General features: G+C 28.8%; 3 protein-coding genes, 1 long non-coding RNA gene and 6 other non-coding genes across 11 annotated transcripts; 5 read left to right on the top strand and 5 right to left on the bottom strand.

Annotated features, from left to right (window-relative positions):
* Positions 1-3,623: 3,623 nt before the first annotated feature.
* On the top strand, positions 3,624-4,543 carry LOC129911758 (uncharacterized). Its single transcript, XM_055989672.1, has 3 exons — positions 3,624-4,108; positions 4,164-4,366; positions 4,437-4,543. The coding sequence occupies exons 1-3, from the start codon at positions 3,624-3,626 to the stop codon at positions 4,541-4,543; spliced, it is 795 nt and encodes a 264-aa protein (XP_055845647.1).
* A 9,594-nt stretch (positions 4,544-14,137) lies between these two features.
* LOC129911750 (RNA polymerase II subunit 5-mediating protein homolog) lies at positions 14,138-14,899 on the top strand. The gene has a single exon (XM_055989659.1). The coding sequence runs from the start codon at positions 14,138-14,140 to the stop codon at positions 14,897-14,899; it is 762 nt and encodes a 253-aa protein (XP_055845634.1).
* Positions 14,900-27,351: 12,452 nt separating this feature from the next.
* LOC129918554 (calcitonin gene-related peptide type 1 receptor) lies at positions 27,352-121,267 on the top strand. The gene is given in 11 exon segments (XM_055999161.1): positions 27,352-28,002; positions 97,166-97,342; positions 97,466-97,576; positions 105,368-105,474; positions 105,569-105,660; positions 110,376-110,502; positions 110,592-110,818; positions 110,922-111,098; positions 112,431-112,554; positions 115,926-116,054; positions 120,608-121,267. Coding segments are annotated over 10 exon segments (1,635 nt in total). The 5' UTR covers positions 27,352-28,002; positions 97,166-97,200; the 3' UTR covers positions 121,007-121,267.
* On the bottom strand, positions 95,019-97,172 carry LOC129918561 (uncharacterized). 2 transcript variants are annotated; one of them, XR_008772972.1, is made up of 3 exons: positions 97,058-97,172; positions 95,460-95,534; positions 95,019-95,337 (listed from the first exon to the last, which is right to left on the bottom strand). It is a non-coding gene; the product is annotated as an uncharacterized LOC129918561 (long non-coding RNA). The 2 variants fall into 2 exon arrangements; XR_008772971.1 differs by lacking the exon at positions 97,058-97,172 and adding an exon at positions 95,670-95,996 and having other exon boundaries at positions 95,020-95,337.
* A 1,459-nt stretch (positions 121,268-122,726) lies between the features above and the next one.
* On the bottom strand, positions 122,727-122,808 carry Trnal-aag (transfer RNA leucine (anticodon AAG)). Its single transcript has one exon. It is a non-coding gene; the product is annotated as a tRNA-Leu (tRNA).
* Positions 122,809-123,435: 627 nt separating this feature from the next.
* Positions 123,436-123,517, top strand: Trnal-aag (transfer RNA leucine (anticodon AAG)). Its single transcript has one exon. It is a non-coding gene; the product is annotated as a tRNA-Leu (tRNA).
* A 1,579-nt stretch (positions 123,518-125,096) lies between these two features.
* Trnal-aag (transfer RNA leucine (anticodon AAG)) lies at positions 125,097-125,178 on the bottom strand. The gene has a single exon. It is a non-coding gene; the product is annotated as a tRNA-Leu (tRNA).
* A 336-nt stretch (positions 125,179-125,514) lies between these two features.
* Trnav-uac (transfer RNA valine (anticodon UAC)) lies at positions 125,515-125,587 on the bottom strand. The gene has a single exon. It is a non-coding gene; the product is annotated as a tRNA-Val (tRNA).
* Positions 125,588-125,719: 132 nt separating this feature from the next.
* On the top strand, positions 125,720-125,801 carry Trnal-aag (transfer RNA leucine (anticodon AAG)). The gene has a single exon. It is a non-coding gene; the product is annotated as a tRNA-Leu (tRNA).
* Positions 125,802-131,821: 6,020 nt separating this feature from the next.
* Positions 131,822-131,894, bottom strand: Trnav-uac (transfer RNA valine (anticodon UAC)). The gene has a single exon. It is a non-coding gene; the product is annotated as a tRNA-Val (tRNA).
* Between the last annotated feature and the right edge of the window lie 12,285 nt (positions 131,895-144,179).

Below are 144,179 nucleotides of genomic sequence, written 5' to 3'. Positions count from 1 at the left end.
TGTCAGTAAAAAATTTTTTTTTTTTTTTTCAGATCAGCATAATTTTTCTAATGGTCGAAAAAAAAAATAGACACGCTACATCAATTTAGTCACACTATTTAAGAAAAACCTGAATTTTTTTCAATGAACCATAACCGAGTACTTACTAAGTGGGAAAAGGACCGTACGTATCGTGTGTGTAGGACTTCCAAAATACAATTTTACAATATTATTTTTGAAACACTTTATGATATTGAGTTAAAAAATAAAAATATTCCGAAAAAAGTGCATTTTTCGTTCCGCCCAAGGTGGCGGTTTTTATTTTTATTGGATTTTTTAGTTGGATTTCTATAATTTTTTTTTGAAAATGTACCTTTTTTGTTTCAAGTAAGCTTGAATTTTTTTGTATTTTTGTGATTTTCAATTTTTCTTATAGAAGATGTAGAAATATGCTATTATTGCAGAAAAATATTGTAAAAATCGGAAACAACCATATCTAAAAACGTAGTTTTCTGATCGATTTTTCAGTAAAATGACTGCAATGAGGTGTTTAATAATTTCTTTAAATATTTTATTTTTATATAATACAAAGTCCTTTAAATTATAAACAAACAATTTGGGCAATATCATCATAATCATAAATATTAACGGACTTAAATCAAAACTTGCCGCTCAGTTTTTTATTACCTTAAGTAAATTGCAAGAATTCAAAAGTCATTAATTTTCATCCGATTTTTGTTCTTTTACCAACTAAAAAAAAAGACATAATATGATATATGACATATTAAGAAAAAATATTTAATGCACCCATTCTGCATTGATTTTTTTGCAATACATACAGAAAATTTGTTACTTGCAATACAATTTTTTGGTGCAAAAAAAAATTTTGTATGAACAATTTTTTGCAATTAATATTTTTTTTTATTTGTAATGTAAAGCTATTTTTTAACAACCCTGTGTTTTTTGAATTTAAAATACTTGACTTGGTATAAATAAAACTGTTTATGATATTGAAAAAGGTTTTCATATCCAATATAAACAATAATGCGATCCCTTTACCGAGCAACATAGTCGTTTAAGAACATTTAGTTTTTAGAAAAATGTTTGTTAATTTTTTCCTTTTTCATTTAAAAAAATTTGGTGTTATTTTGACTGAATTTCAATACAATACAATTTTTTGGTGCAAAAAAAAATTGTGTATGAACAATTTTTTTGCAATTAATATTTTTTTTTATTTGTAATGTAAAGCTATTTTTTAACAACCCTGTGTTTAAGTAGTATCTAAATGAAAACATATTTTTTTGCGCGGCAAAAATTGTATTGAGTCCAAGTGCAACTGAATTTAAATTTTGTATTTGCTTACTTACCTATTGTGTGTTTTTTTTTTTTTTTTTCGGAAAACTCAGAAGGAATTTGTAAAGTGCTCGATCTTTATTATACACGACAAAATGTCGCACGTATCCTTCAAAGTTATTATGCTATTTTTATCGCTTTATTTTAAAAATATAGAAAGTGTAAAAAAAATAAATAATTCATGATATAAAGCGAGTGCTTTAAATTAAAAATTAAGGAAACAAATTTCCAAGCTTATCGTTACAGATAAAACTGGGAGTTATCATGTTTCTACAAAACAATGAATATATCGTCGTTGTTTAAGAAAACCGGTATAGCTCAAAAATCTTAGGTAATTCTTCAGAAAAGCTGTTCCCAAGTTTGTCAATTTTCATGAATTACCAACACTTTTCACGCTATAAGTAAGCTTAGACTTAAAATGAGTATAGATATGGATGGGCTTAAACTCAACTTTGAGCTTTCTTAAAACTATGAAAATAGTAATTATTTTTACCTGCGATATACTATGTATGCACTCTAACTATATACTATATTATACTCTTGAGCAAGTTTATTTCACAGTAAAAAAAAAAGCTCTTATTTTTTTAATGATAGGTACCTAGGTACATTAGAGTGGAGCATTTTTGGACTTTTCTTTCAGATCACTGCGTGCAGCTCATGGTTTATGCCTTCTGCTCTTCTGAACATATTCTGATACTTTTTTTTTATTCGACAATGGAAAAAGAATAATCGGGAAGCCTCTGAAGATTACTCGTATTTCACGAAAATCGATATTTTATGAGGCGTTAGAACCCATCTGAATTGACTTAATCTTTTTCATTTCACTACCAACTGCTCATAACTTATGCTGAGTGGTCTCTAGAACCAGATCTGATCAACTATTTTGAGTCTTTAATGGAAAAAACGAAATCGGGAAGGCTCCGAAAAATGCACATTTTCGCAAAAAATTCAGATTTTTTAAATTGTATAAAATCCCACCCAGAACAAATTTCTTTTACAACTTGTTTGTATTTGCTATATTTGTTAGAACCTATTTGAACCTTATAAGCTATGCAGCACTCAAACTGAGAACTTTTCTGTAATAATGACGTCGTTTATGGTTGATTTAAGAAAATGCTACTTTGACATCCCTTGACCCATTTCGATAGAATTTTAAATTCTAATACTACACTTAAAAACTTCGTTAAAAATTTAATTTTTATATAAAAGACTAAACTTTGTAACTGCATTTAATTTATGTCGATATCTTATTTCAATCCTTAGATATTTGACATTTAGGTGTTTCCATAATTCTAGCTTAATTTTTTTAACTTTACCTGCAGACGGTTTTCTTAGATACCATACAATATTTTGTTTTCCACAAACTTTTGTTTTTAATATTGTTAAATTCATAAAAATAAATCGTTAAACGGTATAATTACTACGCCATTTTGACTTCGAAATAAAAATTTAGCATGGGCATGAATTTAGTTTGGGCAAGAATTATGGAAACACCTAAATGTCAAATATATAAGGATTGAAATAAAATATCGACATAATCCACTCTAACCTACATACTTATTTTTTTTTTATTTTGAATAAATAAGAAATTATCATTACCTACAAAAGTTATAAAAAAAAAAATAAAACTGACAAAAATTAGCCTTTCTCAACTGTACCTATTCAGTTGAACCAAAGTGTAGTTATTTTACTAAGTATGTAGATATTAATTATTTTTATTCCAATCACTAATATACCCTGCAAACTTATTTTTTTGCATATACCTAGCAAAGAAGTTTTTTGATTTACCTACATTATAACAAAAATACAAAACCAACAAAATCATACCAGACAACATGCGATTATTCTTCAATTAAGAATTATCTAATAATTTCAGTTATTTCTCATAGATTTTTAAAAGCAATTACCAAAAAAAAACATATTATTGATAAGATAGAAAAATCCAATCATGTCCCATATGGACAGATTACATCTCTATTAATTTTGCAAATATATAAAACCGCACTGATTGAAGCTCACACCATCCAGTTATCGCCCGCTAGCTTCATTCATCAGAATGAAGTTTTTAATCTGTATTTCTGCAGTCGCTATCCTAAGTGTTGGAATTGACCAAGTTTCTTCATTAGTTTGTGGTGAAAAAACTTCAGCCAAAACAGTGTCAATTGATAATCCAACTTCACCTCCAAATATTTGTGAATATAAAATTTCACCAAAGAATAAGAAAATATGTCAGGTTTGTTTAACTTAATTTGGTATTAATTAATGTCCTTCTAACAAATAACTTTTTTAAGATGCGAATTGATATTTCTATGACTTTGGGTCAACCAGAAATTCCAAATACAAAAAACGGTCTAGAATTCCCTGATTGTACCCAGGAATACCTTCTGATTGGTAAATTTAAGCTCTGTGGCGTTCAAACCAAACAACACCTTTATGTACCCATCGATAAAAAAGCTGGAATGGATTCTCTAGAAATTGTCTTCAAAACAGCCCAAAGGAAAGGACTTTCTAAGCTACCACCTCTTTCCTGGAATTTAGAGGTTACTCAGCTTGAGTGTCCTGATGGCATTTCTTTGTTCAGAAGTTCCCAGCCAGAAGGAAGAGCACGTGGAAAAAAAGATGGTTTCCTTTTAGCTCCAGCAGGATGCGATCAGTACTACCCGGAAACGGAAGGAACAGTTCGTTCATTCAATTTTAACGATGGAGAGGGTTTATATCCTTTCAATTTGACCTATGCCATGTGTTTCAGGAGGACACCTACCACAACTGGATTATTGTAAGTGACTTCTTCCATTTATTCCAACTTTATTACTTTATACCTTCACTTTTAGAATCAATGCTGAAGCATTTAATCTTCCCCAAGAATCAGATGGTGTTACTATATTTGCCCAAACAGACACCCAATGTTATCCCCAATTGCCAACCGAAGGACGTATCGATGATTATCTGATGATTCCACAAGCACAGGTGCAGGAAAATGAAGTTCGAGCAAATTATTTCTGTGGAGAGAGTATTAATGGATATAGGGTTTTGAGTGAGTATTTTTTTTCTTCTCAAAAGTTCTTCAAACTCAAACTTCATACAAAATTTTAACTTTATTTCAGGCACAATGCCAGGACCAATGTCTATTGTTTTTCACAGTGGTTCAGTTTATCGAAAAGGAACTAAATCTCAAGGCTTTTCATTGGATTATCAAGTTATTTCTTCGTAAAAGTTTAAAATACTAAAAATAAAGCTTTAAAAGTTTGAAAATATGAATGAGAAAAGCTTTAGTACTAAAGTTCGTAGATGGTTGGTGTATTGGATAAGAGTTAAATTTTTAAATAGGCATTTTAATTTCCCGTTATTTTTGGTTTGCATATTGGATTGATTGATTTTAAAAGTTTGGAAGGTAAGTTTATTTTTCAGTTTCAGTGAATTAAGTGTGCAACAATGTCGCAGAATTTGGCACATAAAAATTGAAAAGTGTCAAATTCTCGAAAAAAAAAAAAATAATTACAAAAGAGTTTATACAAATTTTGAACTTTTTGAAGTTATAGCTCTTTTTCTTCGAAAACTTGTTACTTACGATACAATTTTGTCCTGATTGGTCAATTTAAATTTCTATAAAACGTTGTCTGAAAAGTAGGTAACAACGAAGTGTTAAATTGATGGCCTGCTCTATAGATAATATCACGCAAATATATTTAACTTATCATATTACTGAAAAATATTTTAACTATATTCTGTGCGTGAAAAATCTTAAAGCGAAAATACATTGGCACAGCGTCAGTAAAAAGACGTGGAAAAAAAATTCTTAGGTATTGATGTTATGGTATCTGTAATGATGATCATGGGGTTATTATTCATGCTAAAGCATACAATTTTGGTATTTCTATTTATTTAAATAATTCTAATAAGAAGAAGAACAAAATTTGCATTAAAAAAAAATATCTTTATAAATCTGTGAAAGCTATGAAATATTATAAGACAAACAAAATTTAAGTCGACAGTTTCAAACATTTCAAATTTAAATGCAATGAAAGTTAAAATTGATTACTAACTTTAGCATCCCATGATGATTGTACAAAAGCACAGACTTGAAAAATGTAATGAATTTTGTACAAAGTCAATTCAAAAGTTTTCGTGAACAAATTGTTTCCTAAACTCAAAAAACAGGCAAAAACAGACTTAAAAGTGTTAAAAATAGAAAAAGACAAAGTCCATATTTCGCTCAAACTTACCTATATACTATATACACTAGCCCAAAAAATTAAGGGAACAAGGGATTTTAAGGGATTTTTTTTAGTGATTTTCGATAGGCTGTATCTCAGTAAAAAATTATCGCATCATGACAAAATAAAAAGCATGTAAAAGCTCTATTCTTCTAGTTTTAGGATTAAATGTTAAAATATTTTCTTTCTAACGGCAAAATAGCTAAATCGTTGGAACTGTTAAAAAACAAAAATGTTCCAATTTTTGTTTGTTTTTACTTTTCTCTTAAGAAAGTGGGAACATTTTTTCTGATAAAATGATTATTATTTTTAGAAAGGCTATTTATTTGGCTTTAAGATTCATTGTCTTTCAAACTTCTACGATTTTTTTTAACTGCAATATCAGTCATCAAACCAAAAACCATACTTTTGACTTTGATTATCAGTATCTCAACAACGGATCACTGTACAGAATATTGAAAATTGACACATTTAAAAATTTAATTCAATTCTCTAAAAAAAAAATAAGTTTGCTTTGTTAAACAAATTGTTTTCTTATTTTTTAAATTAATTTAGAAAAGCTATCAAAATAGGCATTTTTATAGAAAATTTACCGCTATGTAATTTCTATGGGTGATAAGATTGAACTGAGGCATAATAATTATTGAAGCTTAATATACCTGAAATTAATATGTAAAGTTTCAGACTTATTCATCAAGCAGTTTTTCTGTTGTGAGGGTTTGAATGTTTGAAATGAAGTAAAACACCATATTTCTGCAGGTCTAAATGACTTACCATTTTGAACTTTTTTATGAGCAAAATCAGATTCTTTTGAGTTTATTTGAACAGGAAAAATTAAAAGTTTTCAAAAAAAATTAAATTTTGAAAAAAAGCTTTTTATACCATTTTTGGATGTTTTTCTTAGTTTTTAATTTTTTTTTTTGTTTTTTCTTGGTTTATCGAAAACTAAACCTGTACAGTGATCCGTTGTTGAGATACTGAAAATGAGATGAGATACTAAAAAGAATAATCATTTTATCAGAAAAAATTTTCCCACTTTCTTAAGAGAAAGGTAAAAACAAACAAAAATTGGAACATTTTTGTTTTTTAACAGTTCCAACGATTTAGCTATTTTGCCGCTAGAAAGAAAATATTTTAACATTTAATTCTAAAACTAGAAGAATAGAGCTTTTACATGCTTTTTATTTTGTAATGATGCGATCATTTTTTACTGAGATACAGCCTATCGAAAATCACTAAAAAAATTACGATTTTTTTTTGTTCCCTTAATTTTTTGGGCTATTAGCTGCTTCATTTTTTCTTTAATCTAAAGTTGAAAAATTTATTATTAACAACACTTTGTTAAGATTTACCTAAATTGTTAGTTGGAATAGAAATGGGCTGTTGTGATCTTTCATTTTAATACTACCTCTAAAGCTATTAACTTATATATCGAAATTGACGACCTTCTTCAAAATGTGGAGCATATCAAACCAAAAATTTTAATACGGCATATCTTATAAAGCACACTGTTTTATCGTTTCTCTGGTCCAACTCTACTACTTATTGATTGCTAAGTGACTTTCTTATCAGTTCCACCTGGGCACCTGCTATCCATTTTTGTCATTTACTAGGGCTTGATCCAGAATTCCTCAATACAAAATAATATGTACGTTTGTGAATACCTTTTTACATATCGCTGGCTAAGAATTATAGGGTTGTATGTCAACTCACCTTAGTTTTGAGAAAATCGATCTCAAAGTTTTTTAAGGCTGGTTTTTGGATAAAATAGTTACATAGCAGTAAAGTATTGATGCAATCTTATAAAGGACCCTAAAAAAATCATAAAACCATGAAAAAAACATTAATTTCACCACAAAAAAGGATTCTATGAGCATTTTTAAAAAATGACATAGAACCTTTTTATGAAAAAATTTGTAAAAAAATTTGAAAAAGGTTCTATGTTCAACATAGAACCTTATAGTTATAAAGAGCTTACACGTAATAAATGCATTTTATATGAAAAAAGTGACTTCATCGTGAAATAGGCTTTGATTTAATTTAATTTTATTCAAGTTTTGCACAAAACAGTCAAAATCTATTTTAAATAACAGAACAAAATACCACAAATCACGTTGTTGCATTTTTAGAAAACAACAATTGTTGAATTAGGTACACAGAAAAAAGACATGCTAAAAACATTTAGAATTTGTATTAAATCAATCGGATTTTTGCATGCTTTTTTGCCAGAAAGACAGTCGTCTTAAAACAATCATCTACGGTACAAAATGTATGCCTAAAAAAATTTAAAGTTTGTTTAATCTTTTTATTTTAATAAGTACAGAAAATTAATGAAAAATAATTTCAGTCTTAGCAGGTATCTACACTTAAATTTTCTTAACCCTCTACTGCATGAATTAATATTAGCGGACGAAAAAATTAAAAAATGCTTTACATGGGTTCTTTGGGTTATTTCAAAACGGTTTTCATTAAAAAAATTTGTTTAAATTAATTTGTTTAAAAAATTTGTTTATAAGCCAAATTTGGCTTCGTATGCATTAAGGGGTAAGAAATCTTACAAATTTTATTTATTCAGATTATGTAAAAAATACAATTAAAAACATCAAAAGATAAATATTTATCATTTAAAAACAAAATAAAGTAAAAAAAATACATTGTATTACAAAAGGTTACGAATTAATTCAAATTTGGCTCATTTTAAGACATGGAACCGAGAAAAGCAATTTGTTTTCGTCCGTTTTAAACATTTCTTCTGGTTCACATTCTTTCCACTGTCGAAGTTAGTCTTGCTCCAACATTTTCACCCACTCCCAGATCTTACAAAAACTATAAAGTAATAAAATTATTGAAAAATATTATTGGTGAGCCCCCCTCCCCCTAAAATTTTAAAGGTTACGCCGCTGGAAATATGGTTAACATGAGAAAAATGTCTCTAAAGGCGAAGGGGCTCCATTTCTGAAGCAAAACATAACTTCCAAGCAAAATAACAATGTAAAGAAACAAAATTTTCCAACAAAAAAATTTAACAAATTGTGTAGATTTACAACCCCTTAATGCATACGAAGCCAAATATGGCTTCCGTACTTTTTGCCCTCCCAAGACCAGGCCAATAATTTTTTTTCAACAAAAATTGGTTCATAGCATACACAATTAGACAATCGATCAAAAATAAATTTTTAATTCCACTTTACTTTCCAAACAAACGCAATAATTAACACTTAAAGTATGGATATATTCTACATTTTCGATTTCAATGCACACGACTGATCGACTCACCTGTGATCATAAAATACACATTTATTTTGTGTCGGACACACGAAAAAACTATCTCTATGGGTTCTCAGAAACTTAAAGAAGAGGATTGTATTTAATCTTTACCATTTTTTTGTGACAGAGAAGAGAAAAGTGCATACAAACAGACAAAACCATATTTGGCTTCGTATGCAGTAGAGGGTTAAGAAGAAAATTTTTATTAAAATGAAGTTCACTTTGATTTTAAAAAGGATTAAACAAATTTTACTTATTTTTATTAGAAATCTTATTAATTTAAGAGGATTGAATTTTAGAGGAGTATCATCTTGATTCTAAGCTGCTTATTTGTCTCCATGTATAACGTAAGTAAATTTGCTTCAAGTTAAAAAAAATTTTTATTCGATGAAACTATTAATAGAAATAAACTAATATAATTTTTAAGATGAATAACGAAGAGTTCACTACGGTTAGTAGAGTAAAATCTTGACCTTTGAAAAAAAAAATACTGAATTTTCCAAATACCACTAAAAATTTGTTAATTTTTTGTTTTTTGGGTACTAAGGTGACTTCTTTTATTTAAAGTTAAGGAATCTAAGTGTTTCTTTAACTTTTGGTTTATTAATACGAACTACGAAATTCCCAACCTCGATTATGAAAAAAAAGTTTTCAAAAAATCACTTCCAATTCTTGGCACACAAAAAACATTATTTTAATTTAATTATGATGTAAGAATATCTAGGTTATGAATTATTGCAAAAGTTAAGGTTGGATAGTACAAATTTTTTGGTTTAAAGAGTACAGAACGAGATACAAAAATTCTTTGCTGCTAAGCAAGAGCCCGTCCGCTAACTTGATAGTCGATAGTTGATAGCCAAAAACGACGAATTATGGAGCAAAATCGTCGTTTATGACTGTCATTTATTGACTATCAAGTTAGCCGACTCCATCCCTGTTGTTCAATACCAGCAAAAACATCAAAAGATCTTTTATTTTTACTTTAGTAAGAAAAAAGATCATTTCCATAAGATTTCATTTTGAAAAATTTGCGTAAAAAAGTTCTATGTAACTTAAATCAATGTATTTTTTTGTTTGAAAAAATCAGTAAAAAGGTTCTATGTTGCAATTTGAATAACATAGAACCTTATTATATTAATACATGTATGTGAAATCATGAAAGTTGTATGTCTTTTTTACCTGTGCCGTCGCCATTAATTTTTTTCTAATTTTTTTTTAAATTTTATCTAAAAGCCACTGAAATAACGAAAATTTTGGTGTATAAAACTCATTTTTTGTATTTTGTATGAAATACACCCTTATAATTCTCAGCCAGCGATATATTTCGAACAATTTAATGGGTTCTCCTTATTTATAACCTTTTAATTTAAGATTATAAAAATACCTCATTTTTCTTACTTAACAATATTTGCATAGTTCAATTTTATAAGCTTATAATAATTGAGTACATGCAAATGGATACAATATTATATTAAGTAAAGATATAATGTATTCAAATAATAATAATTATTATTATTCTCTACCTTTGCCATAAGCAATAAACGTCCAGAATCAGGAATACATATAAACTTCATTTCCTTAAAAACATCTGGCATTTATTGGGTTACACACATTTTGCATATCGCATAACTTTATCATCAAAATGTACCTGTATATACAAATACACCTACCCCATTAACTTTTCTATTACTCTTCAATTTCTTAAAATATTTCAACACAACAAAAGGGAACTGAATATCTTTTTACTATTACCTCAAATTGAATTTATTTTTCGAAGAACAAGAAGAAAAATAAATTAAGGAAATATTCCCTTAAAGCAACAGCAACTTCTATTTATAGTAGGTAGGTAAGTTAGCTCTCTTCCTACCCATGGACTAATGGAAAATATTTATTACCCAGGCTCATTTTGGAAAATTAATTGCAATTAACTACTTTCTCTTTTGTCTTCAAAAAAGGAGCCGAAAACTTACAAAGAGGTAATTTACTGAATTGTTATGCTTTAATTAGTTCTTCTAATTTATCTTAAGGAGATAGCTTTGAACTTTGTATAGGAACTATTTGACTAGGAAAGATCCTTTGTAAAATTATTATAAGCTTTTTAAAGTGTCACTTAAGGATTAAAATTTAATTGTTTCACCTGAGGAGGTCCTTGAAGTCATAGATTGTTAACATACATATGAAATTTGTTACTTTATTGTAGGCCTGCATTATATTTTGCCATTTCGAAAGGTTAAAGGTTTTAGAAGAAGGCGTATGTCATTCTAGTATTGCGTCAAATTAACCTAAATGAAATATTGACGATTTGTGTTTCCATTTAAATTTAAGTCATAAAACAATGAATAATAAAAAAAAAGTGGTTGTCTGTATATGTGTATGTTTTATAGATGAACCGAATAACTCTTTGAATCCAATAATAGTAATTTACAAGAAAAAGCTTAAAAAATATCTTTTTTTTTCTCTTTTCTCTTATATCATTTTTTTATACCTCCTATGAAAAGCTTAGAAAAAATTGACACCGTTAAAAAGTTTAATATTTCTTCTAAAGATATAATTTACTTATTGAAAACAATAATTTTTCGTGAAAAAAGTGTAAAAATCAAACTTTTTTCTTCTAACACCATTAAATCCATTTTTGTATATCAAAACCTATTATAAATTTTATACCATCTAAAAGTCTATTGTTTCAACTCAAAATATTCACATCAACCATGTCTGGACAACATCTACAAAATGAGCTAGAATTTTTTGAACCCAATCAATTTTCATAAAAAAAGCAAGAAAATCATTTTTTTTTCTTTGTTTTATATGACAACCTATAATAACACGGTGCAATACTCAAATTGTCTCAAAAACTAGAAGACATAGAAACATATAGTTTACGGTATGATAAGGAATCAATTGAGGCAGTTTTCTGTGTGAGTAATTTTTTTACTAAAATTCACAGTCTGGACAAAAATAGTATAAAATGAGTTTTAAAATTTTTTTTCGCCTATTTTTAACTTTGAAATCGATTATTTCAAAAACTATTGGTTATATTATATTGATTTAAAAATAAAAATCAAATGTACAATTTTGCCTTTCGAAAATGGTATCATTTATTACTGTAAGTGTTGCCGTTGTTTTTTAATAATTTTTTTTTATTTTTGTAATTTTTTTTTAGAAAAATGCCTTTCCCACCTAAACGGGGAGAGATAGACCCCCCTCCCAAAGAAAAAAATGTTTGTATTTAGCTCCTCTACAAAAACCCGTTATCAAATCCTGGCGCCCAAGATATCCTACTAAGTGCCGAAACAACATTTTTGTTCTATACCTAAAAGTTCGAATTTCTGTATCTGGGTTGAAATCGAAAAATTTTTTTTTTCTAAGCCAATTTTGAAGTGATTTTCATAACAAATACCTCGATTAATTGGGAAATAGATATAGTTTCAGAATATATTTTTTAAATAGCATGTTGTTTTGAAAACATATACTTTAAATTGATGCCGAAGTTGGGAAAATGACAAAAAAAAAATGAATTTTTGAACTTTGACAGCTTATAAATTCTAAGTGGTTTAACCGAGTTAAATGTTTTATACATTGTTAAAAAGGTATATTTATCTTTTATCAAAAATTGTAAAAAAATCGAAAATGGGTAAAAAATTGTCGAAGCTAGAATTTTTTTAATGGGTGAAGGTCAAAAAAACCGTTTTTTGCCCGTAACTCCAGATTTTGGGGGTGTTAGGGGATTTTCAAATACCGTTTTGTATTCAGTGCGACTAGCTCTACAAAACCTGATAGGTCTCCGCCCGCGTATATTTTAAAACCTCATTTTTGTAACACCGTGTAATTTTATATCATCTAAAAGCTTATTATTTCAGCTTTAATATGATGCTTTAATTATATCTGTATACAAAATAAAAGTAAGATTTTTTTTAAAGTCAACCATGTGGAAATTTCAAACTGAGATTACGGTACTTCCTGCACTGGTGGCTAGTCATCGGCAACAGATCTCCAAAGGTGTTTTGTAGTATTTTTTGAAGTTTTTCAATTTAAGATTGTGTAGCTTGTAGTAAATGTACCGTTATGTTTGATATATTAAATGAAAGGTTTTATTTATTAGCATGTCCAATAATGTTAAATAATATTTATATCTGCTCTAGATCAAAAGATATAACGTGTTAACAAAAAAAACTTTATTCAAAACTGTGAATACAAAATTGTGAAGAAAATGAGAAAAATAAAAAACAATAAAAAAAACTGCCAAACATTTTCGTTATTCAGTAAAAAATTGTTCTAAATCCACTTTTTACCGAAAATGAGTTAATGATGCAGTTTTACTAATTTGAGGGTGCTCTTTCCGAATTTTAAAACCATTTTTGTCAAAAAAAATTCATTCCGCAGATAATATAATTTAATGAGACATAGAACAATAAAAAACAGGGAAGTAGCCTTTTGAAAATGAGCCCGAGTATTCTTAATTGTTCTAAGTCCCATCATATTTTTTTGTTCTAAGTCCACTTTTTATTTAAGGAAAAAACGTACTTGTATACTAATTGTTCTGTGTCCAATTTTGGGTTTTTAGTTTTAAATAATATTTTAAAATTGTATGCACTTACTTGAATATTTTATTCAAGAGAAAATAACTTGAATGGCAAACGAGCAGAAAATTGTGGCTTTAAATCAATTTGAAACTTAAAAATTGTCCCCTGTAAAATTTGCTTTTTGTGACTTAGAACAATTTTGCTTTACGGCGACGATATAATGTCCTATAAGTTTGATATTTTTTGAAAACTAAACAAATTGCTTAAAATATAAAACACATAAAAATAGCCCTAAAAAAGTAAATGTTTTTCAAATAATATCAAAACGTAGAGACTAAGAAAAAAATCAGTATTAGACCCCTAATTTTTTTTTTTTTTATTACTTCACTTTTTCGTGGATGTTGTCATGGTTCATCGATTTATAAGACGTCATCACGTCAAAATGGTTTTCAAGCCTTGATAGATCTTTATTACTTAATCATTTCTTATTCTTCCCGAAGACACAACAAAGAAGGAAACTTGTTCCAATACTCTTCCTAGTTTTATTACCTACCACAAATCTCCTTTGTTTTTGAAATTTGAAAAATACCAACTCTTATCTTCTAATTACATTTCAATTCTCGGAAGGCTAATCATTACGTCTTAGAATAGTTATACCTGTCCCTTAATCTCCTACCTGTAGCCCACCTTTATTTTTAAATCATATAAATTACGGGACAAATCTTAGCACACCATCATTCGAAAACCAACCAGTAAGCATCTAACACTTTTGAAAAACGAAAACAATTTATCAAAAAATACGCCATGGATCGAAGAGAATTAAAACATAGACGAATTGCCTTATACAACTACGTCAATGATCTTTTTGACGAGGCTCAACGAGTTTGTTCAGGTGTTTATATTGAAATTGTTGTCAACAAAGGTGAAGAACCCATTCGAAAATTCATCATCAATCAAGGAACTGATAATATCGATTTGGAAGCGGGCTTGGAACACTTGAATCAATACGATGATCCAGCTTTGAGGAAACGATTAATTCATGTTGAAATGATACAAGATAATTTTGAAAATTTGATGCGGAGAAGTTGTGAAACATTTTGTCATGTTAAACAGGAATTCCCAGGTGAAGATATTAATGTACAAGTTTTGAGGAAGAAACGGCCTGTCAGATGGATACCACGATTGGAAATTGATGAATCGGATTCGGAGGAGGATGATGAAGATTACGAAGAAGGTGAAGAGGAAGAAGATGGAAATTGGCAACATGATGGAAATTATGAGGATGGTCAGTATGGAAATGATGGTGAATATGGAAATGATGGTGAATATGGTAACGATGGTGAATATGGAAATGATGGTGAATATGAAAATGATGGTGAATACAGAAATGATGATGAAGACAATCATGAATATGTCGAAAACGGAGAAGAGGAGGAATACGACGAAGAAGGTTGGTCTGATTTAGATTCTGGTCTAGAATCACAATATAATTCAGAATATGAATCTGAGAGTAATTTTGGAGATGAAGAAAACGAACAAACTGATAATGAATCAGGGATAAATTAAAGAAAAAACCACGAATGCAGCTGAAAAGAATTAACATAGCGTAAAAGTGATACCTACATAAAATTATTAAATGAAATTGTACCTTTTTAATAATTGAAATTATGTATGTAAATGTAGGAACCAGTATCAAATGAAAAAGCTCGTATAGTAATTAAGTTGAAAGTATTAAAATCAAAAAATTATTGTTTTAAGTTTTGTTTAAAAAAATTTGAAATTTTAAAATTATATAAATATTTTACTAAACAAAAAATTATAAATTATATAAACAAAAAAATAATTATGTTCTATTTATATAAAAATTTTCAATCAGTAATTATAAAGTGCATAATGTATGTATGTAGCAATCACATTACATACAATTTTTCTTATTGAATTTTCCGAAAAAAATTAATAAAAAATATAATACATTTTCTTACCTAAAATTTATTTTTTCTTTCATTCATTTTAATATAATTGAAAATTCTAAACAATTTTAAGCAAATTTGGCAAAGCAAGAACAAGGCAAAAAATTGTGAAAAAATAATAGCCTAAACAAGCTTAAAATATAATACATTTTCTTACCTAAAATTTATTTTTTCTTTCATTCATTTTAATATAATTGAAAATTCTAAACAATTTTAAGCAATTTTGGCAAAGCAAGAACAAGGCAAAAAATTGTGAAAAAATAAAAGCCTAAACAAGCTTGCCACTTATTAAATTGTATACTTTAAATAAGTTTATCACCTTAACGCAGATCAGGAAAAAAGTGCAAGCGAATTGTTATAATCCTGTAATCCTGTTATAATCAAGATTAGCTTGTTATTTATTCTCGACTGAAAAGGTAAAGTATGTTAAGTCGACTTAAGATGTTTCGCGTTTTTTTGTTACACCTCAGTGCCATCTTAAAGGCCTACAGTTCTGTCTTATCGGCATCATTTTATCTCACCCCATTGCTTTTTTATGCACAAAAACAATTTCATCTTATGTTCAAAAGACACATAATATTAAAAACCTTAAGTAGACTTATTATTGTGAAATCTTAAATTATCTTATGTTGACTTAAGATATTTTCGCGCGTGCAAGCAGACACAAAAAGTCATCCTTAAGTTGACATAGATAAAATATTTTAAAAAATTCCGAAAGAGTGTGAAAAGGCAAATCATCTTATGTCAACTTAAGATGTTGGAAATTAATATAAAATACAATTTATAAAAAAGCCAAACTATCTTAAGTCATATTTAACGTATTTAAGTCCTTTTAACGGGAAAAATATTAAAAAAATCTTTTTGAAATAAATTTAATAAAAAAGATCATAAAATTTGACATCTAAATGTTTTATACAATTAAATCTACACTTGAAAGAATTTTTGGGAGGCAGCTTTTAAGTTTGGTTTTGCTCTCCTGAAAAATCATCAAAATTGACATAAGATACTTTACCTTTTCAGTCGAGTATTTATTATCAGCCTGAATAGAATGGTTAAGTAAACAAATTTCAAGAGGGTAAAATTAAAACAAAAAGAAATAACTCATTATCTATGGTAGCTTTGCGGTAACAAGTACCCAGCTATAAAAATAAGTAGGTGAGATAGATGAGATCAATTTAAGAATAACTGCATTTAAGAAAAAATTCGAACGTTGTACACGTAGTGGGGCTATGACAAAATGATGATTTTGGGTAAAGGAATTTTTTTTGACAATTCTAAAAATGCCAGGGGAAAGATGAGAGAAAAAAAAATCAGGCGTCTGATACGGTTTTTTTTTCAACACTCTGCGTTTCGAAATATGAATTTTTGAAAAACACCTTGTTTTTTAGTGGCATTGTTGGGTAATTTTTGATTTTTAGCTTTTTTTGGAGCGTTCAAAAAATCTCAAACTTATAGGACATGTAGATTTTGGCCTTATGCAAACATGTTAGGGTGCTTCTTATATATAAAGACTATAAAGATTTAAGTAAAAAAAAAGATCAATTTCAACAAAATTTTTTTTGTTACAATACAAAGTACGTTTAAGACCCGATTTTTCAATCTTCAAATAAACAGTCAGTTAACTGTCTGTCGAATAAAGATATTAAGCTCATAAACAATCAGATAAAATCATTGCATTTTTCAATTAAGAAAGATCACTCAGTTACATAGCTATTCTACAGAATAACACAAAAAAAAAATGTCAAATTAAAAAATATTCAACGTTTTTTTACCGTTTTTTACTGATTTTCATCGTTTTTTATTTTTATCTTTTTTTCTTTAATAGATAGAGGAATAAAGTATACGGAGTAATGATAGACCACGACTATATGTGTGCGAAGTTTCAATCATTTTCGTAAACACAATTTTGAGATAACGGTAAAATAAAATTTTAGAATTCAACAGGTTATAACTTTTGACCAAGAGCATCCTGATACAATTACCTTTCATTTGGTATATAGCACATAACGATAGACTTACTACAAGCTACACAATGTAAATCAAGAAACTTGCGAAAACCCTCAAAACAGCAGTGGAGATCTGTTGCCCCCCGAACAGCCACCAGTGTGGGAAGTACCGTAATCTCAGTCTGGAAAATCGACATGGTTGACTTTAAAAAATTCTAACTTCTCTTGTAGGCAGCTTTTAAATGATATTGATACGTCATATGAAAATTGAAATAATAAGCTTTCACATGGTATATATTTTTTATAGGTTGTCAAACAAAAAAGTTGATTCCATAGCCTGAGAACATAAAAATAAATGTTTTTTTGCTTTTTTTAATGAAATTTGATCGAGTTCCAAAAATTATAGCTCTTTTTATAGATGTCTCAGAACTGATCAATATATATATTTTGAGCTAAGACAATAAGCTTTCAGATGGTATAAAATTTTGTATAGGTTGTAAGGGAAAAAAATGGAATTAATGACGTGAGAAGATAAAAATTCATGTTTTTTTTTGCTTTTTTTTGATGAAAATGATTGTTTTCAATAAATTATTTTTATACTTTTTGCGCATGGTACAAATTTAAAAATGGTTTTATTCTTAAGAAGAAATACTTGGCTTTTAAATTGCATAATTTTTTTTTTGTAAGCTTTTAAGATAAAAAAATTAATATAATGAGAAAATAAAAAAGATATTGTAGGCATTCAATTAAAAGAAAAAAAATAATTTTACAATGTCATCTTTTCTGATGCACCCTGTATTCCGAAATACTTAACTAAACTTTATATACATCAACTAACGTTTTGATCGTATGATCTTCCCTATGTAAAAAGCATACCGTTTAATGATTTTGTTATAAATATAGCTGTCGTATTGCTATCTGATGCTCTTTTTTTAATAAACTGTAATAGAGAAAATAACCACGTTGTTCATCTTTTAATATTTTGCTCAAAAACTCTCCACAATATTTTTTTTAGCTTTTTCTTGTAAATTATGATTGTTTGAAAAAAGTAAACGCTTCAATTGACTCATTTTAAACAAAAGCACACAACCAGTTTTCTGACGACTTTATCACGTAAAATCATCGTCCGTAAACTGGCTTTACATACAACCTCTTGTTTTAGATTAGCGATTCAATATACGTTTGTCCACTTTTCTTTTTATTTTCATATGATGGTATCTTTTGTACCTATGCAGAATTGGTCATGTAATATCCACTAATTATATGGAAACCCTTGTCTTTATAGTCGACTGTTCCTTATCCCAAAAACTTAAAGCCAAGATTTTCCGGAAAGAATCATCTTAATATGTTTATATAAATTAACATTTTCAATCATATTACCAAAAAAATGTTGGCTATGCCATTTAAAATAATATAATGATCAACTCATAAAAACAATATTTAAAAAAAAGTCATTGATCCTTCTTCAAAAAATTGATTATTTTTTAATTTTTCTTAGATTTTTTTTTTAAATCAGTTACCTAAGTCGTTTACAAAAACTGATAAATCGAGAAAATTTTACTATAACCGTTTCTATGTTGTGTTAATAAGGGTTAAAGAATATTTTTTTTATTATTTTCAAAAGTATGATTTTAATTGCCAAGAGTTTTACACAAATTTTAAACAAAAATAATTTTTTTTTTTTAAGTGTAAATTTCTTGAAAATGGGTCGATGAATTTTTTGATTTTTTAAAAAATATATATGAATATGCTATCACTTTGGGTTTTCATCTGGCGCACAAGCTTTTCATCTTACAAACCTAATTATTAAGTATATTGGTTAGGTATTTTTCAACTTTTTTTTGCTCTCTTTCCATAATTGATTTTAACTTTCGAAACTTTATCTAGTATTAAATTTCAAAATAAAAATGAAACTTGGATGAGAGGAAAGACAAAGAAAGGTATAGGATTTTTAGAAATTAAAAATTCAACTAAAAACGCTTTTCCATTTTCGTTTTGATCTAGTACTTTTGTGGTATTTTTGTGGTGATTAAAATGTGGAATACAATTTTGAATTCAGTTTTCAATATTTATTTGAACACCACATACAGCCGAACTCAGTAAGAAAAAAAAAAAAACACTCATACGCCAGAGTGCCCTTCCTTTGTAAAAGAAAGCAGACACTAAAAGATCAATATTTTAAAAACAGCAACATTTTCGCGACAGAATTCTTTTATTATTATTATGAAATATTGTTGAAAAGAATTTTTTTTTTTCAAAATAAAAATGTAAATCATTCATGGAAATCTAAATAGTATTTTTGTTAATTTTTTAATCAATTTTCGATATTTAGATTTAATTAGAATGATAACTTTCATTCATGTTTTGTTCATTGGAAACCTTTTAATCTCTTCTTAGAAAAAGCATAAGTCTGATAAATATTTACTAAAATCTTGTACAAACAGGTAGTCATAAAAAAGATTTTAAAGGGGATTCAAGACAAAAAAAAACTCTTCTTATTATTACCAAAAAATTGTTTTTAAATCTCCAATAACAAAAGGCCATTCAGGGTTGAATTAATTTGATCCTTATTGTCACAGTCATTTACTTTATCCAGGCAACATTAATAAAGAATAAACAGTCTTGTGTTCCCAATTTAAAGGCCAAATAATTTCGCACAGACTTCCATTATTATCTGTATCTATGCTACTTACAATTTCCCATTACTTCCTTTATAATTACGTATTTTTATGGACATTCTTTATTTTTTTGCTTGTTTTCGGAAACCTTATCCGAAATATTTATTATCCTTCCTTTCTTAACAGAAAAAAATTTAAACATCCTTGAACTTTTAATGGTTTTTAAAGAATTTAAGGAAGTAAACATTATTTTGCAAGCTAAAAACACAATTTTGTGTGAAAAAAATAAATTCATAGTGATTTTAAAAATGGTTAAAAAAAAAGAAACAACCTGTTTACATACATTGAAGTGTCTTTCTTTATATTTGAAAAATTGGGTAAGTAGAATATCCAACTAAAATATTGTTATGCGATCTAATTAAAATAAATAAACAACCCGAATAGCACAAAATACGATTTGCAACAAGATTTTTGTTGCATTTGTATCATACTGAGGTTATCTGAAACGAATGCCGTTGTAACTCAGTTTTATTTTTGTACCCAAAAAAATGTTTGAAACTTTTTTATTCGAAATGCTGTTTATAGGTTTTAATTAAGTTCAAACTTGTTTCTTTAAAAAATCAGATGTTGTTTAGATATTATAAGCAAGTCTCCAAGTTAAAAGTTGGTAAAAAGTTATATTTACTCTTATTCAATTTCGATTTTGGTTTCTTTCAACTAAAATGTTGATAAAACCTTTATGCAGCATTCTCTTATAACAAGTGAGTAACTCAATTAAAATCTTTAGTTTTGAATAATTTTAAATACATAAAAAACGATTTAACAACATCACTCAAACTATGATACTAATTAGAATATTTAAGGATGGAACAAAATATTTAAATAACATTGGAATGGTTCAAGTAGTTGGTAAAAGACAAATTAAAATCATTTTTTGTACCAACAATACAATTTTTAAGAAAGCACTAATTTTTTTATTTCCCTTTACAATCTACATTTTATTCGATGTCTTTATTAAACAAATATACTTGAACTTCCTTATTGAGCGTTAGGGTGGGTCGATTTAACTTAAGTTTTTTTTTTTTTTTTTGACTTCGGGCATTTATAAAAAATATGAAAGAAAAGTTATATTTGACTTTTAATTCTCACTCTAGGAAAAATCTGAACAAATGCGTTATGAATTAAAAAACATGAATTGTTTAGCTCTCCATTTCCATAATTAGTTAAGGTATTTGTTAACAAAAAAGTATTTTAAAGTTGATTGTTTTTTTTTTTTTATTTTTCACTCAGTTAGTCATACCTTTTTGATAACAATCTATCAATGGTTTATATCAAAATATTAAAAACAAAATCGATCCACCCTAGTGTACAGGCATATCCCTTCTTAAGTGGTGTTTTTGTTTTATTTTAGTTATTGTTCCACAGTTTAATGAAACAAAACAACCAACATACAACAAATAAACGGTCATAGAATTAAGCACTTAATCGTTGTTATAACATAATATGTAGTGTATACAATTTCATGTTTAAATGTATTTATTTTGTTTTTGTTTACCAATAGTTTGATTAAACATATGCCAAATCAAGAACTGCTTCAAATATAACATTCAAACATCAATGTAACTTAATAGTAAATATGATTTTGTATCTTTGTCATTCAGGGATGTTTCTGTTTTATGCTGGTTTTTCAATAGTTTTGCTTAGCAAATGTCAAACTAAGAAAAGTTTTCAGATACAAGAATCAAACATCAATGTAACTCAGTCGATTCTATGTTTTGTTGTCTTCTTCTTTACCCAGTGTTTTTTGTTTTATTCTGGTTTATTAACAGTTTGGTGAAACCAAACTGTCAAGGAACCATTTTTTTTTCATCTACAACATTAAGATATACAGTCAGCGTCTAATGAAAGTTTCACATTAATTGGTTTTCAAAGAAAAAAAAAACCTTCCTAGCTATTTCAATTATTATTGGTACTTATATGAATTTATTTTATCATATTTGTTCAAAACATAAAAAAAAAACATATTGCAGGGCAATTCCTCTCAAATCTAAGACTATTATTATAATAATTATTATCATGCGAAATCATTTATCACGTTTTCATACAAATATTTAACCGGTTTAATGTTAAAAAAATCATTAAGTAGCAACACATGAATAAAACTTCCAAACTATTAAAATAAAATTAATGAACAAATCTAGACAAAAAAGAATTTTAAATGTAAACTGTTAACTTTTTACTGACACTGACTGTAGCTCAACTGTTTTGTTTTTCATTCAAGAGTTTTTATTACACTTAAGTTTTTGAAAGTTTGGTTTAACAAATATAGAACTAGAATTAAAACATTTTTTTATGTATTGAAGTTGAAACAACAACGAGTTCCAAATGATATTATAGTTATGTTTCTGGAGCTCCGATTATTAGTTTTTGATACTTTCATTTTGACAGATGATGCTAATTGTAGTACTTAGTTGAAAATCCATGGAAGCAAAACGAAATGTTATTATATGCCAGAGTTGCCTAAGACAATAAAACAAATTTACAGGCCACAAAACAAAAATTGTAGATTTCTGGATGGAAAAACAAAAATATTTTAATATTATTACAAATACCAACATATTAAAAAATTAAATTTTCACATATAAAAGTCATATCTAATTTTGATATTTTTTTAACAATTCGTTCCATATTTCAATAGATGCCTAGAAAGTCAGATGTTTTTTTAATCGAAAGTGATTGCAGCCATTTTGTTTTTTATTAATTTCATATTTATTGTGTTTTTAAAAAAGATGGCAATCAGCATTTGAAGGTTTAATGTGACTTAAAAAAAAAAACTTACTTAAAGTGGAAAATAGGAAAAATGTAAACAAAAAATACCCATGGCAAGCCTGACAAAGTATAAACTATAAACTAGCATATTTCTCTGTTGCACCAAAATTGTTAAATGGTTGAAAGGGATTGTTTAACAACATTAAGTTTCTATTTTGTTCAAGTTATATGTTTAATAACATGAAAGTTTTAATTTGAAATTCTCTTGTTTTAGTTTGGTTTCTTGCAACAAGCGCCATTTTGACTTCCATCAAAATTCGAAATGATTTAACGTGATGAATTTTAAAATGATTTTTCATATTCTTGTTGCTGTTTCATATTAAATTTCAGTGGAAAGAGATGTTTATTCCATTTTCTAACATTACCCAGTGTTTTTCCAACTTTTATACCTAAATACAAAAAATTATTATTTGTTAATTTTCAATTTATTTCTCTAATTTCAATAATTTATGTGGCGCGTGAATTTTATAGAGGCAAAACATTAATCTTTATGATAAAAATAGTAATCGCATTACAATTTCCGTTCATAAACGACTAAAACTTTCATTTTCAATCATAATTATTATACGTATTATATTGATTTAGTACTTTAGACTTGTATCTTTTTTATAACATCATAAGACATAAACATTTTATGAGAATTAGAATAATAACTTTTGGGAAACTTATTAGATGTTTTCGAAAACAAAATTTTCATTTAATTATAACAAATCCTATCAAAAATAATAAAAGTCACTACTTTCTTTAACATTTCTACAACATTAGTAAAGCTGATGTTTGACTTCATTCATAGTTGCACACTTATTAGGTTAACTTTCATGAAACATGTTTTAAGTTCAGAAAACACAAATAAGACCAAGAAATAACAAAATTTAACCTTTATAAAACACAATTGAAACAAATTTGTTGCAAATCAAGAGGGGAAATGCGGCTGTTTGGGTTACAATATTGTATAAGAATATGTTTCTGAAATTATTGGAAAACAATTTGATTGTTTTCCTGGAGTTACATCTGCCAAATTAAAACCCATCTGTGCTATTCGGGAATTTTGTTGTATTTCTATCTAAATTAATGAATCAGCTGCAAATTTTCACTATACCCACAATTTTCTAACAAAACACTTCAATCGCGTATTTGTAAGAAAAATGTTTTTGTTTATATTCTTTTCTTAAAAACTGATGATCCAGATTGGCGGGAGATCGAAAAAAATAAATAAAATGGTCTGATTTTATTAGAATTACACACTACAGGCGCTATTTAGATTATTGTTTCTAATCAGACATCGCAGGTATAGGATAGGTAGATATTTGAACACAAAATGATAACATTTCAATTAGATTATTTAATTAATTGAAGATGAAACGATAAACGAATCAGTACTTCAATAAGTTTGTTATTCGTTAAAACATTCACGGCCCATGTTTATAATGTTTATCTTTTAAAGAGGCATATTAAATTCATTCAATGTTAAGGATAAGATTTTTATATAGAAACTTGATTTTTTTTTTTTTTTTGAGGTCATGGGCGTTTGGAAAGTTTTTGTTTTGGTTTATCATAAGATTTTATTTTTTTTTTTAATTTTTGGATAAATAATTAAATATGAAGCCAGAATCAAAGCTAAAAATTGATTTTACAAATACAAACAAAATGCAATACTTGGTTACACAATGCACATATCTGCTCTTATCTTCAAATTTGCCTAGATTGTACGTTTTGTTTTTTATAGCATTCAAAAAAAATAATTAATATAATTTTACAATTAATTAATTTCATAAGAAGTGAAAAAAAAAACACCTTTTAACTTCTTGTATAGAAAAAAATTTATAAAAAATAATTTTAAAATAAAAAAAATTTTCAAACAAAAATTGTATTTTATTTTTTTAGAAATCATTATACGGCACATAAAAAAAATTTCAGAAGTAAATTGATTTTTCAAAAAAAAAAAAAAAAAAAATGTGACACCGATAGTTAGCCACAAATTTATTATTATTATTATTATTTTTTTTTTTTTTTCAAAAATCGGATGTACTAAAATATGTCCTAGAAAATTTTGTTTAGAAAAAATTAAGAAAACCTAGAATGCAACTATATTAAAATGAAATCCCAACAAAATGAAAAAAAAATATCCCAAAAATAAATGGAATACTTTTTTTTAACTTTTTTTTGATAAGTGAAATAAAACTCCAATTTTACTTTTTCATAATGAACTTTATTTAAGATATTGAAATACCACCCAAAACCAACAGAACTAGTTTAATGGGCGTAACTTTTAAAATGGTTCCTCAAGAATATTTCAAACAGCGGGTGATTATAATATTATACATAGAATATTTTGATGAAGGAAAATTCGTTTTTAATTTTTAATTGTGAAAACCGTGCTGCAAGAGTAAAAGAATTGCTGGAAGTCGCACGATTTTTTTTTTTCTTTTAATTATTAATGTAATAGATAGATCAATGTTAATATCGTACTGAAAACCAATTACCTATAATTGGTAATAATTATTACCAATTCTGGGCCCTCAATTAGATTTTCACAAAACTTTTTGTGAAAGACAGTTATTAAGTTTAAATTTAAATTGAAATTAAAATTCTTTTTAAAATAAAATTGAGCCCAAAAATTAGTGTTGGGGTCTTATTTCATATTTAAATTGTGCCCAATAAAAAACAATAAAATTATGCCCCAAAAAATTAGATAACACCCTACTAAATGAAACAAATATCAAACAAAAACATTGACACAACAACATAAAAACAATAGTAGATTAAAAAAATTGAGGCATTGTGAATTGCCTGATAGTTTTTGATCAGTTTAAAAAAAAAAATAAGAAAAACATTGTGAAAACAGCAATATTGTAAATCAGGCAACAGCCTACATCAGAGAGCTAATTTTGTTCAAACTTGATAGTTTTTGGTGATTCACTAGGAGGGATATAGAATTTTTTTGGCGGTAACTTCAATGTGACCAATATGGAAAACCAATATGTACTTTATTCGAAAACGGTTCTGACGATTTTGATCAAACACAATCTAAGTGATTTTACAAAATATGTTACAATGTTGAAATAGATAACAATTATGTAAAATTTTTGAACTATTAAACTGAAATTTCACAAAAAAAAAATTAATCACGAAAAAAACAAAATGAACTTACAATTTTTAATGTGGTCGTATGCCATTCAGCATTATAAATTTGTACTTTAAAACAATGCGTCATATCAAAATGTCTACCTTGATCAACCGTCTAATCTTCCCCCACTCTTTCACATGCAGTTACAGTTTAAAAATGTCTAAAAAATACAAAAAAAATATCACGTATACGCCACAGTGTACCTTAACAACGGGCGAATAATCTGAATTACAATTTCGATCTAGGTGCTAATACAAAATTATATTAAATAACATGTACGTAAATTTTGGTCCTTATATCAAATTTCATTTAAAATAGTTTAAACAAAATTCCTTCAGTGTTTTGAGCTGTAGCTCGAGATTGAGACAAATAGACAAGCAGAATTACGGGACAAACTTTTTTTCGCATTCCTTGTATGAATACTATCTTGAATTTATGTTATAGTTAAAAAATATTATAAAAACCATATTTAGCTATCCAGAACCAGCCATATTTACATTTGAGGCTAATGACTATTTAGAAACAGTGATTCAAGAAAATATTAAAATTTTATTTAATCAACCACCTGTTACAATTTCATTCATTATAAAAACAAAAATTAATACTAAACATATGTATCATAAATTATGTTTTCCTTATTGAAATTATCACAATGCCAAAAACGTAATTTCATTCAAAAAACAAAAATTAGCGTAAATACGTTAGTTAAAAGAATTTTAAATTTCATAACACTGATTCAGCTACATCCATCTCGCCGGCATTACCTATTCCAAAACAAAGTCAAAAATATTATTGTTTACTTTAAAAATGTATATTAATTATACTGGGTCATTAAAATCCCGACAAAGATAAGCGCATTAGCCGAAAAAAATATACACTAATAAGCGTGTCTAAGTCTTTACCTACATCAGACAAACATCTTAATGTTTTGCTCAAAAACTTGAAGAAAAACACAAATAATCAAAATTTAATAGACAATTTATCAATATTTTGTTTGTGCTTTCTAAAACACAACTAGATATTGCCAAAATCACTTTGTAAGAAAATATTTATTTTTCAAATTCAAGTGCAACGCTACTACTTGTTAGGCAAAGTAAACAATCTTTTTCTTGAGATACAAGTATGTACCTATCTAACCTATATGCAGATACACAAAAGTATCTATCAGTTAACTTGTCTAGCATTTTTCAATTGCAACCTGTTGAACTCAAAATTACATTTTATTGATAAGAAGCACGTGGTTTAGATTTCTTATCAGTAAAGTAACTCTGGTTAAATACGCACGCCCATAAAATGCCTCTCAAACATAACACAACCTCATTCAAACTAAATTCTCTCAATTTCTCTCAGTTGGAATAAAACATGTTTTAACCAAACCAATATTGGCTAAAGCTACACCTTTTAGAGCTTCAGTATATGTTGTTTACTTAGAAAGGCCTTTTTGGCGCCACGATAACGGTATAGATGAAATTACGCTGGCCACCTTCTATGCTAGTTATCTCGGGGCTTTCTTTCAAATGATTGTTGGGTTGTGTCCAGTCCAGTGCCGTCATCATAAGACCGAGAGTCTTCTTCGGGAGGTACTTGTACTTGCTTGCCAGGGAATAAAGAAAAATCATCTGAAAGATACTTTCAGTCCGCGTTAGTCATTCGCGAAATGATGAAGTGAATTGCGCGAATTCATATAAATATTCCCCAGTTTTTAAGACCCATTGAACCTTTTTTAAAAAATATATATTTTTTTTTACTTTTTCTGTCTTTGAAGAAAAAAAAAATAAATTGTTAAAATTTTCATGATTAATTAAGTAAATAAAAAAAAAAATTAAAAATTGTTTTCTGTTTTCTGAAAAAAAAAAAAAAATTGCGCGAAATATCTTTGATATGAAAGTTCATTGTGATATGCATCTTTTATAAGCATCGATTTAGTGAGCAGAAGGTTAAAAATAAATCCCAAGTGAAAACAAGTTTAGTGAATTAAATCAATAATTCTTGGTCCAAGAATATTATTTCTAATAAGTGTTAGAAAAAAAATTTAAATTATGTTTAGCTTTATTATCTAACTTCACTGATGTATGCTCGTAAGCTTAACGAGATTGTTATAAGGATACATAATTGATACCCTGTTGTCGACACGTGAAGGATATACAAAAAATTTAATAAAATCTCTTGGATTTTCAAGGTAAACGCACTTTCCATTGTCTATCTCATTATTTATTTAATATTTGAAAGCTTAAAACAAATCATTTGAAATGTCTAAATTTTTTTTAGGTTTGAATCTGAAATGATTGAATATAATTGAAAAAAAATATATATATCTACGAAAGGGATAACATTTATTATTTCAGAAAAGGTTTTTGATGAGTTTTGGGTTCAGTTATTGTTTTTCCTTTGTTTTTCTTGGAATTGATATTATTTTTTGTGTAGAAAAAAAAAAAAAAAAAACAGGGGGATAAGTGAATCAATTTCAATAAATAATATTTAAGTTGTATTGTGGATTTTTTGAAGATTTCTTTTTTATAAGTGAATTTAATGAAACATTTTTGAAGAGGGATTCAATGAGTTTGATATTGTGTTTTAACAATTTAAAAAGAGGGTTCTTTTTTTGAATTATACCTATACAATTATTGTAAAAATAGATGATCAATTTAGAGAGAAGTTTATTGGATTGAAATGAAAATTTAATCCTTTTTATTTGTCAAAATTAAATCAAAACTTATGAAATATTTTGTCTACCACAAATATGTTATTAAAAAGTCATTAATATACATATTTTAATTTAACATTAAGGATTTTAAAAATTTCAAAAAATTATCCTCATGAAACTTTTATAAAAAGTAAAAGGTTGATTTTCTGTAAAGTTTTTGGTTTGTCTCAGATGAACAAATAGAAAAAAAAAATATTGGTGTTAAAAGAAAGAATCCAAAGGTATCTAAACCAAGAATCTTATATATTCTTTAAATTATATTAAATTAAAATGTGTTCTTGTTTAGGTACAAAAATGTTTTCTCAATTAAAAATGGTGAAAATGTGTCAAATTATGTGTTTTTTTTTCTTTTTTTTTTTCTTTCTTTAGAAGAATTTGGCAAACAATTTTGAATTGATATTCAAAAAATTAAAATTTTTTAAATTTTTTTCAAATTTAGAATTTAGGAACGAAGAAAATGTATTTTTATATTTTTATGATAATAAAGTCATTCAAAAATGTTTATCGCTAGTGATAAAGTAACAGAACATACAACTGTTTTAAAAAATATTTTCTTTTTCAAAAGTAGAATTTTACTGATATTAAACCAAAATTATTTTCATAAAACTGATCAGTGACTTTGTTTTAGTTTTTAATAAATTTCTTATAAAATTATATAAAAAATATTCGAATTTCTTAAAAGGCTTAGAAGGAAAAAGATAGCCCAATTAAATAGCTCAATCAGGTAAGCCTGACCCATGTAAAAATACAGGCTCGTCAACTTCAAAATGAAGGGACTTCTTTTGAATGCAACCCAAAAATTTCGAAATTGTAATTTTAGTAGTAGATTTTGGGGCTTAAAACAAGGTCATATAAGCCTAAACCAACAAATCTCTTAAACTAGCTCTATCCCTGGTAAATATGTATCAGGTTTTTCGTTTTTAGCAAGACAGTTTTCATGTTTTCAAAGAACACAGCTGTGGCTGATTCTCTTTTTGGTCTACATAAAATTTTACATCTTCTTAATTACATTCTTTATTATACACCGAAAAAAAAAAACAATATCAATTTAACATTTTATAAATATCAAATTAACATTTTTTAAATATCAGCCAAAAATGCTCTATAAAATGTGTTTTTTGATATTTAAAATGTTAAAACAACATTTTTATTATCAGGATGATATTTAAATGTCACATTTTGGAAATTTTTTTTGATATTTTATTATCATTTTTTCATATCAATTTCTCATTCCAAATGATTGAAAAATATTAAATAAAAAATTCTTAATGTGTACTAATTTAAAGGCGCTTTGTGTTTTTTCGAAGTAAAATGTATGATTTACTGAGAAAATTTGATCGGCACTAAGATTTTACTTCACATAGTTTGGGAGAAAATAACAAAACAACTATATCACCTATAATAGAAAAAATAATATCACCATTAATTTGTAATTCCCTTTCAGTAATGTTTCGAAAAAAGAAAGAAAATTCTTAAAATAATAAAAATGAAAAGGAAAGAAATAGGTTTCATTATAATAAACTAAAACGTAAAATCTAGTCAACATTGATATTTTAATTGTCAAAGTGAAATTTTCACTATCCACTTTAACTTAAAAAAATGTCAAAATGATATTTTAATTGTCAAAGTGAAATTTTCACTGTCCCACCTGAAATTAAAAAATGTCAAAATGATAAGATAAAATATCAAAATTGATATTTTAATTGTTGGACGACTTTTGTCACTGAAAAATGTTAATTTGATAGCTGTTATTATCAATTTTTTTTTTCGGTGTATTTGTTTAGGTATAAAAATGTTTTCCCAATTAAAAGTGGTGAAAATGTGTCAAATAATGCGTATTTTTTACAAGGGAGGAATATTGATGGAGGTTATTGACAAATCTGCTAACACAGCTTACTTTACAAGAGTTTGGCATTAATTAACAATTTTGAATTATTCGATAAATTCAAATTTATTTAAATTTAGTTCAAATTTAGAATTTAGGAACGAAGAAAGGTTTTGACACAAAAAAGTAGCAATATAGCAGTAAAAAAAATTATTTTATATTTAAAAAAAAAAAACAATGAAAAATAATTTTTTTTTTTTGAAAAAGATAAATAGCCCAATCTAGGAAGCCTGACCCCTATCATAAATAAAATACACCCTCGTCCACTTTAAAATAAAGGGATTTCTTCTGAACGCAACCGCGGTAATCAGCGCTTTAAAGTTAAACATTTTTCCCAAAAATTTTGAAATTGTAATTATAGGAGTCTTTCGAGCACAACGTAACTCACCTGTAACGTGAAAATCCCAAGTTATACCAGCCTTAAGCAACGAATTTCTTCGTTTTAGCGAGACAGTTTTCATGTCTTGAAAGAACCCAGGTTTGGATGATTCTCTTTTTGGTCTCACTGGTTTTAACTAAAATTTTACACCTTTTTAATTGCATTCTTCACTGTAACACTAGATCTAAATTCTTAATTAAATTAAAGAAATTTGAGATTTAATAATTTTTGATTTCGATGATTCCACTTTCTTAAACCTGAAAACCGTGGTCACTAATAAACTTTTCTTGCTCTTTGTCCACTTTTTAGTTGGCGCGTTCTTTCAAGTTACCAATTTTTCATCTAACGGTGAAATAGGGGAGAAGGGTGTACATTTGACATTTAGTTTTCAAAGGTCTGTATTTTAGAAAACTGTACATTTTTTTGTTTTACAATTTTTTAACATTTAAAAAAATATTGTTTTCTAAAAAAAGTAATTTTGTCAAAAGTACCCCGGGACCGGGGAACGTTTGACTTTGAAAGGGGTACATTTGAGAATGGTGGATTAAACCCCACATCGTGTGCATTATATTTTTAAAACTATCAGCGGATCTTGCTCGTCTATTGTTTGATTAGAAATAAAAATAAATTTTCGGTTTTAAACAATCTAATAAACAATATAACGAAAAAAATAAATCAAAAAATTCATTTTCTAAAAAGAAGAAGAAAATCCAAAAAACAATAAAATATTTTTAAAAAATCCATCCATTTAATCTTTATCAAAATTAATCGATGTCGATTTATTTGGAAATAATTTATTTATAACTCCCCAAAATCAACGTAAAACTGTGCCCCCATTGCAAAAGTCAAAGTGTTTTTCTTTTTTTTTTCAATAACTAAAACTATTTTTTTATAAAGCTGGTTTTAATTTACTAAACTTTAAGCATAGTGCTATCAAAATATTGATGCACCATTAAAAAAAAACTTTTTTATTAGGTTCAGAAATCGCTTACATACCGGTGGTCAAAAATTAATCCGAAATACAGAAAACATGAAAACACGAGGTACTCCGCGAAAAATTAATGAACGACTTTGATATTTCACAAAGTTTCTTTAAATCAAACTAAGCTTCTTTCTTCATCCAAACTATTCTTTATTAAGGGCACAATCATACCGAAAAACGCAAAGTCAAAGGTGTCCCAGTGTCAAATGTACCCCCGCATACCCTACTGCGCAGTAGTCTCTTTATTTGGAAGCCAAGCACTACCGACATTTGGGTTAAAAAATTTCAAAAAATATCCCATAGTTCAGGATGTGAAAAGAGCAGCAAACATTTGTCTTCTTCCACAATATTGACTTCATTGCTTAAAAAAAGCATAAATAGGGTTTTTCTTAAGAGAATGGGGCAAAAATGGTGTCTTATCTATTAAAGGTAGCTCATGGGCTCTCAAACTTTTTTGTTTATTAAGGCAATCAATTTTAAGTAATATCTAACAATTTTAATCTAAACATATAACATATATAAATCACGCATGCCACTTAAAATACTCAATCTCATTATGGCCAAAAAATCTACATACATTATGTTATCATAACTAGTTAAGATAGTCTGATTATATTTTAGCAATTGATTTATAGTCAGATAAGTGTGCATGATTTTAAAATTAGATAAAGTAATGATTTAATGATTTATTGATCTTAATTTTTTTTAATTCTTATTAATATAATGACTAAGCAACATAAACAAATTATTCTCAAGAGCCCTAAGATTAAAAAAAAAAAACAAAACAAAAATTTTTAAGTAGTATAATGCTTTTATCACTTCACATAATGAATAAAAAGTCAATGCGGCCATGAACAAATTTCCATAAAACTTGCTAAAAAAATTTACTTTTACTTCACTTTTAATTAATTTCATGAACATGAACAATAACATAAAATGCACCTTTTTTTATATAACAAGAGAAATCTTCACATATATATAATACATAAACAAAATTTTTATATGTCTGTGGAAAAAGAAATTCCATTCAAAAATTGCTACATCTTTGAAGACTATTATAATAATATTTTATAAGACCAATTTTTTTTGGTTATATGGAGCAATACGAATTACATTATACTTATAGATACTCGTATGGAAGATTTAAAATCACTTTTATGGTAATAAAATGTTATTTATTATGTGAGAATCTGAGAATCATAGAACCTTACATATTACGGAAACATCACAAAAGAACTTTTTTTGAATTCCGGATAAAAACGAGAAGTATGTATTATCTGTTGAAGAATTGCGTTAAAAAGTCCATAAAGGACTTTATGGTTTGAAAATTATTATTATGCTTACTCATCCACCATAAATACCTGTTCTAAGAATTTGGGGGGATGAATATAAATTTTCTATGCAAATTCAAGTTTTAAAAATTGTTTGACAACGAAAATACAAAAAGAGAAGAAAAATATAAATGTCTTTTTTTGTATCTGAAGGTATGAACAAGAACATGGTATCCATATCCATGCATCTTTTTTTTAATGTTAGTAAAGCTTTTAATCTTTGAAGATAAGAGGATGAAAATTATTTATCATTTACCTACTTATGTTGTAATAAAAATACCTCGAACCAACTTTTTCCCATTTTGAAAGGTAGGTAAGGTTTATACTATAAATTAGTGATGGGAAATATCGAATAAAAACTATCAAACTATCGTTAGTTGTAAAATATTCATTCAATCGATAGTTTTAAATCATTCATTCATTTAGTTAGTATCTTCATTCGAATAGTTTTTTCATTCGATTGTTTTTTCATTCAAATAGTTTTCTTAAACGATAGTTTATTCGATAGTTTTTATTCGAATGAATAAATGAATGAATGAACTATTCGATAATTCAAATCATTCAGTTACTAACTATCGATAGTTCAAATCATTCGATAGTTTCCATCACTACTTTAAATTGTCATACAAAAAAGTAATGTGTCTCTATTAAAATATATTCTTTTTGCAGCATGAAATAAAGAAAAGATTCATTTGTTTTAATTACATTTTTAATGAAATAGTTAATATTTTACTGCAATCATAAAAAAAGAAAAAAAGCTAGAATTCAAAACAATGTAAATCATTTTATGGAGGCTAAATGTGTATACTCCAGACGCCATCGCATCAAGATCAAAAACATTCATCATCTTCTACTCTGCCAAGTCAAAGACAACTTTCAATACTTTAACCTCCTTATAAACTCTCCACCCATCATCGCCCATATAGCTTGCTTAGAGCTACTACCTTGGTGAAATGTTATATAGTTTCGACATCGAACATAGAGATACACTCGCACTTACACTCCTTTTTTTTTCTTTTAACATATATAAAACTTGCTCTTCATCTTCTTTAACGTTTCTATAAAAATATTATAAAGGTGCTCCAACTAAATCCCAAGGTGTCGCACAAAGTGCCATTAATATCTATCTCAGGGGACTGTAAAATGCAGTCAAAGCAAAGTTGCCGCCGCAGCACAGTCGAGCTTGAGAGGTTCCCTTCCGAAGAGAGCACTTCCATAAATAGTAAGTGGATGGATAGAGTTTATTTTTTGTGCCCTCGGGGACATCTGTACACCAAATGCTTGTGCCTTCTTTTAAATCACCATCGCACCATCAACCAGCTGCTGCTTTTGCTGTCTTCAAGATAGTTGACTCATTTGGATAACATATTTCGTATACCTCCATGAACCAAGAGATTACCTCTTCTATGCCCATCAGCCAATAGATATTTTCTAGCATAGCTGTAGGTTACTCTTAAAGGTTGTTTCACATCTCAGCCAGATGTCAAAAACCGAACAAGATCAATTCCTGAAATAACTCAAGCTTGTTACTCAAGTCTTTTTCCTGTTGCCAGCTTTTTGTGGCCTTTTGTCTTCTCTAATGCAACAGGCTTTTTCTTCGAACCAATAACTAACGTCTCCAGCATACAATAATTTATGAAACTCTTTTGAGATAAATCTCTTGAATGTCGGACGTGGTGTCTTTATTTTATTTTTTTGATTTTTTTTTTTCTTGGGCACACGAACCACAAGATACACCAGGAAACTTGAACTTGGTCAGAAAGAAGTAAAAAAAAAAAAGAATTATCTATCTTCCTTAAGATGCACGGAAGGAATGACACTTCACTGAGGCTGAAGAATCTTCTCAATGGATTTGTCGGATTAAAACCACATGCTCCGGGTGGCTATTGCGCTACTGTCTCCACATTGTGATTGTGGCAATCTCTTCTCAAGTTCCAGCTCTATTGGAAGTTCTTGTTGGATTCTTTTTTTTACTCCAAACAAGAATGTTGACGAACTTTTCCTGGAGTAGCAAGGGCGCTTTTAATTTTGTTCGGGCCTCGGACACATTCCATCTCTGTTTCTTTGAAGCCATCTTTTAGAGATGAAAAATTATCGAATGTGTTATCGATCAAAAACGATAAAGTTAAATTAATATCTGTATCCATAATTTTCCATATTAAACAAAAGAAACTTCTGTCTATTATTTAAGAAATTCCAGATATCGAAATATAATCGATAGCTGTTGATAAATATCGATAACTTTCAATTATTATCGATCATATTCGATTACTAAAAAGTAACTATGGCTCTGTTTCTTTGAAAAAAATTTTAGTGATAAAAACGCTCGAATATGTTATCGATCATAATCGATAATTTAATATTCTCAAAGATATGTATGTAAGTATGTATAATTGTCCATATTAAAGAAATAGAATTTTTCATCTATTATAATAAATAATTATTTAAGAAATTTCAGAAATAAACACATAATTGATAACTTTCGATAAATATTTTACCTATTTCGATTACTACTATCGATAATCATCGATTACTTAAAGGCGATTTTAAGTTTTTGGGACCTAAATTGAAGCCATTACTAAAAGATGAAAAACGTCGAATGTATTATCGATCACAATCGATTATTTAATATCTTTATCGATAATATTCCAATTTAATCAAATAGAAACATCTACCCCCTTATTTATAAACTTTGTATAACTTTATACAACTGTTTAAATTTGGAAAATGTGATCAAAAACCTTGTTTATTGTTGTCTTATAGCTGTCCAACTTATACAAAAGAGTAGATTGTCTTAACCGCGAATAATATGATTATTATTTGTATATAATCGTTAACTTTCGATAGGTTTCGATAAATTTTGATCGTTTTCGATAATTACCGATTACTTAAAACTAATTAGGTATGGATATCAAATTTTGGTTTAAAGGCGATTTTGAATATCTTAAACCTTAATCACTTATGACTATAGCATTAAACATCAATTTGTCGATAACAATCGATTTCTATTAGCAGAAAAGTCGCCTTAAGAATATTTAGAAGTTTCGAAAAAGTTTTTTGTAATCAAACTTATCTTTGACAACTCCATCCCTGCAAACCAGATGCTTGCACCAACCTAAAGTTCTATTGATTGAGGAAAAGAAAATTAAATATAATTCAGACGCCGCCGCATGCCGCTGGTCTTGAATGGGTTTTAATGTCGACTACTTTTCTTTTATAAATTGATGTGATCAGCGAAGGATTATTATCCTTACTTGGAAAACAATGCGGCAGTTTAAAAACATAAAAAAAGTAAAAGACAGAAAAAAGTTGCTTCTACACTTTGACAACATCAACGAACGAACGTCTTTAACGAGTGGTGTGAACATTTATTTAATTATAAGACTACCATTCTACCATCTCATTGAGATTGCTTACTAATTAATTAATTTAATTCTCTGCAGCAAGCTTGGTGTAGACTTTTCTATTAATTCCTAACGCATGTTTGTTTATTTTTTTTTTAAACATACATCGAGGGTATATCTGCAGAAAACCAGATGTTTTAACGGAGAAAGAATTATAACCAGAAAAAAGCTTTAAAGATTGTGGGAAAAAAGTTTCAGTTTGTTTTTGTGGAATAATTAGTGCACATTCATTCATTTATTTTTATTAATTGCCTATGTGATGATTAATTATAAGCCTCCCAAGTCTATTCATGGTATTTCTACTCTGTTTGATTTTAGCAAGAAAAATATTTAGAAAGGAGTTTTTACGTTCGACTTCCAGTTTAGATACTTTTCGCAAGGAATAACAATTAACAACCCTTATTATGATTAATTGCTTACTTTGTTGTAATAACATAATTGTTTACACAGAAAACTATGTGTAAACTAAGGTCTTTTTTTTTAATTTAGTCATCATTAGATGGTCAACAATGCTGTCGAATACATACCTTTGAAAAATTTAATAGGTACTGGCAAATAGGTTTTTTTTTAAACAGCAAAGGTGTGGTTAAGCTAATGAGTTATTGAGCTAATTATGTTATAATGCTTAGAATAATAAATGAAAAGAGTTCTTTGGAATGTAACGTATTGTAAGTGTACCCCAATCACTTGTAGGCATTTAGTTCTTAATCGTTTATTTTTCGTAATTTGTAAAATATTTCATATATCAAGAAAATTAAATCTGTGAGAACGGCTTTGGTAGCTATTCTGTTTTGTTCTTTTAATAATGATGTTAATAAAACCGGTAGATAGCATGTCTTAAATATGTTAACATCAAAGGTATCGTTAAAATTTTTACCGACTCACATCACAAAATGTACACCAAGTATCTTACAGTTAAAGAAGACATTAGAATAAGCAATCGCACCACTGAGAATTGTTTTTACTGATTCGAATCTATGAGAATCAACAAGAACGAACATTTTTATACTGGTGTAATAGACGAGGCTTTGGTATCGTTGTATTGATTTCCCTAGAACGTGAGAAGTGGTATTTCTGATGACTTCTTTAGTACATTGGCCTTATTAAATTAAATGGATTCTATTAAATTAAAACATTCAAGGAATTATGAATATATGTCTCTTAATTTAAGATGGTAGTCTTTTTGGCAACAAAACATGCAGAAATCCACTTTAAGCTTCTAGCATGTATTTTTTCTCCGTTTATTTTTTTTTTTAATCTAAGAAGCGTGTCATGCAATTTTATTAATTTTTTTTTTTTCTTTAACAAAAAAATCATTTAAAATTCCTTTCATTATTGATTTTTATTCACTGGTTTACAAAGGTTTTGTTACCGAAACAAAAATATTTTTTCTGAAGGTTTTCGGTGTGCCGAACTCGAATCCGAAGTCAGAAAAAATCTTTCTGATATCTTTTTTATTGTCCGAGATATCTTAATATGAAGTAAGTGGGTTTCGATTCATATATTATCATTAAGGAGATAATGACGTTATAATTTCTATGGTAAAGATTATAATATGTAAGCCAAACAACTGAAGATATCTCTGGCAGTAAAAAAGATATCGGAAAGATTTAAACAGGTCTTGAAAGAAATAAAACAGTTCTTATAGAAACCGTTACGGGAACTGATTCATTTTTTCTAACTTCGGATTCAAGTTCAGCACACCTAAAACCTTCAGAAAAGTATATTAAAAAAAAGTTTATTTTTGTTAACCAGAGTTATTTTTCAAACATCAATATTCAAAGTTTTGACTTCTCGAGTTCTAGATTCTTAAATTGTTGGTTCGTACACGGTTAAAAATTTGTGTGTAGATTCTACGAAAATTTGGGGTACATTAGAGGCAACACCAAAATTTTATTTAAATTAATACTTTGAATGTACTAAATATTTATGTCTAATACAAAATTTATGGAAATTTAATTTTTTTGTATTAATAATAAAATCAAGGACGTTTTCCTGACTTTAAAGTTCCAGTTCATTGTAATGAAAGAAATATTTTTTTTTTCCTTTTTAATATTTTAAGTACCTATTTTCTTTCTTACTTCTTTAAAACAAAAAATTTCTGAAAGTGATTCCTCATCATAGATATATATAATAATAGTGATATTACTATATCTTTTATTTTTTTTTTTTTTACATACTAGCTAAAAGAAATCTTATTGCCGATCAAAAATGTTCAGTAATTCATATACTAATTTACTTCGAAAAAACACAAAGCACAGATTTTGTATTTCTTATTTTTTATCAAGAAAAAGGTTACCAAATGCATTTTTCTGAACCAAAATAGTTTTATATATGTATGTAGGTACTTTTTCAGGTAGCGATAACCCTAAATCCAGGCACAGAAAAAAATTATTTCTTTTTTAAAATGGCTTGCATTTTCGTTTACAGTTTGATTAAAATTTGATTTTCTTGTACTAAAAAAAGAAGAAGAGTATTTAATTTCAATTCTTATCCAGATAAAGTTTTAATTTAGGTGGGAAGGAATTAGTTTTTCATTAAAATTTCCTTATATTTCAATACTTTTGATTACATTTTAAATTTTTGTATTTAAAATTAATAAAAAAAATTATTATAAAAACTGTGTATCAAATAAAGTCGCAATATAAAAAACTAGGTAGTATTAAAAACTACGACAGTATTCTATCACTTCCATATATTTATAATAGCCGTGTTTTATTAATAACTCTAAACTAAATTTTGCGTTGGAAACAACAAAAAATGATTGCCAAGGAACAAAAGTTTGTTATTTGTTGGTTTATAGAGACTTTTTTTTTCCAAACTTATGTACCTATACATTTTTGACTACTAAGTAAATACTGAGTACCAAAAAAACACAGCTTATATCTATCGATTTCAATATTAATCTTGTTTCTGAAAACCCTGTATAGTTTAACTTTCTCTGAGATAATATTTTTTTTATATAACTCAGACTTGCTTAGATGGCAGGCTCTCACGGGCGAAAAGCATTAATTTTTAAACATGGCAACCCTATGCTGGATATCGCTGGACAACCATGGTCTGATTAAAAGGCTATTCCTATAACCTTCATATTCATATGAGCAGAATTCATAAAGAATTAAAATGCATCACATTTTGTTATAAATCTAAGACAGATTTATTTTCCAGCACGTCTTTTCGTATTCCAAGCAAGTAAAATAGTGAAAAAGTTTTACCTTTCTACTGACAAACTAATGCAACTCGAATCACCTTTAAGGAAGTGAAGTTTTCTAATATTACTTTTGGAATGCGTCATTGAGTAACGAGATGAATATTATACCCTTAGTCCCTTGAAACAGTAATTATAATCAAGAAATGTCAACTCATAAAGCACTTTTAAGTTTTTGCAAAGGACACAAACTTCTTGGATTCTTTTTATCATTATTTATTGGCACTTTGGCAATATTTTAAAACTTCCTAAAACCACATAGAAGTATAGTAAAAGTACTGTGTGAAAGATTTTACTATGAATAAATAGCCTCAAAGCCTGTGTGTAGAGGTATTTAATAGATTTAATGCTCTTGTCTTGACATTCTTCTGTATACAGAATATAGGTGGACAAGAGTGGCCCACATGCTGTTAAATTTATGATCGATAATTTTCTTCCTCCAACAGAAAAATATAGTACGCATTTGTAATATCTATTCCAGACTCGATATAAGGTAAGCTTGATAGAGAATTTATTGAAAATTTATAAAATGCAGGACTGCTTTATGTTCATTCCATTTCGAAATGTCATTTATTATAATATTTTTGTGTTTGCCATTTGGTCAGAATAAAAACATGAGAAGCAGGATAAAGTTTGATTTGACAATAAAAATTATTTATTTCATTGAATGTGGGGAATGAGACCTTCGAGGATTTCACTTGTGTGTTTTTTTTATTCAATACAAACATGACTTATAGTGACATTGTAGGTATAAGAAAATCCCTGGCCAATTATAAGTGGAATTGAAACCTTGAAATTCTTAAAGTTTCTCTGACATTTAGAAATTGTTTGACTTTTTTAGAAACAAGATAACGAACTTAATTCATTTTATTTCAAAAATAGATTAAATCAAGTCCTTAATTAAAATTGTTTTCCAAGTTAAATAAAATGGTGAAGACAGTTACTGTCTGGCATACTTTTAAGAGCACAAAACTTTATATCAATCAACATTTTTGAAATGAAAAATAAACAACAAATAAAAAGGATTATGGTTTATGGCGAAGAGATAATGAAATAAATTCTTTTTTTATTTGAATGAAAAATTAAGTATCTGGTAGATTGAGTTGAACAATGTGCAAATATGCTTTTTGTTTGTTTTTTAACACATTTTTTTTTTTTTTTTCAATTTCAATGATGAAAGTTTTTTGTTTTTTGTTTGTGTACAAACATTTAATTGGTTTTAGTTTTTTCTTATATTTCTTTCAATATTTATTGCAATTCAATGTTAAAAATAGATTTAAATTTACAAACAGATATTGTAGCCGATTTAATTTTTCATAACAAATATTTTGCTATTGTCCATTTTAAGCACACCAAAAAAATAGTTTTTCAGATTTTATTAAGGACTAAAACCAATAATTGTAGTCTTTAATGACATTTTTGGCTATGGGAAATAAGATTCGATTAAGTTTTTCAAAAAAGAGCTTGAACAATTTGGACAAAGAAAAGGTTTTGCAAATTTTCAGATTCAGATTGGTTTCGTGTACCTATACAAAAAATCAAGGTTTTAAACAAAACCGAAGTTCTTTTGTACATCGAAGGTCCAAACCAGCTACATATACTAGGCTGTGTCATTTTGAGGCAATTTTTTTTTTTTCGAATAAAAAATAGGCTTAACATATTCGAAAATATGTAGTTTTCAAAAAGGTATAAAAGTTTTCAAAGTTGCAGTTAGATAGAAAGATATTACAATTTTAATTCAACAAAACAGGGTTTTTCAGAACAAAAAAACAAGCAAAAATAAACACATTTTCTCTAACTGTTGTTTGTTTATTCCTCTTTGGACAAAAGCCTCTATTTTTGTTTGTATTTTTGCTATGAAAAACCCTGTTTTGTTGAATTCAAATTATAATATCTTTCTATCTAACTGCATCTTTGGAAACTTTTATACCTTTTGGAAAACTACAATAACAGGGCAAGTTTTTAAAATAATAAACCATTGCCACACCATACAAATTTTTTTCGCGGTGTTACTCTGAAATAAAAGTTAGAAATTGAGTTATTATAAAACTTGGAACTGTTAAATAATTTTCAGTGAAATGGCGTATGAAATAAAAAATATTTTGATCAATTAATTGTTCCTAAATATTTGGCAATGTTTTAGTGAAAGAATTGTTAAAAACAAAAATCAATAATGGGCGTATTAAGCAAAATACTGTTGCCAAGTAGGGATTTTTCGAAATTTCACAAGAACTGCATTAAATCGAAAACCGTAAAGATTTGGGATGAATAAGTTACCAAATTCTGAGAGCCCTTAAGTTTGCCTATCAGCATATTTCGTTTGATCCATTACTTTTGGGACACCCTGTATAGTAAATTGAGCGCTCTACAAAAAATCTTTACGACATTTTTTCATAGAGTGAACCTCACTGAAGTTATTCAAACTTAAAGTTCAAAATATACGAAATCATGACCTTTATTTCATATATTTCGTCGTTATTTAAAAAACAATGAAATTTGTTTGCTCGCAATGATTTATATGGTTGGAAATAAAAACAAAAAAATATTCCCAAAGTTTGAAGCCTCTAACATAATTCAAACCCATGCCTCTAAGCGGTTGAAGTTTCTTATGGCAATAACAAGGGATTTCGGACCTTATCCAATCAGTTTTAAATTCCAGCCAAACTATTTGTTCCAAAAACTCGAAACCTTACAGACTTAAACATTATAGTTGCAGCTATGTTTGTAGCGGATATTTGTTTTTTTTTAATTTTTAGATTTTTTAGACTTTTTAAAAAAGTTTGAAAAAAATGGTTTTTTTTATAGAGCTGAATTTTCGAAATTATTAAAGTTAGAAATCTCAAAAAAATCGTAATGATAGCTACAACTACAAAAAAAAAACAAATTTTTTTCTCATGTTATTTATATGGAAAATAGAAAATCATAAATAGGCACCTCTAAATATTAATATTTAGAGCTCATCTTTTGAATTTTCGAAAACGTTTAGTCTGTTTTTCATTTGAAAAAGAAAATTTGCCTCAAAATGATAAAGCCTAATATATACTCAACATGCGGCCCGCGAGCGGATGGATTTGGTTATTTTATTTTTTTTTTTTTTTCATTTTTCAATTTTCTTGAAAACTGCTCGGCCGATTTCATTTACATTTGAAATGCATTATTCTTGCAAGAATGCATTACATTTTTTTAAAGGTAATATTTGAAAAACCAACATATCGCCTTTCCGTTATTATTTTTTAACTGACTTATGTAGATACATGTCTGTAGATATATTTTAGTAATATCTGGTACATCTTCCTATTTTTTTTGCATTTTTTTTTTAACCAAAATCTTGAATTTTAAACGGTTTTTTTCGTTAGACGTTAAATGATAAATAATATATGTATGTATAATGAGAAATAATATATAGGTAGGTACAATAGATACTTAAAAATAAAGTTTCAAAAAATTCCATGGGTCTGTTTTCTAAAAATGGATTTGTCAAATGAAAAATAATTTTAACTCAAAAACTTGTTTTTCGAAAATTTCATCAAAATGCTTTTGTATAAAAATGCGTTCGTTCAATTGCTTATGAGTTAGCCCATTATTCCCTCACTGTTGAAAATGTTTCAAAAATACAATGCCATTCTCTTTAATTTGCAAAACGATTGAGAGGCCATACTGGAACAAAGACTTTAAAAATGCAAAAAAGAGTTTAAGAGTTCTCTTGGTACTTGGTGCCATTATTGTAACTTAAGAAAAGAAAAAAATAACATAAAAGAGGTCCATTAATCTGCGGACCAAAAATTAAACAGAAAAAGCTTTCTGTTTGTCGTCTTCAGTGGTTCCCTTTTTTTGAGGGAATTATGTCCTTCTTCTGCTCACTCGAACTGCATTTGTTATTTCCCACTTCCGCTGTAAAAATAAAATGTGCTTTTTTTGCTTTATAGTCTTATTAATCTAGTACATGTATGTAAGCTGTCCCTTCCAACAAATCCCCATTCATCATCTATTCTGTTCAACTTAAGTCGTTTTAAGTTATAAATTAAGTCAATCCCGTTAAGCTTGTCAAAACAAATTTATCTTAGTTAACTTTACAAGATCAATTCTACAACATTCAAGTCAGCTTACCCAATAAATCACAGTAATCGTTGACCATATAATCCATTAAATCCTCTCTCCTGAGATTAAAAACTGTATCCATAGACTGGCCGGTGGTGGAGTAATAAATATTATGATCCTACAACATCACTCACGTCTCGCTCCATTTGTCACCTGAAATTATGCTCCAGAAATATAAAACATTGCGTGCAAAACACGTCAATTGATGCTTATGGGGCCATCGACATCAACCAAAGACAAGACCCCTAAGGAGTTTATCTGACAGCCGCCGCCAACCATATAGTTTGTTAATCCATAAAGCCGGCTTAGCTCTCTCTCTCTAAAACCCGGATAACTAAACAATATTCGCACGTTCTTATAATCCGCCCTGAGTATGAAGTTTTTTTTCCTGTTGCCACTGCGTGAAGTCAGAAATCTGGAACTTCAACATACTGCGGCGGCACCCTGTCGTCGTCGTTCGGTCGATCGGTGTCGGTAAGTGATCATGAAGCCAACCCGCAATTGGGTGGTAATGTCTGCTGGAACTCTGTCTTTTGCTGGATGCCCGCAGTGCAAATGGTAAACATATTTTTAACTTTTCAACTCGATAAAGAATCGATGTTAATAAATTTAAATGAATCCGAGTGCTGAGTGGTTTTGGTGTTGTACCCGTGAGTTTGGTCGTTTCTTATTGCATCCTCACTCTTATGCCGGTTGTATAAAGGCTTTTTCACGTTGAACAACTTCATTACCAACAAATTCACTGCGGAGGTAAATTTATTCATGGCTAATTGGACAAAATGAATGTTTAATGGAAGATTTTACAAGATATTTTATGGCTAGTTCCATTTTGAAGGTGAAGAAGAAGAATTTTTAGGAAAATAACAATTGTTTAACGAACTGAATGGAAATTCACTATTGTCAAAACCTTTTGGAAAGGGCTTGATTGATATTGCTTTTGACCTCAATTGTTCAAGTTTTGTCAACATAAAATACTGGTAAGTTGACATATGTTGTTATCACGAGGACTTTTCTTATCTCGTTTGAACATAAAATCACTTCCAACTTGTCGTTTGTCGAACATACATAAATATGAGCTGTGCGTACATCTACGTCATTATTGATAGTCATAAGAGCTTTAATCCAAAGAACAAACATTGACATGAATCACAGAAATTTTACTTGTGGCTTTAATCTTTGCGATATCACAAAGCTAAAGTAAAGAAAGACGAATTTGCAAGAAGGCAAAATAAAACAACATAACTACTGAATGCCTACAACATTGAAGATTATTCTATAAATAAATGTTATCATAAGTTTTCGTTTATACAAAGAGACCATATCTATGGTTATAACAATCTATATACACACAAGCATATTTTTAAGGGTAGAATATAGCCTAATGATTATTACATGATACAAGCTTTTGCTTTCTCTTTTTTCTCGTATAAAATAAGAGGAATGGATAAAGACGTAGAAAAATGTTTGGCAAATTTATTTTCTTTAAAGATAATGGACAAAGAACATGATGGCTGCTTTAATCATGAGCCACTAATTAGTCGAAGAACTATTCATTTTCGGTACCGAAATCTAGAGTGTTTTTATATACTCTTGTTTAGTTGTATCACATTCAATTAAGTGAACTAAAAAAAAATAAAAATAGAGTTTAGGGTTTCAGTCTGGATTAATTGCGTAGTTTTGTCAAATTACAACGAATTATTTTGGAAAAACAAGAAATTGATTCGCTTGGGGTGAGAACATGAAGATTGAAAATTTAAGTGGAAAAAATCCCGTAGGGAAATGTTAAACGTCAACCAAATTAATTTTGGTGTTCGCTTATGTTATGACTTTAATATGAGTAAAGATTGCCAGCTTAGCCATTTGAAGCAAAAAAAGTGGTCACCTGTTTTTTTTTTTATCTGCACAACAATCCGTTAAAAAAGTTTCTTAACATAAACAATTTAATTTAAAAAAAAAATAATTTTTCAATAAAATAACAACAATTTATTGTTGATAATGCTTTGTGGTCGTAGTGCCTTGTGGTACAATGGTAAGTGCGTCTCCACCAGGAATGTAAAAATATAAAATAAAATGCATTTCAAATAAAAAAAAAAATACTTAGGTATTGCACGTACAAATAATTTCCATTCAAAAAAATATTTACCTATTGTAACTGAAAAAAACTTGCATTAAAAAAATGAAAAATATTTGTATTAAAAATAATATTTATTGAACATAAAAAAAAATGTTTTTGCAAATGAAAAATATGTACATATTTGCATTGAAAATAAAATTTTTATGACAAATAAAAATATTTTGCATTAAAAAAAATTTTAGTATTTAGTATTTATTTATTTAATGCATTAAGGACTAACGTTAAACACTTATTATATTTTTATAATTTTAATAATTTTTTATTATTTTTGTTATTTTTTTCTTCGTTACTTATTATATTATATCAGCACTGAAATTTAATGCAATATTTTTTTTTTTCTAAGATTCGTCGAATTTTTTACAATTTTGGAGATTAGCTATTTCAATCATTTATGGTCAAATTGCAAAAATTGTAAGAAATTCAAATAATATTTAAAAACAAAAATTATTGAATGCACACTAGGGTAGAGTGAAAAAAAAAGTTGTCTTATTTTGTGTTCTACATAGCCAGGATGGGTGCCATTTGGAACTTAAATAACGGCAAAAAAGTTTCAGATCGATCAAAGAAGTTTTAGGTCCATTTTCTTCACTCGGAGTTGAACATAACTTGAGAATTTTTAATATAAAAATTCTCAAGTTTTGTTCAACTCCGAGTGAAGAAAATGGACCTTAGAGGGTTCACAAGTCACTTGAAAAAAATGAAAACACCATAGAGGTTAATTTATGGAGTTTTTTGAGTTTTTACTGTTTTACTCAGTTTTTTTGATTCGAAAAACATGTACATTATTATTTATTGTTCAATTTTCATTAAAAAATTGCGATTTTATTGACTTAAGGCCCTTACTGCAAGAATCCATGGGCACTCCCAACCCCCATGATCCAGCCACGTAAAAACAAAAAATAAAGAAATTTCTTAGACAAAAATAGTTTTGGGTTTTTGTTAATTTCTCGAAAATGGCAAGATGTTTTTGGATGCGGTTTTCTGTTTTTCTTTAAAAACAAATAACAGCATCGAATTTTAAAAACTTAAGTAGTACTTATTTACATAAAATTTTGAAAAAAATTAGTTTGAAAATAATTTTTCGAAAACTGGGCCAGAAAATGGCTATATTAAACATTTTTGTAAAAGACGAGGTTTTTGGCTTTACAAAAAGGTAAAGCACGTTATTGTAAGTATAACCGTTGATTTTTATTATTTTTTTGTTTCAAATTAAATAATTTCTTTTTTAAATTGCCCCTCCCCGCTAAACGAAGGGGAATAGACCCTCCTCCCATACGATTTTTTTCTTGTCTCGACCGAACCTACACGCTCTAACTTTTTGGAACATTGCTCCATCTCTTTTGAATGTTCTTTTAAATTTTGTTGGATTTTTTTTTTTCATTCCCGAAACACACAAATTTTATTTTAAATGCAAATATTTTTCAGTTCCAATAAGATTTTTTTTTAATGCAAAATTTTGTATTTTCTGCATTTTTTTTTTTTTTTTTTATAAAAACATTTTTCAGTGGCAATACAATTTTTTTGTTAACATTGTAACATTACTTTCGAACAAGTCTTTGAAAAGTGCTTTTCTGGTAAGCCGGTCGGACTCAGCGGTATCGTTCCTTATATTAAACGCACATAGAGCTTATTGTCACTAGCCCTTGCATCCTTCATGGGATGTCATCCTACAAATTTATTTATTTTTAGTATCGCCTTCTCCTTCCCAAACTATTATTTGGCTCAGAAAAAATGTGATGAGGATAAAGGACTTAGATTAAAAAATTGCTTTAAAATTAAGATTTTTTTTTGTTGATTCCTTAGTTTTGTCCACTAGTATTTCACATGTTTTGAGATTCAATAACTTAAACAATTCTCGCAAGTATTTCATTTTCTAAGTTAATTCTTTATTGTATCTTGAACATCTTATTTTTAAAAATACCTAAAATTGATTTTTCTTATAAAGAAGATTCCTTTTGCAAATCAAATTCACCTTTTGGACTAAAAAAAAAATTTCATTTCTTTTTTATGGAAATCACACGTATGTGCTTAACACTAGTGATCCGAGAGTGGGTTGATCTCAGAAATCGGCGGCAAAACTCTCGGTTTTGTATTGATCCATTACTGAGGCTTTTACATTGGTGTTTTACATTTGCTTGTTCTAGGAGTTTTTAGGCCAACCTTTCTTGTTACCAAATAAATAATGTGATTTGCAAATGCATTTATCTAGTTTGAAAAGTGATGAATTCAATTTGCAAAATGGTTTACTTGTAAAAACTTGTAATCCCTCTTTTGTGAACCTTTTTCATCAATTTGTAGCCAATTTAAATGTTTTCTTGGATCAAAACCATAATGACAATAGTTACCTAGAGCAAAAATATATTAATTTTCCAAAATCATTCATATTTGCGAACTGTTTTCCTTAATGTAAAATACTTTCATCAGATAATCATCAAGAAACTATATGGCATATCTACAAACGATTTATTGCAATTTAAATAGTATATTTCCTGAACGGATTCATTCTACATATTCAGACAAAGACGTCAATCTTCAAGTTTAATCTACGATTGCTTCCCAATTGAATTTCTGTACATCAACATCAATCCCCCATATACACCATCGACCAATTACGCCTGTGTGGTGCTTTAATGAATGAAATGAAACATGTAATCGAGTTGTAGATATCGCCATACAAATGTATTATGCCTTTGGAGATATATATATCTGCAATGCATCTGTCCGTCCGTCGTCCGTTGAATATTTAATCTAGAATGCGAAATCGAAACGCAACCAACTACATACAGTATTTCCAGTAGCAATGACAGCTCGAAATAGCAACACCCAAGTTGTAAGATGAGAAGATTAGATTGCAGTTGGAATAGAGGATATCACAGTTGATGGTTATAGTGGTGGAGAATGCGTAGGAAGGTATGTTTGACAGGAGAAATGAATAAATCAACAACTACTACACAACATCGATGGTCAAAAAAAAAAAATGGAAGAAATAATTTTATCTTTTTTGAAGACCCATCAAGACGTACAAGTCGATCATCAATTTTAAATGATTGATGTTCCTTTTTAGTTGAAAATCATCGATTTTTTTTTTTTCAATTTTTAAAATGGAGTTTGAGATTTTCGTCACCACTAACGTGCCACCACTTTCAAAACCCCGGCAATTTATCTTATAAAGTTTACTTTGTGTATTTTATGTTGTCAGCATTTTGTCAACAAAATCATCAATTTCAAATCCACTATGAAGGTTTTATTTACCATCAATTGCGCTCAAAATGTTTATTTTAATTTTCATCCAAAAACACATCTAAACACCCCCCAAAAAACGCTATCATCTCCTTCTTCCAAGTGTAAAATTGTAAATGTTCAGTTCAATCGATCGAAAGTATATCGACATGAACGTTAAGTGCACTTTGGAGCATCTCCAAACTGCAAAGTGTTTTGTGCGGTAAATCGAAGGAAAACCCCAAAATTGAACCGTGTGTGAGCACACACAGATGACACAAACCAAACCATCATACCTCTTAGCTATAAAGAATATTTGCACAGCTTTTCAATCAAAGTCTGTTCACTTTGGTGGAGTAAAATCGATAAGGAATTTTCTCCCTTTTTAGCCTCAAAAACAAGCTTGAACGAAATTTAAAAGAACATTGAAAAGAGAGGGAACTTGAACTTTATAGCGGTAGCTTAGAGGCATGACAAAGTCATATCCAGAAAACTGTACAAGTCCATCATAAATATATCCTGGCAGAAGGAATTGGATTTTTGTTTTGTTGGTTAAAAGGGAGGAGTGTGGTGATGTAATGTGCGGTGGAATTTATTCAACGAATTATTTTCTGTTGAAGTGACAAAGATGACTTGGTTTTGGTCGGAGGAGGGAGAAATTGAATAGACACGCTAATTGATTAAGTCTTGACTTTGGGGGCACTTTATACAAAGGAAGCTAATGAACATGAATTGGAAACTTAAAGTGCTGGGGGCGAACCCAAAAGTGGATGTTGATAGGCTAGAATATGTTGATAGGCTAGAATATTGTTCTCGAGGGAATGTTGTTTTGAAATTCACAAAGGCTTAATTTTATCAAAAAGTTTCATCCCAATTAAATTTGAATTGTTGCTCAACTAATGAGTGTGAACTGCTGAAAAGTTTAGCCTAAGGAAATAAGGCCCAAATGATCTATGAATTTAAGGACACCTGATACTTACGTTTCAAAGAAAAAAGAAGAATTTTGTATTAATCAAGATGATGGAGGATTCCAAAAAAAAATGTTTTCCGAACTTATATGTGCATTAATTTGTTCATCGAACTAATGCTTTAACAAATTTATGGAATTTGGTACAGATGATTTTCTAGAAATTATTAAGAACCCGTATTTTTCTAATTTTGTATTTCTAATAATTCCCTTTGAATGGATGGATACCCTTAGGTATACAATTTGCGAGGTATTGCAACTCGAAAAACGATTTTGATGTTATTTGGTGCCCTTATAATGCTTTATATCGATAAAATTGATTTTCCAGTTTTTTGCTAAATCTTCGGATTACGGAAATATTATTTTTGTGAAAATTGACACATTTTTGTTTACGGTCTACTTCCATATACATATCTGGTAAACGGCTCAACAAATTTTGTTTAAATCTTTTGTTACCTTATAAGAAGGGTTATAATGATCTCCTGAAAAAGTTTTGGAAAAAAATACGGACAAAAATAAGATTTTGCTCTTATAGTAAAAATACCTTAAATTATAATTTTTTTGTGTGTAAAAAACTATTTTTAATTCAATTTGAAAAAAAAAAAATATTTTTTAATTTCAAAAACTTCTTTTTGAAAGATATTAACTCCAAAGTATGCCGTTTAATTTCTTTATAGCATTTTTTTTAAATAGTTTAATAGCGTTTTTTTTTTTTAATTTAGTATAACAGTCAAATTTCAATCTCTTTTGAAAAAAAAAATTGTAATTCCATTCTTAAGAAATAATTATTTGACACATTTAAACTAAATTTCAAAAATTGAGTTTTCAAAAAAAAATTAAATAATTCAAATGGGTAATTCCACGTAAGTTGACCACAAATAGTAAAAAAAAAGATGGTTAGTATCATTAATTTTTTTGTTATGTACCAAAATCTAAAAATTTCAAAAATTATAGTTTTTGAGTAAAAGATGAATTAACACTAAAAAATTTTTCAAAGCAAGCTTTCCTTTAAAAACCATGCTGGATTATACTATATTTCTGGTGGACGCAATTTTTATTCCAAACTAAAATAATTTGCTTAAAAAAATCGCTAGTCATTTATTCTAATGTTTAGGTACATTCTCATATTCTATACCCTAATATGAATTGTGCAAATAGTTTTTAAATATTTCTATAATTTGTAGATATTTACGTTTTTTCATACAATGTCACACGCGTGACTAAAAAATTGACTAAATTTGGAAAAAAAAATATTACAAATCAGGGTTTACACCAACTATAACGTGATGTGCCTTTTTGTTAATCCACAAACCTCGTCTATTTTCTCGTTTAAAGCTGTTTTATGAAATAGTTTTTTGAAAATTAATTTTCAAAATCAAAATTTTGATAAAAAAAAATTACAAAAGTGGAAAATGTTAATTCCCTTCAGATGAAACTTGCAACAGCTTTTATAATTCCGAAAGAACAAAAATATTCCGGGTGGAAAATTGTCTATTTTTCAAACCCAAAATAGGGCTGATTGACACCAAGAAGAATGTAAAACACTAATGTGTAATTCAATCTAACACGTATCAGTGTCAAATACAGAATGCAACTTGGTACATAATACGGCTCTTATTCAGACTGACTTATATTAGGTTTTTTCATCACCTCTCAGCCTCATGTTAACTTTAGGTGATTCGAAGGACAACCATGTAATCAAGAATGAAGTTGTTCTTACATGTTAAGAGAATAGGTACTCTTATTTCTTATTTATTATTGAAATAACATGTTGATTTAAGAAGTTTTAATGGAGTTAGCAGGAATTCTTTGGGAATAATGGAGTTAACTGTTTTACTCATCACGCAATTTGACTAACTTATAAGTGGAATTGAACGAAAATTTTGGTGTCAGACGATACGCCCTCCTTAGACCCTTCCAACTGCATACCTAACTCAAATTCGCCCAAAAGTGGAGTTAGCAGGCTTACACTCTAAGCCGACGATATGTCACATCCGCAACATTTTGGAATTTTTATAAAAATACATTTTTTTATACCTAAACTGTATTCAAATTCGACCTAACTTCCAACGTAATAAAATATCTTTTCATATTGCATACTAATATTCTTTAAAAACCTAGAATATTGCTTCTAACAATCACCGAATTGTTTCTATGTACTTAATTCATGAAAATTTCTTATTGTACATAACTAGTTATGTCCGAAATAAGGAAAACGTATGATATGAGTTGGTATTTACTTCTTCAAATAAGAAAAGACTCAATAAGCATCTTAAAATAAGAAAAGAATTTATTAAAGGTTCAATATGCTTACCACATACACAACATAACTCTGTACATTTTCATTACATGTATCCATGTCTATAATCCATAACCCACAACACACAATATCAATTATTTATTTCTTCTAAATATGTATATTTGCACAACAAAACCTTACAAACAAAACACAAAAATATCTACATCAAAAAATATAACATGTATAAAGGAGAAAATCGAAAGTTGAAGATATTTTTTGAAAAGGACTTGACGTGTGGGTGTCAAAGAATAAAGTAGACTGCTCAACTCAATATAATACTTTTTGTTTGTTTTTGTTTATTTTTTTGTGTTGTGGGGTTGTCTGTTCTTTCTGTGCTTATTATAATTTTTGTTCAAGGACACTCTCGTTTTACACATAAACCTGTTATTCAATAATATTTTTTTTCTTCTTCTGAAAGGATTTTATCTTATTTTGGCACACAGAAGAGGATATACGTTTTTTTTACATCGGAAACCACAAATCGTGGGGTTAAGAGAAGATAACTTCTTTGTAACTTTTTGTGGATTTTCTATATAATTTTTTTGGTAGGAGATTCTTGGAAGAAAAACATTGACAAGGGAACGAATTTATAAATAATTAAATATGGTGGTATCGTAGTCGTTTCAAAAACCTAGAGACCTAAATAATGATAACAGGATTTCTGGAAATTTCAAAACCTTTGACTGTTAATTATACACAGAGAAAAATATGACCCGATAAAAACTAACAGATTGCCATATTGTTTTACCGTCCATACACTGAACCAAATCCTTACGTAAATACAACGAAAAAATTTGTTGAGCCAACGAAAATTTAATTAATTTTCAGGCGATGAAAAATTTAATTGGCTCAACGAAATGGCTTTCATACGTTAGTGAAGAACTTCATAAATCAACGAAAACTGTAGTATTTTAATGAAATTTTTCATAAAAATTTTTGATCGAGAGTTAATGAATTTTTACATCACTTTACGAAATTTTTCATCGATTAACGTAAAATTTAATTAACCACGGTGATATTTTTCGTTAGTCAATGTATTTTTTGATTAATTTATGAAAGAACTTTCGTTAGCTAACGAATTTTTTGGTAAAGGACCCCGCACATTTTGTATGGGAAGTGGCCCTCGGTGAAATTGTCTGAAATTTTAGTATGTTGTTCTCTTGAAGCACTTGATCAAAAGTCGATATGGGCAGAAAGTCGAAAAATGGACAGTTTTTAAAATAACGGATTTTTTCCGATGACCATCTCAAACCTTTTAAAAGGGATAGTAACTCTCTATATTGTGTTTTACCAGATTCGAAGTCTATTTTGCCCTATCACGTCAGGTTTTCGAGATAACATCAAAAAAGAAACGAACATCTTTTTTGAGGTTATCTCGAAAACCTGACGTGATAGGGCAAAATAGACTTCGAATCTGGTTTCAGCGACCCGAAAAACATATATTAAACATAGTTGCACCCCCAGATCAAAATAAAATTTTTTTTGAGGCTGTAATATTTTTTGAGGTTATCTTGAAAACCTGACGTGATGAGGCAGAATGGACTTCGGATTCGGTTTCAGCGACTCTAAAAACCTATGGATTCCACTTAAAAATAGCGTAAAACACAATATAGAGAGTTACTATCCCTTTTAAAAGGTTTGAGATGGTCATCGGAAAAAATCCGTTATTTTAAAAACTGTCCATTTTTCGACTTTCTGCCCATATCGACTTTTGATCAAGTGCTTCAAGAGAACAACATACTAAAATTTCAGACAATTTCACCGAGGGCCACTTCCCATACAAAATGTGCGGGGTCCTTTAATGAACATTTTTATTAAATTACGAAAAAAATATTTGTTAGCTAACGGAATTATTAATTTAATATAGTCCAAACCAAAAATTGGCGTTTCGACCCGGTGGAGCTCACTTATGTAAGTCAACTGATGAGTCCGACTTATCGTGAGACACCTTGTCAATACGCAAATATTTTTTATATTCAGCTCAGCTTTCATAGATTTTTAAACAAAAACCTAATGTGAACTATATAAAGCAAGATTCAATTATTTATCATTAAAACAGAAATGCACCCAAGTCTACGTTTTTTTTTTGTAAGGCAACGATTTTTTTCGTTAACTGATGTATTTTTTCATAAGCCAATGTAATATTTCATTAGTATATGAAGAATTTTCATAAGTTAATGAATTTTTTCGTTACTTAATTAAAACTTTAATAAAGTAAGGAAAAAATTCTTTTTTTTATTCTTTAAAATGAGTATGAAATTTTTCGTTAATTGATGAATCTTTTCATTGAATTGGATTTTTTGGCACTAAAAAGGGAGAAAAAGTGTATGAAACGTTTTCATTAATTGATGAAGGTTTTCATATTACGAAAAATTACATATTTTCGTTGAGCCAACGAAAGTTTCGTTGGGCCAACGAAAATGTAGTATATGAAACGATTTTCGTAATTTTACGAAATTTATTATTTTCAGTGTACATTTCATAAGGAAATCTTATTAAAATCAACGATTAATAAGGTTTTTTTAAGGAGATTTCTTACTATTTTTATAGAGAAAATCTTATTAAAATTTGACTGAAAAGTTGATTTTTTTTGCAACTTAGCACTAGAACAAAAATCGCGATCAATATTTTCATGGCAGGTTGGTTCAGGTGGTAAGGTGGGCGACTAATGATTTGAAGTCTCCAGTTCGATTCCCAGCCTGGTCATCGTTTTTTTTTTTATTTTTTTGCAGATTTTAAAACAATAAGGAAAACCCGATTGTTTTAATAAGGTTTACTTCTTAGATGAAAACCATAGAGAAATCTTATTGTTTTTGTTCTATTTTATGTGGTCTATTTTTCTCTGTGTACGGACCACCAAAAATGCAAAGAGGTTTTTATTTATTTTTATGTGTTAATCTATTCCATCTTTCGAAGCGTGTTGCTTATCCGCTAAAAATAGGCTATATGGTGTTGAAATAAATGGAATATGGCGCCCTCTAGAAGCAAAAGTTATGAACAAATAATTTAATACGAAATTATAAAAAAAAAAGAGGTTGTCTGTAAAGCCGGTTTACGGACGATGATTTTACGTGATAACGTAGTAAGAAAACAGGTTGTGTGCTTTTAAAATGAGTCAATTGAATCGTTTATTTATTTCAAACAATTATAATTTACAAGAAAAAGCTAAAAAAAATACCTTTTTTTATTTTCTCATTATATTAATTTTTTTATTTTAAAAGCTTACAAAAAAAAAAAATTATGCAATTTAAAAGCCAAGTATTTCTTCTTAAAGATAAAACCATTTTTAAATTTTTATAATGCGCAAAAAGTATAAAAATAATTTATTGAAAACAATCATTTTCATCAAAAAAAAAACACGTCATTAATTCCATTTTTTTCAATAACAACATATGAAAAATTTTATACCATCTTATAAAGCTTATTGTCTTAGCTCAAAATATATATATCGATTAGGTATATGAGACATCTACAAAAAGAGCTAGAATTTTTTGAACTCGATCAAATTTCATTAAAAAAAGCAAAAAAAAACATTTATTTTTATGTCCTCACGCTATGGAGTCAATTTTTTTGTTTGACAACCTTTACAAAATATATACCATGTGAAAGCTTATTATTTCACCTTTCATATGATGTATCAATCTCATTTCAAATATGCCTACAAGAGAAGTTAGAATTTTTTAAAGTCAACCATGTCGAATTTCCAGACTGAGATTACGGTACTTCCCACACTGGTGGCTGTTCGGGGGGCAACAGATCTCCACTGGTGTTTTGAGGTTTTTCGCAAGTTTCTTGATTTAATATTGTGCTATATACCAAATGAAAGGTAATTGTATCAGGATGCTCAATAAAGTTTAATAAAATTTCTATCTGCTCTTGGTCAAAAGCTATAACCTGTTGAATTCTAAAATTTTATTTTACCGTTATCTAAAAATTGTGTTTACGAAAATGATTGAAACTTTGCACACATATAGTCGTAGTCATGGTCTATCATTACTCTGTATACTTTATTCCTCTATCTATTAAAGAAAAGAAGATACAAATAAAAAACAATGAAAATCGGTTAAAAACGGCCAAAAAACGTGTTTTTTAAAAACTTGTTTCTACCGTTATTCAGTCAAAACTCACTAAACGATTCCAAGTTTTTGCACATGTATGCATACCTAAGGCAAAAACATACATGTCCTATAAGTTTGAGATTTTTTGTACGCTCCAAAAAAAGCTAAAAACCAAAAATTACCCAAAAATACCCCTAAAAAGACAAGGGTTATTATCTTTCAAATAAGAATAGTTTATTTTTAATTTTTAATTGAAATTTTTTGCCGCACTGCGAAAGTGCGAGAGTGTAACGTTAGAAAATGGCGTCACTTTTTTGTGGTGGCTGTCATGGTTCATCGATTTATAAGACGTTATCACGTCAAAAAAAAAAAACATTTTGTTTGTTATGTAGGTACATCAGTTTCATCATCATCTACCCTTGGAATAAATCAAGAACGTGCGGCAGTTAAACTAAAATCACATAAAATTTAATGAAATAATACCTCCTGCTGTTACAAAAGACTCCTACCACACTGACCCAGACACCGCAATGTAAAAAAATACTCATCCAAAAATATAATTTGCATGGTTTTTGTGTTTTTAAATTTCAAAGAAACCATTGTTCCATATCGCAAACCAGTTTCCATGACCATTGCCCTCGGTTGCACATAAATAAAACAACTCTGGTCAATATGGTAGGTTAGGTACGTACTTAAAATTAAAATGACAATTACACTTCTTCTGCAGCCTTTGCATTTGCACTGCAGTTGTTTTCATTGTTATTGCTGTCAGATACACAACACAAACCGCTCTCATAAAGTCGCAAACTAATAAAATATAATTTTGCCAAGAGTGCTCTTAGGAATCTTAATGTCGGCCCCACATGTTGTTGTGTTGTATACAAGTTCCATCTGCTATACCATCAAAACTCCTGCTGCACTGATGCAAGAGACAAGAGAGCTCCGCCACTTCCACCAACAACAAGAAAACTACTAACTAAGCAGTCAAGTGAACTTTTTGATGAGATGTCATCAAAAGTGATGGAGCGCAGTTATGTTGAACCAATTATGGACATCATTTTGACAGTTGTTATATCTCTGACTAAAAGGGAAATAAAAAAAATAAAATAAATTGAATGAACGAACGCGCGGTGCATTTTACATTTTGCCATCATCTTGTCAAATGTCATTGACAGAATACAGGAGCACGGCAGCACGGTGGCAATATAACGCCTGTGTTATAATGAAAAGGTGATATCAACTGTCATGTTTGGCTTCTTTTAACTCAAAACTGACAGAATTTTTGATGTGATTTTAAATCTTAAATTGGAATCTTTAAACACCTTTGCGCCTTTAAAATGTATCTGGGTTGGAATTTTATTGTTATAAGGTTCATGGAAAAGACAAGAGTCGAGTCTTTTGTCACTTTGTGTAAAATATATTGCATGATGTCCCTTATGTATGATTCAAGTTATGATTGTAAAGGTATATAGAACATAAAATTTAAATCAAATATCCTTTTTTTTTGTGACCCACCATGAAAACTTGCTTTGAAAGAAGGGGTAATAGAAAAGTTTTTAAATTTAAAGTTCGTAGTAATAAAATGCAATACTCTAGGTACTCGTAAAATAATTTTGTGTGCAATCAATATGTCAGCACTATAAAAAAGATATAGTTATTAGAAAACTTTGTACGTTGACATCTGACATCCCTAATATAAGTTTTGCATTTACAGATTACAAAGTAAGGTTTAATATTTTTATGTGGATTGTAGATTCAAAAATATATGAGTACTAAAAAAAAAAGAGTACAAATTCATATTTTCCAACAAAAAAGGGACTTTAGTGAAAGATGGTCGTAACTTCTGAACTGAGTTTGGATTTCTCTATTCGATATTGAGCAAAATTTTACGATCAATAATATAAAAAGAATATAGAATTTTTTAAGTTTTTGAGTGTTTTAAGCTTTTTACATGATTAGAAAATTTTAATTTTACTCCACGAGGAAGGGAACCGTTAGTTGGTAGTTCAACTAGTTTTAATCAATCCAAAGTGCTTATTGACAATCTTTCATAGTCCATTACAAAGTCTTCAAAGTACATTTCTCCAGCATCCTGAATCTTATCTATTCCAAGGAAAAAACATAGATTTGGATCATAACGTGATTATAGCTGCGAACCGGATACGGATATTCGTTATTCCATATGGCACCGGAACAAACATAGGATATTTTAGAAGAATTTTACATTAATTTTTCAAGCTTATTTTTTTAATTAAATTAATTTTGATTTTCAAATTCAAATTCAAATTTAGATTTATTGATTTTCAGAGAGCTCGTTTTTTTGAAACTAAGTTTTTAGTCTAAGAGCCAGGAGCAGATTTCTTGCGTGAGAGGTAACCGATTCATATGAATGTCAGAGGTAGCGTGGGTCATGGTGATGACGAATACCTTAGTCTGCCTGCATTTATTTGGGCCGTTGTCGAGAAAAAGCGCATCAAAAGTACCATTTTTCTGAAAATCGATTTAGTGAGGGTAACCACTTAAAATTTATTGATAACCAACGCCACACACTCACTGATAACAAATATACCAATGGCAGACATTTTAAGTGTGGCCAAACCCCCGGCAGACTGTCCCGAAAATGCGTTTTTTTTTGCGTTTTTAGACTTTGGGGTAACCACCTAAAATTAATCGCATTCTGTAGCGGGGGACTCCCTGATAACAAAAACACCCATGGCAGACATTTTAAGTGTGGCCAAACCCCCGGCAGACGGTCTTGAAAATGCAGTTTTTCTGAAAATTGATTTATTTAGGGTAACCACTTGAAATTAGTCGCATCCTGTAGCGGTGGACTCCCTGATAACAAAAACACCCATGGCAGACATTTTAAGTGTGGCCAAACCCCCGGCAGACGGTCTTGAAAATGCAGTTTTTCTGAAAATTGATTTATTTAGGGTAACCACCTAAAATTAGTCGCATCCTGTAGCGGTGGACTCCCTGATAACAAAAATACCCATGGCAGACATTTTGAGTGTGGCCAAACCCCCGGCAGACGGTCTTGAAAATGCAGTTTTTCTGAAAATTGATTTATTTAGGGTAACCACTTGAAATTAGTCGCATCCTGTAGCGGTGGACTCCCTGATAACAAAAACACCCATGGCAGACATTTTAAGTGTGGCCAAACCCCCGGCAGACGGTCTTGAAAATGCAGTTTTTCTGAAAATTGATTTATTTAGGGTAACCACCTAAAATTAGTCGCATCCTGTAGCGGTGGACTCCCTGATAACAAAAATACCCATGGCAGACATTTTGAGTGTGGCCAAACCCTCGGCAGACGGTTTTGAAAATGCAGTTTTCTGAAAATTTATTTATTTTACTTTTTCACATAACTCGCGTATTATTGGACCTAGCAGAAAAAATTGTATAGCAATCTTAAAGATAATTCAATTTCCTACAGAATATGTTAAATAAGTTTTTTCGATTAAACCTTCGGTTTAAGAGTTAGGGTGGTTTTTTTGAAGCAAGTCAAAGGGTGATTTTCTTATTTTCGTCATATCTCTTTTATTTGAGCTTTTTTAAAAATTAATTTGGAGTAAAAGTTGTAGATCTTTTTATTACCTTAATTTATTACATAAACGGTTTTTCGATTTTACAGACCGTTTTCGATCTGTAGGAAAAAAACTTCAAAAAGTTTGCAATTTTTTATATAGCTTTTTCCTATATAAAAAATTGCAATCTTTTTGCCCCTCCCCGCCTAAAACTATACAATTTTTTTCTTGCCTGAGTGTAACCTACACGCCTAGGTTTTTTGTTACATCTATTGCAAATTACCCTGTACTATGTAGAACCTTTTTCCTATATAAAAAATTGCAAACTTTTTGAAGTTTTTTTCCTACAGATCGAAAACGGTCTGTAAAATCGAAAAACCGTTAATGTAATAAATGAAGGTAATAAAAAGATCTACAAATTTTACTCCAAATTAATTTTTAAAAAAGCTCAAATAAAAGAGATATGACGAAAATAAGAAAATCACCCTTTGACTTGCTTCAAAAAAACCACCCTAACTCTTAAACCGAAGGTTTAATCGAAAAAACTTATTTAACATATTCTGTAGGAAATTGAATTATCTTTAAGATTGCTATACAATTTTTTCTGCTAGGTCCAATAATACGCGAGTTATGTGAAAAAGTAAAATAAATAAATTTTCAGAAAAACTGCATTTTCAAAACCGTCTGCCGAGGGTTTGGCCACACTCAAAATGTCTGCCATGGGTATTTTTGTTATCAGGGAGTCCACCGCTACAGGATGCGACTAATTTTAGGTGGTTACCCTAAATAAATCAATTTTCAGAAAAACTGCATTTTCAAGACCGTCTGCCGGGGGTTTGGCCACACTTAAAATGTCTGCCATGGGTGTTTTTGTTATCAGGGAGTCCACCGCTACAGGATGCGACTAATTTCAAGTGGTTACCCTAAATAAATCAATTTTCAGAAAAACTGCATTTTCAAGACCGTCTGCCGGGGGTTTGGCCACACTCAAAATGTCTGCCATGGGTATTTTTGTTATCAGGGAGTCCACCGCTACAGGATGCGACTAATTTTAGGTGGTTACCCTAAATAAATCAATTTTCAGAAAAACTGCATTTTCAAGACCGTCTGCCGGGGGTTTGGCCACACTTAAAATGTCTGCCATGGGTGTTTTTGTTATCAGGGAGTCCACCGCTACAGGATGCGACTAATTTCAAGTGGTTACCCTAAATAAATCAATTTTCAGAAAAACTGCATTTTCAAGACCGTCTGCCGGGGGTTTGGCCACACTTAAAATGTCTGCCATGGGTGTTTTTGTTATCAGGGAGTCCCCCGCTACAGAATGCGATTAATTTTAGGTGGTTACCCCAAAGTCTAAAAACGCAAAAAAAAACGCATTTTCGGGACAGTCTGCCGGGGGTTTGGCCACACTTAAAATGTCTGCCATTGGTATATTTGTTATCAGTGAGTGTGTGGCGTTGGTTATCAATAAATTTTAAGTGGTTACCCTCACTAAATCGATTTTCAGAAAAATGGTACTTTTGATGCGCTTTTTCTCGACAACGGCCCAAATAAATGCAGGCAGACTAAGGTATTCGTCATCACCATTACCCACGCTACCTCTGACATTCATATGAATCGGTTACCTCTCACGCAAGAAATCTGCTCCCGGCTCTCGGTCTATTTTGAAAGGTGATACGTTTGTTCAAACGAAACTTAGGACGGAATTCACAATCGTTACTCAAGTTAAGATTTTTCTCAACTTGAGCATTGACTTGAGAAAATACTTTTCTCAATTTAAGTAAACTGTCGGCAAAAAATTTGTTTTTTAATTATTCGCTATCTGTTTTTTCCTTAAATTAGTCGAATTTCTTTGTGAGTTTAATTGAGAAAAATATTTTCTCAAGTCAATGCTCAAGTTGAGGAAAATCTTAGATAAATATTTGGTGTGTAAAATGCACTACGACCTATAAGATTAATTGTATCAAACTGTAAGTAAAAAAAGTGACAAAATATCTCCACCAATAGTTTTTCGGAAATACTCAATTTTGCATCAATGGATTACAATTAAACGTCAAGACTGTTTAGGGTAGCCAGATTTTAAAGTTAGTGAATGATTAGGTATCAAATGTCAACATGTTTCACTATTCAATCAACAGACTAGAAGAAAATTAGTTGGGTCACTGTGGTGTATGCGGAACTTTTTTTTATAGAACATTATTCTAAATGCAAATTTTTCTATTCTTAAGTATTTAACACTGCTAGTGCTCGGCAAAAAATAAAAAAGTCGGGAGCAAGAACTCTGTAAGGTGATATTAATTAACTTGAGTGTGCTGAATTCAAAACTGTTAACAGATTTATTCTATCACGGCTAGTTTTTGAGCTCTATTCATCACTTTTTTCGCTACAAAGTCTCAGAAACTAATTTTGAATTAAATGCTTTTTGATATTTGATCTAAAATATTATATATTTTGCTTTTTTTTATCCAAATCCGTAGTCGAAAACTGGAATTTACTTCAAATCTGCTTAAAAAAAAAACATTAATTACGTTAACCACTAATAATGAGATACCTTTCATAAATTTATATTTCAAAAATCTTTAGAAACAAATTTAAAGTCGCTTTTTTACCAAACAAACATTCAACTTAGAATTAACTTTTCATTTCATCCTAACAAGAATGCCAATATTATTATTTTTAAAACCAACGTGCTATTTTCCAATTGGGTTAAAAATTCTATATATAATTTTATTTTCAAGTATAACCAATAACAATAAAAAGAACCCGACCTAGGATTTTTATTTTATTTTGTTGAGGATAAAAAAATAGCCGCAAAAAACCTGGCATGCAACTGCATATTGTCAAATAAGTCACTTAAATTTTAAAATAAAGCCATTACCATTAATTTTTCCTTATGACATAAATGAATTTCATATTAATATCTGTCAACGTTTAAAATGTTCAAGATCTCTTGAATGCATTTTTACATCTCTTTAGTCATCATGAAATGACCATTATAATCTCTTGCCAAGAACAAAAATAAAAAAATAAAAAACAATATTCACAGAACTTTTTTTTGCAAATATACCTACATACAAAAAAAAACCATTGAACCAACAGAGATTCAACCTTTAAAATTTAATGACTTCAGAAACACAAAAGCTTGTATAATAACACTTTAGCATCTGAATAGTGTTAAAATTGCATCCTCTTTAAAATCAAATTGCAACTCCCCCTGAGTAAATGACGCAAAACAAAAACCATATCGAAGGCTGTGATGACAGCTTTAATGGGGATGGGAGGAAGGCAAGCAACTCTGCGCTAACCTATGCCAAAAATTATCTGAAATTTCATATTATTTCGCCTCTGGCTAAGCGCCAGGCGGCCTCATAATACTCAAAATTGATACCCAGGTCATGTTTGCAGAGAACTATCGTCAGTGAGTGCGAAATTTACAATATTAAGTGCTATTCCATGCGAGTTGTATGGTAACTTTTAATCGATGGTCATCGATACGCCAACAAACAACAGCGCACATTTATGAACTAATAAATGCAAGAGTAATGATTCAATTAATTATTGAAACTGATCGGTTGTATTGTGCATTTTTAATGATGTCACTTTGGTATTTTATTTTTATTTTTTGAAAAGAATATAAAAAAAAATAAATAAAATCAGAAAGTTAGGCGCAGCACGACTAAACTCTGCGACTTGTTACAAACAAACCGCAAAGTCATGCGGTTTGACCACTTCAACCTTTTCTTCCATGAATATTCATTTGGATCTCTGAAAACTATAATTGATTGGAAAAGTTGGAACTTGGAAGCAACTACAGCAGCAGCAAGCAGGTGTATCTGGCAGATCTCAATCACACCTAAGTCCACCACAGGCGGTCGGTCTTGTGTTAGATAAGAACTTCCAAAGTTGTTGACTGAAAAATTGGAATTTCAAATAGAAAATAATTGTGGCGGGAAGAAAAATGAAATGAAGTTATATAGCATTTTGGAATTCCCCAAGAGTGGAGATTCCTTTTCTTTCAAAAATAAAAAAAAAGAATACACATTCCTCAAGAGTTCATATGAAGGGGAATCTTATAGAAGATTGCAATTAATAAGTCAACATAGAGTAATATCAACGTCAACAGCTTGTCTTGGTTAAGAATGTTAATATCATGTAGCATTTGTATGCAGGGGCGGATCCAGGATTTTTTTCTGGGGGGGGGGGGCACAAGGGTTGGATTGGCAAAAAAACAGCAATAACAGTTAGAAATAAAGTGAAGTATCATACGACTGACTAACAAGCAGAAAATTTTAACGACCCACAGTGGTCTAAGACCTGGCCAAAAATATTTAGGCACATTTCCCACATCAAATAGGTACCAAATGACCAAAAAGTTATTCGGAAGGAAAAATTTTCATTTTCTTGTTACAGTAAAAACCACTTAAGTGCTTACCCACTTACCCCTGCATTAGCCGGGAGAAAAAAAAATATAAAAAATCTGAAAATGCACTTACAATCCTGTGCTATATTAAAGTTAGTAATCTATTCTTTATTTTATTTTTTGACTTAAGTTGTTTCATCAAATAGTTTTTGAGAAATTAAGTTTTAAAGATGAAATTTTGAAAAAAAAAATTGTTGATGTTTTTTAATTGATTTTGTATAAAATTTTGCAATATTATTTTGCAATAATTATAATATTAGTTAATGATCTAGTAGTTTTTAGTCAAATACTAAAGACTTCAATCTAATAAATATTAAAGTTCCTAAGAATAACAAAAAAACTGAATCATACTTTTTTGCTGGGAAACCCAGTTTTGTTTTTTTTTTTATTTGCATTAACCTTTTGTAACCCAAGGTCGTAAATTTAAAAATTAATAAGTAATGGCCTTTATCTATAATAAAACACGTATTTTTTAAAAATTCAATAAAGTCATTATTTACTTAGTTATTTTGATATTTAGGGAGTAAAAAAAAAGTTTAAATAATTTATTTTTATATAAAAATGCAAAAATTCAGGCAAAAAACTATCTAATATTAATTTTTAGGCACTTTCCTAAAATCCAAAAATAAAATAAAATAAACTAATGAAAACTTTTTTTTTCTGAATTTCGTAGTTTTTACACAAATTAGCTTATTTTCAAAAAAAACCCAACTTTCAACTTTAACTGTCAATTAAAAACTATTAGTGCTATTTATTAGAAATTTGAAGTAGGTACTATTTCGATAAAGCAATACTTAAAGATTATATTAGAAGCTTCAAAAGAAAAAAAATAGTTTGTAGCAATCTTTTTCGGTTTGTTACAGAAATGTCACATGGGGCTACAAGGGGTTAAATTGTTTTATATCTCAAGAATATTGTGTTCAAATTGTAGGTCTCTTGCAGCCAAATTGACCAAGTTCTGAGTATTTTAATACTTCCCTTAGGAACGTTTTAGTCTTTTAGTCCAGAGTTCAAAACTTTAAATCGTTATCCCCACAACTAATGTTATCAACGCCGGTGCTCCTCAAAACTTCAAAACTACTGCACCGATTCTTTTGAAATTTGAAACACTATTTTTTTACATATTTTTAAAGGTATCCCTGGAGAAATTTTCTCAATAAAATAATATTTATAAAGATCTATAAGTAAGGGTCGCTTTTGAGGAGTTTTTTTCAAGGGGTCTTTATTTTCGGGGTGCAAACTTGGGCAAACTTCTAAAATGCAAGTTTGTTCTACATATCCAGCAGTTCTATAATATATAGTTTATGCAATGTTGTGGCGTGTTCCGCTATTTTGAAAACACTAATGTTAAAAAAAAACAACGAGAAAAGTGCAAATTTTTTAACCCCTCCGTATGAAAAAAATGGAGTTGAATATACAATTATTTTTTTTTTTAGAATATCATTCAATGTCATTCGATGTCCATATCAAAATTTTTCACCAAAATCACTTTGAAAATTCACTTTTTCTTATTCGTGTGTACCCAACAAATAGCCGTTTATTTATTTGTGAGGAGGAGCTTTTCATGGGAAAGGGATGCAACAAACAATAAAATTCGCATTTTCAGCCAGAAATAGACAAGAGTTTCACTCAAGTTCTTTCTGTTATTATTCATATATTTTAAAAACTCTTATAGTTTGATTTCCTTTAAGTATGAACTTTAAGTTCTGGGGGGGGCACGTGCCCCCGTGCCCCCCCCCCCCCCCCTGGATCCGCCTATGTTTGTATGTGCCGCCGGCATGGTTCAAACATATTAGCCAGTAATTGTGGCAGTCGTCGGTTCATGGGGATGAATAAAATATTAATGGGCGAAACAGTTAACGAAGGAATATGTATTTTTTTTTCGACAAATTTAATTAAGTTCTAATAATAGATTTTTATTAGAAATAAAAATGTGACTGATAGTTTGTTATATAGGCTGTGATTTACAGAGTCAGAGTGTATTTATATGACTTTGATTTAGAACCTAATAAAACACAGAAATATTGTGTTTTTCTTGGCTATTGCTCAGTGTTTAGCGTTGAACAAAGCTATGCGGTCAAAATTACTTTTGGGAATTTTGTTGGAATTCTGTTTGTTCAATGAATAAATGTATGACTCGATGACGATAGAAAATTTCCAAAAAAAAAAAATAAAGCACTGCATTCTTACACTTTGCGAGATCCATCTTTTAAAAGACAACTCCAATTTTAGTTTCTGTCCAATATCTTAAACTCTGTTGAGAAAAATTCTGATAGTATAAATGTAACAGATTAATTTTTGTGATAAGTAAAAATTTGTTGCAAGTATTGGTTAACCTTACACTTAAAATACATGTTTAGAGTGATTGGTTCCCAAGATAAGCTATCACCTATAAGCTCAATAAAAATTTATATACAGGGTGTCCGGTAGAAAATGGATAAGTCTAAAATGGCTGATAGGTGCACTTTTGACTGTTCTGAAACCGAATAGAAAAAGTTTCTATCGCAACCAGTTTAGAAAATATTAGCTTTTTTTCGTTCAGTGTACTTTATTTATTAAATTTATAGGCTTTTTTGCATTTTGGTACCAATAACTTACTAGTAACTCTAGATTTGATAAAAACTTTTACCATTCTGCAATCCCCTTTGGACGCGCATATTTTTAAAAAAAGTTGGCCACCTACGTTCATATGGATTTTTTTTATACCACAGGTGTTTGAAAATTTTCATAAAAATTTTTTTTTCACATTTTGCATCGAAAAACAAATTTCAAAATTTTTTTAAAGAAAAGATGCAACAGATATAAAAACTTTTAACTTCTTATGTAGTGAGCCAATTATAGTAGAAAATTATAAAAATAAGAAATTTATAAAATTCATTCATTCGTGGTTGTGGTTAAAGAAAACGTAAGATGATGAAATTTAAAGTACACTGAACGAAAAAAAGCTAATATTTTCTAAACTGGTTGCGATAGAAACTTTTTCTATTCGGTTTCAGAACAGTCAAAAGTGAACCTATCAGCCATTTCAGGTTTATCCATTTTCTACCGGACACCCTGTATATAGCTTAAAAGAAAAAAAAATACCCTTTAACTCATTATATGTTTTTAGTTTTTTATTTATTATTATTGATGATAATTTCATCAAAAATGTTTCATATAATGCTTATATGTCTACGTTTCTACCTTTTTATAATGGCGTTCCAAGGATCTATTTTTGGTCCATTACTGGATCATACCTCTGCCCTATTGCACCAATCTACAAATTACAATTTGTAATTAATTTTTCATATATATTGAGAAATAAGTAACAAATTTTGTTGCACGAATTTTTAAATAGGTGCTAAAAAATTACAAATCTGTTAAAAAATAGTACAACCACAAAAACGCTTTTTTTGGTTTCTGAATATCTCGTACATAACTACCCCGATTTCAATGATTTTTTTATATAAAAGCATTTAAGTAAATGTAACATTAAAATTTTAGAAAATTTTCAAAAAAACACATTTTTAGATTTTTAAGAAATGTTTCAAAAATTTCTTGTAAAAAATCAATTTTTTGAAAAAGGGTTGATGAAATATTTTGAAATTTCGTATTAAGGTGTAAGTTTATTATTTCTTCAAAATGGCATACCAACTTTTTTTTCGATAAATGTTAGAAAATTTGTATATATAAAAAAATTATTTAAATAAAAAGGCTCTAACGATTTTCTAAAAATTCCTTTTCATACTTCGTTTCGTGATCAAAATCATTTAAAATGGTGTTTCATTAGTTTTAAAAACATATTTTATATGTATATTTTTTACATTACTGGTGAAATTCATTTATTAAATTCAATTATAATAATCTCAATTTTTTTTTTTTGCATAGTAAGTTTAAACTTTAAAGATAAGAGCTACTTTTAACATAAGAGCAAGTACGTGCGATCCAATCGTGCATTTTATTAACGATGTGTATCGATCTCATCTTTGATGTCAAATTATTTCAGAGATTGTATGGGATTCACCACTAATGTTACTTATGTAAAACAATGTGATGGTTTTAAAAACTTGATAATTTTCTATTATCTCTCATAAATAAAATGCACTGCTGGGGTCGCACGTTTTTACTCTTATGCTAAAAGTTATTCTAATGTTAAAGCTTTTTAACCAAGAAAATTAGGCAAAATTTAAAATTTGATATTTTCAAGAAATTTCAATAGTGTAAAATAAAATAAAATTTGTTTTTATAATTAATTAAACACTGTTTATAATGATCTTTTACAAAAAACCAAGTGCGCCATTTTATTTCTTGTATAAAAACGAATTCTTAGAAAAAAATTTTCGAAAATCGTTAGAGTCGTTTTTTAAAAAAATAATTTCTAATTATGCATACCTACAAAAAATTTTTAACATCTTTCAAAAAAAAGTTGGGGTGCAATTTTGAAGTAATAATTTATTAACACACAGTTTTCAAAAAAATTGATTTTTCAAAAAAAAAAATTTTTGAACAATTTTTGAAAAATCCAAAAATGTGTTTTTCGAAAATTTTGAAAACTTCAATATTACGATTACTTAAACGCTTTTGTGTAAAAATTTTCGTTGAAATCGGATTAGTCTTGTACGAGATATTCAGAAACCAAAAAAATACGGTTCTATGGCAGAGGTACCATCATAACAGTGTCATGTAAATTTGTTATCTCGAATTCGATTTTTTTTTTCTGAATCCTAAACTTGCCCTATAGTACCTATATGGCAAGTAAAAAACAGTTTCATATAGTTTTATATTTTAAAATACTATTTGACAGCTGATCGTCATTATCATTAAACTTCTGTTAATCGCATTCTTTTGTTGTTGTTTCTTTTTTTTCTATTTTTTTTCACAACAGGTTATTTTATTAATGTACAAATGCTTTTAAAAATTTTTATTTTAAATTGATTCCAATGGGGCGTGTTGTTTGGAAGCTCTCTCACATGATAATTTTAAACCTAATCTCGTGCAAATTAACTAGAAATTACGAGTTTATTATCACAATGTGTCAATTTAAATGGGAAAAGGAGATAATTTCGTATCTCATTTGTATAGAATTTCAACAAACAAATTATTTATAATTTTCTCTAAATAGCAACAAAAATGTAAAAGGTTATTAGCTTTTATCTTATTAAAAGTTTGTTTACAAAACAAAATAAAAATAGGTAACTTATATTCAAGTACTTAAGAAGATCTTCTAGCTTTTCTTACAAATCTTTATAAATTGGAAAGTTCATATAAATGTATGTAACGTGTCTATAAGTAATCTTATTTCCTTTAAAACCACACACACAACCCACAAAAATTGCTTTCAACACACAAAACAAATTTCTGATTTCTGGCCAATTTCACATTATCCAAAAAAATCTTTGTAACAAGTTCACGAAACAATCTTCCACATTTGATCTGATTTGATTTGGAAAAATATACAATCTAAGACATGTGAGCTATAAGAACTACAATTTCCAACGCTCCTTGTGCGTTTTTGTATAAAACATGACGATGACGACACAAGACGGAAGTTAGATAACTTTTGTGATGATTTGATTCGATGATAGAATAACGGGATATTCATGTCAAATATATCATTTAGATGAAATAAAGAAAGAATCTAGGGAATTTCCTTTTTTTATGATAGAAAAAAAAAAAAAGAATTTTCTTTCTACGCACACCCTAGGGACTTGGAAAGCCAGCTGAGTACTTTCAACGATTGGAGAAGTTGGGAATTGTGTGATTTGAGAATAAACTAGATATTGAAATATGTGTACATTGTATCATTCTATTATTCAAATTCGCTTTCAATAAATGACGAGACTGAATTTATTTATGCCAAATCACACACAAATGTATTTATGGTAAATGGAAAAATTGCTCAAAGTATCTTCTAAATTGCCCTTCAATTTGCTTTTTGTTCGCTTTGAATTGCTTTTTTTTTCTTCAATTTTTGTTTTGCATGAATTTTCTTTCAATTCAAGTTGAAAATAGCTAATATTCAAAAGAAGATGAAACCACTTAGCAAAATGGAAAATACAATTATTTTTCTATTAATAGGTCTTTCAGACCATCTTTCTCTTTTATTGATTCAATATTTTTTTTTTTTCTTTTTATTTAGGAATGAATGTATGGATTTAGATATATTTTTAATATATTACATATTTTAATAAAATATACATAAATTGTCTCAAATTAGTCAATTTAAAAAGCTTCATATACAAAACAGGACTTTTTATTGAATTTAAAGTATTATAATGGCACAGTTAATTTTCCATATAATGGCGACCATAAATTTAACTAATTGAACCTATATCATTCTCTGTCACAATCCTGAAAGGTTAACCCTTAGGATAAAAAAAAATATTTAATGTTGTGAAAAATACCTTTTTTATTGTATAGGTCAAACAGCAAATAACAATTACTTATTGTTATTAGCTTAAATTTCATGCAATTAGGCTAATGGTTGAAAATCAAATGTCCATAAGGTATACGGATGAAAATTTATATTTCTGTTGAATTAAAGGGAAAAAATTATAATAAGTTAAAGTAGGGCAAAAAAAGGTTTTCAAAAAAAGTGTCAAAAAGGAAATTAAAACCGCAGGCCTTTTGCAAATGTTTCCCTTCATTGTTTTTGTAATGAGAACAATTATTGCTCCTACCAATTTTCTTGAAGGTTAGGTTCGATGGGTGTCCGATTTAGTTTTGACTTCAAGTTACAGTGAGTTATTTCTTGTATATGTATACAGGGTGTCCCACAGTCACCACCCCAAATGAAAACCATGGATTCCTGAGGTCATTTTAAGTCGAAAAACTTAATAGAGCGGGCGGCGGCTGCAGAAACGCTCAACTCATCGAGCTAAAGAAAAATTCACTTTTGTAGTAAAAGATGACTCTGAGTAACTTCGAAAACCAGAGGTCTTCCCGTCCGCATCCTGGCAGGATTGGCGTAGCAGGGTGAAATCGGGTGCATTTTTTAGGCACCCTTCAACTCATCGAGCTAAAGAAAAAAATTGCCATGGTGGTCTTAGACTCAATTAGTGTATCAAAAAACCACAGGTCTTCCCTTCGGTAAGTTTTGGCTTGGAAGACCTCTGAATTAGAAGAGAGGACATTCTTACCTTTCGTTTGGTACCAATTTCGTCTTTTAACTATCTCGATGGTTCGACGCGTGCACAAAAGGGCAACACAAAAAAAAAAGAAGATAATCGAGTATACCTTAATATAGACTGCGTGGCCAAACTACCAATTTTTGGTTTGGCAGACCTCTGAATTATATAAGAAGAAGCTCCATTATTTCGTTTTTTACCAATTTCATCCCTTAGCTCGACAAGTCCAGGGTCCACAGTCGGTCAACACAGAAAAAAAAATCAAATCAGGTTAGTAGTATCGGCTCTTAAAATGGTCTAAGTGACCAAATTTCCAAACTTTGATTTGGAAGACCTCTGAAATATAAAAGTAGACATTCTAACCTTCGATTTGGCATCTTTTTTATACTTAAGTTCGATAACTATCAAAATGCAGAGCATACTTTTTGATTAATTGCTTAGAAATATAGGTATTTTTTGACATTCTAATTGGTTATTTTTAGAAATTTTTAATCTGTTCCTAATTTTTTTTATGGATTTAGTAAATTCATGTTGTTATCTTTGATTTGGTAACAAAACAATTTCTTAAATCACCGGTCTACACACCAAAAAACAAGACTTTAACAAAAAACTCATTTTCATCGTTTCCAACCTTAAAGCTGTTCGCGTGCAAAAACTGCCAAGATTTGGCCAGGAAGACCTCTGAATTATTAAAGAAGACATTGCTACCTTTCATTTGACACCAATTTCATCTTTTAGCTCGATGAGTTAGGAGGGCAATAAAAATCGACCACTTTGATGCGCCCTACTGCCACTCCTGCCAGGTTACCGAAGGGAAGACCTGTGGTTTTTTGATACACTAATTGAGTCTAAGACCACCATGGCAATTTTTTTCTTTAGCTCGATGAGTTGAAGGGTGCCTAAAAAATGCACCCGATTTCACCCTGCTACGCCAATCCTGCCAGGATGCGGACGGGAAGACCTCTGGTTTTCGAAGTTACTCAGAGTCATCTTTTACTACAAAAGTGAATTTTTCTTTAGCTCGATGAGTTGATCGTTTCTGCAGCCGCCGCCCGGTCTATAAGAAAAAGTTTTCTCGTTTTCGTCCCGTTTTCGAGTTATGACGATTTTTATGATTTAATTTGTCTCAAAACTTTTTTTTTGTGGACAACCGTTTCTCCGCAATTTTGCATAAAACCCAATTTTCTTCGTTTTTTTAGTGGTTTTTTTTTCACTTTAACTTTAACTTTCACTTTCATATCATTTTGTTCAAAAGAACACGCGAATGAGTATTCATTTTTTTTCGCTTATTATTAAAGTTTAGTTTATTTTCCTAAAAAAAAGTTTTTTTTTTTCATAAAAAAACTACTAAAAGTAATTAAAATACACTGCCGCTCATCTGAATAGGTTCACATTTTAGTTCATTTTACATTTGGCCTGTCTTGGTATTTAATGCAATGGCACATCTTTTTTATGTATGTAACGAGAGAACATCTTTATGCGCTTAGTTTAGGAGAAAAAAAATTGTCTTGGGGCCTACCGTTCTTCTCACACGGTAGCTAGAAAAAATCTAGTCATAAAATCAAGCTTATTTTTTGTCTCAACTGAATAGGTTCAAAAGCAAAAATGTTAATAAATGATGAGCTGCATGGGTCTGTTGGACTCAAAATTGTGTCTGTCAATAAATCTGATTGTGTATAACCTGTAAGGATGAAAACGGGTCGTGAAAAATCTTTAGGCGCGGAAAAAATGTGGAAAATAAAAGGAGCCTTTGAATTAGACCGAAACCAACGATGCATTGGGACAAAAACAAACACAAGTTAAAATTTAGTAAGCAGTTATTTGCGCAATATCCAAGGGTATAGAAACAACATTAAAAGTCGATGTAACTCAGTCACAACATGGGCCGATAGATGTGCAATGATCAGAATAGCATGACTTCGAGCTAAAAATTAAGCTGAAAACCGGTATAAAATGCAGTTTAACGACGGAAAAACGGGTTGTCAGAAGTGCTAAACATTTGAGGAGAACAAAACTTCGCAAAAATTATCACTTTACAAACCACGAACAGAAACTCACCTCCAATAAAAAAAAATTATTGTCGTGAAAGTCGAATTTGCAACCGGTGATTTTTCAAAGGAAAAAAAAAATGAATTTAGTGGGCCCTGAGGTTTAAATTCCTATTTTTATGAGCTTCGTAGAGAGAAGCATTATTTTAAGGTGTCTTCATAGCTGTGAAGGCAGTGTCATTAAGTGCAAAGCTATTTCCTCATACAAAACTTTTGATCTGCAATTTCAAACAGAGTTTTTTTTACTATTGGAGGTGAGTTTCTGTTCGTGGTTTGTAAAGTGGTAGTTTTTGCGAAGTTTTGTTCTCCTCAAATGTTTAGTACTTCTGACAACCTGTTTTTCCGTCGTTAAACTGCATTTTATACCAGTTTTCAGCTTAATTTTTAGCTCGAAGTCATGCTATTCTGATCATTGCACATCAATCGGCCTATGTTGTGACTGAGTTACATCGACTTTTAATGTTGTTTCTATACCCTTGGATATTGCGCAAATAACTGCTTACTAAATTTTAACTTGTGTTTGTTTTTGTCTTAATGCATCGTTGGTTTCAGTCTAATTCAAAGGCTCCTTTTATTTTCCACATTTTTTCCGCGCCTAAAGATTTTTCACGACCCGTTTTCATCCTTACAGGTTATACACAATCAGATTTATTGACAGACACAATTTTGAGTCCAACAGACCCATGCAGCTCATCATTTATTAACATTTTTGCTTTTGAACCTATTCAGTTGAGCCAAAAAATATGCTTGATTTTATGACTAGATTTGGTCTAGCTACCGTGTGAGAAGAACGGTAGGCCCCAAGACTATTTTTTTTCTCCTAAACTAAGCGCATAAAGATGTTCTCTCGTTACATACATAAAAAAGATGTGCCATTGCATTAAATACCAAGACAGGCCAAATGTAAAATGAACTAAAATGTGAACCTATTCAGATGAGCGGCAGTGTAATAAATAATCTGAGTGAATTAAGAAAATTAAAATTTTTAAATACAAAATTAGTTTAGGGAAATGAAAATGAAAAAAAAACTTTTTCTGAGCTATTGTGATTAAAATAATAACACATAGATAAAGCTCAGAAAAAGTTTTAAATAATGGGATAATAATGAGCAATATGACAAAATGCATTTTAAATTAAAAAAAAATAAACAAAATTAAAAAAAAATAAGTCAAAGAAAAAAAAAAAATTGCATAGAAAAAAAAATGTTATTGCAACTGAAAATATTGCATCAAAAAAATTATTGCAAACAAAAAAAATTGCATTAAAAAAAATGTAAAAAAAAAATGCAGATTTTTTTTTTGCATTAAGATATTTTTAGATATTTTTTTAATATTCCTCGAATTTATTACACTTAAATATGCTTATAAACCTATTGAAGGTGAAATAGCAAATGTAAGGTCAAATGTTTTCCATAAACATTTTGAAAAAAATTGAGATATTGCGTATGTACCTACGTATTTACCAAATCTTTTGTAAAGCAGGGATCACTTTTTCTCCTATTGACTAAACTATTTTGCATTTTTAACTAAATTATTTATTTTTTTTTAACAAGGTATACGAATAATAAACGAAATTAAAAATGGAGTGATTTTGACCACTAAACAAAAAAACAACGAATCTTTTAAAAAGGTTTCTTTATCGCTCATTTACTGGAGTTATTAATGTTATAAAAAGTTATTGCAATAAAATTATCTTTAGTCCTGCAAAAAGTCATTTCATAGCTTTAAAAACTACAGAGAAGGAGCACTTGTTTTGTTTTAAAAACTTCCTTTTTACATATAAAAATAGATCGATACTAAAATTTAAACTCATTTCCTGAAAAAAAAACAGTTTTTTGAGGTGATAACGTCTTATAAATCGATGAACCATGGCAGCCACCACAAAAAAGTGACGCCATTTTCTCCCGTTCCACTCTCGCACTTTCGCAGTGCGGCAAAAATTTCAATTCAAAAATTAAAAATAAACTATTAGAGACACAAAAATCTTCTATAGCTTACTTGAAAGATAATAACCTAAAGTTAAATAAATTTTAAGGATTTTTAAAAATTTCATCTTTTAATAGGGATAGGGTAAATAGGAGCAAAGCTAAATTTCAAAAAATTGTCTATTTTCTAAACGCGACAATGCAAAGAGTTGAATTTTTTTTAATCAATAGATAAATTAATTGTAAGACTAACAATGGTATTGAAAAAAATTTAAAAAATTTAAAAACCAAGCTAGTAATGGTTTTCTAAAACTAAAACATGAGGTAGACCTTTGACAAATTAATGTTATAGGTAGGGGAATTTTTTTTTTGACAATTTAAAAAACGTCATTCGAAAGATAATAAAAAAAAGTAAGGGGTCTCATACGGAATTTTTTTAAGTCTCTGCGTTTCAAAATATGAGTTTTTGAAAAATACTTAATTATTTTGGGGTATTTTTGGGTGAGTTTTTATTTTTTTTTTCAAATTTTTTGTAGCATTCAAAAAATCTCAAGCTTATAGAACATGTAGTGTATGACTGTGCGCATACATGTGCAAAAAATTGGTATTTCAAAATGGGTTTTGACCGAATAACGGGAAAAACAAGTTTTGTCCCAAGTTTTTTGACCTTTTTTAACCGCTTTTTGTTTTATCTTTTTTTTTCAACAGATAAATAAATGAAATTTATATTGTAGATAGGTAATAGACAGGACTATATCTGTGCAATTTCAATTAATTTTGTAGTCACAATTTTGAGATAACGGTAAAATAAAGTTTAATTATTCAACAGGTTCTATTTGATCTAAAGCAAATACAAATTTGATTTAACTTTATTGAGCATTCTAAAGATGTTACCTTTCATTTGATATATCAAACATAACTGTACATTAACTACAAGCTACACAATGTTAAATTAAAAAACTTGTGAAATACCTCAAAACACCTGTGGAGATCTGTTGATCATGAACAACCACCAGTGTGGGTAGTACCGTAATCTCAGTTTGGAATTTCGACATGGTTGGCTTTAAAAAATTCTAACGTTTTTTCTAGGCATCGAAGAAATAAGATTGAAACGTCATATGAAAGGTCAAATTATAAGCTTTTACATGATATAAAATTTTTTATAGGTTGTCTAAAAAAAAATTGATTCAATAGCGTGAGAACATAAAATTATATGTTTTTTTTTTTTGATGAAAATTGATCGAGTTCAAAAAATTTATGTTGTTGTATCAAAAAAATGAATTTTTGGGTGATGGAAATGATTTTTTCACTTTTCTCATAAGAAATAATTGTTTTTAATAATTTATTTTAATACTTTTTGCGCATTGTAAAAATTTAAAAATGGTTTTATTATTTGGAAGAAATATAATATTTTTGGAAGCTTTTAAAATAAAAAAAAAATAATATAATGAGAAAAGAAAAAATTTAATTTTTTTTAGCTTTTTCTTGTAAATTATGATTGTTTGAAATAAATAAAAACGCTTCAATTGACTGATTTTAAAAGCATACAACCTGTTTTCTTACGACGATATCATGTAAAATCATCGTCCGTAAACTGGCTTTACAGACAACCTCTTTTTTTTTTTTAGCTATGACAGTGTTCAAGTAAATGAGCGTTATCTTCTCATATGAAACTAAATATTTCAACAAGTTAAATATAAAAGGGTTTTAATTTAATTGATGATAGGATATTTTTACTCTTTTATTCTTTTGATTAGTTAAACACTCATTTTTTTTTTCTGATTTACAAGTTTCAAAAACCTTACTCAATCTCTTCATGTATGTATTTTATTAAGATAAACCAAAAGAATTTAATTTAATTTCTTTTTCATTATTCTTTAACTACTTTACCTCATAAACCTTACAATGTAACAATAAACTTGCTGATTCATTGGTACAGCTCCTGCAGAATACACAATCAATTTGATGTCACTCAATTACTTTAATTACCAAATTGACATCAAAATGTCAAATAGATACATTTCTCAATTGAACAATAATTTCAATGTCTGAATAAGTAAATGTAATTTAATTCTAAATATTCATTCTTCATTATTTCAAGAATATTGTCAACATTTTTATATCTTGTCAATTTATTTTGTCCTTTTTAAAAATATTGTATAGATAAGGTACCTCTGTTTCTTCACATTTCCATGTTAATAAAAAACAACAAACAAAAGTCTGTAAAATCTAAGCTATTTATCTTCTTCCGTGTAATGTTAATTTATACTTTATTTATGTTTTGTTTGTTTTGTCAAAAAAAAAAAAAAAAAAAACGAGTTACCCACACGCCAAGTGTCAAAAAAGTCACACATAGAAGTTATATAAAAGGTGACAAGAGTCAAGGAAAAAGTCAAAAGTATCACGTTCGTTTATTTTAACGCAGTTCGTGTTTGTGCTCACTGCTCAGCTCATGTTGGTGTGTTCGTTGAGTATCTTATTTTAAAGTTCATTAACATTCAGAACCAGACAACAAACGACAACAACGAACGACGACGAGGAACAACGAGAAACGAGAAAACTTTGCGACATCCATCCTCCACCTTCTCACAATCGAGAAAGATGTAAATTTCATTTGCATCTTAAAGATACAAAATTCTAATTGAGTGTCTCTTTTTGTGGTTGGCAATGGATGGCAAATGGCAGCAGACTGGTCTAGCAAAGACGTTCCTCTATATTTACTTATCGAATATCGTTGCACTTAATCTCATTTTCATTTGGAATAAAAAGCAAGCATCAGAAATCCACCCCTCTTATGTAAGGTATCGTCTAAAAGGTGCTGTCTGGTGTGCAATTCCACCATAAAGTCGAGTCTTTGAAATACAGAGACCACGTTGTCGTGGGTCAATAGCTGTTCGCCCCCAAACAATGGTCGACGTAATGAGATGATCATGAGTCGGCCCAGACCAGTAATCAACTTATGTTCAATGCTTTTTCTTTCTTTCTTAATTGGCAGGGTAACTGCATGAATCAGATAAGAGGGATCACCTCTCTGGAGTCAAATCCAGCCAGCAACCACACGTAGGACAGGAACATAAGCTATTCCTAGAACAGAGATGATAATCTTGTCTTGTGGAAGTCATCGTTGTGGTTGGTCAATAGAGTTAGTCATGCAAGTTGGCTTTGGAACCGAAGTCAAAGTCGACTTTGGACGTTGTCGATGTCCGTTAGAGATTCACTTTATTTGATTAAACAAGGATATAGTTTGTAAAATGTATTTGCATACGAATGTAAGTTTACATAAACTATCTCTGATGCACTCAAACTAATAAAATATGAGAATCTCTTATCTTTGCATAAGTTTTTTAAAGTATGAGGTTACTTTTTTTTTATGCGGGCGGATTTTCTTTTATTACTTGCAGAAGTCACTTGACTTGTAAAAGTTGTAAATTTGAATTGATAAATCAAAACGAATTAAATTTTAAATAACGATGCTGTGAAGAGTGAATTATTTCAACAGAATGGAGGAAATTTATATTCGAGTGAATTTGTTTGATTAAAAGTCTAGATAACACAAGTAGCATAGAATTATTTAAGGAAGTTGTAAAGAATAAATTCGTTTCTAATATTCTTTTGTAAAGAAGGATTTAAGTTCATATTAAGTATAAAAAGGCGCAAGTGGAGAATCCGATAAGTCGGAGAGGCAATCGTTGAACTTTTCCAGTCATAAGGCTAGAGGTAAAAAATGGAATTAAATGAATGTAAAAAGCAAAATAAGAGAAGACTACTGAAATGGAATTTCTATGTGGCAACGCTTTTTTTAAAGGAAAAATTTCTATATAACTAAACTCTTCATACTTTATTAGTTTAGTCAAAAAGTGGAAGTGTTTAAAATTCCAAACAAAAGCCTAAAACAATTGACAACAATTAAGAAAATAATTTAATAGGCTATTGATTATGTCATTTAGAAAGGAACTAAGACGTTCACGGGTTTTTATTGCAGTATATAATTATAAACTTAATACTAGTTTTAAAATGAAGTTATTTTAATGAAGTTTAATCTTCTTTTTTTCTTTGGAGCAATGTTTATGTCTATCTCAACCCAAAAAAAATGTACAAGTAATAAAGCAAAAAAACTCAAAAAATCGATTTTTTTGATATTTTTTTATGATTGTTTCGACTATTTTGGTATTAAAATTTTTTTTTTTCAATTTTTAAAAAACATTATTCTAATAGGAAATTCAATTCTCTACAAAAAGTTTTGAGAGCAATATATTAAAATTTTGCTCGGTTTATGAGATATATTGGAAAAACCAAAAAGTGGGATTTTACACCCCTATCTTCAGTTTCCACCCTCTCATTTTATAGCACTCCGCGGTTTTATGTTCTTTTATAACCCATTGAACAATTCCTGCAATAAAAACCCGTGAACGTCTTAGTTCCTTATTACCCTGTTTTTTTCGACATAATCAATAGCCTATAAGGAATGTTAGCCTTTAAAAACTTCAATCACTTTATTTTATTTCTTCTAAAAAAATTAAAAAACAAAAAAAAAACAATGAAAAAAATTTGATTTTTCATATCTGATCTGTGGGATCAATTATTTGCAGTTTTTATTTAACTTGGACTGTTTTAAATTATGCTTTGGAGTGTGGAGAACAGAACCACATAGGTGCAAAAAATTAAAAGTGATTTTATTCGCTTTAAGTCGCTCCTCAAATAAAATAAAAAGCACTTCTGCAGTCGCGCGTACTTGTACTTATTGAACAAAATTAGGAACAATTTAAAATTTGATATTTTTAAGGAATTAGGTACCATGTTAAATGATCTTTTCCACAAAATGAAGCTTGCCAATTGATTTCTTGTATATATAACAAAGAATTTTGACAAAAAAGAATATTCGAAAATTGTTAAAAAATCGTTTTTGTTAATAATTTTTTATATATAAACAATTTTTAACATTAAAAAAAAAAGTTGTTATGCCATTTAAAAAAAAAAAATATAATATAAAAACGAAATTTCAATAAAATTCATTAACCCGTTTTCAAAAAATTGATTTTTCAAAAAAAAAATTTAATATTTTTTAAAAATCCAAAAATGTGTTTTTTGACATTTTTATATAACCTTTATTTTAACATTTTTGTTGAAATCTACTTCTATGGCAGGTACAGTTAATAACGGTACAAAAATTATTTTTTTTATTTCAAAAGGAGGCTCTTAATAGTGTAACACTACAAAAACAAAATTTTAATTAAATTAATTAAATTTAAATTAAAAAGCCGTTTTTGAAAAAAAAAAATAACTTTTTTAATTCTGTTAGTTTTGGTCCTAAAAAAAAAAACAATTTATCCTCTTGGGAACTACCCAAAACTGTTTATTACAAAGTTGGATGAAAATCGCATAAGTAGTTTAGGCTATATCTGGAGGTACTTACAGGCAAACAGACAGACAGACAGAATTTCCGGTTTCCGGACCCACTATTTTGGCATTCTCCATCATCGTAATATCATGTCTTGGTTGTTATCTCGAGTTCGATTTTTTTTTCTCAATCCTATTAGCTTGCCTTGTACACTTGTAAAAATAGTTATTATAATAAATGGTTATAATAATAATTAAGTTATAATAATAATATATAAATTCCAACCCTTTTTCAAAAATTTTGTCATAACAAAAACTCTAGAAAATGTGATATTTTATAAAAGAAAACAAAAATAGTTACTCTACGACCAATAACGGCTGAGAAAATGAAATAAATCAAATAAAACAATAAAATTCTCCTTAGCTATTTTTGTAGATATATTTTGCTAATTTTACTGGACTATTATTTATAAAATTACAATTAGAGCGCTATACTTGAGGGGAGCACATTTAATTGCTACGAACTTTTTCTCAATGTTAAAATTGACAAAAACTATTATATGGTTATAAACTATTATTTTCGAATTGGTTCACTATGGCGTATGAGTAATATTTCTCTGAAAACAAAAATAATATTAACTACCTTAATGTATTATTTACATTAATAAAATTTAATCAAATTAGTTTATCTCTTTTCTACCAATTTCTTTGTTCCTTAATCTTTATAGGTACGTTTTGAGAAGTATCATTAAAAAATCATATCAACCATCAAAAACACTATTTTTATATTGCTTAAAATTAAATTATTTTGCTTTTCTATTTGGACTCCTTCGTATAGTGATGGCTTCCGTGTTCCGTTTACCCACTTTATTGTACATAAATATTTAATAACAAAGAACAAGACATGGTGAAAAAAACTGTCAACATTTGTAATTTATAAAGTGATAACAATTCCACTACAGCGCAAAAATCTTAGGTTCCCTCCATACAATTTATAATGAGATAATAATAATTCATTTGTTTATAATAGCAATTGCATCTACAATCTGTGTGATGACACTTGCGAATACATCATAAATATTACAAAATGTAGGTTGATTTATTTTTGTCTCGCATGCATTTGCAAAGTGCAATAAACATCAAAAGATGATAACAAACTATATATAAGCTTTATTAGAAGTTTCCTTATAATGAACACTCTATTCGAATCTCATTTCCAGGGTCGTAGTATGTTCCTACTATTTACAATTGAAGCTCTTATCTCTAGAATTCAGTAAATGTTTATTAGAATTTTCTGAAAAAGCTTACACGAAAACATCATAAAACATCTTAAATTACAATATTTAGCTTAAGGCACCAGAAGAAGGAAGAAAGGAATTTCTCTTTCTCTCTTTTATGAATCCGACCTCAATTCCAAAAACCAAATTGCTGGAATATGAATTCGCTTTATCGCTGCGTTTACAAATTTTCCGAGTTCCTGTATTTCTAAGAGTCACGTTTTTGGGGGGGGTTTGTTTTAAAAAGACCTCTGCTCTTCTATGAGTGGGTTTATATAGGAATACTCGACTTGAGAACTTATTTGCATTCTGAAAAGGCAAAAGGCAATAAAGGCACTCAGAAAGCATGTTTCGTACAGCTCATAAAAATGCTGGCCAAAAGTAAAATCCTGGTGTAGCTGACTCCATTGAAAAAGGCCCAGGCAGTATAGCGAGCGGCAGGTGTAATGTTTATGGCAAGTAACTTTGTCGGAACCATTTGAAAGAAATAAACCTCACTTCATGGGAGGCCAGAATACCTACCGAATACAATTTCGCCACCAGAGCTAGGTCAGCAGTACATGACTGAAATTTTAATCACAAAGTCTAATATACACAGAGGCAAGGTATGTTCTTTATCGCGTGTGCAAAAACTTGGCAGGATATCCGCAAAACCATCACCATGCACACACAAGTCGACGCCGCTATTGACGATGGACGACGACAACATCAACACGACGACGTTGGTATATCACAAAATGAAGTAAAAATTAAATTGAATCTAATTGCGGTGTCCTCTTTGCGATGAGGTGTGTGTTGCACGTAGCAAGCACCAGCAATCCATCAATACCAACATGATTTTTGATATATAAAATGAAAAAAATACATAAAAGGATTACGCGGTTAGGTTATTAATTTATTGGAGGAATTGTTGCGTGAAGTTTTAACCTCAATTGTGGTGGCAAGGCCACTAATCAAGTGAAATTCTATGTTATGACTGAAAAAAATATAAATAACTGTAATTGAATCGGAGTATTAATTTTAGGGGTTGAATAACTATGTCAATAAAATTAAAATACGTGACGATTATTATAAAAAGTTCCAACTGATGAAATAAAAACCACCGTAATTGATGCACAAAATTTAGATTTAAATAGATTCCAAAAAAAAAAGAAGCTTTAATTGGTTTTGAATTGCAAATATCACAAAATTGTTTGGCTTTCATTTAGCATTCTTTAAAGAAGTTAGCTTGTTATAAAATTGAGGTAAATTAAAATAAACAAAACGGCAAGCTTCGAAAATATGTGTGTAGCAGAACTTTTTTCAAAATAGGAACGAACACAGGGTTGAAAAATTGAACTTGGATTTTTTTCTATAGCGGCGGCGGACTTAGCAGCCCAGGACTGAAAGGTCAAATCACCAGACTCTCAAATGCACTACCACTTCTCTTATAATCAACATACACTCCACTTCTCGAGCAAAAAACTGCAGATTCTAATCCTGAGGTTATGATTTTTCCGGGGCAAGACTAAATTTTGGGGCTCCTTTGATATTTGGGGGCCCCTTTTATATCAAAAATAAGAACAAATAAAAAAGTACGTATAAGCCCTACTTTTTTTTTTTTTGGGGCTCTAAGTTTGCTTTTCGAGTTAAAAAAATTCCAAAAAGTATTTAAATTTTTTTAATTTTCAAGACGTCTACAAATTTCACTGATAAAATTTACCCGGTTAAAATGGCACACTGTCCAAACATACGTGATTTTAAACGCAAAGTCGATTCCAAGGGCTCCTTTTCCATTTTCTTGGAACAAGTGGTGCTTAATCCCCCAAATCTTTCTAAGAGTCATTCAAAACCCCGTTTATGTTGGTTGCTCGACTCCTTACTGTAGTTTTTGCAACTTCGAATGTTTTGGATGCTTTTTTCCAGATTTTGGACGGAATCAAGCACTTTCCTCAGTCCAGGACATCCTCTCTATAGATCGTTTATATTTGGCAACACATTTTCACCATAAAAAAATGAAAATGTGAAAGTAAGTATAAAATTGCATGTGAAAGTAAGTATGCCATAAGCCATTTTACCCGAGTACTAAGTAGGCCATTTTGCCAATTTTGAGTTTTTTTGTTTTATACCGAAAAATCTTAAATCATTCTAAGCCAACTTATTTCAGTAAATTAATAAGAAATACTTCATGCACGTTAAATTTTTTTTCCAAAAAACAATGTTTTTTATACTTTTTTTTCGAAAAACAAAATCACAAAATTTTAACGAGTGTTCTTTTTGAGGTGGTTAGAGACAGTTTGACCTGTCAAATTTCAATTTATTGCTTGAAGTTGCTAAAATTACGTATATGTCGGTTTTGCCAGATAAACTAAAGAATCGCGTTCATAAAACTTTCTATAATTATTTTCAATTCTACGATTTCTAGCAAGGGGGCCATTTTTCCTTTGGTGCCATTTAAGGTCACTTTCCCCTATTAGCACAGATAACATAATCATACAGATATCTTGTCTGCTCAGAAAAATATGAATCAATTTTTTTCCTTACCAGACAAACCTTACCAGACAAGGAGCTTTCAAAAATAAAGCTGAAAAAGCTCTTTTTCAATTTGACATTTTTTTCTCAGTCACTCTTATAGGAAAGAAGAGGTTTTTTTCAAGAAAGAAGATGAGCGAGATGATTTTGTAGGTATTTACTGAATATTTTAAAGCTTTTGGAAAAGCTCTTTTTTGGTCAATTTCAGTTTCATATATATCATTTCTCTCCATATGAATAAAACATCTGTATAATTTATTATCTGTGCTATTAGGTTGTATGGATACCAAAATTTTAAATTGTGTTTTTCTCAGAATGGTTTGTAATGAACTTTTGATTTTTTTTTTTTTTTTGAATTCTTCATATGCAGACAAACTTTAATGGACGGAATAATAAAATTCCTTTTTTAGTACGAGCATGAGCTATAACTTTTACTTTCAAATTAATATTTCGGTTATAATGAAAGGGAATGCTATAACACATCCCAAAATTCTTACATAATTAATTGTATTATAGCAATACCGTCCTTTAACAACTTCCTCCCACTACATTCTTTAACAAGAATGTCCTTAAATTTTCGACATCCTTAGATATGAATGAAATTTTGCCAAATCATCACCAGCAAAAAAATGTTTATCGATTTTATTGTGAAACACCTTTTTCATTCAAAAACATATATTTCAGCTCGATACAAACATTATTCAACTTGAATCCAATCAACCATGTAACTCCTTTACTTTAATCAAAAGGTTTTCTAATCCATCACCTGATTTTGCAATCATTCCACTTTTGTGATTTACTATCAAATCGACATATTTGATAAGAAATGCAATTTGCTGCTTCGATAGAATGACATCCTGATGTGAATAAAGATTTCCACACAAGGATAAAGAAACAAAATTTCAAAAAAAAGCTGTCATGTGTTGGTTTGTTGGTTTTGAATTGAGTTCCAAAGTTAGTGACGACGACATAATAAAGGACGAAGGAAATACCATATTTTCTTGATATATTCAACATTGTGTTTTGAAAAATGCTCACTTCGGTTTGAATGTGATTAAAATTGAAAATACAAAAAAAGAATTGAATACCTTTTTGAAAGGAAATGAAGTATGAAAATGACTTATGTCAGGCATAAGGATGTTCATTCAGCTGAACATAAATAAAGCAGTTAAATTGCTTTATCCTTTAAAATTAACTCCTATATAAAGTGGGCAGCAAAATGCTGGAAAAATTGTTCTTTTCAATTCCAGAGAGAGTTTTCAATTTATGAAGGAAATTGCAAAACAGATGATTAACTTCAGGAAGAACACACCTGTTCTTTATTCCTTATTCTAGGAATTATTGGTCTTTTCAATACGGTTAGCAAGGGAATCATTCTTGTGTTAACTTATTTATAACAATATTCAACCTGTAAGCACTTTACAGATAACCTACTTTCAGTTCATAAATTAAAATTCGTTTGTTATTTTATTTCAATCATGTTTCAACTTAGCCAGAAGGCTTTTTTTTAACTTGAAAGTAGTTATTTTCATATCTTTTTGATATTTTTGTTTTTTTGTTTTTTAACTTAAAAACAAACTAAAAAGTTTTGTAGGAGTTAAAAGTACTTACTCTATGCAATTATGAAAAGATCTAACATAAATGTGTTTAAAAGTGGATTTTATACTTTTGCAAAGTGGGAATTTGGAAGACTTGACCATGTCCGGTTCATAAAAAAAAAATAAGAGAAAAAACTTTAACAAAATTTGTTCAAGTTTCCACTTTCTTGTTAGGTGAATACTTTTGGAAAAGATAGAAACTTTTATTGCAACTTGCTTAGAGCAAATTGGAATGTTATGAAATTGAAAGAAACTTGAAATAGTTTTTTTTTTTTTTCAACTTCAATCAAAAAGAAAGAGAGAAAAAAAAACAAGTTTTTAGCTACCTTTAAAAGGATTAACACATTGCTAGTAGAATTTGAAAGGAACCATCTTTGAAGATTGAAATTGGAAAAGTTCTAAATTATTAGAATACAAAGGGAGAAGAGAGGTTATATTGGTGCAGGAAGAAATTTAGCCATCATCATTTCCTGCATTTTTTTAATTTTTAATTGATTTAAAAAAATTAAAAAGTATTTCATTTTCGAGGGATTTTTTGACGTGATAACGTCTTATAAATATATGAACCATGGCAGCCACCACAAAAAAGTGACGCCATTTTTTAGCGTTTCACTATCGCACTTTCGCAGTGCAGCAAAAATTTCAATTCAAAATTAAAAATAAACTATTAAAGATAAAAAAGTCTTCTATAGCTTATTTGAAAGATAATAAGAATAACCTAAAGTTAAATGACCCTGAAAGTAGCAGACAACAGACAAAAAAAATCTTTGGCAGCGGATATCTAAGAAACAAGAATAAAAAATGGATTTCTGTAAATGGCGATTTGTTGTAATTTGGATTTTGAATATGTGCCATTTTTTATTTTTTTTTTATTTCGGTAATGTGTAAAATTTTACAGTAAAAATAAAACTTTGGCAAGCTCTCCTGGGCTAACGAATGGACATTATTTAATGAAATTGAAACAGTATACTTACTTCTCAAAACTCTAAATATGCTATTTTTTAGTTTTTCGATTTTTTGCTTAGATCATTTGGCAGCTCATAACTTCCTCAAAAATGACTATTTTTGAGTAAATAAAAAATATACATAAAATATTTTGAATAATCTACATCACATGTGCTATTTTTTAGATTTTTAAATTTTGTAATGGGTGATTTTAAATTTCAAAAAAACTAATTTGTAGAAGTTTGGCCGCGGATATAAAAGCCAATATTAATCTTAAAAAACAAAAAAAAATATGCCTGTATTTGTTTTTTCAAAACCTACATGTGCTATTTTTTAGATTTTCAAATTTTGAATTTTTTAATTTTAAATTAAAAAAAAAACTTAATTTTAAAAATATTATTAAAAAAACAAAAATATACTAATCCAGTCAAATAAGAGTTTAACCTCGGAATGAATGCTAATAGAAATTTTTTTTGTTCAATACCTTCGGTTTGGCATTCTATAACAATAACATACCTCAAAAGTCTAGAATAATCTCATGTTGTTGAAGGTCGAAGCGCGAATCGAGATTTTCAAAATTAGGTAGCAATAATAGACAATGGTATAATAATACACATATGATATATGAGTTCGAGGTATTTTTTAATGCTGATTCCAAAAAAACCCACAAACAAATCAATCTGACCATCCCTGAAAAGTAAAGTACCATATTTACTTGTGTCAGAAGTATCTGAAGTGTTGTTTTTCATTTTTTCAAAATCTTCACCTTATCTTCAAACCAGGAAAATTAGGACTTGCGGACATGAGATTTTTTAGACTTTTGACATAAGTTAAAGAATATCCAAACAAACATAGAAACCAAAAAATTAGCCTATTAGCACTAATTCCAAGATTGTACCAGGATGTTTTTAGTGCATATCCCAAAATTTCCCCTTTTCTCAAAAAATACCATTTTGTCATAGATATGAATGTGTTTTGCATTGCATTGTTTAAATTCTTAATGATAATGGATATAAAAACCTTCATGCAAAATTTGGTTCCGCTACCATAACTTTTAACGGTTTTTCGGTAGTAAGTTAGCAACTGTTATAATAATATGGGTTGACGGATGAAAAAAGCATTTAAAAAAATACATCGAACTCATATATTATATGTGTATATAATACCGTTGTCTATTATTGCTAATTTTGAAAATCTCGATTCGCGCTTCGACCTTCAAAATCGCGACTTGCGGACATGAGATTATTCTAGACTTTTGAGGTATGTTATAGAATGCCAAACCGAAGGTATTGAACAAAAAAAATTTCTATTAGCATTCATTCCGAGGTTAAACTCTTATTTGACTGGATTAGTATATTTTTGTTTTTTTAATAATATTTTTAAAATTAAGTTTTTTTTTTAATTTAAAATTAAAAAATTCAAAATTTGAAAATCTAAAAAATAGCACATGTAGGTGTTGAAAAAACAAATAGGTACATTCAAATTTTTTTCAAACATTTTTAAGTAATATTGGCTTTTATATCCGCGGCCAAACTTTTAAAAATTACTTTTTTTTTTAATTTAAAATTAAAAAATTCAAAATTTGAAAATTTGAGAGCTTGCCAAAGTTTTATTTTTACTGTAAAATTTTACACATTACCGAAATAAAAAAAATAAAAAATGGCACATATTCAAAATCCAAATTACAACAAATCGCCACTTACAGAAATCCATTTTTTACTCTTGTTTCTTAGATATCCGCTGCCAAAGATTTTTTTTGTCTGTTGTCTGCTACTTTCAGGGTCATAAAGTTAAATACATTTGAAGGATTTTATAAAATTCTCTTTGATAGGGTAAATAGGGATAAAACAAAATTGGCTATTTTCTAAACGCGACAATGTAAAGAGTTGAATTTTCTTTTTATCAATAGATAAATTTATTGCAAGACTGGCAATGGTATTGAAAAATTTCTAAAAAATTTCGAAACCAAGCTATTAATGGTTTTTTAAAACTAAAACATAAGGTAGACCTTTGACAAAGTAGTGATTTTAGGTAGGGGAATTTTTTTTGACAATTTGAAAAACGTCATTCGAAAAATAATAAAAAAAAAGTAAGGGGTCTAATACGGATTTATTTTTAAGTCTCTGGGTTTTGAAATATGAATTTTTGAAAAACACCTACTTATTTTGGGGTATTTTTGGGTGAGTTTTTGTTTTTTTTTAATTTTTTGTAGCATTCAAAAAATCTCAAGCTTATAGAACATGTAGTTTATGTGCGCATACATGTGCAAAAAATTGGTTTTTTAAAATGGTTTTTGACGGAATAACGATAAAAACAAGTTTTTTGTCCCCAGTTTTTTTACCTTTTTTATCCGTTTTTTATTTTTATCTTTTTATAATGAGAAAAGAAAAAAATGCTTCATTTGACTCATTTTAAAAGCACACAACCTGTTTTCTTACGACGTTATCACGTTAAATCATCGTCATTCAGATTTTACCCATTAAATAATTCCAATGAAATGATTTTATTTTTCAAAACTATATATTACCTTTTACTCTTCGGAATTTAATTTATAATATCGCTATGACCAAAAAATTAAAAAAAAATTAATTCATATTTTATAACGAAAAGGTTTAAAAAAAAAAATGACTTTTTAGAGGACCAAGTGTTTCTAAAGACAAACAAAAATTACTTATTTGCTTTCATAGTTTTTTTTTTTTTTAATGTAAAATATTAAAATTCTTACAAACTTAATATTAGTTTTATTAAGATGTTAACTTCATCAAAATACAAAGTTAGAAAAAGCTTGAAAACTCATGACAGAAGATATGACAGCTCACCTAAGAAAAACTTAATTTATTATTTGTTGCCACACGAACATTTTCATTTGACCTTATTACATTCTGACAAATTTGTGTCTTTATTAGAACACGTGTGTACTCAATATGCTCACGAAACATAGACAACTCGTGCATAACAATACACCACAACACAACACATAAATTTGACAGTTCAATGAAATTCTATAAAACTTTTCTTAATACATTAATCTCCAGAAGATCGCAAAAAATAAATTAGCCAACATGCGACATCAATCGAGTGTCACTGAGTGTTAATTCTATCTAAAAGAGAAAGATAGAAATATGCAAACACGAAAGTTGTGTACATTTTTGTTTACAAACAAGACAACACAAACTGATAAAAACGACCCCTGCTATCCCACTGTTATGTGAATTTGGAATAAATTAGAATCCATTATAGTTTTTTTTTCTTTCTTCGGTATTTGCAAATGAAATGAACTCAAAGCATCTCCACAAAAGCTATTTTAAGTTATTTTTATTATTTCTTAGTGTGAATGGATAAAGACGCATTCATAATATTATTTATTATTTGCAGAAAAGTTAAATATGTTTTAATATTTCAACGTCTGTCAATTCAGAAGAACAATATTGCATAAAATATTTTTTCATACATTAAACATATTTTTTTCTATTTCTGTTCGAAAAGACCGACAGAAAAAGAAAGAAAAAAAAAAACTATTTCCATTTAAAAAGCCAAGTTATCAGTATTAAATCCATTAGTTTGTGGATTTTATTTCGAGAAGACAGAAGGAGTTCAACTCCTTTTCAACTCAGTTACCACTCCATTCCATACACAATCAAATGGCAGTGCTTTTTGCTTAGAAGTAAATTTCAGACTTTATGATATCGTTTGCAATTTGACTCGATTACCGGAGCAAAAAGGTGCTAGAGCACCACTGCCAACGACAAGTATTTAATTAAATTGGATGAAAACTCTGTTAATGGTGAAGCTGTTTCCGGGGCTTTGTTGATAGTTTAAGAGCATTATTTTAGGTGACTTGAATATTGTTTTAAATGAACTTAGAGGAGAACAGGGTTTCTATTTAAGTTAAGAAAGGGTCTCATGACTTTAAATTCATCTATTTTATATACATTTTGGTGTCTATTGCAAATGGTAAAAAGAATTGATTCATGTTTGAAGTACCAACAATTTGTTACAAAATCACGGAAAATATTAGCAAAATAATGCAATAATAGATTAGTTGAATTTAAGAGCAGCGAGTTGAAATGTTCGAACTTATGAAAAAACCTTCTGCGAACAGATTGTTCACTAGGGCGTTCGTTATTTTTGAATCAAGTTCCTAAGTGGGTTTAGTCAGGATATGTACCTATGTCTTTTTTGGGTTTATTAAATCAAGCATGTTTTACTAAAACAAGCATATGAGTAGCATGAAAAATAAAACAAAACCCAAAACAGACATGCATGTCCTGACTAAACCAATAGTCCTAGAAAAATTGTTTATACCTTTGTGAAAAGGGTGTTAAATATAGAATAGAACATCATCAACATTTTTTACATTTAGGCTATATCTAAAAAAATGGCCTTATAAGTCAACATAAACCTATTTCAAATGAGAAAAAAACTTTAACCCTCTTCGGGCGCCATCTAGCGTCAAAATAAAAATCTGAAAAAATTAGGGAATTTTTTTTTAATATTTAGAAACAGTTTTTTCACTTAGGAACTTGATTCCCGAAAAAAACCTAAATAACGAAGGCCCTATTGTTCACCTTAAAATTCTCTACAACTCTGCCATTAAATTTTTTTGTGTATGGCTATATGTAAATACAAAAGTTATTAAAACTTTTTTATTAAAAAATACTCCTTTTTAGCAAATGAAGAGACTTAAAAGTAAAAAAATTGCACGTCTTGAATTTACTTTTGTAACACAATGCAAGAAAATACTCCCTAATCGTTTAAAATTCAAGATTTGGTTGAAAAAAAAAAAAAAATAGAAAAAAGTAAAGATAAAAACACAGACAAAAAATTGCATTTTATAAAAAAAAAAGAAGTAAAAATAACTTGAGAATTTTAAGGTGAACAATCTTTTCTCGGAAGGTTTTTTTCATAATTTTTATTAAAAATGGCTCAGAACTTAAAAATTTTCTTTTTTACGTTTTTTTTTTAACTTTTTTTAATATTCAGAATATCGAAAAAGTAATCTTAACACAAAAGACGCAAAATTTAATTGTCTACGTCTTTTATGTAACCAACTTTTACCTAGGATGAACAGAAGTCGGGATATTTAATAAAAATTAAAATCCAAGATGGCGGCCAAAAGGGGAATTTTACGAGTGCAAAAAGAAAATTTGGGGATAGTAACAACTTCTGGGTCAAATTATAAACGCACTGGGCTATTAGGGGAATTTCTTTTTGATGTCAAACAAAAAACATAGTGGATAAAAAGTTACATATATAACAAGTTTTACTGTACCAATTTCGACCGACAAATTTGATAAGGGTTTCACCCATTTAAAGTAAACAAATTTAAATGCACATATTCATTCACCAAATAAATATAAAATTCAACTGATAACTTGTGAATAATTTATCATTTAAATTAATTTGTTCATTCAATTCTATGAATCGATTCATTATTCGAAAAAAAAAAAAAAACTATTAACCTGTCACCCTTACTAAAGAGCAAAGCCGCAAAACTTGTAACTCAAAACCTAACCGCTTTTATCCCGCATAAGTCATTAACAAGTTATGTGTGAATAACACGTGTGTAATTTGGTTTGTGTTAGACTTCGACTTGAATACCTATAAGATCTTATATCAGCCCACGCTTGTTGCAGCAACTACTATACCGATAACACTCTTAATCACGATGTAAAAAATTAATCAACTATTAGTTGAGAAGTACAGGTTAACGAGTGTCCGGCAAAACGTGCCGCAGTCAGAGCAACGATACGAGTAGCATGGCACTTACACCTTCAGTCAAATGGAGGTAATTAAGGAACAAGTTTTTCGTATCGCTGCTAACCAAGAAGAGGCGAAGTGAATTTTCTTTTTAACTGGACTTCTTCTTTATCCGCCAAAAGAGAGGCTTCAAACTTATATCTGATTACAATGACATACAAATAAAGTAGATACACAACATCAATTCTCACACACATAAATAAATGATTTCTCATTCACTAATTGAAGCGAATGCTTGACTGGGTTTCCTGCCTGGATGGTGTATGATGATGATGGAAGTAAGCAATCGCATTCATCATTCTTACAAAAAAATGCAAATTCCACAGATGACATTATTAGAGTCAGCTGGCTTCAATTGCAGCCTTGAGGGGTTTTCAGCCATCGCCAACGGTGGAAGAGCTTATTATTATTGATATAGAAATCCAATCCAATTCATACCTACTCCTTTGGGGCGTATGCGTGTCAGGGAAATAAATTATGTGATTGAAATGCGTGAATGAAATGACGTCGACGCCACAGCCACAGCCGCATATTAAATGATGCAGATTAAGTATATGTTTGGTTAAGATGACTGGCGGCATGCCATTGCCACCGATGGGATAATTTATTATAACGAATATTTGTTTTGAGAATTTGAGATTCTTTTGCGGAGTCGGAGAACGGATGTCAGTTTTGATTTAAAACGTGACGATGGTACCTAATTGGGATTTAACAAAAAAAAAGGAAGTAACTTAATTAAATCCGCTGAAGCTTTAAATTTCAGAATGTCATTTTTAAAGTTCATATAAATAGGTTTATTTCATAATTAAATGTATTTTTTGTCTGCAAATTATAAAAAAAATGTGTCAGTTTCCAATCATATCATCGGTATAATTATCAGATATTTAAACAGATTTTTTGATATTTAACACCCAATTACACCTACTATCAAAACCACCTACCTATTTATAGACTGTCTACGAGAAGATAATCAGAGTGTACGTATAGCTTTGGATGAAGTCATAAGAGAAATTCCTTACAACACGAAAGTTAATCATTAACGACGTATAAATAGCCAGGTTGGGTTTCTTTGAGATCTATTTAACATGTTTAATTGATTCCCAGAAGGGGATGAAATGATGTTTTCTTCCCTAACCTTGCTCTAGAGAAATTTTGTTAGATGAATACATAATTGTGGTACGTTGACAATGGAAATTATTTTCATCAATTCCAGAGATAATATAGTCTAGGCAGCAGAAATTATTATTTTACACATTGTCACATATTTGTACTTGTTAAGAATGACTTGTTCAACTATGTTTCTCATTAACAAGTTAAAAGGATTTAATTGTTGAAAAATCCCTTTGACTTTGAGTAGGTGTCAATAAGGAGCTTCCAATAGATCACTATGTAATAGAAGCAGTTTGGCGATCCAATAAACCACCCGAATACCCAAGATGCCACCAGCTGTTATGAGAACAAACAGCTCAGAATCCGAAAGCCATCGAAAAATACTGAAGTCCTGTAAAAAATATTTTTGCTCAAGGTAATCCCAGGATAGCCCAACTTTAATTTTTATCCTACCCTTAGTTTGAAAATTATAAAAGCATTATGTTTTATTTATTTATTCACCTTTAAAATCGCAAAACAAATTTTTTTGTTCAGTGTAAAAATCGTTTAAAAAAAATAGTACGCATACACCACAGTGACCTTTTTAAATTATAATTTGAAAAAGTGAATCCACTGTAACTCCAAATGTTATTTATTTGACTTTAAAATTCTTACTCGATTGAATGTAGTTCATATAACATTTCTGTGAAGAAATATTCAGATATTATGTACAAGGATAAAATTCCTTAATAAAGTTATTTGATTTTTATTTATGAGTTTTAAAGAAGAAAAATCTTCATTGACATTAAAATGTTTGATATTTTTTTTGTTTGAGCACAAAAAAATTTTTTTCATCAATACTGGATTCCTTTTCTTTTATTTCACAAAATACTTATAAAATTATCGTTTATTTATTTAATTATTTTGTTTTTTTTTTTTAATAAAAAGACAAACAAATGTAAATTAAATTCATCTGCCATCTGAATAAATTTTTATCTAACAATATTTTTCCATACACAAATGAGTAAACAAATCAATTTACTTTGTCAAATTGAAATTGCTAAAAAAATTATATTTTCTAAAAATAAACACCTTGTTATTATTTTATGCAAAAACCATTAGTTCATCCGTCAACAAAAATACCAACAACGAAAAAATATAAACAAACTTCCGTCAGCAATTTTTTTAGCACAGTTTTAGGGGCATCACACAAAAACAACTTGACTTTTAGTTAAATTGCATACAAAAAAAAGCGTTAGCACAGCTGGATCCGGAATTATTTTATCATTTCCCCCCATTTTGACCTAAAAAATAAAATAAACAAAAATGACGACAGATTATTCTATGGAAACTGTTGACACATCCTTTTTTCATACACAAAATTGTATACAAAAAAAACAGGATGCTTATATCAAAAGGAACTTACCGTGGTCTTTTAAAATAAACTTTTTTGTTGGCATAAAGAGGGCGAATGGTGTTGAACAAGAAGAACAAAACAAAACTGAAAAAAAAATGTCTTTATTTAAAATTTCATTTACATTCTTACACATTTAAACAAAAGAATGAAAAACAATTCCATGTGGCTTATCTCAACAATGTTATTTATAAAGAATGCAATTTATTTAATCCAGCTTACTTCAAGCTTTTGAGAACTTAACATTTCTCACGTGCTTACTCTCTTTTTTTGTCAACTTTTCAGGATTTTTAAATTTTTCCATAATTTATGTGAAAATGATAAATCGATTTTTTATTTCATAAAATTTTATTTTGAAAATGTCATGGTATAATTTATTGCTTTAATGATTAAAAATGGAAAAACCATTATGATTGCTGTTGTTTTCGGTTTTATGTTGATTTTCTGATACAGTCGAGCTCGATTATTTGAAATAGCATTGGCAGAATGAAGGTCAAAAACATGAATTATAAATATAGTCTAATAGCACAGAGGTAAAATAGGCATTTAAAAAAAAATGTTAGGTACACTCATGAAACTTGGCAAAAAGTCTATAAGAAAAAATTGGGTGGAAGGGACTTAAACAGGTAAATATTATCGAAACCTATGTGAAAACCAAAATACATTGATGTAATTCTGGTTTCATAAAATTTCTAAAAATATTTTTAGTGAAAGGGTGTTTTTTTTATGGGTTGAGTAATGTGTGAGAAAGGTTTCATAACGGCTGACATAAATTTTATTATTTTTCTAAACTTGGTAAACCAGTTTCGTTTCTTATAAGAGCAAAGAATCTAAAAAGTTTACAAAACTATCTTGAGTGAAAGGGTGTTTTTTTTTGGCAATCAGGAAAATCCGCGAGAAGTCCGATAAAATCAAGGGTATAAAAGTTACCTCTACGAAATTTATTAAAATTTTTTTTTTCCCATGGGAATTAAGAACAAAATTAGTCTAAACATTTTTTTGACGTGAAAGGGTGTTTTTTTTTAAGTGTACAGAAAATATGGGTATATTGGAAAAAGTGAATAATAATAATGGTACAATATTTAAATTCAGCAATTATGTTACAATTGAGATAAGAAACAAGAATCTAAAGTGTCTATAAGAATATCATGGTTAAAAGGGTGTTTTTTTGAGTGAAAACAAAAATTATGGTCAAAGAATCAATGATTTTTTTTTTATTTCGATGACAAATTGAACGTTTATACTAAAGTTCTTAGACGTTTTACACGAACCATTGACTTTTTGGGAGCAATTAAAGATTTTACAGTCTCTTTGAAAAAAAAACACCCTTCCACCAAATTTTTTCTTATAGGCTTTTTTGATTCTTGGTTCTTATCCCAAAAGCAAACTTAAATTTAAATATTTTTTTGATTTGTTGATTTTATGTACTGTTTTACCTTCTGAACATTCTGAAAATGTGAACAATAATAATGTTGTCTGTACGTGATGGCACATGTGTCCGTACGTGACGGTGGAATGTACAATATAAGGAAAAATTCAGTTAAATGGTATTGACTGTACAAGTACTTGAGAAATATTCTTGTGTAAACATTTTCTTGCAGGATACCTACCAACCAACATTTTCCATTTTATAAACGTGGTTATCCTTCTCCATGTTTCTCTTTACCTTCATTTTCCTTTTATTAAGAATTTCTTTTTGTTTTATTTTTCCTTTGCAGATTATACTCCTAACATTCCAGAATAATAATAAAAAATGAGTACAGCCAGTCCGTTGTCGAAAAATGACAATCCCACATTATCACCCGAAGAGGAGGTTACACAGGATCCTTTGGAACGCCTCAAGGCTGAATGTTTAGAAAGACTCAGTAATACCACAGCACCTGACTTACCAACAGGTTGGTGATATAAGTATCCTATAGCAACAACTTTCTTTCTTTTCTTTAGAACTTTTTTTTGAATTAATTGTATATAAGCCATCTCTTCATCCTTTTTGTTTTTTTCATTTTCTTATTCTACAGGTAGTTATTGTCATGGGACATGGGATGGATGGTTGTGTTGGCCAGACACTCCAGCTGGAAAGTCTGCTTTCGAAAGATGCCCATCATTTATTGTGGGATTCGATCCAACAAGTAAGTAAGATGTCTAGTCTTTCACTCACTTTTTTTTATTATTTCCTTTGGAGTCTGCGACGAAGAAAGTTTTCTCATGATGATAATAATTATTATTTATTACAACAGCTGTTGTTTGTTTCATTGATTTTTCTTGTTTTGTTTGTTTTCCATTTTCTTTTGTATTTTCGAACTGAAATTGAGTTTGTAGAGAGAATATAAATTAATTTGAGAAATCCAAACCACATCTCTAGACAAAAATGGGTGAACTAATTAAAGATTTCTGCTGGTTTTCGATGGCATAGGGTTGAATTGGCAAATTATGAAATTAAGGATATTTTTGGTTTCGCAATTTACGGTAATAAATTCATATTAACTATTAAAAATATTGTTTGAAGGAATTAATTAGTAAACAAGGTTTTTTATTTTGCATTAAAATGTGATGAAAAGTTTTTGATTATAATCTTTGCAAAAATTGATTATGTACTACCTATTTTTGAAACTTGATGAAAAGAAATTAATTTCACACTTATTTTTAATTATATTCGATGGTAAAGAAACATGCTTTATTGATTTATTTTTCAATTTTGATACTTTACTTTACTCGTTTGTGATTTGAAAAAAAAAAAAAATAAATAAAAAAATTGCAGATGAAAATTGTTTTATGGGAAAAAACAATTTTAATTGATTTCTGATTTTCTAAGAACCATTTTTTTCAATTGTCAGATAAACTTCAGTTAGAGCTTATTCCTAGGAATATCTTTTTTTTAACAAAAATAACGGTATACCTGTCATATACCTATTTTAGTAAAATAGCCGAAAACGGCTCTAACGATTTTGTTAATAGAATTAAAAAATGTTAGTTATTAGAGAAGGTCTATTTTTTAATGAAAACATTTTTTTTTTTTTTTCAAAAATCATTAATAATGGTAGGTATAGGTACCTGTCATAGAACCGGTTTTTTTTAAATTAAATTTTTTTTAAATTAGATTTTCTTTGAAAAAGGTAGGCGAAGTTTTTTACACAAATGCATTTTTATAGTTTAAAAATAAGCCAAAATTTAAATTTTACAAAAATTGATTTTTGAATTTTTGAAAAAAGATTTAGAAATGTTTTTTTTTTTAATCAAATTTTATGTGAAATTGATTTTTTACAAAATGGCATACCAACTATATTTTAAAACTTTTTTTTGTAAAAAAATATTTAGAAAAAAATATTTTTTTTTAAACGGCTCTTTTCTCAAAATGCATATAAATAGTTGTTTTGGAGCTCAATTTGATTTAAGATATTGTTATTTGAATTTGAAAAACGGATTTTGTGTTTTCTTATTTTTTTTTCATATGAATTTTCCAGAAAGTCTTAAAAATTTTAACATTTTCAATTCTTAGAGCAAGTTCGTGCGAACTAGTCGTGTATTTTAATTGAAACCAATTGCCAAAAATAAATTGACACTGCGTTGCTATGCAGCCAAAATGCACTAAGTCAAAAAACATAGTTTTGAGTAAATCGTTTTTTAAGATTATTTCTCTTGTGAAAATTCAATGTTAACTGTTATTTGTCGGATAATCACTTTAAACACAAACTCAACATTTTGACATTAGTTTCCAAAAACTTTTTTGGTGTTTGAATAACAAAAATGATAATTATGTGAACAAAAGTAGAAAAAGCCATGACTTAGTGCCTTTTACCTGTAATGATTTGCAATTATTTGTCCGTAATGAATACTTTTCTGGCATATGAAGTTAAAGGAAACAACATTATAGCACAAAAGTAAAGACAAAATCTCAATTATACCTAGTTAAATCAGAAATTTTACAACGTAGAAGAAATAAAAACAAGTAACTATTAAAAGAAGGCTTTAAAAATGGAAGCAATTTAAAATAATCTCTTTCATCTAATACATCTAGTTCTGGAAGGAAATCTTTTGTCTAACATTGTGATGGTAATGATGAAAACCAAGAATGAAAAATTTCAGGAATAGCACCTTTCTTACAAATGAGGCGTTCAGAATAATAAATTTTGAAGTCCACTTCTCTATACATAAGTCAGATTTTTAAAGGTCTTTAAAATTAAGGGTTCTATATAAAATAATATACAAGAAAGAAATCTGTGAAACCTTTATTTCAAAAGTTCCTTTAGTTCTTGAGAAAAGGCTTTTCAAAGTTCAAAACAATGCAAAAATTTCAAATGGACTTAACCCATTATTACTCTGAACACCTCATATATCAATGAGGTCTTTCTCCTAGTTGTGCTAATTTAAGAGGTTCGGTGTACCCTGTACAGTCTTGGCCATTTTTTTACCGGCAGATAATTAGGAACAGGGTTTCTCCCTCTTCAAAAATTCTTAAAAACGATCAAGTTTCGAAAATTCTGGTCAAATTCATATTACCTAAGTTTGAAGTATTCCCGGTTTATTTTTTTCGTATCGAAAACATTTAATTTGAAGCCAGTTAAGAACGAGAATTCTAATTCATTTTTAAAAGGTTATTAAGATTCATATAGAAAATTCAAGTCGTCTTTACTCGCTGATAAACTTACAATTTGTATTAATCTATTTACATTTGACCGCTTTTTTCTTACATTTACCTCACAAGATACTTTGTAAGTCATTTTTCAAATTTAAAAATGTTGTTTTAAAGACAGGAAAAATGCACTAAGTCTCATTAATGCTTTCTCTTGCTATTAACTGGTACCTACTGATTTAATTTTTCTTGCGTTACAGGTAAAAAGCACTAAGTCAACTTAGTGCGTTGTGCCTGTATTAAAGTTATTTTTTCTGACTTCGTGCATAAAGTACGCCAAATATTTCTTAGTGTGGTATTTTACTAGATCGATATCATCATTCTGAACCGTTTTGCATTTAAATCTAAAAATCCTTAAAATATGACTTAGTGCGTTTTAGCAGCATACCGACGCTGTTTCTATGTCTTTCGTAATTTACAAGTTTGTTGTATAATGTTTCTGACAAATACTTATAACAGTTTCGCCATAACATTTAAATAAAATCTAAAATAAAATCGTTGAACTATGACCTCAAGAAGAAAATAATTACACCTACACCAAAAATGATTCTCGATTTTTGTAAACGATAGAAGTTGATGTCCATGTCCTTGTAAGCATAATTATTTCTTATTGCCATAGTAATTAGAGCATCATAAAAGTTTTTTCCAATACCTACTTTAACTGCCGAAATTCAAAGCAATAATTGTCAATTATAATATTCTGAGAAAAATGGCTTTACAACTATTTTTGTTTGTTGTTCTTATTATATTTAAGAAAAAATAAATTAAAGATAAGCACATTTAACTTGTTATTCCTACAAGGGAATCTACTTAACGAAATAATACAACCTTCAGACAAGGATTAATCTGTCAATTACTCCATGGTAAATAATATTTAATCTCTTTTTATCCAAATTAAATACTTGTGCAGACTCATTTTAATCAAAGAAACAGGATTAAAATTTTCTAAGTATTCAAATTAATGAATAAATTAATCTTACTGATAAACAATTAAATCTCTTTTTGTTAATTTCTCTCTCTGCAAGATTAAGAGCTTTATATCTTAAGCCTTTTCGAGATAGACATGTCATTTTTCTTAGGAAATTAAATTTTTAAATGAAAAAAAAATTTAATTAATAAATTAAATAGCTAAAACTCTTGATGGTCTTCCCAAATTTTCAAAATTTACAGTATCCTTTGTGAGAGTAAGGTTTGGAAATCCTTTTGTGCAATTGTGTTTCTAAAAAAAAGAAACATACATAAATTGTTTAACTCCTTTTGTTCCTTAAACACAAAACAAAACAAATGAGTCTTCTTTATTTAATAAAGGCAATAGGCAAGAGTAATCTTCGTACAAGACCCAATTTTAATTTTACTCTAAATTAATTTATATCTGTGTAATCGCATTTTCTTTGAAAAAAAAAAAAACGATTTACAATTTAACAGACGAACAGTCTTAAGCATTTTTCGTTCTACAAAAAATGTGAGGTATAAAATATTTGGCTTTTTGTATTTCCAAATATTTTCGAAAATATGCACACATGTAAAATATCGTTTGATGTGCTTAAAGCTTAAGTTTATTTTAATACTTCTGAAAAATTCTTTGAACCCCCTACTGAGTTTTCTTCCCATCCCTTTTCTACATCTAAGTCAAAGGATGTCTTTGAGTCTGCCATTTTTTTTTTTCACTAATTTATTTCGGCTAATACAAATGGTTTGGTATACGAAAATTTATATGAAATGAATTTTTGCAGACAGATTTTATTTTTAAAAACTTCCATCTCTTTATAACGAATTCAATTAAAAATTGACCTTGACATTCGAAAAGACTACGTCTACAGCCAAATTTTTTATATTTTTCCTCGTGCGCCTTGGATATGACTGAATTCATTATGAACCACTAACAAGGAGGACAATTTAAATGTGCATTTGTGGTAGATTGAGTTAAGTGCCTTGAAGTTTTAAAATATAATTTTTTAAAAGCCCAGTCGTCTCCATACAAAAAAAAAAAAACACAAAGACGATTATTGATCTCCCTAGGATTATAATCCATCGATATGCGAAAGGATAAGCTGAAAATTTAATTCCTGGTTTTTTTTTTCCTTAATTAAGTCATAAACCCTTTTTTCACTTTCTTTGAACACAAATCAATTAGTTCGACATAAGCTTCCTTTTAACTACCAATGTAAACTTGCATAGCACACATCTTTGTACAAGTACGTATGTGTACTTGTATTTTTTTTCAATTAAAGGTCAAGTTCGTAGGTATACTATAGGAAATTGTTATTTTTATATGTTCTTGATGCCAATCGATTATAAAGTGAAAGCTCATCAGCCAATACCTATTGTGGCATAGAAAAAAAAAAACAAGACATACAACGTATGCTTATGTAGATTGACACTATCGTGTTTGACATCAAAAAGTAATAATCAATTTTCATTGCGCTCATAAAATAAAACTGTGCATGACTAGGTTGGATGTACCTACTTGTTGTTAATAGATAGTGAGAGTTGTTTTTTTTTTTTTTTGTAAAATGAATATAATTTCGTTCCTTAATTTGAAAACATCAACAGTAGTAAATGTGGTGCAAAAATGATGAATGTAATGCAGTTGCTTAGTTAAAACATTAAAATGGAAGGGGCATTAGCGGGAAAAAACGAGTGTTGTTCGAAGCTAGCGTTTAAAGTAAAACAGCCACTGAAGATTTCGAACTTAAGTTTTATAGAACTTTTTTCAAATAATGTTTACGCAAAATACACAAAAAATGCTTTTCTTGCACTTTTTTGGTAACTTATTTTCATAGCCGTAGAAAATTTTGTAATTCAGACTCGTGTTCAGAACCCCAAAAAACATAAAGTTAACTCAAATAAAAAAGATTCAAAGAATTTATTTGATACATTTAAAATTATATAAAGTAGGTATACCTACATACATATTAGGGTGGGTCAAAAAATCGAAATTTTTTTTTGATTTGGTACTCCGAAAAATCGATTGCTAGACCCCCCTAGAATATACACCCAAATATGAGCTCTTTGTATTAATGGGAAGGTCCTCCGCTTTGCAATTTTCCATTTTTACATCCAGCTTCTACTAAAAAAAAATAATTTTTTTTATTAATTGACTTTTTAGCAAATTTCTTTTCATATTCTTGTAGGAAATTAAACGTTCTACAAAAAAGGCCTTAAACACTTTTTTCGTTTATCTAACCGTTGAATAGATATTTGAGGTCCAAAAATCGAGAAAATCTTTAAAAATTCGTTTTTTATTTTTAATTTTGTAACAAATTGAAAAATTATAATGATCAAACGCGCAGGACATATTCATGTTGGAAATTGATTGCTCCACAAAAAAGGTCTTAACTTTTTTCATTAATCTAACCATTCTAAAGATATTCGAGGTCAAAGTTAAAGAAAAATATAAAAACATTTTATATTTTTAAAAAATTTCTTATTCACTGAAACTTCATTATTTTCAAATTAGCAAGATATATTCTTGTAGGGGCTTAAACGTTCTACAAAAAATTCCTTGACATCAAATTGATTGCTTTAACCGTTTAAAGGTTAAACCACCTAGAATTTATATGCTGTCAAAGTTCAAAAATTCCATTTTTTTCGTCATTTACCCAACTTCGACATCAAATTAAAGTATATATTTTCACAACAACATGCTGTTTTAAAAATATATTCTAAAATAATATTTACTTCCAAATCAAACGAGGTATTTTTTATGAAAATCAGTTTAAAATTGGCTTAAAAAAAAATTTTACTATTTTAACCCAGTTACAGAAATTCGAACTTTTAGGTATAGAACAAAAATGTTGTTTTGGCACGTAGTAGAATAACTTGGGCGCCAGTATTTGATAACGGGTTTTTGTAGAGGAGTTCAATACAAACATTTTTTTCATTGGGAGGGGGGTATATCTCCCCCCGTTTAGGTGGGAGGGGCAGTTTTCTAAAAAAAAAAATATCAAAATAAAAAAAATTATTAAAAAACAACGGCAACACTTACAGTAATAAATGATACCATTTCCGAAAGGCAAAATTGTACATTTAGTTCTAATTTTAAAGTTAGTATATTATAACCAATAGTTTTTGAAATAATTGATTTCAAAGTTAAAAATAGGCGAACAAAAATTTTTGCAAATCAAAGATCAAGAAAATCCATATAGTCTTTGAACCGAAATAATTTTATCACATTTACCACATATGTTTTTATTTTTTTGTTATATCAATTTTAATATCTGAGAGACCGTTCTCGAAATGATTTTTCAACTTTTACAAATGGATTGAAATAAAATTATCTAATGTAAAAAAAATCTTGTGATCAAGAAGAAATCAAGAAAGAAATGTCAATTTTAGGTCAAAAATATGCAATTCAAATTTTGAGACACATCAATAATCTTTTTATTTTTTTTTTTTTGTGGTAATATTGTTTGTCATCTTATGTTCTATTTCTTTATCAAACACACAAATATATAAGCTCGTTGGGTGTTTAAGAACAAAATAAAATACGTTTTTAATTCTATTTCTGCATTGTTTTTTGCCAGACAAGTAGGATTCTCCAACTTATGGTATTAATCAAATTCTAGAGCAATATTCAAACCTCAACTAAATTGACCATCTCTTAAAAAACAACCCATCCATCATCTTTTTGATTTGAATTTAAAAATCAATTTCGAAATCTTGTCTCAAATTATTATATTTGAATTATTCCACCCTGAATCATATTATTTATTATATCAAATTTATTCAAGCGAATGTGTGTGTTATCCTTTGAAATGTCCCCATCAAGAAGTAGAGCGATGACATATTATTTCGGTTTGACCAAATGTCCATGTTAGACATATTTACCATAACTTATGTATATAGCTTTGGCTCTAATGGAAACACGTTACAAAGGATAAACATCATTTTGGCCCAGAATAGAAGTTCGTTTATCATAATTACATGTACATAATATTTATAAGGCTTATATGAAAATGGATATTTTTCTTTGAATTTGGGTTGAGTTAAGTTTGGAAACATGTTTGGACCAAAAAGGAATTAATGTATTAATAATAAGATGATTTATGAGAAATGTGTTTGAGATCCAAAAGTGATGATGAATTAGTATTATCGATTAAACATTTAAGTTCCTAATTTTAAATTTAAGTGTTACAGTGATCTAAGTCACATATTAAAGAAAAACAAAAATAGTTAAATGTGATAACTTGCCAAGAAACCCTTTTTATTTTTTTGTATATTACACCATTTTATGCATGTCACGTAAAAACAAACCCAAATTAACGTGTTGTATCTTTTTTTTCAACAGGAACCGCCCACAAAGAATGTATGCCCGACGGGGAATGGTTTAAACATCCATCAAATAATAAGACTTGGTCAAATTACACAACATGTGTTAACTTTGACGACTTAGAGGTAACATTAAGACGAAGACATATAAAAAACACCTCTTTTTTATGATGTGTAATAAAAAAACAAAATACGTGAAATTTATTTATTTTTTTTTCAGTTGAGAGAGAACGTAAATTTAATTTATGAAACTGGATATGGTGTATCCTTGGTTGCCATCCTAATGTCCTTGGCTATTCTAGGGTACTTTAGGTAAGTACATTCTACTTTGGGGGTAATTTGAATGAATGTATTTGTACATAAATTTAAAGTGAAACAAAAATTTACATTACAAATATTGAGGCCAAAAAAACAGAAAGTTAGAATCTCCTTTATACTTGAATTCATAAAATTCTAAAAATCCTTCTTGTTTATTTATTTTTTTTGATAATTTTCAACAAGTTCAGAAAGTTTCAAATAAAATGGTTTCATTCTAAGAACTTGAAACTCTTGTCCTGTTTTGAGAGGTTCACTTCATTAACACACAAAACAAAACAACACAAAAATACTTTTGGTATAGAATTTATTTAAAATATTAAAGTGAAATGCCAAACAAAACTCTTGAAAATGTTCTCCCTTTTTGCCATTCCCTTTTAACTGATGCTGATGGCATTCAAAAGTGTTTTTCTGTATGAGAAAAGATAACGATGATGCTATGTGGGGTATGGGGATTGGGTGTTATGGAGTAAAATGAAAATCGATTTACCCATAAAAGATTCATTGAAATTTATCTGATGATTTTTATTTTTCACTACAATACATTTGTAGTAAAAAGGGGTTTCATGTCCGTAAGTAGTTCTTAAAGTGTTGTTCTGGGAAATTTGAAAATAAGACTGAATTTTTGACTCAGATGATTGGAAAAAATATTTTAAAAATTATGAAACATTTCCACAATAGATAAACACTTTTTGAATGAAATAAATTCAACTATTTAATGAAATTATTTTGGAATACAAAACTTTTTGCCCTTAAAAATGTTTTTTTAAGCCTTATATTTTCATTCGATGTAAACATCTTTCTTGTAAGGTATTAATTCTACAAGCTTGCATGGTTGATTATATTGTTTTCCTGTTTTTTCTGTTTTTTATTGAGTTTGCTTTCAACCTCAAAGGCAGCAGAAAACAAAAAAAACTCAGACGGAGAAAAACACTCTTTTAAAATCAATTATGTACGTGTTGAGAGTATAATTTTATCTCATTTTGTGTGAAAAAGAATTCAGTGTGTCCACAAATTTTACTCTTCAACCGTGACCCCATTAAGGTACTTCACTTTAGCACAGCACAAATTTCATTATTTTTCTTTAAGCTGCGAGTTTAAATTACAATTCCAACACGAAAATTTTTATCAGGGGTGGATTTAAAAAAAAGATTGATGAACTTAAGTAAGAAACGATTTAAGTAATTTTCACTTATTTTTTGAAAAACAATAATGATTTCGAAAAAAATATTAATTTTTTTCATTGTCATTTCTAGTTGTTTATAGATAGAAATGTTAAAATAAAAAATTCGAATTCATTACTTTTTTCGAAAATAGTACCGTAAAAAGAGAATTTTGAGCTGAAAATGTAGGTGAGATATTACTTAACGCGATGTATCAAAAATCGAAATTCGTATTATTTGGACAAAAAATTGTTGTTTTTTTCTTTGACCATAATAGCCAGAAAAACATTTAAATACTGAAAAAAAAAATCAATATGAATATCAACGACAGTACGGATTCAAAATTTAAAATTGACAAATTGCACAACATCCAAAAAACTCCAATATCAGAATATTAATTATTTATAAAAAAAAGCATAAAAACACCAAATATTGGTGTCGAATGATATGAGTATTTTAACTTGAGAAAACAAAAAATCGGATTTTAAAAATGAAGTTGTTTTTTTTTAATAGGTAGGTACTTAAAACACTCAAATTCATAGATTAAAGAAACAAAAAAAGTGTGTCGCATAGGTCATGAGTGTCCTTTATAAAAGAAACTAAAAGGTGTAAAGGTATATTTTACAACCCGATAAAATTAAAAAATTTAAAAGCTTGGGAAGCTATACAAATATTCACTGGGGCGTATACGTACTTTTTTTTTATTTTATCATTAAAGTAATAAGAATAGTATGAAAGCGTTAAAAACTGTTTCCTAAATTACAAAAACACCCTTTTAAGTAGTTTAAACCTCAAAACAAAGTTTGCAATATGATTTCTTGTACAACAAAGACATTAAATAAACTTTTAAAAAAATGTTTTAAATGATTTTTTTTTAATATTGATGTTTCTGAATTTTTTTCTTCACTTTTAAAGTAATAAATTTTAGTTAATAAAAACGTGTTCCTAAAAAAAAATCTCGTTGAAATCGGTTAAACGGTTTAAGAAATTCAGAAATGAAGGTACCGTTAATAACGGTTCAAAAATACTATTTTTTTTTTTATTTTTTCAAAATTGTTGGAGCCGTTTTTTTAAAACTCATTTTTTAAAAATAATTTTTTGAAAAAAGAATTCATAAATATAGTTTGCCTTAATGTAGTTTATACTAATCAACACCGAAAACAAAATTTCAATTCAACCCCCGCTGTCGAAAATTTGATTTTTCCAAATAAAATCTAATTTTCCTAAAATCCTAAAATATTTTTTTTTTAAGAATTTTAAGAATTTTAAATTAAAGTTGCTTTGCCATATTGTATTAGACTGATCAACACCTACACCAACATTAAAAACAAAAATCAATCTCCCGTTTTCGGAAATTTGTTCTGCTACTTTTCTTAAAAAAAATGCATGAAATTAGTTTGGACCCAAAATTACCATCCTTTCAGATTTTATTCAGGACATATTTTTGAGCATAGCATTGAAATTACTTACTTTCCATTAATAGTATTTAAGGAATATCTTTGTCATTATTTAATAATGATTCCGAAATAATTTTCTGTATATTTCCATTCCTTTTGAATCAATTAATTAAAGATTAGGCCCAATTTTTTCACTCTCCATTATATTTAAAGTTCCCATTAAAAATTAAAAATCTGTCAAATCACATACAAATTTTAAAATTTCTCGTTTTTAATGGAGACTTTAAAAAAATTTAATGGAGAGTGAATAAATTGGGCCTTAGACTCTTAAACGCCCATGATGATCATGCCTTTAGCAAGTTATTTATTTACTTTTAAACTGGCTTAAACTTTAGTTTCTTAGTAATACTTGCGCGTTATATACCTACACACAACTCACCAAGAAAAAATTCTTGTATTTTTTTTTATGAGTTTAATGACCTACCTAAGTGATTTATTCCGTCCCTGGTTTATTTTTCAATTTTCAATTCATTTTTTATTTTTCATCAACTTAAAACTATCTTAAAGCTAGACAAAAATTCATAAAAACTAGCCTACTTATCAATTACTTACAACTAACTTACTGGCCCTAATTCCGTCCCTGGTTCTCTCCTCTATATTGTCAATAGCATTTTACATAAGAGACACACAAATATTACGTATTCGACCGAGTGTCCCACTTTTTTTAATTTTAAACTTCAAACCTTTCACAAAGTACATTTCCTTACTTCTTGTCAAGTACCTACTTTCACACAAATTGCATATCAACTTGAAAAGCATCATTTACTTTGAGAATTTTTTTCACAAAAAATAAATTTTTCAGGATATACAAGTGTTTTCCAAAAGACTACCAATAACTCCAAGTGACAAAAGTCACTACTACAAACTGCACACACATAAGTTTCAAAAACACTTTCACTATGAATGTCTTCTTTCAACTATATTATATCCTTCAAACTTAATGTACATAATTTATTGCCTTAATTGAACACAATGGAGTAGCATTATAACGTTGCCAGATCTTGAGAATTCCCGCATAACATAGAAAATCAAAAGTTTAAGTTTTTCTGCAAACTTTTTAAAGTTAAGGAAAACTGCATAACTATTATGTTCAGTTGAAAGGATCTCCTTTCCAACAAATTCCGCGCTAAAGTTCATTCAAGTACAAAGATAAAGGAGAGAAGAAACACACTCTCTTGCTTGCAGCAGGATAAAAAGGAACATTAAACACATTTTTGGTATAGAGATAAATTACTACTTGCCTTAAGTTCTTCAATAACGGGGTTTTCTCACTACGTGGCGCGGATGTTATGGCAAAGCTATTATGTTGAACATGCTGATGGGAAATAAGTTTCAAAAAACTTTTCAATTAGCTGAAATTGAATTTTAAATAATGTTTTAAGCATTTTGTTGACTTTGCGTTTTAATAGAATAATCTTTTCGGTGTCATGCTTGGAAAATGGTGTTTTTTTTTATAAAAAAAAAAAACGTTTGAACTTAAAAAGTGATTTAAAATTAATTGCTTGTCAGAAGAAAGTTAAGAAAGAAAAGATCGAATTATAATTAATGCCCTTTTGCCAAAATGTCAAATTCTAACACAATTTAGTGTTTTTGCTTTGCTTTTAAAATTATAATTAATTTTATTTCCTTTCAAAAACATCAAAGAAAAATATCTAAAACAGAAGGAAACACAATTTCGCACCGTGTTCTAATATTTGATTTGATACAACCACCAGTTTCCGTGCGTAATCATCAAATCACTAACTCATATTGACATCAATTAAAATCTAAATGAAAAATTAAAAACATCAATTTTGAATGCAATCACACAATGCAAATTCATTGCAATCTTGTCAACGAAACATTTTCAAAACACAAAAGCTATTCAAAAACTGAAAACACTATGAAGCTTAAGCGTAAAATGATACAAACCCTCGAGACCAATTATTCCATACCACAATATCACAACTTCATTCAAACATTCTCACTCACATTGGACACATGTGAAAAGACACACACCAAAAAATATTTTGAATGCTGCCTACCACTAGACGTAGGCCAGGCAGTGAAAATTCCATCAAAAATCTAATTACCATTGCATGCTTTTTGGCAGATCTCTGAAATGTGCCCGCATAACGATACACATGAACCTGTTTGCCTCGTTTGCGGTCAACAACACCCTTTGGCTGGTTTGGTACAAAGTGGTCCTGGCTGACGCGGAACTCCTCAATGTTAACCCGGTAAGTTTGCTCTTCTCGAAACGCACCTCTATTGTCACAATACTCCTACGAATAGGCAATACAAAATATATATATTTCCATTTCCACAGCCTACTTGTATTGCTTTGCACCTGGTACTACACTATTTTCTGCTCAGCAACTACTCATGGATGCTGTGCGAGGGATTCTATCTGCATACAGTTCTTGTGTCGGCTTTTATTTCGGAGAAAAAGCTCGTCAAATGGTTGATTGGTTTTGGATGGGGAGCACCGGCAATTGTTATATTTATCTATGGGCTATCGCGTGGACTGGCGGGCGAAGGTGTGGCTGTTATGCAGTGAGTTTTTGAATCCATCGATTTTTTTTGTATTTCTGTATTTGAATGATGACATTTTGGTGTTCACTTTTTTGTGTTTTTTGTTTGTTTTTTGATTTAACAGCTGCTGGATGAATCCAACTCAGTTTGATAACATATTCATTGTACCTGTGTGTATATCGATGTTGTTGAATTTGCTATTCCTGTGCAATATTATTCGAGTTGTGCTGGTGAAAATGAAGGCTCCAGCTGGGGTACAAGGAAATTGTGGTCCATCTAGAGTTGCACTGCAGGCTTTTCGGTAAGTGACGTTTGTTTAAAATTTGAAAAAGCAAAAAAATGTTAAGCGGAATAATGGATTTAAGCTTTTGTATACTGAGATTAATTTTGGCCATTGTTCTGATCAAAATATATTTTTTATTAAACCTTAGATGTTATGATTCAGTTTTTGTGATTTTAGGATTAGTTTCTGATGATTTTGCTCAGTTGAATAACTTCAAACTTTGACGTCATGCTGAGTAATGTTCAAAAAAAATTAATCCGAAATCGCCAATATATATACTCCTTGAGCATTGATTTCCGGTTTATCGAAATTTGGTTCTTAAAGATATTTATATTGCGACCTTACGAAAGCAAAATAACTCCAAATTCAAAATAGTCATTGTCAAAAGTGAATTAACGCCTTTTCCAATTGAATAAAATGCATACGCACTTGCTCTTATGGTAAAAATATCTCTTATCTTAAAGCTTTTATTCAAACATTTTTGATAATGTAAAAAAAACACCGTTTTTAATGATTTAAATCACAAAACGAAGGATGCCATCTGATTTCCTGTATGAAAGGAATTTTTAGAAATTTTTTTTTGAAAATCGTTAGATTGTTAAAAAAATAATTTTTTTTATTATTAAAATTTTCTAATATTTTTCAGAGAAATAGTTGGTATGCCATTTTCAAGAAATAATTAATTTAGTCGTACATATAAAAACGAAATTTCAAAAAATTGGTTTTTCTAAAAAAAAATTTGAAATATTGTTTTAAAAACCAAAAATGTGTTTTTTAAATTTAAACTTATCACTCGGTGATTTCTCGGTGTTTCACACGAGTTATTTGACGGCACCATAAAAAATACTTGAAGCCTTGTAAAGTTAACTATTTGAAAATACATATACTAAATAATATTAAAAATCTTATAAAAACTTGATATCACAATTTGATGAACCAATTTTGAAAGAGGCTATTTTTGGCTCTTGTTTATAAAATATGCTGTTAACAATGTTAATTTTTTTGCAAATTATATTTTCCCAAAATATTTTTTAAAAAAGCCTGGAATTTGATCCATATCAGTTGTCAAACTTTGAATACTTTAACGTTGGTAATTATTTTAATGATAACTTTAAAAATTAAAATATATTTTGTATCCTTTAACTTAATTGCATTATTAATTTAATGAACATAAAACACTTAATGTGGTTGTTATCAAGTGCTTTATAGCCTTCATCCAGAATATGAGCTATGTCCTTTTTGCATTTAAATAAAACTGATTTATTGATTACCGTATCGAAATATAATTAAATATCAATATTGTTTTAAATATCAAATATATTCTTTTTTATAAAAAACATTTTTTTTCAGGGCAACGCTTCTCCTGGTTCCACTGCTGGGTCTGCAATATATTCTGACTCCATTTAAACCAGATGCAGGTCATCCGTGGGAAGATGTCTACGAAATTATATCAGCTTTTACGGCATCATTTCAGGTAAGCCGAAAAAATAATTTTTATTTAACTCATAATGTATTCAATCTACTAGAAGCTACATAATGTATGTTATTAACAAAAGAAAAATTGATTTTATTGAAAGCGTAAATTATCACAAAAGTTTATTTTTGACTTTTTTTTTAAATACAAGTTGTGATAAAGTAGAAGAAAGTTAGTTTAAAACCGAACCAAGATGTTGAATAGCTAAACCAAAAAACATTTACACGCTTAGTAAAATTGCTTAGCTTCCTGAATGGGACACAAGTATTGATTACATTTTAAGTAAAATGAAAATCGCAAACGCTTTCGAAAAATATAATTTTTTTCTAATTTTTTTGTAACATAACGTTGGTTGGGCTGTTTAAAACCTTTGTTATATTTATTTGGGAAGAATTATAAGTAATAACTCTGCATCATCTACATAATAGAAACTAAGATTTTCGAAAACCTTAAAAAGCACAAAATAAATCTGTTTATATCGATACCACGTTGGGAAACAATGGAAGTTTATAATAAAAGCAAGGAATTTAAGGCAAAATTACTATTTCCCAATTTTTTCTCAAAACTGCCCGATTACTGAGTTGTTTGATGCAGATCCTGCTCTATCTGGATCCCGAAAAATCGCACAGTCAGTCACCATGTATAAGAACTGGAACTAATTTACCTATTAAAGGGCGAAACTGTCCACTAACTGGAATACGTGTACTAAAATCAGGACCCTTTTAACAAATTATGAAATTCAGGCCTTCTTGAAAAGCGATAGGTGCACGGAGGTGATTTTCTCCAATTATTTAATAATTTAATGTGCTTCAAGGGCGTTTTACATGGTTTTTGCTCAGGGCCGTCTTTAACTATCTTGGGGCCCTTGGGCACACAAGAATTTGGGGCCCTTTTGGAAAGTAAAATAAGTACAATGGTTGGCTAAAAAGCAATGGTTGGTTAAAAAGTACCTAGTGTCTTTATTATTGGTAGGGGGTGCCAATAATACGCGCATTGAGACATCAAACGTTTCCACTGCCAATTGTACATTTTATACTGCCAATAATTTCCCTGTACCGGTTATAAGTTTCTGTTTGAAGAATTGGAAAAAAAAGCTCAAACGGATTGATAGATTCGCTAAAAACTCGATACAGACGATTTGTACGTGATTTCCAAGAGCCGTTATTTTATTTTATTTTATTTTATTTTATTTTATTTTATTTTATTTTATTTTATTTTATTTTATTTTATTTTATTTTATTTTATTTTATTTTATTTTATTTTATTTTATTTTATTTTATTTTATTTTATTTTATTTTATTTTAATTTATTTTATTTTATTTTATTTTGTTTTGTTTTGTTTTGTTTTGTTTTATTTTATTTTATTTTATTTTATTTTATTTTATTTTATTTTATTTTATTTTATTTTATTTTATTTTATTTTATTTTATTTAATTTTATTTTATTTTATTTTATTTTATTTTATTTTATTTTACTTTATTTTATTTTAATGTCTCCTTTTTAACGGATATCTCCAATATAAAGTTTTCGAGATATTGCAATTTTCTCAAAAACGGATAAGGATTTTGCTTTGAAAAAAAAAAAAACATGTAATGCTGCAAATAAGGACGCACTTTTGAAATAAGAAAAATATTTTTTTGAACCGTTATTAACGGTACCTACTTGCCATAGAACCGATTTCTTAATGTAAACGACACAACCGATTTTAATGAATATTTTGACATAAAAAGGTTTATACAAATATTAAAATTAAGAAAACTTAACAAAAAAAACTATCAAAACATTGATGTACCGTCGATGAGCCGGCAATAGTTTTTTCTTAAACGTTTTCTAACGGAAAAAGTATTGATGTTTTTTTGCCAACGAATTTTTACACTGATTTTAACACGCACTACAAATTTGACAGTTTAACTTCAAACGAAATTATTATTTAAGGAAAAAGATAATGGAAGAGAATTCGTTGTTTTTATCAATAATAAATAATCTTAATAAGTGGCAAAAAAAGTTATTTTTCTTGTTTTTTGAAAATATTATTGTCTTATTTTTTCTAAAATTTAATTTGGGTTTGGTCGTTTGGATTTAAATGTCCGCATACAACGCCACATAATTTGTTTTCATTTTGAAAACATATTGTTTTTTCCGTATAGGTGTAGAAAAAACTTTATTTGGTTGCCATATAAAAACTAAAATTTTTTGGTAGATGGTCTGCCCGACAAAAATGTTTTGCCCTGGGCACGGGCCCCGTGTGCCCTTATGGTAAAGACGGCATTGTTTTTGCTAATTTTAGTCTTTAAGTTTGAAGCCTAGTACGCACCTGAAGCGAAAACAAAAATTTTGAAGTCTCCAAAGAAGAATAATAAAACTACAAATAAAAAAATTAAGAAAAAAACATCAGAAAATAAGTTTAAAAGCAAACACAAAACAAATTAAATTTTGTTCAAGATTTCGTTAACGAAATTTTGTATGGAAATTTTCGTTTCACTTCAGACTACAAAATTCTGGTAATTTTTTTTTTTTTTATTTTTGATAATGTTGCTTTCGATACTCTAGTATGAAAGCTTAAACTATAACGACTGTACTAAAAATCAGAACTACCGATTAAGATTTTAGAACATTTATAACTTTTAATATTTATTTTATTCTTTTACATGACCATAATAATATTGAAAAAAATCCCAGACAATTTTTTTTTTATTATATTGTTAGAATTTTAAACTTAAACCCAAAAGCATACACACAGAATATTTTTAATTTATTTTATCGTATTTTTTAGACCTCTCCTTACTCACATACGAGTGACGAACCCAATTCGTCCACTTTATCTCCTAAATTATTCCTCATATTCTATAATTTAGACGAAAATCAAATGAGGGATTTTTTTTTGAGTGAATAATGATATTGTGAAACCCGGATATTTATAAAGTCAAATTAGGTAAACGGTTGAATTTAAAATTCAATTAAATCGGTATATAGGCTACATTAACATTAGCAAGGCATTGTTTAAACCTCAGTGGTTTTTATTGAAAAGGATAGATTTAGGGATACAGCTACAAGTATCTAATTAAATTTAGAGTGTGCGGAATGGTTTTAAGGGATTTAAACCTTCATGAAACTCTAGAGATAAATGAGAATCTATGTAATGGCCCCAGTGTGAATATAACAAGAATATTTATTTTAATGTATTAAAAAAGTCAAACGAAATCTCATTGAAGATCTGCTGGCACAAATATATTCACGAACCATAAATCAATACTCCTTATAGGTTATAGTCTTCTAGGAATATCCCATTGTCATTGCCCCAAGTAGAATAATCAATAATCTTTCTTTCTTGTCTTTAAAATATAATTTCTTCATGTTTTTTCATTTTTCAGGGACTCTGTGTAGCAATGTTTTTTTGCTTTTTCAATGGAGAAGTTATTGCCCAAGTGAAACGTAAATGGACGACAACTTTTTACAGCAATCGGACTCGAAACAACTCCTACACAGCAACTCAGGTCTCGGTAAGCTTTCATTATTATGCGTGTATTGTAGTTGGCGAAGGTGCATATATTATTGTATTATAATATTTTGTGTGCTTGAAAAAATAAACTCCGCACCTTACCTAACTTTTTTGTTGTGTGTAACTTGTACTTCATTATTTAACTCCTTTCCCTCCATAATTACCATTAAATTGAGCGTGCATAATTAGTTTCCTTTACCAGAAATAATTACCCGTCTGACTGATAAATCCTTTTTGACTGTTTCTCACTTACTTTAAACAGGAAGATTAAGTGAGTATTGCAAGAAAGTGTTTTCTTGTTTATTATACAAAACATTAGCTGCAGGAGTAAAAGGATCTGCAATTGTTCATAATATTCGCATTAGGTATATATATTTTAAGGATTTTCTTTTTTCTCGAAAACTCAGGTTCAGACGCAACTGTAGACAAATAAAAGTATAAAGGGATTGGGCATGAAGTTAAAAATAACACAAAAAAGCTATTTAAGTTAAAGCATAAATAGGGACTTTTATATTTCATGCTTTGAAAAATGACCCAGTAAAAGCCATTCTTATAAAATATTTATTTCTGTTATTCTAGAAGCAAATTAAGGTTTTTTGTTTTGGGATCTTGTCAGGGTTGTGTTGAAGATTTTTGATGATACAAATTTTTTATGCTAAAAACAATATCACGTGAAGTTCTAACACATTTAATGGTAGGTACCCAATTTTTTGGGTAAAAATATTTAAGAAAATAATGTTTTTTTAACTAAAGGTATAGATTTTGGGAAACAATTTAATGCTGAAGCGAAGGATGTTCACCTTTACCTACATTTTATAATTTTATGAGTTACCAATTACACTAGTTTACAAAAAAACTAAAATTTTTTGGACACCAAGTGCCGTTATGCTTTTCGTATAGATTTGAGCCCAGAAAACTAAAAAATCTTATCAAAAAAAATATTTATGGATAGGTTTTCGAGATATGATTTTTAAAGTTTTTTGTCGTTTTTTTTTTCAGCATACTTAGTTTTCAGGCTATATCATGAGTAATAAACAACTAATATGAACAGAAAAATTGGTTCCTGAAAGCTGATCAAATAAGCAACAAACTTTTTTGGGTCACTCCAAAAGTTTAAGTGCATTGTATCAAAACACTTTAAAAAAAATCGACTTTTTAAAGGAAATTTTTGCAAAAAAAGAGTTTCTTACTGACATACAAAATCTAAATCTTGCAAATCCTCATAGTTTTATATTATTATAGTACACTTTCTGGCAAAGATAACAAGATAATTTTCTTCGAAATCTATGATAATTTTTGTAACGATCAATATTTTCGTTATTTGTTATTTTTTGTGTTTTCGTCTATAACTTGAAAAGGAAGCCGAATATGAAAATTTGTATTAAGTTATTTTTTGAAGATAATTAATTTTCCTATTGACATGTATAATTTAAAAAAAAATTTTAAATTAAAATATTGTAAAAAACTAATGAGAAACTATTCGAAAAAGAGAAAAACATGACATTACTAAATAGTCTATTTTTATCTTTAAAGCATTTATAGGTATTGAACATGTAACGGAAAAAAGAAATTACTTTATTTTTCAACATAATGATCACAAAAATTGAATACGGCTAAAATTGGATAAAATATGGACTTTCAAAATCTACTGTTTTTGGTCTCTTTGAGCTATTTTTCTTTAACACATTTTACAAGTTGTAATTAGGAGTTTTGTATGTTTTTATGTTTATCAATTTACACTCTATTTTCTGAAACACAATCTCTTATGAGTCATAAGAAACTATTGAAATCAGTGGGTACTGGTTTGGGTACGAATATCTTCTAAACGGTTAAAGCATTTAATTTGATGCCAATAACTTCTTTGTAGAACGTTTAAGCCCCTACAAGAATATATCTTGCTTTTTTTTTAATGAATTTTTAATGAATTAGAAAATTTTTATAAGTAAAAAATGTTCTTATAATTTTTGTTAACTTTGACCTTGAATATCTTTAGAATGGTTAGATTAATGAAAAAAGTTAATAAGACCTTTTTTAATTATTATAATTTTTCAATTTGTTACAAAATTAAGAACGAAAAACGAATTTTTAAAGATTTTCTGGATTTTTGGACCTCAAATATCTATTAAACGGTTAGATTAACGAAATAGTGTTTGATACGTTTTTTGTAGAGGGTTCAATTTCCTACAAGAATATGTAAAGAAATTTGCAAAAAAGTTGATTTTAAAAAAAATGATTTTTTTTTAGTAGAAGCTTAATGTAAAAATAGAAAATTGCGAAGCGGAGGACCTTCCCATTAATATAAAGAGCTCATATTTGGTGTGTGTATTGTAGAGGTGTCTAGCAATCTATTTTTCGGAGTACAAACTTAAAAAAAAAAAATAATTTCGATTTTATTGACCCACCCTAATAATTATATCAAAATTGATATTTTAAATGTTGGACGACTTTTGTCACTCAAAAATGTTAATTTGATAGCTGTTATTATCAAAGCAAGAAAATTGGATTGTACCTATTTAAAGGTTGCACTTTTTGAGCACTATTTTTTTAAACAGGTTTTTAATGTCAGTCAAATAGAAATTTTTAGTGAAAACTTATAAGATTTGGTGTTATTGATATCACCTCTCATTTGAGGATCACAAATTTTAGGTAATTTTTTTTTCTCCGTATTTCTTCGCTTTTTTTCCTGATTTTTTTTTTTTTTTTTTTTTTTTTTTTTGAAACTCCACACAGTTCAGCCTTCAGTTTAGATATTGGAAACTATCGGCTGTTGAGATTATATTTATTTGATACGATGGCTGTGTTCCGAGACAAATTATATTTGTTTTTCCAGAACTGATTTGCAGCCCCATGATTTCTACTTCTCTCTCTACTCTTTATGTCATTTAATGGAGATTTATGATCCTGTGAAAGAGAAATAATACGCAGGCATTTTTGTCCGCGTAGATCAGATTTTTTTTAGATTAGACGTCAGAGTCTATCGAACTCCTCTGTTACTTGTCAAAGCAGTTCATTGCTAATTTATCTTACTTAAAACAAAATTGGTGACAGTACTACATATGATGAAGCCCTGCCTGAATTTACTTCGAATTCCAATTCGCCTTATAAACCTTCCTCCATGCAAGACGCCAAATTTGGACCGATTGTATGTACATTTTATAACCTCAATGAACTCCTCTCCGTAAAAAGCAAGTCAAATAAACTTTCTATTAACGCTGTCAAAACTTCTCAGCTGATGAATAGTTGTTGAAATGGTGATCTATAACTTAACGAACTGCTGGATTATAATCTTCAGGGTGTTGTTATTCTGATCACTCGGAAGCGAAATTCAGCTTTTTTTGCATCAAGTGTGGTTTCCAGGTGTTTGTTTTTACTCCAGAACAGTTGTTTTTAGTATTTCGGGGAAGCGTTCGGTGAACGGTTCGGCTGTATCTATGAAATTTTGCAGTAGTTCGCTAAATGTCGTTATGGTCTAGCTTGTAGAAGTTCTCCTGTTCTCCATCCGAACTTAGCAAGTTACCATCGATACCTTTTCATTTTATTTATTTTTAAGAGTCAAAATCGAGAGATTTTACATAACTCAGTTATAGTTTCCGAGTTTTTATGATTCTTAATACATGAAATGGTTAAATAATGTGATTTAAACATCAAAATGTTTGAAAAACCATTGAAAAATGTTAACGTTATTTGGAGCTTTTTTTACATCGTTCAAATCTGCTACCCACGGAAGCAACTAAATTCTGGTTAGCTATTTGTTTAAAAGGCATTTTTCAATCTCTGGAATTTTAATTAAATGCCATTTTACTACCATAAGAATTTCATTCATTATTAGCTTTGTTTGTGAAGAAAAAAAAAAAATCATTCAAATCTGAAGCTTTATCAGAAAATAAACTTTTATACTCGACGAACTTTGTCATTTAAAGAAATCGTTAGGAGTTAATTTAATTTTATATAAATGATTTTATTTTTGTACTTTGAAACCCTATTTATAGTCTGCTTCTGTTCCCAAAAAAAAGAGCAATACATTAAGTTGAGTTAATACAAAATTAGAGAGGAGTGATTTTTGTCCTTTGTTATAAGGTTTCATTTAATTTTAATCCTTGAAAAGGAGTCTTCTTTAACAAAAAAAAAAAACATCCCACATGACAATAATCCACAAATTTAAGCCTACATAAATTTGTTACACATCAAATTTCAGCAAAAATGAGAAAAATGCCATTTTTATTTTTAGTCACCAGAGAGTTAGAAATCCCCCTTTGGCAATGGTACCTACTTTTCTTCTTATTTTATGTTTAATTTTATATAAATTCCTTTTTAGCAGAGGAACGAAATTTCAAAAGGTTTTTCTTAAAAGATTTTATTAATTCATGAAGTAGGTATTTTCCTTATCAGCATCCCACATAATCGTATAAGTACAAAAATGTATATGTAAAAAGAAATTGTGTAAATGTCATATATTTTATTTTAATTTATGTTTGTGTGTGTACAACAATCTTATTTAAAAAAAAAAATAAAATGAGATATTTTTCTCACAAATCACAGTTATTTTAATTACAGTTCATTCGCAGTGGTCCTCACATTCCAGGTGAAGAAAAAGTATGACTAAAGGAACTGTCATCGCGTCGAGCATCCAGTGCTGTCTTATCATCCACATCGATGACAGGCAGACGAGCCTCAAGTAAAGCTTCGAATTATAATAATTTTTCAACAAAAATGTTTCGTCGCCGAACCATCGATAATGTTCGCATCCATCAGCCGTTAATGGAAGAAGCGATGACAGATCAAAAATCCTTACAACAACAACAAACTACTGTCAATGCATCAGTTACTAATAGTATTAAGAATGGTGGCAATGTAGTAGTTACAACTATTGCCACTGCACAAAATAATTCCTGTTGTACAAACAATAATCACCACAGTTTTGATGAAAACAAAATGGCTGATGAGGCTTTATAATCCCGGAAGTAGATTTTATTTATGTACTTAAAAATGAAAAATACAAAATATTGCTGAATTAGTTATGTGTCATCATTGTTTTGTGAAATGTGCATTAGGTATCTATTGTAAATATGATTTTGATCTTTGTAGGTAAAAATTAGGAAGCTTGTTTTTAGCAAAATTAACTCTGATCAAACTTACTAGATATAGGCAGCCATTTTGATAAATTGGTTGTAGTGGAAGCTTAAAGATTTTAAATTAAAACTCACTACAATTTTCCTAATTTTAACATTATTAAATAATTGTATTTAAAGTTAAGAACAAAAATAAAAAACATTTTAATTTAAATAGCTTAGTAATTATTTTAAAAGTGTGTATGTTTTGTGTGTTGTACCTAAATAAATGAATGTAAAAGTACCTACAAATTTGGAAAATTAAAAAAAAATTCAATGAAAACTTTTTTTTTGTGTAATTGTTGTCAAGGAAATGTGTTGATCATGAAGAAGAAACATTAAAAAAAAAAAAAACTTTTAAGTACCTCATTTTAAGGTTAGCCTTAATTGACTGTTGTTTTTGCGCTTAAGAATTTATATTTATGTATGTTATTTATAAATGTAAATAATTTTTTTTCTTAACCCTAGTTTACAAATTGGGGTTCGTGCGAACCCCAACGCATGTTTAAATGGTTATAACTTTTTTCTAAATCGTTTTTTCGACTTGGGATGAAAACTCAGTGAACGAAATTCATTTTTGTTTACGTTTTTTGTCTTTTTTCCATAAAAGCGGTTTTATATTATTTTTTGGAATTTTTTTCTGAAAAAAAGTCACAAACCAAACTTGGGGTTCGTGCGAACCCCAACGCATGCTTAACTTTTTTCTAAATCGTTTTTTCGACCTGGGATGAAAACTCAGTGAACGAAATTCATTTTTGTTTACGTTTTTTGTCTTTTTTCCATAAAAGCGGTTTTATATAATTTTCTGGAATTTTTTTCTGAAAAAAAGTCACAAACCAAACTTGGGGTTCATGCGAACCCCAAGACTTAAAATGGACTACTTTCAATAATTTTTACTAGGTATATTTTGGCAAAAATATACCTGTTATATATACGTGTTATCATAAAAAGACACCGCAACTGTCACCTTAATCAATAACAGAAAGAGACAATGCATCAAATTGTTGATAATGAACAATTAAAGGTTCATAAAGGCTTTGGGGTTCGCGCGAACCCCCAAGTTTGGTTATTGCATTATTTTGCGTGCGGTAAACTAGGGTTAAAGAAAATTAAAAAATGATGTATGTTAATATAAAAAGCAACAAAATGTGAAACAATTTTTTTATATTTAATTTTATATTTAAATTTTTTATATTGCGTGTTTATTTATAAAAAAATATGTTTAAGTTAATGTTTTAGAAAATAAAAACAATGTAAAATAAAGAAATAAAGATTATATTTTATCTCACACTGAGTTTTTGGTCTCTGTTTTTATTCACTTTAAATAAAATTCTATTATTTTTTGCAGTCAGCAAATTGATCTTAAGAAATCGAAAAGAGAACCAGAATCTAGTTCATACACATAACTACACAGTATTTAGAAGTCTTTTTTCTGCTGGTAGATGAGATGAACTAGAATGATTGTTAGACTGCCACACGATTTCAAGCATCTGTAAGATAATATTGAGAATTTGTTGTCCATCACTAAAATAGTCTTCATGCTTTTTTTGTCAAAAAAATTCTATTGGCAGCGGTGGGATTCGAACCCACGCCTCCGAGGAGACTGGTGCCTTAAACCAGCGCCTTAGACCGCTCGGCCACGCTACCACATAACAAGCTTTTTCAATTTGAAAAACTGTCACCCCTCAATATAAGACGAAAAGGCTTATCTTAAAAATAATAAGCAGTCTAAAACGTACTTGTTCAATCTAAAGATTTTATCAAACTAAATTTATTTGACATTTAATATTTAAACAATTAAATCAACATATAGATATCTGCCGCGGAAAACCACCTTGTTCTAACTGAAATCTGTCAAAAGTATCAACTTTCTATTTTGAAGCAATTTTGATGGTCTAAATTGATTATCTTTTTTTTTTATTAAATTTTGAATTCAATATGTTCCAACAATTTATATCTCGACCTATTTATTGTACGGCTTATATATGGCTTCCGCTCAGAAACGGTTTGGAAAAATCTGAAAAACTACCACTTTTTGAAAATCAAATAAAATATACATACTTTTCTGAATTGTTTTAATTCAAAAAGTTGTGGATTTTTATGATTTTGGTATTCTCTTATTGTGTCAGTTTTTGAGGCATTTCTGTTTAAATAAATCGAAAATTAGATCTCGGTTATAAAAACAGTTATTAGGTTTTCACAACTTCGTTCGTTGAAACTACCCTGTGACCTTGAGGGGGCGACAGTTTTTTAGAGTTATAAAGCTTAATATGTGGTAGCGTGGCCGAGCGGTCTAAGGCGCTGGTTTAAGGCACCAGTCTCCTCGGAGGCGTGGGTTCGAATCCCACCGCTGCCAATACAATTATTTTTATTAAAAAAAATTTGAGGAATATTAAACCATACAACATTTTATTTTATTTTGAAAGCGTTTAAGTAAGATATTAAACTGCCATTTCTAAGTTATCATTTTAGTGGTATAAATTTTTTTTCGAGAACTTCAAATTCGTGTTCTTCCCAAAAAAATTCTAAAGTATATATAAAATTGATATCACATACTTTATCCATAACCTTGCATACAGAAATAAAAATATTCTCACAGAAAGTCTTTTCATAGCTTTGTAATGAAAAATCTTTCGACGGCGAAATTCTTTCTGCTGCTGCAAAAAACTATTGTTAAAATATTTAAACTGCCAAAATTGTTGTGTTTGTACAGTTCCAACAGCAACTAAAGGTCCATGATTTTGATACAAAATTGACATTGCATTATGAGAGATGTTAACTTAGTAGACCAGACCATCAGTACCAAAATAGTTTTCACAGGCCAAAAGATGGAAAATTTATTAGCAGTTTATTAGCTAAAAGCTAATTTGATATAACATGATGGTAAGTAATATGAAGTAACAATTGAGTCCCAACAAGTGGGGTTTGTGAGAGAAAAGTAAGATGCGATTTCAAGAAAAATAAGATCTTTTTCGAAAAAAAGGAACCACAAATGCCAAACATTAATTTTTGTTTTTTTTTTTTTTTTAAGTGAACATTTGTTTTTCTCAATAAGATAAAATTTTATTTGTTAAGAAAAATATAACTTTTCTGTAAAATAATATTTTTTATTATTGGAAAAAAAAAACAAATTTTTATTTTTGAAACACTTGTTTAAAAAAAATCAGGGGTCGAACTACGGCATACGTTCGTTAACGTTTTGACTATTTCTCTCTCTATTCAATCAGAAGAAAATAATAGAGACATAAAGCGTCAGTACGTTAACAAACGTATGCCGTAGTTCGACCCCAGTTTTAAATTTTTTGGTTGAATCTTTACTTCAAGTTTTTATGGAAAATCAATGCTCCTTTATTGTCAAAATTTGTCACAAGATAAATATGTACAGTTTAAACAACTAAAAATACGCTTTTATTGCACACTAAAAACTATAAAATAATTGAATTGACTTATATCCAATGGGTAAATCAAACTTTACACATCACAAAAAGCGCTCTAAGCATTTTGATTTACACATTTGTTATACTTTTTTTAAACTATGTATGTATTTTATTTTTACTTTTTAGTCTTATCATAATTGTAAATAGGCGAAATTCGACTTGGATGGTATTCATTTTTGCATCCTTCCGACCAACTGTTTCAATCCAATCGATTTTTCTCCTTATCTTTGTAAATAATTCAAATTTTCATCATCATTCATATTCTAATATTTTTTTTTTTAATTACTGGCACTTTTATCTGTTACGTAAAAAAATGTTCCACATACGCCATAGTGACCGTTTAAATTTGTATTTTTAAAATTGACACTACAATTCTTATGGTTGACCAATATGTATTTGAATTCCTATTGCATAGTTTTGGGAGGAATTACATTTAGTGTTGCTCTGAAAATTACTCTTGAAATTCTTAAATTATGCTAAATAATAAAATAATTTCACTGGCAGCGGTGGGATTCGAACCCACGCCTCCGAGGAGACTGGTGCCTTAAACCAGCGCCTTAGACCGCTCGGCCACGCTACCTTATATCAAATTGGTTGCAAGTGAAAAACACACAGCTTCTCAAAGTTTTAATATTACCTCAACCCTTTGATAGGTTATTTTTGGAGTGTATTTTTATAACAATAAATAAATGAATTCACTAGCAATTAAAGGAAGTTTAATTTAATTATGTACTTATTTGAAGTATTGCTTCTTTATTTAAACACAAAATTTAATGGAACTCTTAAAAAATAAAAACGTCGCGTCGACTTATTTCATTAATTAAAAATTTCAAAATTCTTCTTACGAGTTTGTAGTATAATGATGATTAAAAATTCCTTGGAAATTATGAAAAAAAGATATAAAAAGAATACATCCTGGTTCCATCCAGGATCGAACTGGAGACCTTCTGCGTGTAAAGCAGACGTGATAACCGCTACACTATGGAACCACATGAAAATGCACTGCTCATAACGGTGAACGAGGTCAGCACATAATGAAAAGAGAAATTCTCTCTATAAACTAAAAAGAAAAATTAATTCAATGTGGGGTGACGGGCTGATTTGGCTAACTTCATTCATGTGGTAGCGTGGCCGAGCGGTCTAAGGCGCTGGTTTAAGGCACCAGTCTCCTCGGAGGCGTGGGTTCGAATCCCACCGCTGCCAAGAGTACTTTTTTGTATCTAATAGCCATACCGTTTTTTTATTTTCGCATTTTAACACTTTTTAATTGATTCTGTTTTGCTAACAATATTTTAACCTCAAAGGCAAAGGTCATTCTGTTAATAACAAAAACAGACTTTCAGTTGAATAAAATAACTCTGCATATTGCCGGTTCACATTTTGTTTGTTTTTATTTTTTTTTTTTTTTTAATATTTTTATGCAAAGTAATCATCCCATCAACTGGAACTTAAACCAACAATTAGCACGAAATAAACGAGGTATTTTTGTTTTGAATACGAAATTTCGTTTATGTACCGAACACAATAACAATGCAGTGCATAAAACAATTTAAAAATAACACAAATTCTTCCCTCCATCACACTTTTTGAAAGTTTTTGAAATAACAAAATTTTAATTAAAAATTTATGCAAAACCTTAGGTTATGTTGGTGTCTACCTCTTTGCAACGAGGAATAAATTTTGCAACAATGCGTGACTGGTGCATGATTTTAGTCTATACAAATAACAAACAAGAGTTTTCTAATTTAAATATTTTGGATTTAAATTTAAAGGACTAATGAGCAAAGAGAACATTCAATCCACCAACAGAGAATGTTTAGAATTGAAGTCCAGACATTTTTCCTAACTTGAGCGAAGTGTACCTAATACACACGTACAGAAATTTTGTTTTATGAGGTTAGAATACTAAAGATGAAAATTAAATGGTGTTTCAAATGAATTCAATATAAAAATACCTAAAATAGTAAATTGTTGTGCGTCTTTAAGTTTGGTGGGATCTTTTATTTAGGGAGAAGAAATAATCGGGAAAAATTCCAATATAAAGGTTCTTCAATGAATAATCTTAAAATATTAAATTAATAGTAAAAGCTATGAGATGGTCTCCAAATAAGTTCTTTATTAATATGTGTTTATATCAGATTTGCCATATTTTTTTAACTGTAGGAACAGGAGCATTTTTAGTCTCGTCGATAGAGAATATGCCACATCACTATACTCTTCTCTTTAAATTTTTTTAAATTAATTATAAATTAATTATAATATCTGTAAATTATAATAACTGTTTGGTCAATTTGTACCCATTAATTTTGTTGGGTCACTGTGGTGTATGTGTAACTTTTTTTTTTTTTTAATCTTACAAATTCGAAATCTAATTAATACTCAATAGGAAGTAATTAATTTTTTTATTTTAAGTTATTAGAATAAAATTCCTATTTTTTTTAGTTTTTTAAACTTTGTTTTGTCATTTAGATCAATAGAATTTTATTTGAATTCTCTTTATGAATTCTAAAAGCTTAAATGCAAAAATCTGTTCAACTAACAAAAAATCGGAAATTGGAAATCTAAATCCATGGCACAAATAAATTTTCTTAAAAATTATTAACTAACTTTTCAATGCAGCACCTCATATGGATGACCAATTATACCATTTGAAATGTCGTAGTTGGGTAAAAAAAGAAGTAAGAAAAAATTAAAAAAAAAGTTACACATACACCGCAGTGACCCTGTTAGTATTTTGCGACAGCAAATTTATAATCGCTGACTAAATACTGGCACCACTTTGTTAAAATGAACTGAAAAAAATTTAAGTGTTGATGGTATTCAAAATGTGATGAAAAATGGAGAAGGAATATTATGAGCTTTAAGGAGCAAAAATATGTATGTAATTATTTCATTTTTACTTGCGATATAGGTACTATAGGGCAAGTTTAGGATTCGTAAAAAAAATCGAACTCGAGATAACAATTTTACATGACATTACGATGATGGAGAATGCCAAAAAAGTGGGTCCGGCAATTCTGTCTGTCTGACAAAAACTAAGGGTACCTGCCATATAACGGAAATACAAAAGTTAATTTTTTTTCAAAAAACGGCTTTAACGATTTTGATTAAAATTTTTGTTTGTAGTATTACACATAAGAGCCAACTTTTAAAATAAAAAAAATATTTTTTGTACCGTTATTAACGGTACCTGTCATAGAACGGTTTTTTTCGTTTCTGAATATCTCGTACAACATTAACCCGATTTTAATAAAAAAATTTATACAAATGTGTTTAAGTAAAGGTAATATTAAAATTTTAGAAAATTTTCAAAAAACGCATTTATGTATTTTTAAAAAATATTTCAAAATTTTTTTTTGAAAATCAATTTTTTGAAAACGGATTAATGAAAAATTTTGAAATTTAGTTTATATGTGTAAATTAATTATTTCTTCAAAATTTCTTCAAAACTACTTTGTTGAAAAATCTTAGAAACTTTTTATATATAAAAAATTATTTTTTAAAAAAACGGCTCCTACGATTTTCGAACATTTTTTTCTAAAAATACCTTATTATACAAGTAATAAAATGACACCCTTTTTTTAAACATCATTTAAAACTTTGTTTAATTAATTATAAAAACAGATTTTATTTTTTTACACTACCTATGAAATTTCTTGAAAATATCAAATTTTTCCTAATTTTCTTGAATAAAAAGCTTTAACATTAGAGTTACTTTAAGTATAAGAGCAAGTACGTGCGACCCAGTCGTGCATTTTATTTTTTGTAAAGTTCGATTGAATAAAACAAAAGACAGGCTTGTTGGGTCAAATTGAAACTCTAAAATTATAAAGCTATAAAGCTTCAAACTGCTTTTTGAAGCATATTACCATTTTGAACAAAGAAACGGCATTTTGACAAATCCTTGAAAATTGGAGTTTTGTTTCCCTTTATTTTTCTTCTATATTTTCATTTCAAAAGAATTTTTTATGATCATTAAAGTGTCCCAAAAAAATGCATAACTTTCTTTAATAACTCTTGGACTTGATAATGAAAACCTGCTACATAACTTAACAGAAAAATGATTTCAAAAATTTATTAAAAATACAAAAACCTTTCAAAAGATGTCAATTTTTGTACATTTAATACGTAGCTGCAGCAAAACGAAATTGTTTATATTAAAATAGCACAACCAAATCTTGAAGCAAAAATTTCGATATGCTTTGGTAGTCAAAAATTCCCGATTATGTGAAGAGTTATTAGATACTTATTGGTTACTTACTTTTTACTGTCCTGGACATTTCTTCATTCAAAGAGCTGTGTGACGGTTTTTTAATTTTTTAATTAATTTATGTATTTCTTGCAAAACTTATTTTTTTATGTTTTTCTTGACTTTAATTTAGTTTTGAATTTTTTTATTTTGATTTTAACAGGATACTCGATGATACATATTTTACGACTATGTGGAGACGTTGAAAATGTTTTTCGTTTAACTTCAGTTGCCTTCTAGGATTTAGTTTATGAAGTCTAAAGAAAAACTTTATATTGTTTTGGATTTATTCAAAAGTTAAGAAATTAATTTTTAAATATTTTTGTCATGAATGTAAAAGTAAAATAAGATGTTTTTCACTCTAAGCCGATGAAATATAATATGCATGTATTTTTTACCTTTTTTTGTTTTTCTAAACATCTACAACAAAAAAATCAGAATCCAAAATACTTCTTTTAACTTAGTTGATTCTTACCATTCTATATAGTAGCATAATTCTAGATTTTCAATGCTCACACTCAATTGAACGAATAACTTAAGAACTTATTTGCAAATTTGCTTATATCCGTTTAAAATTCCATTTGCATTCTCATGAAAAATGCAAGATACCAACATTGTTAAAATAAATGTTGTTTGTTCTCTTTTTGATTTTTGTTGCAAAAAAAAACATTTTGTAGAATATTCCAATGCATGAGATTTAGAAGTTTAAATGTACACCAAAACGGAAACAAAAAAAAAAAACACAAAAACACAACATCCGGTTCATGTTAATTTTTTCCAACTGCACGTAAATAGACAAATAATTTGCCATAAAAACTTTCTTTTTGTTTGAAAACGAAACTTTTGTCACGGAAATCAACAGCAACGGTATCCAAATAAAGAAGAAAAAGAACAAACAAAAATTGAAAAAAGGTCCTTATGTAGGTAAACCGCTACTGGCACATTCCCTACGTGCCAAAATAGTTTCCACAGGATAATTTTTTTTTTATTTGCTATAAAAATAAATCAGAAAATCTGTAAATGCGAGTATTTTTAGCTGAGATTCCAATTTTCAACTGAAATATCCGTCGCCCCCATTTTTTTATTGATCAAAGCAATGTCCTTTAAAAATAATCCTCAGTTGGTCACTTAGGATTAGTTTCCTGGAGATGGGACAGTATTTTGTGTATTACATATATTTTTATTTCCTTTAATGTTCTTTGAATATCATAGACTTGCTTGCCACATATTTGTGGGTTTCAGAGGATAATAAAGAGGACATCTCAAAAGCACATAAAATATGTCATTATCTAAGAGCTTAACATTGTTTGGAATATTGATTTGGGATTTTTTCCTTTTTTGTCTGTGGTCAATATTTTTTTTATTAAAGATTTTAATGGAAAAAATTGACTCATTTTGTAGGTTAACTTTAATAGGGTTTAAGTCCTCATAACTATTTCCTTTTTAACAACATACTTAGAACCACTTCAAAAAACAACTAAAGGTATTTCCAATTGTAGCAACTAACCTCTAGAAAACTTTGTAAAATATTAACCTATACCCGTAACTTCTTGTGTGCATCATTTTAAAGTAAACAAAATTACATAGAATTCTTCCATCATTTCCATTTTAATATCTTCCTGTTTTACATGTTTTCTGTCACTGCTCTTCCTGTTGTCCGTTTCCTGTTTCATACTTTGATGCAATTTCCTTTGAAAGCAATTTAATTTAAGTAAAGAGGTAAACCGTTTTACAGTAACTTTGTTTCTTCCTTTTGACACTTACACGCAATTGACTGTTTTCTAGGATTTTTACATTAATTTTCGAGATAGTTGAAATGCAAGAATAGAAGCAATTAGTTTTGATACATATTTCTAACGAAAGAAATTGCGAATAAAATTACAATCATTTTGTTAGAACTGAGGTCTGGTAGGTAGGTTCTTTGAGGAAGTTATTAAATACGAAGAAAAACATTATAGAAGTTGTTTTTTTTATTGAAGCATTTATTTTTTCTTGTTATTACAAATTTTCTGTATAAGCGTTTCGGACGCGTTTTAGACGCGTTTTGGACGCGTTTTAGACGCGTTTTGGACGCGTTTTGCACGAGTTATAGATGTTTACTTTGAAACGGCTTATTTATGATGTTGAATTAACAAAATAAGTATTTAATTTAATTTTATTTTTTTTTTCAAATTTTAATTTTATTTTTACAAAATTTAAATTGAGTCTATTCTCAACTAATTGATATTTGTTAATAAATTTTCATAGACATTTTTAAAAAAGTATACTAATATAAAATTAAGTTTAAAACATAATTATAGGAACAAAGTTAAGTTTAACATATTTATTATATTGGCTTTAAATAATCCCAGTCTTGTTCTGTGGATATGTACATTTGTACGCGTTTTGCACGCGTTTTGGATGCGTTTTACACGCAACAACCCCAAACCTTCACTATAACTTAATCAATAAACTTAACAAACATTATGCCTCAGTATCAAAAATTTTACGATTCAATGTTCCTTAAGAATACATACAAACATAAGGAAATAATTTAATAAACAAACAAATAATAGCATTTAAATTCTAAAAATATTTTTTTTTCACAATATCTACTATGATACCAAAAAACTTTTCAGCACAAAATTGTTAAACAAATGCAAACAAATAAACGTCTTTTGCTTACTTATTCTGTTTCATGCGTCAATAACTTCTTCCAAGCTACCTATCTACTTGAACGTTATAAAGATTTTTTACTTGGTTAATGACTCAAATCTTAATCATAAAGCGTGAAAAAAAATTGTTTTTTTTTTTAATATTTTTTTTTCTCTGTTGAAGGGTAAATGTTATAATAATTGTTAACTTTGTTTGACGTACCGAATTTTTGCTGATAAATATTAAAAAAAAAATTCTTTTCGGAAGCTTTTTCTACCTTTTATTTAAACTTTTTTTTATTAAATAAAAACAAATAAATATAATATAAAAATATTCAACTTGGTTCCATCCAGGATCGAACTGGAGACCTTCTGCGTGTAAAGCAGACGTGATAACCGCTACACTATGGAACCACATGAAATTTAACAAAGCCAATATCAAAAATCAGCTGATGGGTTCTTAATTAAGAAAAATTAAATTCTTTATCAAATGAAACTGACGAAAACCCTTTTTTATTTATTATTTCGATTTATCTTACCATAAATTAAGAATTTAGCTAGTGAATTCTGAAAAGCTAACCTTTTGCATTACAAAAGCAACTCATCAAAAATTGTAACAAGCACCTTTTCAAATGTGCTACCTTAAACCAACTTCGTTGTTCGTCATCGCTAAATTATTCAAACAAGTTAAGTAAATTTTTGTGTACTTGAATTATATTTTTGGCCAACCCATCTTTTTTGGACATCTTTATATTTGATTTTTCCATAATGAAGTTCTTTTTTACGCAGCCACTCTTAAGTTTACTTACTTAATTAGCACAAATAGCTCTGAAAACCTTAAACAGATTTTATCATAACCAGTTCATTTTGGGTCAACTTTGAGGCAAGCAAGGTGGTAAACGATAAGAAGGTTTTTTTTTTGTGCTGACAATTCAATTACAAATTTAATTTTTTCTCTTTGCTTCTGTGGGACACTCAAAAAGAATCCTCAAAGGAAACATTTCAACCATTCCTACTTTCTGTCAGGAAAAAAGTTTCTATAAAAAAAGAATTCCTGAACTTTAATCATGGCTTTATTGCTGCTGAAGAAAATTTATTCGACAAAACTCATGATATTATTCTCACACGTCCTATTGAAGAAGGTAAGACACCACCGACACCAAACACAAAGTGAAACTTGATAATGAAATTAGTTTTTGTGGTGGACTTTTGTTTCTTCCACAGAGATTATCCTGGTTATGTTCAGTGAAGATGGCGGTAATGGTAATGAGAATCCTGTGCAACAACAATCTGACAACATTTCTGCAAATGGTTTAGATGACAGACAGAGTGGAGAAGTTGTGGATTCTGCAGCAAATAAAGAAGAACTATCATCTGCTATTGCAAAATCTGATCCTTTGCCATCAAATGAAACACAAAAAGTTCCATCGCCGCTGGCGGAGAAGAACTTCAACACTACAACGACGGAGGAAATAATTGAGGATGTGGGATTTACCACAGAAAGTAGTGTGAAAGAAGTGTGAAACTTTTTCTATAAGCTTTAAATAAAATCTATTTTTTTTTTTTTACTTTTCTTATTTTGTGTTGAAAGTTTTGTGATGTTGTGAATGGTCCACAGATATGAAAAAAAAAGTAAAAATGTTTTATTAACATTTCCTAAAGTTTGGAGCAAATTCTTTCTATTTGTAGAATGAAATCAGAGAAAAGATAAAATTAACTTTTGCAAGTTATTTTTTTATCTGTAGAATATTGGGATTATAAGTGTCCTTGTGCAGCTTTAGAGATCATAGGAGACAGTATTGATTTTTTATTTCTTTGGAATGATATTTGTTACCTATCCCAAAAAAAAAAAACTTTATTTCAATAAAAGTTTGAGTTATTTATTTGATTTTATTTTTTTGTCAATACCAAGGCATGTAAAAGAATATTTGGGATTTCTTTGATTTCAAAATTTTTTTTTTATTTTATTTGATTGTAGGTTCAAGATTTTATTTTTTTATAGCACGTGTCGCATAAGGACGTAAGCAAGAGAACTCACTTCAAGGCTTTTATTATTTGTATGCCAAGTCAAATTTTTTTATTACATTTTCTAAGGAAACACCTTAAAATGAATATTCTTTTGATGGATTTAGAAAACCTCTTTTATTTTTTCTGATGTTTGAAAAAAGGAAAGTAAAGTCAAATAAAAAAAGTTACTTTAGTTTTGGAAACAAAGTTTTTTGGTTCAAATGCTTGATGGATTCAAAAGAAATTTAACCCTCTACTGCATACGAAGCCAAATATGGTTTTGTCTGTTTGTATGCACTTTGCTCTTCTCTGTCAAAAAAAAATGGTAAAGATTCAATACAATCCTCTTCTTTGTGTTTCTAAAACCTATAGAGATAGTTGTTTCGTGTGTCCGACACAAAATAAAGGTGTATTTTATGATCACAGGTGAGTCGATCAGTCGTGTGCACTGAAATCGAAAGTGTAGAATATATTCATACTTTAAGTGTTAATTACTGCGTTTGTTTGGAAAGAAAAGTGGAATTAAAAATTTATTTTTGATCGATTGTCTTATTATGTATGCTATGAACCAATTTTTATTGAAAAAAAATTATTGGCCTGGTCTTGGGAGGGCAAAAAGTACGGAAGCCATATTTGGCTTCGTATGCATTAAGGGGTTTTAAATCTACACAATTTGTTAAATTTTTTTGTTGGAAAATTTTGTTCCTTTACATTTTTATTTTGCTTGGAAGCTATGTTTTACTTCAGAAATGGAGCCCCTTCGCTTTTAGAGACATTTTTTTTATGTTAACCCCATTTCGATAGACGTAACCACAAAAAATTTAGGGGGAGGGAGCCTCACCTATAATATTTTTCAATCATTTTATTACTTTTTAGTTTTTTTAAGATCTGGGAGTGGGTGAAAATGTTGGAGCAAGACTTACTTTGACAGTGGAAAGAATGTGAACCAGGAAAAATATATATAACGGAAAAAACAAATTGCTTTTCTCGGTTCCATGGCTTAAAATGAGCCAAATTTGAATTAATTCTTAACCTTTTGTAATGCAATGTATTTATTTTACTTTATTTTGTTTTTAAATGATAAATATTTATCTTCATATATTTTTAATTTTATTCTTTACATAATCTGAATAAATAAAATTAGTAAAATTTCTTATCCCTTAATGCATACGAAGCCAAATTTGGCTTATAAACAAATTCTTTAAACAAATTAATTTAAACAAATTTTTTTAATGAAAACCGTATTAAAACAACCAAAAGAACCCATGTAAAGCATTTTTTAATTTTTTCGTCCGCTAATATTAATTCATGCAGTAGAGGGTTAATTGAAAAGTTTATTGTTTCGTCATCGTTTTGTACACCGATGATTGGTGAATGGTTGCAATTTTATTTTTAATAATGAAATTCAAAAAATAATACAAACATCCTCATATCTATAATATGGCGTGGTTCTTCAACCAATCACACTGGTCTGCAAGGAAATCCTCCTTTCAATAAAACTATACTTTTCTAAAGGATTTTTGTATGCTGATTCCGAATCCGAAGTCAGAATTGATCTAGTACGTCACGTTTTTTAGATATTCCCGTTAGACAATCTCAAAAACCCATTTTTTTGCTGTTTTCGAAGAAATATTTTGGCATAGTGTAATATTTTTCAATTAAAATTCTTACGGTTTATAAAAGAATTTATTTTTTTCTTTCAATTCAGTTTCAATCTTCTCAATATCTCTTTTCTTCTCCGAGATATCTTAATTTAAGTAAGTTAAGTAGGTTTGGCATATCTTATCATAAAAAAAACTTATCTCTAAAAATTATTATAGGTATCTTTCTCCCTAGAAAAAAAATATACTTTTCTAATGGACTTTAGTGTGCTGATTTTGAATCCGAACTCAAAAAATTTCGGTCAGCTCTGGTTTGTGAGATATAGTAGTTTTTATTGAGATTTTCTAAGAAAAAACTTGATTTTGTGATACTTTAATGCGAATATCTTAAAATCCTCACGTGATAGAATTTTTTTGACTTCGGATTCTAACTCAGCACATCAAAAATTTTAAGAAAAGTATACTTTTGTTTCTAGGACAAACAAATCTGAAGCTTTATAAGTCAGTTTATCGAATGGTTTATTACAATAAGATATTTATAAATAGATAAATAGTATATATAAAATTACAAAACACGTAAAAAATTTTTTTAATGTATTTTATTATGGTTTTCTTTACATATTTGACTTTTTAAATATAATGGGCGTTGATATTTTACATTTTCCTTAATTAAGGTGTTTTTGTTCATGTTGGATTTACTAAAAAGAAAGGGTTTCGATATTTCTGCTTTTTTTATAAACCAGTATTTTAAAACATGAGTAAACATTAATGTAAAAGGACATATTTGGTGTAAATCGATAGGCCATATTATGAGGAATAAGTCCTCCAAATTTGAGCTCAATGCTACAAATAGTTTTAATTTTGCACGAGTTCAAATAAATCTAAAAGGTTGATTTTTTAGAAACTACCCACATTTTTCAAAAATCATTTTTACAAAAATGGTACCTGATAGAATTTTTCTGAAACCAGGTTTAGATTCAAGAAAGTCTAATCTTTCATAATATCAAACAATTATTTGAAGGAGAAAAAAAAAGTTAAATTTTGCAGACCAGTGTCATTGTTCATATAACAATGCTTGGGAACACTTTGCTTTTGTCTTCTTCTTTTCTGCCATTACCAAGTGCCGAAAGATGTTTTGAGAAATCATTGCTTTATCAATGCTTCTTGTTCATGTTTGTCGTGAACTGTAACTTCTTAACGTTTTATTATTATGAATCTCTTTGTTTTTTGGAATTTTTATTTTGATTTCAAAGAAAAAACTAAAATTAAAATATCAAATGTCACACGCATTATATAGCGCCCGTAATCTTAAAATGACAATTTTTTCAGTTTTCAATTTTTTTTTTTTTATTTCGTTGTAAAATGGGTACTAAAGATATACATTCAATAATAACAAATTTGGAAAAGAATTGAAATACTTACACATGCAACATTTTATACCATAGAAAATACATATAATGTATTTTTTTTTTTAATGTTACGCCCGTAACGCTTTTTGCATAAATTTGATATTTGAACTAGATTAAGTAAATTTTTAATAAATTAAACTTGTTGAATTCTAGTAATATTTAATAATGGCTGAAAAATTTTCTATAGGTACTTTAAGTAAGTTGTCACACCCGTAATGAAAGAAACTTTTCTCATAATTTTTTTTTTTATAAAAAAAAAGTAACACAAAATTCTTTAATAATATGGCACTGTATTAAGATTAAGTTTTTAAGTAAAGATAAATTTGAAGAGCATTTAAAAAAAACTCGTTGGTTGTTAAAAAAATGTTCAAAAATGTTAAAAGAAAAAATTCGAAGGTATTTGTAAATATGTACAATATTGGTTTCGTGTCAAAAAATAAATTCGATGTTTTAAACTGAAACTAGGTTTTCAGTTACTTTGCCAAACATATGATCCCTGATATGCTTAATAACATTGATTTTGGTTTATTAACATAATAAATTAGGGACATTTTGTAACCCATCAAATTAACATCATAAAAATCATCTTTTAAGTTGGTAGTTAAGAGAGTTTCCACAGAGGGGAAAGTGAAATTTTATTTTTAGGACCAAAATAATATAATATAACCCAAAAACTTCGAAATTGAAAAAAAAAAATTACTTTTATCAAAGAGAGCTCTTACAGTTTTGTTCAAATTTTTTAAAAATATTAAAAGTAATAAAATTTTAAAAACAACATTTTGGATTTTATTTCATTAAAAAATACATTTTTTGAAAAGGGTCGATGAATTTTTTTTTAAATTTATTTTTTTGTGTTGATTAAAATTACTTTTTTTTTTCTTTTTTTGGGAAAATATTGGACTATTTTAATAAAGAGTACCTTTCCCAAAAAATGGTTTTGCAGAGCAAAAAACAAACAAAAGTAAAAAACAAAGAAAAATAAGTCTGATTTTTATTACCAGTTCGATTTTATGTTACAAATTCTAAACTTGCCTCATTTTTTGTTCAGCGCCAGTCAAAAATTAATTAAAATTACACTCTGCGAAACGGCCCAAAAATGAAAATGCTTAAAATTCTTTCCCCAAATCATTGTGACGATTGTGAACTAATAAACACCGTCGCCGTCAATCAGTGTCTAGAAGAATGACGACAAATTTTCATAAATTTTGACCTAATATTAAACATATTCATAGAATACTGAACCAATATTAACTTGAACTTTGGTACTTTCCTTCTATGGCAACTACAGTAAAAAAAAATGTAAATTAAGAAGTATTACATGTAAATATTTGTACATATTGATGAAACCACAAAGTCAAACAAAAATGTGTCTAACACATATAGTAAAAATCTTATTCAAAAAGAATTGAAAATTTTATACTTGGAATTCAAGGTAAAAAATTTTGGCTAACCTTTACTTTCGTTCATGCCAAAAGCCACAAAAACAATAACTTGGGTATGTCAGAAATTCTGAAAAATTTTGAAGATACATACACCTACTTTACCAATGACTTGTCACACCTTTCATACAACAAACAGGCTTATCTTTGAAGTGAAGTACAAAAATCTTTTCGTGCATAATATCAATCAAAAAATATATGAAGCTCATGTCATCACGTATTACACAAACACATGTGTTTCAATTACAAGGCCAAACCTATGTTCCCTGGCCAGTCTTCTACCACAAAACCCACATGATTGCTTAAAAGACAAGATACCAGATACACTGTTATTGTATCAAATCCTAGTATCGATTGGATAATAAAAAGAAACTTGAACACAACAGGTAGAGGTAATAATAATTCCGAACTTTTCGATTAACTTTTTCGTTTAGGAGCTAATTATTTTTCTAGCCATAAAAAGGAATACGGGTAAGAGAAGTAGGTATAATTAAACATCCATGATCGCTAAAAGGTATTGTGGATTTTTTTCAAGGAAAAGAGAAAGGGTAACTTTCTGTCAGGGAATTCAGCTACTTCTCTTTTAGAAAAAAATTTGTATACCTACGCTTTGTCTCTGACAACTCAATCCAGTTCAAATAACCCAACTTCCTTGCTTCGTAAACAAATGTTTAATTTGCACACTTTCACGTTTTTTGTCAATTATTTATTCGAAGTAAAAGTCACATGCGTAGGTTCCTCCACACTCCATAAAATGTTCCCATATCCATCGTTTTCTTATCTCATTTGACTTTCAAAAACATCATAAATCTTCGATGTTATATGCCTGTGAAAACACCAATCTGCAAGGAGTTGAAATATATTTGCCTTTAATTTTAAAAATAAAAAAAAAAACAACTCACAAGCCAACAGGATGTTTCAATTCATTAAATACTTGCTAACCTTATGTTTATACAAGCAGTCTCCATAGGTATAGTATATAAATACAACATACTCCCTTTACAGCACGTCAATTATTCTGGGAAAACATACAATAAATTCTAATAAAGCTTCTCAAAATGAAAACCAGGGAACCAAACCCACACAGAGTTAAATGTTATAAAAAAAATATTTACCAAAAAAAAAGTAAGTAAGTTGCTACAAAAATGTCTGTGCTCTTAAAGCCTTCATTCATTGTCTGGCAGCACAAATACGTAGACATGATACGCATAATAATACAATTTTAAAGCTTTCAAAAGTGGGTGTTTTTTTTTTGAGCATGTTAACGAACATCCTTGTTTTACCTCTACCTTCAATTTAATCACAGTCTTACAATGTCGGAAACGAAAGGAGAGCTGTACACATTTTGGTAAAGCAAGTCTTGAAGTTCAACCAAAGGAAACACTTTATAGAAGGAGGAACAAAGGTGATATAGGTACTTCAAATTATGAGTAACATCAGCCAGTGATGGTGGAACTCACCCTTTCTACTGATTGAGTTCAACAAACAATGTCACCAGTCTGGTCGTAATGGGAAATGGGTAACCTCCAAAGCTTTTTGTACAAAATACCTTATTGTATCGGTAGGTAACTAGGAGCTATATGACTATAATAAGTGTACCTACATACACCTATCGTCTTTTGAGCTTTCTGTGGACGTGTTGAAAATACCTCCGCATAAACCACGTGCGTGAGGGTTTAATGAAAATTACTTCAGGACATGAAATTTAAGATTTTAACTATTTTATTTATTAAAGTTTAGATCGTGAATAAAATCAAATACTGCTTTAGGACATAAACATTGAAAATATAATCTACTCTTACCCTAGAGTCATGTACCTTTAGAGGCTCTGTTTTCACTAGTTGCCAGGAGCGATAGGTGTATCATATAAAATTAGATGTAAATCAATAATTTTCAAAGCAGTTTTATCAAGACTATTAACAGTTTGAAACTATTTAAGGCTTGTGACTATGCTTCTGAATAAAATCATTGTCAGTGAAAATTCTGAGGGAACCACTAAAAAAACTTAATCTTCAACAACAGTGTAATGGGAGCGGGTCATAATTCTGCTTGTCAAAATTCTGTACTACAAAATTCTGTGGGGTCAAAATACTGTAATACCATAATTCTGTACGTCATTATAATGTAAATACAAAATTCTGTACGTCAAAATACTGTATGAACAAAATACTGACATGCAAAATTCTGTTTTGTAAAATTCTGTACGTCAAAATACTGTATATCAAAATTCTGTTAAAATGCTGTAAAAAATATCGTTTTGATAATGTAAAAAAGTGCGCGCGCGATATTTTTTTACAGCATTTTAACAGAATTTTGATTTACAGAATTTTGATGTACAGAATTTTGAAATACAGTATTTTGACCAACCAGAATTTTGCTATACAGAATTTTGACTTTCAGAATTTTATTCGTACAGCATTTTGCACATACAGAATTTTGACATACAGTATTTTGGCATACAGTATTTTGAATACAGAATTTTGCAACATACAGAATTTCGACCCCAACCCCAGTGTAATCCCTTCTCTAGAACAATAACAAAATCTTGGAAGCAGTAAATCTCCGCAGGCTCTTGTGTTTTTAAAACGCCTACAGCAAGCTTAAAGGAGGCTTATGGTTTTACTGGTACCAATGTTTATATATGTATGTTCATCTGTTCCATCATGGCTTCTAAAACACCTATCATAATTTGACAAATGAGGTATCGTTGGATGCGTATTGCTTGGCCGGTGGTTATAACGTTGCATTAATTTGAATATAGCAAATTTTAAAAGCAAAAATCATGAACTTATATTTTTAATGTTTTGTCCCAACAATGCAATGCAATGACACCTTCATTCAGTTAAACTCAGCCATGCTCACGATTTCTGAGGTCCAATTGATTAACCACTCGGGGGTAGAGAGAAAAGTAAAGGTCTTTTTGGATATCATAAAAATTAGCAGTAAAAAAAGAAATATGCATTCAGCTTCGGATAGAAAAACCTGGTCTTCTTGTTTCCATCCCTAATCAAAACTAGTTGGAGTTTTAAAGTTGATATTTCTTTAAATCATGTTTTAAATTTTGGAGGGCTTCAATATCCAAAACAAGTTTAAGTTATAGTAAAAAAAGCTGCAGTAAAAATGAATATTTAAGAAAATTTGTAAGAGACATTTTAGTCTTTTTTAGACTTTTTTTGCTATATGTTGTCTACCACTTTCCGATTACTATTAAGAAGAAAAAGATTAGCAACAAAAATTTTCTATCAAAACAGCCTACAACTATTTCACCCACCATTGTATACATTTCAAACTAGCTATTAATCATTACAAATTTTGCAAACTATTTTTTTTTTTTTTTTTTTGAAAAAATTTCCCTCAAATATTTACCAAATAATGACAGAAGCTATCAATCTTCAATAACAAAATTACATTCATCATTAAATTTGCATGATCTAATTAATTGAATTTTTTTTTTTTTCATTTCTACAAATAGATGATTTGACATAACATTTATCATTTCTTTTTTGACCAATATGTATTCCTATTTGAGGTTAAAGAGAACTTAAACAACACAGCCACAAGCACAAAAAATTGTTTAGGTATATCGATGATTAATTCAGATGGTATCGCCAAACGAAATTCATTTAACGTGTCGCGTCGTTTTATAAGCCATATGGATTATTATTTAGTAGACGCCCTTTTTCTAAATTATTGCGAGTTGTCATTGATTAATTGTAATTGAATGTCGTCACGCCAATAAAATATTAGTGGACATTTTGTATTTGGGCTTGTTTTTTCGATTGATTGAACAAAAGCTTTTGAGATAAATTAATATCAATATCAAAGAAGTGTGGAAGGGGGGAAAACCCTCTGGAATTTTTTTATTTTTGCATTATTATTTTTTCCCTAAAAATTTCATTTATCAACCGAAGAAACAATTTTATTGGTCTTAGCCATGAATAAAGCCTCAAAAGACCCCAGATAGTCCCGAAACCCATGCGTTCCGAGTCTACCACAGTACAAAAACGAAAACTATAAACGCATTTTTCTCGAAACACATTTTTTTCCGCGCCGTGCAACGTAACTCAAAAACTAATGAAGCTATCGACTTGAAATTTAAAGCAAATTACTCCTTGAATCATTGGCCATTGCATGAACCTAAAAGTTGAATTAAATTTGTACAGTAAATATTTTTTTTAACTACTTCTTTGTAAGAAAAACACCTTTTTTTCGTTTTTTTGATTTCTAATTTTTATTTTTCATTTTAAAAAAATAATTTTAGGTTCATGCAATGCGTATTAATATCATCTAACGGTAAAATATATATGATATAAGATGGTTTCCTGGGCCTGTGCGTTGCACGGCGCAAACTAGAGGCGCCAACTTTGAAGGGCTCTAGAGCCACCATTTTCTTATTTTTTGATTTGAAAAAATTTGTATCAATACTTAATAATGTCAGTAATATCTTGTTTTATTAAAAATTTTAATAAGTGCTTTCAGTTTTTCATAAAAAATTATTGAAAAAGCTGTCTTCCAGAGGGTTTTCCCCCCTTAATAAACTTGGGAGGAAACGACAAACACATATTTAATTTCTAGAATTTTTTTGTTCAAATAAACAAAATGACACTAATAGGCAGGTTGGTCACTGCTTTTCTCATTTTTATTCGTATACAAGTCTTTATAACATAAAAAGTTACTTTAAAGTTTAGACTTTTCGATATAATTTTACGCACGAAAACACTACTTCTGTCTGTACATTGATCATTCATCTATACAGGGTGTCCCAAAAGTCAACGTTGAAACGAAAATGGTAGATAGGGTAGGTCGTGACATTTATCAGAAAAATAATAAAAAAAAATCGGAGCCACATATTTTGTGAGTTATGGGCATTCGAAAAAATATCGAAAAAATGGTCACCCTGTGACGGTTTTTCATGTGCAGTTTTTACAAATCTTAATTTTTCTCAATTTTTTCTTTTGTTACGGAACCTTAAATAACCCTGCTACCAAATGCATCAACAAATTTTATCTCATCTGCATCAGTTTTAAAGCAAATATATTACTTTTTTGCCCAACTAAGCACTAAAAAAATTTACATGTGTCTAATTCAATGAACCGTAGTGTAAAAAGAATGCACTACGATGTTTCAGCAAGTTACCTAAAAAGTTGGTGTGTTCAATTCACTTTTCAATGGTATAACATTGTTGAGAATACCTATTGCATAAATAAATTTCTTAGAAATCCGACTATTTTATTAGGTAATTTTTCCATATTATTTAAGTTTTTGTATTCTGAAAGGGATAACGAAGAAAAAAAATAACAAAAATAATAAAAAAATTATTAAAATTATTTTCATTTTAAGTGGAGCGATTGAATATAATTCAATTTAAATTTTCAAGTGACCTCAACTCCAAAAAATTATAAACATCGACCAAAATAAGGCGTCTTAGTAAGGGTACGACAGATCTAACTGATGAGCCCACTGTCGTACCTGGGAGAAACGCTTTATAAATTTTTGGAGTTGAGGTCACTTGAACATATAGGTTCTGAAAGGGTACAAAACTTAAATAATATGGACAAAAATTACCAAAAAAAAAGTTATGGAATATTCTAAACAACGTTATCCAACCTACGTAAATCTCAGATGTAAGTCTTGTAAGTTTCAGATTATTGCAAGTTTTCAAAAACTCATAAAAAAAAAAAAAAAACTCGAAAATACCCCTATAAAAAATTCGTTTTTTTTTTCAAAAATTCATATATCACCTAGGGCCTTAGAAAAAATCCATATCTAAATTTTAATTTTTTTTTTTTTAATTATCTTTCCATTGGCACAACTCATATTTCTGTACCAATAACCATTTTATTGAAGGTACATCCCTTGCATAGTTTTTAAAAAATCGTTCATAACTCAGTAGTGAAATTTTATGATATTATTTCAACACTTCTGCCTGTTATTCTTCTAACAAATTAATACAATGGATAAAAAACATTAACTTCCTACGGCTAACTGTTTAGAAAATAAATTTTTGAACAGTGTCATTTTACCCGTATTTACCCTATTCGATTATTGAATTTTTAGAAATCCTCTCTTTGTGCTCATTTTCAAGATATAACTTTCAAATAAGTACGTTTCAAAAATATACGTTTCAAAATTATCTAATCGAAGTATGTCCACTCTTAGGATTTATTTAAACAATTTTTCATATAGTTTTCTGAAATTCAACTTCCTCAATAACTTTAACATTCTTCATAAGATACAATAAAA

This window comes from Episyrphus balteatus, chromosome 1 (assembly GCF_945859705.1).
Source record: "Episyrphus balteatus chromosome 1, idEpiBalt1.1, whole genome shotgun sequence".
NCBI classification, from domain to species: domain Eukaryota; kingdom Metazoa; phylum Arthropoda; class Insecta; order Diptera; family Syrphidae; genus Episyrphus; species Episyrphus balteatus.
This window is presented reverse-complemented; position numbering and strand designations above follow the sequence as displayed.

Bases quoted from the DNA above. Each gene is read 5' to 3' on its own strand.
- LOC129911758 (XM_055989672.1), top strand. From the start codon at position 3,624: ATGCGAATTGATATTTCTATGACTTTGGGTCAACCAGAAATTCCAAAT. The intron at 4,109-4,163 runs GTAAGTGACTTC...CTTCACTTTTAG, and splicing joins CCTACCACAACTGGATTATT to AATCAATGCTGAAGCATTTA. The intron at 4,367-4,436 runs GTGAGTATTTTT...ACTTTATTTCAG, and splicing joins TAATGGATATAGGGTTTTGA to GCACAATGCCAGGACCAATG.
- LOC129911750 (XM_055989659.1), top strand. From the start codon at position 14,138: ATGGATCGAAGAGAATTAAAACATAGACGAATTGCCTTATACAACTAC.